Below are 144,179 nucleotides of genomic sequence, written 5' to 3'. Positions count from 1 at the left end.
GCCTCGGGACGAAGACTTGTTATTTCACCGTTTTTTTACAATATCCGACTTTACTACTTAGTTAGCATTTCATAATAATTATTGATGCCGACTTATTGACGATATTCCGAATTCCATGCTTCATTTTACATTAAATCATTTCGCGGCCTAAAAGTTATAACATTATTTGCGATAAATTTAAATCAAATATTAATTATTTGCGCATTATTTAAAATACCGTACTTATATGACATGCCTTCTCCGAAAATACAAAGTTATATCGCAAAACAATGCATTTTGTGACATTTATTTTGCACTCATGAAAATATTAATTTATTTTTCTAACTCAAGTCGACAATCCTATTTGCCAAGATTGACACAAGTTTGGTCGAGTGCCGGTGGTATTCGAGTCGACGATAAATCAAAATAAGTTGCCGCATTTGGTAAAGACAGGTAATCATATTTGGCCGACATATTGCGAGGCATTGTGAAAAACATATTGAGCAATGCCAAGTTCGGACAGATATATAACGATAAAATCGGTAACAGAACATCAAGATTTTGTAATAGAAAATGGATCTCGCGCAGAATAAACACGGGAAATCCCGTCGTATTGTTGTTTCTCTGCCGTCTCAATCGCTTTACCGATGCCGAAAAGACTAAGTTGCGTTGGTTCACCACGCAATTTCTCTTCCGTCTTTACATTGCTGCTTGATAAGCGCGACATTAATTATCACGGCATTTACAAATAGACCATGTTTTATAAGTTGATCTTTTACATTCTTTAGTCATTTCACCCGAAGAAGTTGAAACCAGGTGTGTTGACGTCCATCGGTCTCAACACAATTCTATTCCTTATCTCAGGTTAATATGTACATTGACCATCCTAGATAAGTTGATAATAGGTTAGTAAATGACGCGTTATCCTTTCCCCATCTGCCTAACAAGAGAGAGAAAAACGGCTGCAAATACCGGAACTCTAACTTCTTTTACTCAAGCTTTAATTTTTTACAATCGACGGAATTGACCGCTCTGAAGAGAGCTCGTTTCAATCGCGAAAGCGCTCGACCAATAATTACGACTTCAAATAATTCGTAACTTCGCTTCCGTAACTCGAAATAATTCCGTAAATCCGTAAATTATGTGCAAGCCTAGTCGGTACATTTTTTTGCAAAATATGGAATTGAAACGATACGTTCAAACAGCGCCGTTGGGAAATCTCGCACAATTCACGATTGAGTTAGAGACGCGCGAGTTAGGTGTCCAAGCAGAGCGCCGCAGGTCACGTGGTACCGGATATTCGAATGGTAAAATGCCATTCGAATATTTTATCATTCGAATATTTTGCCCATCCCCAGTTGTTACGTGTGTTGTTACGATGACTTGGTATTTTAAATACGCGCTTAAGGTTTGTTGCTATTTTACCTTGCGTTGTTTGTGTGCGGCTCTCCATAACTTTGAGGTTTGAAATGCGGCTCTGGGACTAAAAAAGTTTGAGAACCACTGGTATAGACGGTTAAATGAATTTGATTCATATACACATCATTTGCAATAATGAGAAACAAAAAACAATTAGAACAAATAAAATATGTAATATGTTTCGAGGCGCACTCAGGCGCCTTCAGGAACCGCCAGTTTAGCGAATAAATCCGGCATTGTTATGCAAGCACGCGCAAATCGGGTCTTACGATCAGAATATGCATTGTTATGCAAGCGCGATGATTCTACTTTGTTTACCCAAAAATATGACCAAGCGTGAATTTCAAAAATGTTTTTAATATATATAAGCGCTCCCCAGAAAAAGACTTTGTCGATGGCACAATTTTTTTACCTAGTCCAGTGGAAGTGCATCGATTTAATTTTGCTAAGTTTTGCGATGGTGTTATAATAAATAGATTTAGTTCGTGAAAATGAAAATTCGTTTTTTTGTAGATAAAGATTATTTTTTCTTTGTGATTTCGTATTTTTATGAAGCAGGCTATTCTAACATGGCCTATTAAATGTAATTTTACTGAATGTCGTTAGGTTTGGTTTGTTTGTTTATGACCAAGTAACTCATTGCAATAAAGGTCTTTTATTGAAAGGTATCAATACGTATTTTCACGGGAAGTCGCAACTTGAGAATATTTTGGAGGGCGTCACAATACAATGAAGTTCGAGAACCACTGAGTCCTAGTCGATAGCAAGAAATCTTTTCTATTTTAATAATCTATATGTGTAGCAGTTATTTCAAATGGAAACGTGTTATTAAATAAGTAAATGGAAATCGGTATTCACATTTTGTACGTCATGAAGATGTATTACCTCGGAATCGTGAAATTTTTGTTTTACACGAATTTTAATAATTGTCTTTCGAATCAAGAGACTGAAAAAGTACAATAGATACTACAAATACTACTAAATACTACAACAGTACTTCGTGTAAATTTGGTGTTCACTTTGCGGTCCCTAAAACTCGTTTCGCGGCCCCTTCCAGACCACTCCCTGGCTATGCCCCTAGGCGCGACATACGATTCTTATTTTATTTTATTTTTCAGGCACGTTACATGGCACAAATACTAAATGGGATAAAGAAACTTCCATCAACCGAAGAAATGAAAAAGGATTTTGAGCAAGAAAGGCAAAAGTTAGTCGGGGATGGAGAATTCTTTTAATATTGGGTATATTCATATAAATCATTAACATTAATAATTCGTTAATTAAAGCCCCAACTGATTTATTATAGCCTAGCACGGTATTTAATGTTTCTCAGATTAACTGAGGTAACCGATATTATTGTTACCAGGTTTTCAGACCAGGAATATCTTTATATAAGACATCTTGATTCCTATATCTACTGCATTGATTATGATATCACTGCTATACAAAAACAGAAGTCAATTAAATTTGATGCTACACATGGACGTAGTTGTATAACATTATGTAGCAAATTTTGATAATATATGATTTTAATAATCCTTTTTCTAGAAACAACCTGGCTTCAGTTACCATGATAAAATAGCAACGTTAGGAGGTTTCTATCCGAGTTTTTGGAAATTATTCTTTCACGATCCTAAACCTGCAATCGCCGTTTATACAGAACCTTTTATGTCTTATCATTTCCGACTGGTTGGGAGACATAAGTGGGATGGTGCAAGGACAAGAATATTGAATGCAATAAACAATACTTTCTATGCAATTAATCAAATAAACTTCTATTAAACCAATAATAATATCCTAGCCTAGAAAAAGACTTCAATATGTTGGATAGGAGATTATCAAAAGAACTCAAATTGTGTTTTTGTAGTTGTGTTATATATCTGTAAGTCAAATTTTGATAATAAAACGTTGACCTTCTTGAAACAGACAGAAGCGCCTATTTATCCTAATTTGTATAGTCTCTCTAGTCTACGAAAAGTTCAAAATTTAGACTCGAATTCAAATCCAAGTCCGGGAAGTTTAAAAATACGACAAAAACATTACAAACTCCGTCTCAACATATTCGGTTAGTACGTTGGTGTTATATGATTAAAACTGTTCTCAAAACTCGAGACATGTTTAAATATACTACTTAATAATATTTATCGTGTTTCGCGTGCACCATCAATCGGACCGACTCGATGGGATTTGATCAATAAATTACATAACATGAGCTGTGATTAGGGAGCTTTGCGTAGCCAGGTTTTTTACCTTTTCGTCATATTGAACAATATTTACACTCCACTTTACTTATGCGTCGGGTTGAATTCAACTAGGTTACCGTAATTTGTACCTTGAATTCGTGTTTTGTAGGATAGTTTTCTTCGTCTTTTCACTTGTCAGCAAAGATTTCGAGAAACACTACTTTTTTATTACTTTCTTTAACAAGATCTAGAAAATCTATGAGTCATCAACTCAGAAGGTTTCATATATATATATTAAATAATATTAAATGATGAATCAAAGAATATTGAATAAAAATGGTTGTACCACGCCATCTAGAAGTACCAACGGTGTGTTGTGAACATGGCCCCGGAAACGCGTATTGTCTTTGTCGGAGCTCTCAAAGATTCCACTCACCTCGCCTATGATAAATAATTGGTTACCGAAATTAGATATGGTAGAAAAGTTTAAGAATAAACGGGCGTCATTGATTTGCCGTATTTTTTTTTGGTTGATCAGTCATGACTGACGTCCTTCAACTACACAGATTATTATGTGGATCCGAGTGAGCCATTTAAGTCGTCATAGATTAATGAGTTGAAAATGGAAGATCCAGATAATGTAAACCACGTCGCAATCAGGTGCTAGCCGTCCCAGAGGTTGCGCGGAAATAAGCTACGAGAATTCCCCAGAAAAATACAATAGCAAATTTTTACATGGTCTCCTCACGAAACGAACCAACATGTCTGTTTGTATTCGAACGAAAGTATTTGCCGTTGTCGTACTAATTGAAAGAGGAGAGTGTTTGAAGTGGAAATTATTGCAGAAACTATGATGTCCGTGATAAAAACCAGTATGAACAGGTCAGCATACGTCGAATTGTTTTATGGACTTTACTAGACTCCGAAGTTATCATAATGCACAATAGTTTGAGCCTTGATATTTTGATTTATTTATATTCCTTTGTATTTTTCACAACTTGGTAAACGAAACCAGTGATACTAAAATATATGGTAACGAAGTCTAGAACGTACGGGTATGCAACCTGCCACAGCAGACTACAACTACCGGTATCGCAGTATTCACGATTTCGCCTGAACACTAAACGCAAACGCGGAACCTCTACAAGGTGCGCAATTTTAATTTTGATTACGTCAGTACACAACAAAAACAGAGATTTAAATAAAAGTTTTAGACTTCTAGCGGAAAATACAATCTTCAACCACCGAAAATTTCAAAGCGAGGGCGATTTTTCACTCACAAGAAGAAAGGGAATAACAAGAACAACAACATACTACTAAAACGATACATATGTGCATCTCGTGTTCAATTACACGACTTGTAATATTGACTCTCGACGATCAAATATAATAAACATCGTTTAGGCTAGAATCAAATTTGAAGAAAGAATTGCAAATATCACCCAATTCAGGCAAGTGATACATTTTCCTTCAGTGATGCCCTTTGCATAAATTACTGTTTGTCTCATTCATAAGAAGAAATTAACAAGATATGCAATGATAAAGTAATGACTTTTTGACACATTATCAACTGCATCACATAGTGTTTAAAAAAGTTTGCACCTTGAGGTGCTTGGATGAGGTCGATTAGCAAGTTTAGACTGCAGATGCTTAGAACGACTGTAAAAAGAATATACAAAAGTCTTCCACTGAAATTTTTGTCGGTTGCCTTTTCTTCCATTTCCCATTCGGGATGCAGTAGGGTCGGTAGACAACTAAACATCCAGCAGAATAACAAAGCGAGATTTTCTCCCACTGCTTGTGATAATACCAGTAATACATTGGAATGTTTACCACTGATGTTGAAAGTTCGAATTAACACGACTATTGGACTCACTTCCATAAACGTATTGTTTGTAGCGGATTCATTGGCATCCTGACTGCAATTGTACAGCATCTGATATGTACTCGCTGTTCTGTTTCCAAAAATAATTTCCGTATTATAATACGGAATATTATATATAATATCTGATATGAATACCCGATTCAAACACATCGTACAAATTTGATACTCGAAATTCATTATTCTAAGAGGACTCTCAGTGACAGAGGATGGATATACGACAATATATATCATGAACCACAAACGCTAACTAGTAAAACATTCCTAACATCATATTTCAAGCAGTAATTTGTTAACGTGATGTCGCGAAATAAATACCTTAAATACAGAGATTTTCTTCCTTAATATTCGAAGATAATTTCATTCTTTTATTCACGATTATTTCTCCCATGTTTCATGGATTACTGATTATTCATGTAAACTAAAAGGACATAATTTCGCTACTCACAGGTGTTATAGTTATTGCTGTTCATGAATGTCTTCGACTGAAATGTGATTTTACTCCAAGCACAGACCAAACATACGGTAGTGCATTTCCGTATTTTAGATAGGCAATTCGAATGATTTGATTGCTAGAAAACATATTAGAACTTCACTGATCGTACGCGCATTTATGACATAAAGAAAGTAAATTAATTGCAACTATGGCAAATCAGTAGGCTACCGGCAAAGATCAGTTTGTGTCACTTGATTCAAAATACAGTAGTGAATGAGAGCTTTGCAGTTGACTAGTAGAATTATTCAAGATTTGATGCGTGTAGAAGTAGCCTACTGATTAGTGATTTAGTTTTCGGATGTTCTGAGCGACTGTCTTTTCCCCAAGCATTTCAGCATGTGTTAATTTCGAATCAGTGATTTAGACAAAACACGAATATACCGGTAAATTATATATACTTTAAACTTAGATTAGATCTGGAACTGAAATAAGTAATCGTAAAAACATTGTTTATTACATTTCTTTGTTACTTATCGATCTTGATCGGTAAGTATGTTGATAGGTACAGTTTGTTTGTCTGTCTGTTTGATACACGCGATATCTCACGAATGCGAGGTTGAATCTGCTTTGCATGTGCATTCATCCTATCTCGGACCAGAAGCCTATTGATTTTGAATGAATTATGTCGTATAATTAGAAGAGTTAATAATCAATTAGTGATGTGACACGTGGTGTCGCTATTGATACACGCCGCTAGATCGATGAGTCGGCGGTCTCCAATCGCTATCTTATTATTATGTTTCCTTGATGTCCTTAATTTTGGGTTCACATCGATGGCAGCCCTGTATATAACAATGCTGTACAGCAAGGGAGCAATAAACATGATTAGCGAAGTGCTATAACATAAATTTTTAGTCACCACTATTCTAAGCTGTTTCGCGGCAGGATTTTTAGCGTGTTTAGTGACTTGAAATACTGGTTGAATAGGATTTCCACCGATCAATTTTAGCCAGCATGTTTTGCTGGTTTTCATTTATATAATATGAACCTACACAGCATACCGGTACATTATAAACCATGATAAACGAATAGTCGTCTCGTCAGTCGCTATGCTCAAATATGTCGACACGGAGGGCAAAACTATATATTTTATCAGCAATTTCCCGAAAATCATATGCGGTAACTTACCAGTAGCTGTATCGGGAGGCGGACAACTCATGGGAGACAACTCGTCTGTCTACAGAGGGTACCGGTAACAGTACAGAGACTGTCATAGCTTTTCCAGGCCTATTCTTCAAGATTCAGTTTCAACGTGAATTGGAATACCACCTGATCCGATTCACGTCTCTATTACCAGATAAAAAAAAATTGATGACGTCATAGCACACAAAAACAATTCCACAGAGCTCACAGAAATATTCGAAATAAATAAAAGAAATAGCCTTTTAGCAAAAAATACCATCTTTAACCACTGAAAATTGCAAAGCAAATGATCCAGTAATTAAAGTGGCCATATCGGACTAATTATATATCATCAATTTCCCGAAAATCATATGTGTTATCGGTAGGCGGACAATTCACCTACACCGACAACTTAACTACCCAGAGTAACGATACGGGGACTGTCATAGCTTTTCCAGGTCCTGTGACGATGATCCATTCTTCGTGATTCAGTTTCACATGATTTAAAATACCAACGGATCCGAGTAATTTAAAATTCATATCATGTCAAAAAATATGACTTGTTGTCTTTTACGCATGAGTTCTGGGGTTAGGATTTCGGGGCCGGTTTTTAAAATCCCGGTATCGGGATATCCCGGGATTGAGACGTTTAATCCCTGGATTTTTCGGGATTAAGTAAAAAATTGAAACAACTCACATGACAATAAAATCACCTATTTGTTTCATGTAATATCGACGCAGAAATATTAGAGCATCTGGGACAGTGGTTCCCAACCTTTTTTTTTTATATCGCGGCACACTATTTCGCTCCTTAAATATATGCGTCACACCTATCACAAAACACGAACATTTTCTACTCACAAAGAGTGCGATAGTCGAACGCGAACAAATGGTTAAAAGTTACCGATATTACAAATGTATTCTTACATTATTGTAAACGAGAGCGTCTTCGGATCGTATCTCACCTTATTTTAAAAGTTGCGAGGCCGCACGGATAATACGTGGTCTTCAAACGCACCGCCGATCACGCGCTTCGGTTTTGCTCGCCCTTTCCGTTTCACGTTAGCCCTTATTATTATCACGTGTATTCTCACTTTTTTACAACCTAATCATTTTTGTTACAATTTAATACGTTTCCCCCATTGTCAAAATCATTCAATAGTATTATTGTCGGCACTTCCGACAGAAATGAAAGAGACAAACAAACTGTATTTCATTGCAACAAGTAATTAATATGGTGACCGTACATTTGAACCCATGTACATTTGAACCCATGCGTATATCCACGGGTTCAATCTATATGCGAGTGCTAAAACCCATGGGTTAGGGTTAGTATGGGTTTAACTATCCGTGAAACAAAAAAAATTCCATAGGTGCAATAGCATACAGGTGCAATTGTCATGGGTTCAAATGTACGTGGGTTCAAATGTAATGGAACCAATTAATATAGCTAAAAACACTAAATAGGTTTAAAGTTGTTATAAAGAATTTTCACCACTAGACGTATCTTTTCACGTTATGAATTTCGTACAAGGCCCGAGCATACTTTGATGGCAAAGTTTATAGCATTTACTATGTCGAAACGCTCATCCGACTTTAAGACCGCAGAAACTATTCGAAAAAGATAACTGTTTTTGTATTCCAGATATGAAATAATCGTCAATTACACCACGCAGGCATTTATGAAGGTTTTAATTAGTTTCATTGCATCCGTATTTAGACTACCACGCGTTTCGCCAGATTACTGGCGTGATTACAGATCGCGAGAGTGGGCAAAATAGTATATTTTCATCAAATCGAATAACTTTAACAAATTGTGGAATGTCGGATTGAATTCGCTTAATTCGGGATTTTATTCCGATTTTTATCTTTTGGATCGGCTTTGATCTTTTTTGTCACCGTTTGTAAATTAACTGTCCCAATTTTGCGCTAAAAATAATATTATTTCTGACGCCGGAATGCGGATATTTATGAAGACGATAGTTGACCATATTGATTTTACTTCTCTGTTGTCGCTGTTTTATTTTCGTGAGATGAATATTTGTTTTGAATATCTGTTGGTCCCCTTAAAATTATTCTCTTTCGGAGATTATTATTTTTTGTAATATAATTATCGGCCCAAATTGAAAGAGAATAATTTTAAGGTATCAACAGATATTCAAAACTTATATCCGTTATGCCTAGGGTTGGGACCTCGGGAAATTCCGAAATCCCGGAATTTGGACTGTTTTTTTTCAATCACGATATCGCAATCATTTCGTAAAAATCTGGGATTTTAAGGTTTTCTTATCCACATATATTTATTCTTACAAATAGAAGGTTACACCATTTGCATCTGGATTTAAAACAATTAATAGTATGTTTCAATTTGACTATTTATTTTTATCGGCGATTTGAGCATTTTATGACATTGGTAAAATTGTTGTATATACGCCTACTCCGCTATCTGATGAAGTGCGGTTCTCTCTCGTTTCCGCGGGACCATTTGAAGGCTCTCTCGTTTTGACGATAGACTTTCAACTTTTGCGAGGCGCGTAATGCATTTCTTATGGGATTTGACAGAAATCAATCATTTGCGTCGATTTTCCTCGCATATTCTCCTGATCTTGATTCGTTTGTCATTATGTATAAAACGCTAGTAGACTATATCCCAGCCCACCATAAGGTGCTAATTTTGGCAGTTTTATAAATTTGCGAAAGTCGTGGGTTAATAATATGGCTAACGTATCAGTCAAAAGCGAACAAAAACGACTACAAAACCTTAGCAAAGATGGCTTATCGGAATCGCTTCCCCGTTTACCTGTATTTGGCCTTATTTTATCGCCTTAAGTATTTTGGGTAGCGATCTCAATATCATTGCGTGGCCTGGTCCCGTAGTACCCGAGCTGTACGTATAAATGGAATTGAAGAGTGCGTGTACCATGTGGAGGTAACTAATATTGTTCGCCTACTCTACGCCAAGTTGTGTAAAGGGACAGAAACCCATGGGCACAGGTATTTACTTGACTAACCCACACACAATCCCCGAACTTGTAATAGAACTAGAATAAGAAAAGTTGGAATAAAGTTATGACCTAACCCCAATCTGGTACACAGACTACGGGAGTACCAACTGAACTGCGCTTCGCTCTCTGCCGAAGACTTAGGTGAAATCTGCCCCGTGGGGGATATTGCATTTTTATAATATAAGGCAAAAACAATCGTTTCCAATCTATTGTATAATCGCCTCTACAACCAAATTTTTTCAAGAACGAGATCCACATCAGGCTATAAATTCCCAACTCGAGTATAATTGTGTTTGAATACCCACAAAAAGTCGCATATAGATCCCTATGTGGCGCACTGGGTAGTAAAATAGACGAAAAACTGGCCAAAACCAGATGCAACACGGAGAAACTTTGCAAGCATAAATGCCAAGATGGCGGCGATCAAATTGTCCCGCGCTGCGACAACGCAAAACGAGAGAGAAGATTGTTCCATGTAATTTCCAGTTCAGTGATATTTCCCAACAATAAAATAAATTCCTCTAGCTACTAATAATATAGATCAGGGTGGTCCAAACCCTGAACACATTCCGTGCGACCCGCAGATAATTAGGGGGGAAAATAAACTATTGGCAGATATTTGTAAACTAGGACTCGGATATTTGAACTCTGACACATTTATTTTTGAACTCTGACACATTTCGTGCCGCCCGCAGAACAATATTTTAGTTTTTTTTTAGCTATTCCAGCTGGGGTTGAGATCCCAAGATTTAAACCCTTTTCCTAATCCGGATATCGGGAATGATATCTGTTAAAATTACGGAATTTCGAGGTTGTATCTATAAACCCCAAGGCGGTGCCGATATATGCATGACATCCCACATTCACGCGTCGACAAGCCGCTATCGGTTCGTGTCAAGACACGGCAGTCCGCGCGCTTTGGTTTCTATAAATAATCAAGCGATGATAAGTACACTAACGCCAAGCAACCACTTATCTGCAGACACGTTTTGTGCCTTTTTTTTTGTAAAAACACACCTCTACTTTAAAGCTTTGGCCATATGACAGCAGTGACGAAACTCATATCTAACTTCGCGCCGCGCGATCCAGGATTTTTAGCTAGGTCCCGAAATCCCAACTTGACGGACTTGGTTGTTCTTTGACGATAGCACTACTTTTGCTTGTAGTTATAAATTCAGTCAAATGTAACGATTATGATAGGATGGAATCGAGCCATATCTCCATGTCGGGTATGGGATTAGACAGCCAGGTTTTTTTTTCGGATGCATTGACTTCGTGGTGGAGAAGCCGCAAGCGACTAGCAGTCACGCAAATCATGTCGAGCAATCCTTTCGCTCATGACCCCTCCCTCAGACAAATTAAAGCTAACTGGGAGGAACGTATTTCGTTGCCCAAAGCAATGGTAAACCGCGGTGTTTGATGCGCTTTCAACTATTATCGGTTGGAGATTTATATCTGACATTGAAGCAGTAACCAAAAGCAAGAGACAATAAATTGCTGTGTTATTTTTTTGTGCTTAATATATCTCTCTCTAAATAAATAAAAACGCCACTCATGAAATATAACAAATACGCCGATTCCAACGGTAAGCATTCATTCCTTAGTATATTTAAAGTTATCAAACTCGCAGTATTTTTTCGCGCCCCTTCAATCCCGCAACCTTGGATCACCCTGATATAGATGTGCACCCCGTCTGTTTATCACTCAATTCCAGCCTCTAACACATATATACTCTGATGGTATGGAATATGCTCTGTACTCAGTTAGCAAACACTACTATGGAATCTCATTCGGTAACTAAGTCCCACTGCAGACAAATTCTTTTTATTATCAATTAGAAAAAATCACGTTTTTACTATAATGCATGCATGATGAACTACAGATATGTACATATACAAGCCGATTTGAAGGTCATTAGTCATTAAGCTCTAACACTGTACAAGCGCACGAACAGCCATTTTTATTCACTGGCCACAGACAAACCACGGTTACAATAAAGAATAGACTTTTGTGGGTGAGAATTGACAAAAGACTGTAGAGGGCATTATACAAATATTTATTACGAGTAAGTTTGATTGTAATATAAAATAATTGCACATAGATTTCAGGATCGACAGCAAATGCCGTATTGCCTGCATAAGTTTCTGGCGGACAACATGACTGGAGAAGACGTCAACATGTAGTGTGTAGATGGGGGATTGCAACAAACACCGTACAAATTACAATACGATGTCGCAATATTTAAAGCTCTTCTGGAACTGACAAAACCGGGAGGTTCAGGATAGGCATTCTGCTGGCGGGTTATCTCTTTGATACCGAAAGGTTCAGGGTAGCCATTCTGGCGGGTTATCCCTTTGATACTTTTTCTTTTACCGAGGCACAATGCACGAACTGTGTACTTGTGACACTTTCCCTTAATTTGATCATTGTCCCGACATAAAAATCCGGACTGAGGGCCGAATTTTTCAAAAACGTCACCGGTTTCACTTGCATATTTCTTGCCTGACTTTGCCTGAATTGCCACCACATGCTCACACTTAAATTTGTAAATTTCGACTGATGATTCATGACCGTAAGAAGAAGATGCCGAAATCCAATTTGACCAGTAGTGATTCGGCGAAAGTTGAAATGGAAAGTCTGAATATTTAATTGAACCAACGGGGCAAGCAAATTGAATTTGAATAAACCGACTGTGTGGCACAGTACGAAGTTTATAGCCTAACCGAGTTTCGCATGTTTCGTCTGGCCTCGTTTTTAAGATATGTAATGGCGCCTTTTCGACATCGACTTGATTTATTTTGGTATACTTCGTAACAAACCACACGGTCCACTTGTATTCAACATTTCTTGCTGCTTCTTGCTTATGATACTGGCTATCCTGCTTCCACGAGTAAAGATCTATACCAGGTATGCTGTAGCAACTGACGAGGTTGTCGGGTTTTCCGTCTTTCATAATCAACGGCTTCCTCGCCACAATTTTCATGTCTTCACCGACTTGGCAAAGAATACTAGCGAATGTTGTGTTGCGTATCGCAGCAAGTTGTTGTGGTGTGAATGAAGAGGGATCGCGCTTGTTTTCGTGCCAGTAACGGTCACCCATTCTTAGTGAGCGGAAACCGTAGGCTAAAATACAAGCAAATGTTGGTCCGACTTGCCCACCCGTCACGGGGTTTTCGGCTATTCCTCCAGCATACAGATCGATGTCGTGCACAGATTCGTAAACTTGTTTTAGACGACTGATAACATCACCTGGTATTTCGCTTGATAACTCATAGAAAGAATTGGCTTTAGGTAAACCACACAATTCTCTGTATTTATTATAACCCGGCAAACCATGATCTCGTCCTCTTTGCATGTTGACTGCAAAAAGATCCAAGCCAAATTTCTTATTTCTTTCCGCATAAAGTTGATTGCGCAACGCATCAACCAATGTAGGATCAGTTTTCTGAGCGTTGTCAGTCATTAAGCCACGCAAAAATGCTCCTGACCCACCTCCAAATTTGTTTAAATGAGCATCACTGGTGAAAAATGTACGGGCGACCGTAACGTCTGGTATGCTCCCGCGTCGAAGGAAAGAATCTGGGCGAGACAATACATCACTAACTTGACTGTGGGCGTACCTTAAAGCTGCAGTTGCAAATTCGTTAGTGATGGCTACATTATATCGTTTATCGTATCCGTTCCAATACGCATATCCATCAATGAGTTTCAAACCAAATCTTTTTGTCCACAATGGTCCCAGCATGGGAGGGATATACTCTCGATACGTTATAGATTGGTATACTGCGGATACAATTCGTCTAGTAGTATGGAAAACTTCATCACCAGACCACGCTTTATTGATTGATTTAAGACTCCTGGCAAGGTGGTTATGATATCGAACCATAATAGTATGTAATGAAATAATTCCTGGATTTTCGTTTGCTCTTACATCACCGGCTACGAAGCACGGAATATCCGATGGGGTATGAACTTTTATCGGGCATTGCATTGAGTCCGCAATGCCCGTATAGGCCAAATGATCTTGATTGGGAAGGTTTCCGTGTCGTCCAGATGCCGGGTTTGTCGAAGTTTTCAATTCTCCTGAAGGTGATCTAAGATCCCGCAATTCACGCGCCTCTTCGTCAGATTTTCCATAAGCAAACGAGGCGTCAATTACACTCGAGAGCTCGCTTACTTGTTCTCGATAAGGAAATTTGCATCCATCTGCACCAGTCGCAGCTTTTGATCTTGCGAGAGGCATGCATTTAACATTATCTTCTCTTCTCTGAATATCACCAAACGGTATTTCTATGTTGATACAGTCTTTATTAGGGTTGTAACAGTTGCAGTCTAACTCTGAACCATCGTTTTCAGTTGTCATTGCCGTGATCACAATATCATGCGCGAGCAACTGTCCAAAAATTACATGCATATGTGATATGTCGCTTGAAATTAAAACCTTAGAGCCCTCCAACGTATTCGATATGCTTCTTGTTGATGGAAGTTTTCCAAAAACACCTTGCGATCTTGGCTGGTCTTTTGAATCATCATATTCCGGTGGTAACAAGCGGTTCAATACAGTATTGGTAGCACCTTGGGTGGGGTTTTCCAAGTTGTTACAAGCCCCATCATATGATTGATGTGTACTTGAAGCGCAATTTACTTTTCGCGTTGAGCACCTTTTTTGTTCCTGGTGCACACCCAGACTTGACTGAAGGATAAAAAGTCCGATTATTATGACAAGCGCCATTTCGCCGTCGTTCCACTGGTGTAAGTATGAATAAAATTGAGTTGCGATATTTATATATGAATATTCAAGTATATTACCTTGAAAGATCCCGATATGATTTATAAATGCCTAACAAAGCCCCAGGTCAAATCGAAAAACAGGTATTACGGCGTATCACACTGACAGGTATTGAAGGTAAAATTGCATATTATCATAAGGTTAGAAATTCCAAACACAAAGTGGAACGCTTAACGATTGTGCGTGCAATCCGTATTACATGCGCATGTGGTTAGGTTCTTTCTGAAACTTAGTGACGGATTATATAACAAGTTTCTCTGCCACGCGATTCTTGGAATTTTTTTTCAGATTGGGATGCACCACTAATTATCCTATTCCTAATATATGGTAGAAATCGCCACTATTTGAATACTTGCAATGGCACCATTATATAAAGCGTGACTTTTTATATAAATAATCGACTTTCAAATTTGACTAAAAATATGATATTCTTTTATTTCGTACGAACTCGTTGATTCGAGGTCAAATTCAACTATAATTCGCATTGAGCCATTAGCATCGAACTTTGATTTTGAATAAAAAAATATTTCAAGTTGATATCATATCAAAGAATATGATTTGTTCTATTTTATGCATGACGGAGAAACGGTTTGAAAATCTGATGATCCCTAAAATTGTTTTTCCATCAATTTGAGCAGATAATTATATTACAAAAAATAATCACCTAGTTAAGATACATTTTGGCAATATTTTATCCCAGCAAACAAACCTAGCACTGACATTCCAAACTAGATTCAAGACGATTAATTTTCGGTTCCAATTCGCATATGGAAAATTAGTTGCATATGTGGCTATTCTATTACCACATGGCATGGTCTTGCGTCTTTCGGCAGTAATTTATCAGATATGTCAGTGTGAAACAAGTTTGCATTTACCTAATGAGCAGGGTTGGAATTATATACTGGAGGGTGGTCCAAGGTTGCGAGATTGGGGGGTCGCTTAAAAATAAAGGGTGTGTTTGTACTAAAAAAGGGCAAAAACGTCTCTCTAGATAAAAAATTGCATATTATCATAAGGTGACCGTACATTTGAACCCATGTGTATATCCGCGGGTTCAATCTATATGCGGGTGCTAAAACCCATGGGTTAGGGTTAGTATGGGTTTAAATATCGGTAAAACAATTTTTTTTTATAGGTGCAATAATACGCAGGTGCAATTGCCGTGGGTTCAAATATAATGGAACCTATCATAAATGTATGAGAAAGTCGTGTTTCATACAGTTGGAAGTTGAAAATTCAAAAACAATAACAAAATAAGGATCTTTTGTAGTAAGTTTCTGTTTGGCTTTGACACCCAAACATATAATATTTAGTCAAAAATAAACGTGCATGCATAATAGAAATTGGAATCATTTTTGAGGCGTACGTCCACTACATAAATGAAATTTTTTGAACGTACGTAGTCGACTATTACGGAGATACGAATATAGTCCAAGCCCAGATCAAACTTATGGCAGTACACTTCGCAAGCAAGATAGCATTCGACATGACTTATAAAATGCTTTAACGAAAATGTGTAGTCGTCGCGCTATGAGTTGTTTTGCAACAGGATGTTTATCCATGTTTAGTAACATGATATACATGAATAGAATTCTTATTAAGCGCATTTTAGAGAGCATGTTTTGGCGGTTATCAGTTGTATACTATAAACCTAAGTAACATATACTATAAGCTTTGAGGAAAGAAGAGTCATCTCTTTATACAATAAACAATCGATTAATTCAGACCACTTGTCACAAACAATAACTAGAACGGGGTGATACAATTTGTATATAAAATACTAATAACGTTCGAGGCACGAAAAGCTTCAGCTTTAATTAGGCCCTCAAACATCCAGATTAAATCTTGAGTGAATTTGATTTATTTAAAATTTACCATAATAAATATACAACAGAGATATTCCTATAACCGTCACACCATGAGCTACACCGCATTCTCACCAAAAGATAAATGATAAGTGGAGTTCGTGCAGAATTTGTTAAAGTTATTTGACATTATGGTTTCTGCCCGTCCGTTTTGTTTGTATTGATTGACTTGTCTTATATATATACGCCTTGCTTGTCGATTGATACATTAGAGAAATATCTTCGATAGACGTCCAACTGATTATACAACACACAATATGATATACTATACTGGTTTATTAGAAATTCCAAACACAAAGTGGAACGCTTAACGATTGTGCGTGCAATCCGTATTACATGCGCATGTGGTTAGGTTCTTTCTGAAACCTAGTGACGGATTATATGACAAGTTTCTCTGTCACGCGATTCTTGGATTTTTTTTTAAGATTGGGATGCACCACTAATTATCCTATTCCTAATATATGGTAGAAATCGCCACTATTTGAATACTTGCAATGGCACCATTATATAAAGCGTGACTTTTTATATAAATAATCGACTTTCAAATTTGACTAAAAATATGATATTCTTTTATTTCGTACGAACTCGTTGATTCGAGGTCAAATTCAAATATAATTTGCATTAATTAAGCCATTAGCATTGAACATTGATTTTGAATAAAAAAATATTTCAAGTTGATATCATATCAAAGAATATGATTTGTTCTATTTTATGCATGACGGAGAAACGGTTTGAAAATCTGATGATCCCTAAAATTGTTTTTCCATCAATTTGAGCAGATAATTATATTACAAAAAATAATCACCTAGTTAAGATACATTTTGGCAATATTTTATCCCAGCAAACAAACCTAGCACTGACATTCCAAACTAGATTCAAGACGATTAATATGCGGTTCCAATTCGCATATTATAAAGTACATATTCAACTCTTCATCTTTATCAATGATTTTAGTATTTTACAGCATATGGAAAATTAGTTGCATATGTGGCTATTCTATTACCACATGGCATGGTCTTGCGTCTTTCGGCAGTAATTTATCAGATATGTCAGTGTGAAACAAGTTTGCATTTACCTAATTAACAGGAATTATATACTGCAGGGTGGTCCAAGGTGGCGAGATTGAGGGGCCGCTTAAAAATAAAGGGTGTATTTGTACTAAAAAAGGGGCAAAAACGTCTCTCTAGATAAAAAGTTGCTTGTCGCGAGGTTAAGGTGAAAAGTTGAGTTGAAAAGCTCGACTCATCTCATCGACCGGGCCCTGTATGCACAAGACAACACACAATTCATTCTCCTTGTCATCCCCACCCACTTCTTTGCGGCCCGTGCGTCAGGGTTGGACCACCGTGATGTACTGTGTGTATAATTTATATATATATTCGGGAGATTATGTTTCCTTTGAATAAAATACAATACCCTTAAAACACATTGAGTTTTTTTTATTCAATGAGCTTCGTACGTAGTCATTAACCCGAGGGTCCTTAAAAGCTGTTGCGTCTTATAGCCCGTTGTTATGTATAGACAAAGCCCCAATCCAAGTAATTTATTGACGTCGGTACCGCGTCGGCGTTACTTGGAATCATAGTCGAATATTTTTTTAATTGAAATCCGGAGTTGACATTCTGATCGGTGTATATCTCAACTGTCTGTCACTCACAACATACAGATATGTCAAATAACTAAATACCCATTACCGCAGAAGAATTCATTTTATTGTCAATCCGAAAAAAATGCACTTTTATACAAGCCTGCATGCATGGTGTACTAGATTTACATAAATTGGGATTGTTAAAGAGGTTTATCTATTGAACGATTTATAGGAAATTGAGTTGCCATCAAACTTCTCAACTCGGGATACAATCATGAAAAACTGGGCATTACACCAAGTTAGTGAGTATGATCTGAAAACGATCTAAAAATGTGTATGACTTCTAAGATTATTGAAGCTTCGAATGTTATCGTGTCCGAAAAATTCGCTGCAGGATTCGCCGCAACAGCATTTTGCTGTAACACGAATATTTGTGATATCATGAAAAATCACCCCATAAGCATTTTGCTGTAAAACAAATATTTGGGATATAAACAGCTAGGTTTATAGAGTTAGGGTATGCTCCTAAATACCTAATCTTTTTTAAATAAAAAGGTACCTCAAAAACCTAACTGTTTTTATTACAATACTTGTTTTACCGCAAAATGCTCTTGCGGCGATTTTTCCTATTTGAGTAAATTTCCTTCGGCGAGATTTTTTTGGTCGGAATTTCCTGCGGCGAGTTTTCCCAGACCCCCTGAATTATATGCTATATCATGTTAATATGAACTTTTCAAACTAATATACCTTTTCAGTTTGAAATGGTATGTTTTGAAAATTCAAATTTTTGTTCGTTTAGTTAGACCGTTTAGTTGTAGTTATCAGTTTAGTTTATTTTAATTTCAAAAATTTCGAAAAACAGCGCCACCTTCATTTTTCTCCAAGATATTGATTTCTTCCACTGTTTAAATTTTGTTTCAGATATGCGATCAGAATTCGAACTATACAATTGCATTTTTTGCTTTAAGATTCATGAACATGATACGTCAAGTGGGATCAAGAAACTTCCATCAACCGAAGAAATGAAAAAGGATTTTGAGCAAGAAAGGCAAATGTTAGTCGAGGATGGAGAATCCTTTCGATTTAGGGTATATATATATATAAATCATTAATATTCAGCCGTCATGGTTTGCCATAGCCACACCATAGCGGCCATGGTTTTGCGGCAGCTCCAGACGCCATAGGGTGCTTGAATTTACACTTGTTTTCAGGTCCAATCTTTGTGATTCAGTTTCAACGTGAACTGAAATACAAAATGATCCGATTTACTTCTGTATTACCAGGTCAGGTAACGCTGTCTACCCGCTACCCCTCTAAAAATACTCCACTTTCGCTAAGCAAGAGATCCTCCGACGTTCGTTGAGCACGAGATCCGCTAATATACGTTCGTGGAACCGCCACAACGTGCGCAAATTTTGATGACGCCATGGGAAACAAAAAAAGAATCCCATAGAGCGGGGTTGAGCAAATATTCAAGTAGAAGAGCCGCATGCAGTAAATCAGAAATATGTGGGAACCGCATAATTGTTGTATACGTCCACTCAGATATCTGATGGATTCGTCTCTTCAGGTAGTAATTCAGGCCTGTCTCAGTGAAACAAGAGTGCATTGACTTTATAGGGCATATTGGGAATTTGTTCCGGGCGAAAGACCACGACTTAATGTTCCCCAACAATAAAATAAATTCCCTTAGCTACTAATAATATAGATCGGGGTGGTCCAAACCCTGAACACATACCGTGCGGCCCTCAGAATAATTTTATGGTACACTTAACCATTGGCATGTATTTGTTAACTAGGACCCAGATATTTGAACTCTGACACATTTTGTGCCATCCGCAGAACAATGTTTTAGCTATTCCAATTGGGGTTGAGATCCACAAGATTTAAACCCTTTTTTTAATCCCTATGTCGGGAATGATATTTGTTAAAATCACGGAATTTCGAGGTTGTTCCTATAAATCCCAAGGCGTTGCCGATATATACATGACGTCCTATGTTCACGTGTCGAGAAGCGCTTTGGTTTCTGGAAATATTTAGGCAATGCTGAGTGAACTAACGCCAAGCAACCAATTATCTGCAGACACGTTTTGTTCCTTTGTTTTTGTGAAAACTCACCTATATTTCAAGCTTTGGCCATATGTAGGGTTTTGTTTTTTATCAATTCTAAAAAACATCGTGTTTTTAAAACAAGGGCTTGTTTTAAATCAAATTTTTCCTGTATTTTTTATTGACATGCCCCTTGCATCGCCGCGAAACTACGCCAAAACGTTGCATTCTGGCAGCTGCACACGCAGCCGGAATTATAATTTCAAAAATGTAAATAAAATTTTTTATTTTGACTTTTACTTCTAGGTTGCATTGATAGAGTTTTTCAAGGTTATACGAACTCATTTACTCGAATCGCATTTCAATTTTCGCAAGGTGGTTTCATCGCAACAGGGTCGTGCACGTAATAGCTTATCGGTTGCGTCTTACTGCGTCAACCACTGAACTACAGCTTGAGAAGGTGTGCATGAGCCTCTATCGGTATTTGTAGCGTTTTGAAAGATTTGTTGCAAATAAGAAGCGCTTGGCAAGTTCTTACATCCATTTTTCTTCAACCTATTTAATACAAAAAAATTAAATAGTACAGCCATTTTGAACAAAACAGCCAAAAAAAACTTGATTGAAAACAATTGTTTTAAAACAATTCATTTTGAACAAATCCCTAGCCATATGACAGCAGTGACGAAGCGCATATCTAACTTCGCGCCGCACGATCCACGGGGATATGAAAGCTGATAAGGCGGCATAATCATGTCCCTATGTCGGGTATGGACACGCAAAGTATGCGCATTCAAGTATTATCTGTTGGGAAATTATTGCTGACATTGAAGAGTAACTAAAAGCAAGATATAATAAATTGCTGAGTTATTTTTCGGCTATATTTTCTTTCCCAAAATAAAAATAAAAACGCCATCCATGAAATATAACAATACGCTGATTCGAACGGTAAACATTCATTCCTTAGTATATTTAAAGTTAGTAAACTTGCAGTATTTTGATCACTTTTTGGTTTCTCTGACTGCGGCCGCCCGCAAGGCCTCCTGAAAAAAAAATGCAGCCCTTCAATCCCGCAACCTTGGATCACCCTGATATAGATGTACTGTTTATTAATCAATTTCAGCCGCTAACAGATATATACTATGCTGTTATGGAATAGACTCTGTACTCAGTTAGCAAACACTACTATGGAATCTCATTCGATAACTTAGTCTCACTGCAAACAAATTCATTTTATTATCAGTTTGAAAAAATCACGTTTTCAATATAGTGCATGCATGATGCACTATGGTTATATAGATATATATATATATATATACATTATTTGGACCTCCTGAAGTATGCGCACCAAGATGGCGCACAACCTGAACTCAGGTGTACCAGGTTAGGGTTCAGGTTATGCGACATCTTGGTGCGCATACTTCAGGAGTACCCATTTTTATTCATTGGCCACAGAAAAACCTACGGTTACAATAAACTCTTGTGGATGAAAGATAATGAATTGCGCATAGTTTTCAGGGTCGACAGCAAATGCCGTATTGCGTGCATAAGTCTCTGGCGAACAACATGACTGGAGAAGACGTCGACATGTAGTGTATAAATGGAGGATTGCAACAAACACGGTACAAATTACAATACGATTTCGCAATATTTAAAGCTCCGTTGAAACTGAGAAAACCAGAAGGTTCAGGGTAGCCATTTTGGCGAGTTATCTCTTTGACAAAACCAGAAGGTTCAGGGTAGCCATTTTGGCGAGTTATCTCTTTGACAAAACCAGAAGGTTCAGGGTAGCCATTTTGATGGGTTATCTCTTTGGTACTTTTTTTTTTACCGAAACACAATGCACGAACTGAGTACTTGTGACACTTTCCGTTAATTTGATGATTGTCTCGACATAAAAATCCGGACTTAGGGCCGAATTTTTCAAATACGTCGCCGGTTTCACTCGCAAATTTCTTGCCTGACATTGCCTGAATTGCCACCACATGATCACATTTAAATTTGTAAATTTCGACTGATGATTCATGGCCGTAAGAAGAAGATGCCAAAACCCAATCTGACCAGTAGTGATTCGGCGAAAGTTGAAATGGGAAGTCTGAATATTTAATTGAACCAACGGGGCAAGCAAATTGAATTTGTATGAACCGACTGTGGGGCACAGTTCGAAGGTTGTAGCCTAATCGAGTTTTGCATGTTTCGTCTGGCCTCGTTCTCAAGATATGTAACGGGGCCATTTGGACATCGACTCTTTTTTTGTTGGTATACTTCGTAACAAACCATACGGTCCACGTGTATTCAACAGTTCTTGCTTTTTGCTTTTGAAACCGGATATCCGACTTCCACGTGTATAGATCTATACCTGGTATGCTGTAGCAACTGACGAGGTTGTGGGGTTTTCCGTCTTTCATATTCAACGGCTTCTTCGCCACAATTTTCATGTCTTCACCGACTTGGCAAAGAATACTAGCGAATGTTGTGTTGCGTATCGCAGCAAGTTGTTGTGGTGTGAATGAAGAGTGATCGCGCTCGTTTTCGTGCCAGTAACGGTCACCCATTCTTAGTGAGCGGAAGCCGTAGGCTAAAATACAAGCAAATGTTGGTCCGACTTGCCCACCCTTCACGGGGTTTTCGGCTATTCCTCCAGCATACAGATCGATGTCGTGCACAGATTCGTAAACTTGTTTTAGGCGACTGATAACATCACCTGGTATTTCGCTTGATAAGTCATAGAAAGAATTAGCTTTAGGTAAACCACACAATTCTCTGTATTTATTATATCCCGGCAAACCATGATCTCGTCCTCTCTGCATGTTGACTGCAAAAAGATCTCCGCCAAATTTTTTATTTCTTTCCGCATAAAGTTGATTGCGCAACGCATCAATCATTGTAGGATCAGTTTTCTGAGCGTTGTCAGTCATTAAGCCACGCAAGAACGCTCCTGAGCCACCTCCAAACTTGTTTAAATGAGCATCACTGGTAAAAAACGTACCGGCGATCGTAACGTCTGGTATGTGCCCGCGTTGGAGAAAAGAATTAGGCCGGGACAATACATCACTAACTTGACTGTGGGCGTACCTTAAAGCTGCAGTTGCAAATTCGTTAGTGATGGCTACATTATATCGTTTATCGTATCCGTTCCAATATGAATATCCATCAATGAGTTTTAAACCAAATCTTTTAGTCCACAATGGTCCCAGCATAAGAGGGATATACTCTCGATACGTTATAGACTGGTATACTGCGGATACTATACGTCTAGTAGTGTGAAAAACTTTATCACCAGTCCACGCTTTATTGATTGATTTAAGACTCCTGGCAAGGTGGTTATGATATCGAACCATAATAGTATGCAATGAAATAATTCCGGGGTTTTCGTTTGCTCTTACATCACCGGCTACGAAGCACGGAATATCCGATGGGGTGTGAACTTTTATCGGGCATTGCATTGAGTCCGCAATGCCCGTATAGGCTAAATGATCTTGATTGGGGAGGTTTCTGTGTCGTCCAGATGCCGGGTTTGTTGAAGTTTTTAGTTCTCCTGAAGGAGATCTAAGATCCCGCAATTCACGCGCCTCTTCATCAGATTTTCCATAAGCAAACGAAGCGTCAATTACACTCGAGAGCTCGCTTACTTGTTCTCGATAAGGAAATTTGCATCCATCTGCACCAGTCGCAGCTTTTGATCTTGCGAGAGGCATGCATTTAACATTATCTTCTCTTCTCTGAATATCACCAAACGGTATTTCTATGTTGATACAGTCTTTATTAGGGTTGTAACAGTTGCAGTCTAACTCTGAACCATCGTTTTCAGTTGTGATTGCCGTGATCACAATATCATGCGCAAGCAACTGTCCATAAATTACATGCATATATGATATGTCGCTTGAAATAGATAGCTTAGAGCCCTCCAATGTATTCGATATACTTCTTGTTGATGGAAGTTTTCGAAAAACACCTTGCGATCTTGGCTGGTCTTTTGAATCGTCATATTCAGCTGGTAACAAGCGATTCAATACAGTATTGGTAGCACCTTGGGTGGGGTTTTCCAAGTTGTTACAAGCCCCATCATATGATTGATGTGTACTTGAAGCGCAATTTACTTTTCGCGTTGAGCACTTTCTTTGTTCCTGGCACACACCTAGACTTGACTGAAGAAGAAAAAGTCCGATCATTACGACAAGCGCCATTTCGTCGTCTTCCACTGATCTGCGTATTAAAAATTCGTTTGTGATATTTATATCTGAATATACAAGTATATTATCCCAATCAGGAACGAATATTATTTATCATGTAAATACCTAACGAAGCCCCAGGTCAAGTCGAAAAACGTGTATTACGGCGTATTACACTGACGTGAATTGCTAAGGTTAAAATTGCTGAGAAAGTCGGGTTTTATACAGCTGGAGATTGGAAATTCAAAAATGGACCTTTTGTGGAAAGCCCCTGCCAAAAAAGGATAATAACTTATATCTCTATTTTAAACTCAACTTTTGGAAATTTCAACTACTAACAACTTTCCCAAAATAAATTTACCCAGACGATGTTTCTTACAAACATTATTTGGTGCTCCCGAAGTATGCGAACCAAGATGGCGGACATCGGAGCGTAACATGGGTAACAGGTTAGGGTTAGGCGATAATTTTTTTCCAATTTTCCTTATTTTAGTCCTATTATCAGTTCGAAGACTAGCCAAGAGCCTCCCGTAGTATTTATACCTAAAATTATGGCCTAACCCTAACCTAATACACATATTACATTCCGATGTCCGCCATCTTGGTTCGCATACTTCGGGAGCCCCCATTATTTGAGGATATTTCTTCCCACACGAGGCTTTATTTGCAAAATGTTTTTTCGTATATATAGGCCGTTGACGGTTTGACGAAAGTATTAATGTTGTAGTCGCTTAATCTAAAGTCATTGAAGATATTGCAAAAGCAAGTATTACTGCCTCAACTATGACTCTTTGATTTAAGGTCTCATTAATGATCAAGAATAAATCGTTGAGTTTGTGAAATAAAGTATTGATTTTCAATCATATATATTGGTAGACTTTTGTACAAGAGATTGTATAGTTTTGCTCGGGGCTGATTCCGAAACATTTAAGAATGATCTGCGGTTGAATTCCTAGTTACATTATAGCTTGTATAAATTACTTCTGTCCAGCTTTGATACCCAAACATATAATATGTATAGTCAAAAATAAAACGTGCATGCAGAATATAAATTGGAATCAATTTCGAGACATAAGTCTGCTACATATATGTACAATGTTTATATTTGTGTACGTATGTACTCGACTATTACAGAGATACAAATATATTCCAAGCACATACCAAACTTACGGAAGTATACTTCGCAAGCAAGATAGCATTCAACATGACTCATAAAATGATTTAACGAAAATGCATAGTCATCGCGCTATAAGCTGTTTCGCGACAGGAAGTTTATCCGTGTTTAGATACATGATATACATGTTGAACAGAATACAAAGCGCATTTTGACGAACAGGTTTTGGCGGTTTTATACTATAAACCTAAGTAACATATATTATAAGTTCCGAGGAAAGAACAGTCATCCCATTATACGATAAACTGATAAACAATCGCATGAGACAGACTTGTTACAAACAATACTTATAATGGGGTGATACAATTTGTATATGAAATATCAATAACGCTCGAGGCACGAAAAGATCTATTTTGAAATAGGCCCTCAAGCATCTAGATTAAATCTAAATTGAATGTGATTAATTTAAAGTTTATCATATATATATATACAACATAGATATTTCTATCACGTCACAGAATGTTCAACACCGCATTTAAACCGCACCGATCTTTAGAAATAAGATAAGAGGAGTTCGTGCAGCATTTTTTTAAATTAATTGACTTTATAGTTTCTGTCCGACCGTTTTGTTTGTATTGACTTGTCTTATATATTTACGCTTGCTTGTCGATTCATACATGAGAGAAATATCTTCGATAGACTTCGAACCGGTTATACAACACACAATGTGATATACTTTTTTGCAGCCCCAGTTGGTTTATTAGAAATTTCAAAAAAGAGAGGAAGGCTTCACGATTGTGCGTGCCATCCGTATTACATGCGCATGTGGTTAGATTCTTTCTGAAACCTAGTGACGGACTATATGACAAGTTTCTCTGTCACGCGATTTTTGAAATTTTTTCCAGATTGGGGTGCACCCCTAATTATCTCATTCCTAATATATGGTAGAAATCGCCACTATTTAAATATATGTAATAGCATCAATATTTAAAGCGAGACTTTATATATAAATAATTGACTTTCCAATTTTACTAAAAATATGATATTCTCATATTTCGTGCGAACTCGGTGATTCGAGGTCAAATTCAAATATATTTCGCATGGAGCCATTAGCATTTAACTTTGATTTTGAATAAAAAATATTCCAAATTCATATCATATCAAAAAATATGATTTGTTCTATTTTATGCATGACGGAGAACCGGTTTGAAAATCTGTTGATTCCTAAAATTGTTTTTCTATCAATTTAGGCAGATGATGGTATTACAAAAAATATTCATCTAGTTAAGATACATTTTGGCAATATTTTATCCCAGCAAACAAACCTAGCACTGACATTCCAAACTAGATTCAAGACGATTAATATTACGTTTCAATTCGCATATTATGTTAACGTACATATTCAACTCTTTATCTTTATCAATGATTTTAGTATTTTACAGCATAGGGAACATTAGTTGCAAATGTGGCTATTCCCTTACCACAGACATGGTCTTGCGTCTTTCGGCGGTAATTTATCCGGTTTTTCAGTGTGAAACATATTGTATTGACGTAATGGACAGGTGTCGAATTTTATACTGCAGGGTGGTCCAAGGTTGCGAGATTGAAGGGCCGCTTAAAAAATAAAGGGTGTGTTTGTACTGGAAAATGGGCACAAAACAAAACGTCTCTCTAGATAAGAAGTTGCTTGTCGCGAGGTTAAGGTGAAGAATTGAGTTGAAAAGCGCGACTCATTTCATCGACCGGGCCCTGTCTGCACAAGACAACCCACAACTCATTCACCCCCACCCCCCTTTATTAATTGAAATCCGGAGTTGACAGTTTGATCGTTGTATACACTGAACTGGAAACACATGGAACAATCTTTTCTCTCGTTTTACGTCGTCGCAGCGCGGGACAATTTGATCGCCTCCATCTTGGCATTTATGCCTCTAAAGTTTTTTCGTGTTGCGTCTGGTTTTGGCCAGTTTTCTTCTATTTTAGTACCCAGTGAGGCGCATATGGATGTATATGCGACACTTTGTGGGTATTTAAATACAACTATATTCGAGTTGGTAATTTAGAGCCTGACGTGGATCTCGTTCCTAAAAAAAATTGGTTGTTAAGGCGATTACACAATAGATATAAGTGGAACCAATTGTTTTTGCCTGATATCATAAAAATGCAATAACCTCCACGGGAAAGATTTCACCCAAGTCTTCAGTAAAGGGCAATCGCAGTTTGCTTGATACTCTCGTAGTCTGTCGGGGTTAGGCCATAACTTTATTCCGACTTTCCTTATTTTAGTTTTATCGCAAGGTCGGGGACTGTGTATTAGCCAAGTGAATATATCCTGTGCCCATAGGTTTCAGTCCCTTTACACAAATTGATGTAAAGTAGGCAAACAATATTAGGTACCCCCATATTGGTATACACACTTCTGAAGCGCCCTTTAGTTCTATGTAAATGTATAGCTCGGATACTACGGAACCAAGCCACGCAATGATATTGAGATCACCACGCAAAATACTTAATTAAGGCGATAAAATATGACCAAATACAGGTAAATGGGTAAGCGATTCTAATAAGCTATCATGGCTAATGTTCTGTGGTCTTTTTTGTTCGCTTTGGACTTATACGTTGGCCATATTATCAACCAACCAAAATTAGCACCGTATAGTGGGTTGGGATATATTAGCGTTCGATATATAATGAGAAACGAATTAAGGTCACGAGAATATGCGAGAAAAATCGAAGCAAATAATTGATTTCTGTCAAATCCCATAAGAAATGCATTATGCTCCTCGGAAAAGTTGGAAATCTATCGTCAAAACGAGAGACCTTTCAAATGGTCCCGCGGAAACGAGAGAGAAATGCATCTATTTATATATCTCTGTGGTTGTATATCTCAACTGTCTGTCACTCACAGCATACAATTATGTCAAAATAAACTCTGTCAAAGATTAAGTACCCGTTACCGCAGTTGAATTCATTTTATTGTCAATTCGAAAAATTTGCACTTTTATAGAAGACTGCATTCATGGTTTACTAGATTTATATATGAAGTAGAATTGGTAATGAGGTTTATCTATTGAACGATAACGTCACATGCGCATAAGTAGTCAGTTTCTAAGTCATTCGCCATAGGCAAAACACGGTCACGAATGAACAAACAAAAATTTTATTCAGAATGATTCATGATGACATGATAAAACTTAACAAGATATGATATCAGATTTTAGGGTCGACAGCAAACGCCATATTGCCTACATAAGTTACTGGCGTACTTCAGGACCGGAAAAGACGTCGACTGTATGTATTGACTGACTGGAGAGTTGCAACAAACATTGTATACACTACAATACGATCTCGCAATATTCAAAGCTCGGTTGAGACTGCCAGAACCGGGAGGTTCACGGTAGCCATTTTGGCTGGTCTTCTCTTTTATATTTTTTCTTCCACCAAGACATAATGCACGAACTCTGTACTTGTGACACTTTCCGTTGATTTGATGATTGTCTTGACATAAAAATCCAGACCTAGGGCTGAATTTTTCAAAAACGTCACCGGTTTCACTTGCAAATTTCTTGCCTGACATTGCCTGAATTGCCACCACATCTTCACATTTAAATTCGGATATTGCGACTGATGATTCATGGCCGTAAGAAGAAGATGCCAAAACCCAATCTGACCAGTAGTGATTCTGCGAAAGTTGAAATGGAAAGTCTGTAAATTTAATTGAACCAGCGGGACAAGCAAATTGAATTTGTATGAACCGACTGTGGGGCACAGTTCGAAGTTTGTAGCCTAATCGTTTTTCGCATATTTCGTCTGGCCTCGTTTCCAATACACGTAACGGGGTCAGTTGGACGTCGACTTGATTTATGTTGGTATACTTCGTAACAAACCACACGGTCCACTTATATTCAACATTTCTTGCTTCTTGCTTATGAAACCGGCTATCCTGTTTCCATGCGTAAAGATCTATACCTGGTATGCTGGAGCAACTGACGAGATTGTCGGGTTTTCCGTCTTTCATAATCAACGGCTTCTTCGCCACAATTTTCATGTCTTCCCCGACTTGGCAAAGAATACTAGCGAATGTTGTGTTGCGTATCGCAGCAAGTTGTTGTGGTGTGAATGAAGAGTGATCGCGTTTGTTTTCGTGCCAGTAACGGTCACCCATTCTCAGTGAGCGGAAACCGTAGGCTAAAATACAAGCAAATGTTGGTCCGACTTGCCCACCCTCCACATGATTTTCGGCTATTCCTCCAGCATACAGATCAATGTCGCCCACGGAATCGTAAATTTGTTTTAGGCGACTGATAACATCACTCGGCATTTCACCTGATAAATCATAAAAAGAATTAGCTTTAGGTAAACCACACAATTCTCTGTATTTATTATAGCCCGGCAAACCATGATCTCTTCCTCTTTGCATGTTGATTGCAAAAAGATCTAAGCCAAATTTCTTATTTCTTTCCGCATAAAGTTGATTTCGCAACGCATCAATCATTGTAGGATCAGTTTTCTGAGCGTTGTCAGTCATTAAGCCACGCAAAAACGCTCCTGAGCCACCTGCAAACCTGTTTAAATGAGCATCACTGGTGAAAAATGTACGGGCGACCGTAACGTCTGGTATGCTCCCGCGTCGGAGAAAAGAATCTGGGCGAGACAATACATCACTAACTTGACTGTGGGCGTACCTTAAAGCTGCAGTTGCAAATTCGTTAGTGATGGCTACATTATATCGTTTATCGTATCCGTTCCAATACGCATATCCATCAAAGAGTTTTAAACCAAATCTTTTTATCCACAATGGCCCCAACAAAGGAGGGATATACTCTCGATACGTTATAGACTGGTATACTGCGGATACTATACGTCTAGTAGTGTGAAAAACTTCATCACCAGTCCACGCTTTATTGATTGATTTAAGACTCCTGGCAAGGTGGTTATGATATCGAACCATAATAGTATGCAATGAAATAATTCCTGGATTTTCGTTTGCTCTTACATCACCGGCTACGAAGCACGGAATATCCGATGGGGTATGAACTTTTATCGGGCATTGCATTGAGTCCGCAATGCCCGTATAGGCCAAATGATCTTGATTGGGAAGGTTTCCGTGTCGTCCAGATGCCGGGTTTATTGAAGTTCTCAATTCTCCTGAAGGTGATCTAAGATCCCGCAATTCACGCGCCTCTTCATCAGATTTTCCATAAGCAAACGAGGCGTCAATTACACTCGAGAGCTCGCTTACTTGTTCTCGATAAGGAAATTCGCACCCATCTGCACCAGTCGCAGCTTTTGATCTTGCGAGAGGCATGCATTTAACATTATCTTCTCTTCTCTGAACATCACCAAACGGTATTTCTATGTTGATACAGTCTTTATTAGGGTTGTAACAGTTGCAGTCTAACTCTGAACCATCGTTTTCAGTTGTCATTGCCGTGATCACAATATCATGCGCGAGCAACTGTCCAAAAATTACATGCATATGTGATATGTCGCTTGAAATTAAAACTTTAGAGCCCTCCAACGTATTCGATATGCTTCTTGTTGATGGAAGTTTTCGAAAAACACCTTGCGATCTTGGCTGGTCTTTCGAATCATCATATTCCGGTGGTAACAAGCGGTTCAATACAGTATTGGTAGCACCTTGGGTGGGGTTTTCCAAGTTGTTACAAGCCCCATCATATGATTGGTGTGTACTTGAAGCGCAATTTACTTTTCGAGTTGTGCACTTATTTTGTTTCTGATGCACGCCGATACTTAACTGAAGGAGAGAAAGAACGATAATTACGCGAAGTGGCATGTCGTCGTCTTTCACTGATCTGTGTATTATTAAACTTTAAGCGTGATATATATATCTGAAGATACATCGTGCATGTCAGCTCGATCATATCCTATATAATTTATTGTGTAAATGTCTAACCAAGCCCCAGGACAAAACGAAAAAAGGGTGTTACGCTATATTACACTGGTACGAGCTATTGAGTTTAAAATTACTTAATGTCACAAGCGTTTAGTGTTTCATGTTGGGGGCGGAGGTGAAATTTCTAAAATAATAACAAAATAATTTTGATATTATATAGTGTATATATATGATGTTGATATTGTTATTCTTCAAAATTCATTTATAATATTTTGTCATTTTAAGAGATCTAAAAACTCCCTTCAACTTATAGCCTCAATATGGTATTACTTTAACTTTTGCTAATAACCAATAGATTTTGCCCTTGCGTTTTCAGTGTTAAAACTATAGATGCCAATAATAGGATAACTGATATCGCTATATAGTGTTGATTCTATATTCCGCTTCATTCCCGCGTTTTTTTTTTTTAATAAACGCGAATTTTTCGATAAATAAACAAAATTTTGTCTATTTTTATTCTTATCGATTCCATGGTTTTCAATTAACATGCCTTTTATTCACATTTACGTACAAACTCCGCAGTTCGCTCGATACCCGCAAGGTATTTTGGGTAATTTAAGATTCCCTATTGGTGGATTGCGAGACATATAATTATCTTCGGCCTGAGCTTGATAGGTTGCTATTGAGAAATCATGTATTCGACTTCGAGTTTAATAAAGAGAGTAATCATGAATTCATCTATTGCGCATTAGTAGGTCATTGCCTTAACTGACATTTGCAAATATTTTTGTTTAACATATTTCACGGAGCCTGGGTTTTAATTTTGTAATGTTGTACTATACGCCTATGGTAATGTTATAACAATTATATTCAGTAACCCCTGAGGAAGTGTGTAATAATCATTGCATCTGCGATAAATTAAGACCAATGAGTAGCATCTACGATGTATAGCAGGGGCGGCAATCTACTAACCAGCGTGTTTTTAGGTGACCGACTTGATGCCAAAAACGTACCATATTTGATTGTTAATATAACTGCAAATCTATGTTTTCGCACATGAATTTCATAAAATCGAATGCTAAAATTTGTCTCAGACCCGATAATCAATAATTATAGAGGAGAGTTGTGAAAATATGCAAAAGCAAGTTTCTCATTGATGCAGACATTGATTAAATATCTATGAACGATAGTTTTCTTTCCCATATTTGACTCCACGTACATTTGCACCTGCATACTTTTGCACCAACCCATATATTTTACTCACAGATCTTGAACCCGCGTACATTTGTATCCATGTACATTTCACCCACAGACATTTGCACCCACCCACGTCCTTTTTTACCCACGTGCGTTCCCACTAATGGATATGTAATGTTAATGCACCCACGTATACATTTGCTCAGGCGTACATTTGTAATCATGCACATTTGCAACGTACGTACATTAGTTATCGCGAGTTTTGATCATTAATCAATTGTCCAAGCCAAGATTACTGAATGTTATAAGCATTGAGGTACTGATTTTTCAATTCTATTTTGAATTTTTAGTTAGGCTAACAGGAAAGTAAGTTTTGCAACAAACTCGACTGATTCATAACTTTTCAACTCGTACGTTTTTATTTTGTGTGATATAAAATTAAACGCCTTTTCTTGCCGCTATTGTTTCAAATATTGTCTCAAATGCGTCACATTACTCTGGTTGCATGATTATTAGTTACAACAAGTTAACATGTTCTACAATTGGTATAATATAAAATGTAATCTGTCAACCTTATTTATGCCAGGGGAGTTGTTTTGATTTAGTGACCGTGCGGTCATTCCATCCTACTATCAATTCCGTTGTTAGTCGGTTATTTATTTATTTGAATATTGAGTGTTACTATTTGTGTTTTTTGTTCGATTTGTTGCCTAATGACTGGATGATGAATAAACTTCTATCTATCAATCGACACCGCGAAAGCAGGATGTGTATCAGTGGTTCTCAAACTTTTTTGCTCGCGGCGCACTAAGCAAATAAAGAGGTTTTGCGGCACACTTGTAAAAAACATCAGCTTTAAACAAATTGTTCTGCAAATGTTAATGCGATGTTGACATTCAGACATTGTCCCTGTTTGAAGAAATTGAAAATAAATTGAATAAAAACAAGAGAGCAATGCTCAAATATATGGACACGTGGACTAGAGCGAAGCAGGGTTTACCTTCGACGTTACCGGTACCGTACCCTCAAAAAGTTCCGGGTTTTCAGTCGCAAGAATTTTCTCAGTCAGCCGTCACGCTTGGTGGATTAAGAACCGTGTTCCCATAATTAAAAATTAATACAGCGCAATTTTGGATGAAATATTAGATCTCATAAGATTCATTGAAAATTCAGGAATAAATGAAAGTAATAGCCTTCTGGCAAAAAAATCAATCTTGAACCACTGAAAATTCCAAAGCAATTGGTCCAGTATTCGAAGAGAAAAGCGATTTTTTAATGATAATGACGAAAGAAAATAACAATAACAACAAAATTTTGAAACGATCGTTATGGCCACTAAACGTGTCCATTAAGCGCGCGAGTCAACGTGGTGGAAGGTGGATGTCTTGATTTACAATTTCATTATGACATAACAATACAAGTATTATAACGTGATAATCGCCCTTACTACAACGGCAAGGCAAATGCAATGATATTATTAGTCTAATAATGAATACTCAAGTCTCATTGTAGCCAATTAGTTGTTATGCAACTACAAAGCTACACCAAATTTGCGAGAAACTAATGAAAAACAGCATTAAATATTCTCACACAATTGCAATTTAGGTTTCGTGAAATCCGATTTCAAGTTTTAATAGCCTTTGGGTAACATTCGATGTAAAAATAAATTTCATTTCCAGTAAAATTATAATACCGTAAATTATCCACTTGGAAACAATTTTTTTAATTCGCATAATTTGAGTCGGGACATGATCAAAAACACATTCTCATCGTTACGACTTGACAGCAACAAGTTAATTGCAAGTACTAAGTTTTAAGAAAACAATTTTAATAATATATGATTATAGGAAAACCGAAAATTTCTCAGAAACCGGAATAACCTGTTATTCTTTCATTGTTAATGTAAAAATCTGTTTCTTGATCATGTTTTAATTGCTCTGTAGAAACCTATATATTCTGCTATGTTCTTAACGTTATTGGCCTCGGTGTGGCTCATCGTGCTAAGCGTTGGAAATACGCTTGTCACCGCACCTCTGATTATTCTGTTTGGTTCACGTAACCGCTGGTCAGTTACGGCTTCCTCCACCATGAAGTCCATGTTTCCGGAAACAAATAACTAACTAATCCCATACCCGACATAGAATGGTGACCTGACGAGAGGCTGTGGTTCGTCATATGTTTAAGTCGTCTTATCAGCTTTCCTCTCCACTGGGATAAACCCTATCCTATAGGCCTTAATCAACCTTAGAGTGAATTTTATTTGTATTGTCGGAATTGCAATAAAAATCCTACGGTGTTTCAACTGACTATTATCTACGGTCGGAGACTATTGACAGATGGACGGTTCGGGCTAACGAACGTAAGACAAAACTCCTGCCAGTCGTGTCAGACGCAACCTATCAGACCAACCAATCAACAATTATTGTGTAGTGAGATCTAAACCCTACATCCAGTGATGGGATTCAGCCGGTTCTATAGAACCGTCTCAAGGAATTTTAAGAGATCAGCGAACCGGTAACAGAACCGGCTGAAAAATATGACTTTTGTGATGGAACCGGCTGACAAAAAATTTGAATCCCACCACTGTCTACACTACATCATAAGCTTGCCCATTGCATACATGCCTATGTGTAATACGAATAGCGCGGGTTGCAATGAGTTCGTCTTCATTACTATTCATGACATTACAATGTCCGTATTTCGACGATAATGGCAATAAAACATCTGTCTAAACTTAAAGACTGTTGTCCATGGGTGTAAATGTTCACGGGTGCAAATGTACTGTGTGTAAATGCCCGTGGGTGCAAATGCACATATGTACGAACGTTCATGGGCGCAATGTGTATGTGGGTGCGAGAATCTACGGGTGCAAAAGTATACAGGTGAAAATATACTGTGTGCAAATGGTTGTGGGAGCAAACGTTCATAGGTGCTAGAATCTGTGGGGGCAAAATTATACAGCTACAAATGTTGTGTACCGTTTGCAAATGCACCTGTGGGCAATGTGGGTGCTGGAATCTGCCGGTACAAAATTAGGTGCTCCCGAAGTATGTATACCAAGATGGCGCACAACCTGAACATAGTATGTGTACCAGATTAGGGTTCAGGTTGTGCGTCATCTTGGTAGGGTAGGATTTACATATTTATCCCGGGGGAGACGAAAGTCGATAAGATGGCTTAACCATATGGCGAACCACGGCCTCTCGTCCGGTTACCATTCCATGCCGGGTAAGAGATTAGTTAGGTATTTGTTTTGGGAAGCATGGACTTGATGGTAGAGGAAGCCGTAACCGACCAGCGGTTACGTGAACCACCCTACGGCGGCGGTAGTCCAGCAATCCTCTCGCACATAACTATCCCCGCATGGGATTCGAACCTGCGAACCCACGCAGAGTAATCAGAGGTGCGATGGTGAGCGTATTCATAACGCTTAGCACGATGAGCCACACCGCCGCGGTACGAACACTCCCGGAGCGCCCAAAATTATATAGGTGAAAATGCACGTGGGTGCAGAGATAATGGAACCTAACTTTTGACCCGTTCACTAAGATTCGCCACCCCTGGTCATGGTGTATAGGTATAGATAGCATATTCATCACGAGCTAAAACAAGAAAGGGTTACCACAATTCAGCGCCACTCATTAATACATATATATATCGCCACACTGATAACAGAAACGAGTGAGTCATCTGTATCAGTAAAACTTCATGAAGGAAATTTTGAATGCCTAGGGTGCTGAAAAACGTCGTAATTTACTAATGCCATTGTAATTTACTCTATGACCTTTTTGTATCAAATCTGACATTGCGACTTCTAGTAGGGATACAACACATCGTACGTCAACCAGTTTGTTTTTTTCCTATAATATCTGTGCGTAAGGTTCGGGGTAGATCGGTATGTTTGTCGTTGGGGTAGAGATAGGATTTACATAGTTATTCCGGGGGGAAGGAAAGTGGTAGAAGGCGGCCTCTCGTCCGGTTACCAGTCCATGTCGGGTATGGGATTAGTTGGCCATTGTTTCTTATTCAAATGCCGTGTATATGAATCAATAAATTTATTTTACCTTTGTGTTGTTCACTTCTGTCAGGTAGTGTCCGCCTCAATTGTTACGTAACACGAGAGGTAGACACTACTTGCTGCAATTTGCGTGAGCTGCAGTTCATTCATCTGCTAATTTGAGTTTAGCGAACGCGAGTGATTTTTTCAGTATTTTAAAGGAAAATCTGGCAGAGATGATGAGTTGACATTTTGCATTCATTCCTCAGGCCTACATGTTTACAAACTTTAAAGGCATACCGATAAGATTAAAAGTAACGATCACAAAGTTCAGTTTTATTCAAAAGCAGCAACTATTGCGCCACGAGTTCTTTCCCTGATAATTTGGAACCGCGCGAGTTCGGGAACCGCTCGGAGTTTGCCGGTTATTTATTTCAGACGCATGGACTTGGTAGTGGAGGAAGCCGTCACCGACCAGAGCTCACCTGAACCACTCACCAAACGGTGGCGATGAGTTCAGCAATCCTCTCATACACAACTATCCACGGGGTTCCAACACGCGCATGGTAATCAGATGTGTTGTGGCGAGCGTATTCCTAACGCTTTGCACGATACCCAGTGGCAGATTGCTCGGTTGTTTGTAAATCGTTTCCGTGAGTGCTCTTGTCATCCTTTTTAATGTTCGCCAAATCTCTTAGGCGAACCAGAGCTCCCAGGCCTTATTGATTTCGCGTCCTTCATATTTGAGCATTGGTCTCTTGCAACAATTATGTCAAACAACACAAGGCAGCAAGCCATTCATGTTGAAACTAAAACAAAGACCTGCAACAACATGTCCACATTCTGATCCAACTAATAAGTTACAAGTGAACTCCATTTAATTTTTGGATCATAAAGCAAACGTTACCGATACGATGTGTTATTATAAGTTCAATTAAGCACTCAAAAATTCATCTTGGCAGTGGCACAAAAGCATGCTTTGGCAGGTAGACGCCTAGACGGTAATAGAGAATGAAAGCTAAATCCAAGAAACACAAGAGAAACAAAAACAAGAGCCTATACAAGCAGAGTCAGGCACAAATTTGCCACCGCACTTGTATATTCTGGGACAACATAACAATTTAACAAATCCTAATTTTGGCGCCCCAGTGTGTACCAATCTGAGGTAACTAGTTTTGTTTGCCTGCTTTACATCAGGTTATGCAAAGGGACTGAAACATATGGGCAGGCGGTATATTCACTTGGCTAATGCACACAGTCCCCGAACTCGTAATAGAACTAAAATAAGGAAAATCAGAATAAAATCATGGCCTAACACTAATCTGGTACACACACTATGGGAGTACCCTAATTTTTGCAAAAAGCCTTGCTAAACACACAGTTCATGTTTTGAACACCTTTGGAAGATTTTTGATTTGTCATAGAACATGTCTCATCGCAAGAAGGCAGGTTTGAATGATAATTGATAGATCTCATTGGATTTCAAACATGACTAACACACTCCAACATTCTTTGAGTGAACTGAACCTCAACCCATATTATTAAACGTCACCAAGTAGGCACCATTCAGTCCTAGCTTTGACAGCTTCTTTTCTAACCAATCGTTTTTTGTCATCAAGAGTACAGGATAATAACCGTATTGTTTTCTTCTTATGTGGTAGAACTAAACTTACCGGAAGAAGCGTCATCACTCCAATACATTTCAAAGCCTGCATGGAACAAAGAATAGACATAAAAGGGTAGACTATATATATAACATTCGAAATGCAAATATATTCAAGCTTTTAAAAATGAGAAATAGCTACAGATTCAGTGCACTTCTTGTTCAAATATTTATGCCATTCAGAATCTCTTTACTGAATACCAAGACTCACCACACATTTAATGATCAATTTGGTAGGTTTTGATCAATTTGGCAGGTTTTGATCAATTTGGCAGGTTTTGATCAATTTGGCAGGTTTTACTGAAGCCAGAGTTGTTGTTTATGTTCAAACTGCCAAATATCGGAATTTCATACTTTCAATTGTGATCATAGAAGTTTTTTTAAAGAAGCACAAAAATAGTCATCGAGCATTCTTAACATTTTATTAATAAACGAGGCTTGCACACCCTTTTGTTATCAAAACTTGAGTTTCTCATAGTTCTAATTCTTGAGTCTAAATATTTTTTTTTAACTCTCGAGTCTGATTCAATTTTTCCCCCAACTTGGAGTCAATTATAAATTTTCTACCGCTCTGCAACCCCGCTATGGCAGGGGTGGGCAATTACTTTTCCGAGAGGGTCAGATACATATAATAGACTTGGTTACTTGGCCGAAGGCGTAGAACTTAACATGAAAAACTATGATTATGAATAAAAACAGTTTATTTACAAGAGCTAGTCCAACAGGTAGGGTAGGCCAACGTTTATATAATAATAAGAAGCACAATGTAACAATGGGGGTCATTATGACATCTTTTTCATCAATATTTTCAACGGAAATTTATATCCATAAAAAGTATAGTCATAATTTCAGCATACACAAGTGGGCCGGGTCCGGCCCGTAGGCCGCAATTTGCCCACCTCTGTGCTATTGTGCATTTTTGTCTCATCATTTACAGATGGAAAGATTCAGTCAAGAAGTATAAAATTTTTGGTATCTGAGTAAGAGCTTGGGACCACTGTTCAAATCATCTAGAAAGGAATCTGATTTGTTTTATTTCTCAGGACACCATGGTTTTGGAGACGACCGTGGAGTCCAAGTTTGGCATGTTTACATAAGAGTTAGAACTATATATTCAAAATCTCCATAGGAATCCTGATTTCCCGATATTCGATGGTGTTAGAATAAACACAAATTCTCCATAGAAGCTTGAGAAGAGTTTTTGTTATTAAAATTTGATTTTCTCAGAGTGTAAGAGTTCTTCTGCAACTCAAAAATCTGAACCAAATATATTTTCTCAAAAATCTGAACCAAATATATTTTCAAATTGAACTGATTTTGGTCGTGGCTTCAAAATTTACAATTCAGCCTTATTCTGTAGTATACTTCTGCCAAAAACAAAAAAAAAGAAGAGCGAATAAAAACAGAACAGAAACAATTCATGCTTCCTACCTGTATGCGAACGTGCATATTTGCTTTGAAATCCGATAATCTGACAAAATGCTCTAATAGCATGTCAACATGAGGTTCTACAGATGACTTAGCCTCTTGAGTCAAATTATACAAAGTAGAAAGCACAGACACAAGCAACGGTCCTTCATCACTGTTTAGAGATTTTATTAACATTGGTAACAGGCTGGATAAATGTTGATTTAGCACCTAAAAATAATATAAATCGTTAATTTTTTAAATGACATATGTATACACTTTTGGGTACTCCCGCAGTGCGTGTACCAGGTTAGGGTTGGGCCATAATTTTATTCCGATTTTCCTTATTTTAGTTCTATACGAGTTCGGGGACTGTCTGTGTTAGCCAAGTGAAAATACCCTGTCTCATTGGTTTCAGTCCCTTTACACAACTTTTGGGTTCAACACTGCCTACTTAACTCGTTGCATCCTGGGTGAGGTGGCGAGCTTGGGATTTAAATGGACCAGGGGCCAAAAATTTTGCCCACCTAGACTGGCGGGCCATTCGAGTTTGAGTGTGTGGCGGGCCATTTTTTGAACAATATTTATAGTTTTACAAAAGCAAAGTGAAAAGCAATAAGCCTCATGCGAAAACTAAATTTAATCACAAGTTCAACAAATTCCTTGAGCTATTTTTTAGTTGAAACATCGAAACTTGATTTTAGTTCGCTTGTGACAGCATTGGTTGGACCAGATTGAATTGAAATCTTACATCACAGAGCTCTATTTAACAACCTCAAACTTGAATTAAATTTGCTCGAAATTCAATGATTAATAATTTTTCTCATACCTGTTTTGGAAGATACCTCAATAGGTGTGACAATGCTGTTAAGTAATTAGCTTTTGTCTGTGATAACAAATTGGAATTTTCTGTTACTGGCTCGGTTTCCATCATTGACTTCTGTTTTTCTTCTGTGTCATGAAATCCTGTTGTTAATTTTGGCAAAACTGATTGAAAAAATCTTTGCTTATACATGAGACGAACAACAGCGTGACAGGATGTGCTCAAAACCTCTTCAGAGTCTCTGCAAATGGATGGGATTTACATATTTATCCCGGGGGAGAGGAAAGTTGAAATACGGCTCAATCATATGGCAAATCACAGCCTGTCGCCCGGTTGCCAGTCAATGTCGGGTATGGGATTAGTTAGCCAGTCATTTGTTTTCGGGAGCATGATGGTGGAGGAAGCCGTAACCAACCAGCGGTTACGTGAACCATATGTAAAATCCTAAAATAACATCCAGTTCTTTAACACCCAAAGACGGCATAGCTAATTAAGACTCACCAGCCAATACCTTGAGGGGTTCCTAAAATGTTGTGTCCCACATCTATATTACTTGTCCCACTCGCCACCCTTATATCATTTGTCCCACACCCAACACGAATAGGACAATGCTCAAATAGTTTTGAAATTCTATAATTTTCCTCTAAAATTATTTCACCTTTTTCTTCATTTTAACACTACTTTCAATACTGAAGATCCCAATGTTTCAGTTTATAGATGAAAAAGAGTATGATAGAATATACAGTAAATTATATTATGGCTATATCATGTTATTGTTATAAAAACATATTGTACAGGGTGAAGTGAACCCCCCAAAAACAAAACCATCAAAGTACTTCTACAAAAATGAAACTTACGTCTGTTTGTGTATGATCGTATTATACCTTATTAAAGTTTAAGAAATCAGTTGCACTGACCTTAAAATAATATCAAAACTGTCAGCTGCCATTTTCCCCCATTTTTCGGTGGCAAATAGTTGGAAAAGGATGTCTGCATATCTCATAGTGTAGGAATGAGAACGAATAACAAGAGCTTTCGTCACCCAAACGATCAAACTTAAAATTGCAACTTTGCTTTCGACCAAAACGGAATCGTCAAATAAACAATCACTGATTTGAAGCACCTGGTACAATAATTTTAGTTTATTAACCATTGTTCATCACTTAGGATAGAATTTGCATATTTATCCCGGGGTGAGGAAAGTCGATAAGACGGCTTAACCATAGGGCAAACCACAGCCTCTTGTACGGTCAGCAGTTCATGTCTAGTATAGGACTAGTTAGCCAGTTACTTGTTTTCGGAAGCATGAAATTGATGGTGGAGGAAGACGTAACCGGCCTGCGGTTACATGAACCACCTTACGGAGTCCAGCAATCCCCCGTTACATAACCATCCCGCATGGGATTCAGACTTGTGAACCCACGCTTAGCATGATGCGTCACACCACGAAGCCACTTATTACTGCAAACGCTTATTCATTATGTGATATTAAGTTATATTGTTTTGTTTGATTTTAAGATGTTCATCTATAAAACATCAATTTTTACCCAACGACAAAAAATTGTAATGTTCCGAGATAATTTTAAAAAATATTTTATCAAACCTTGTCAAGAAATGCTGTAGATGGCTCTTTTTGTTTGTTGATGATGCCAGCAATACATTTTGAAGCGGAAGCATATGATGGTTGATCAATTGTCTCTCCACAAAGATGAAGCAGTTTTTCCAGGAATGTGTCAGGGGATGGAAATAAAACTTTGTTATGGAATGCACAAATCGTCGCTGTTAGGATAGAAATCAACCTTGTCTGCAGTGGTAACTTAGTGAATAAAAATGGGTTGAACGTAGATTTGTCTATTTTGATATCAAGAGAGACCAGATCACAATCCAGAAATATTTTTTTCAGATTTACACAAATGTTATCTGCGATTTTTCCAGGCTCTAATTGTTGACAAATTGTTCTTAAAATTTCACAAGCTTTTTGCATGATTGGCCACGTAATACAATTACTAGAAAAACTCTGAAGATCGCTGCATGTAGAGCAGCATTGTTCGGGGAGAGACGGTACAACAGATAATTTGACGCAAGTCTCAATCAGAGGAAATACAAGTACATTTGCAAAATGATCCACTGTGCTTTTATCTTTGACGTTTCCTTTCACAATAACATACAATGAATCCAAGCAAGCGAGTATCGTTGAGACATTTTTCTCATCCACGTTTCTTGACAAAACTTGTTCCATAAGCAAATCGCATGTTATAGATGTTACTTCAATACGAGTCGAAATACTGCATATTGTTGAAAGACATTTAGTTTTGTCTTGCTGATTTATGGAAAATATTCCTGTTAGAGAGATTTTTAAAACTGGTAGTAAATGTGCTATAGCGACATCAGGCCATTTTGAGGATAAAAATCCACATGTCATGTGTAAATCGTTAAGAATTGCTGTATCTTTTTCATTATTTAAACAGTTAATCAGGCTATGAACAATTGTGATCTGTTCCGAAGGAGTTATTAGTAATCCCAAATTACATAATGCGGCAACGCCAGCAAGCGCAATGGTACGTAAATGTACAAATTCATTCAGAGAAAGTCGACCGCAGAAAAGTTCAATTAGATCATTTTTGTGCTCGGACAAAGGGTGCGAACCCATGTCATCCTTGAATTCATGCAATGAAGTAGACTTAACAGCATTTACAAGAACTTCCATTGCCAACCGTTTTTCCGCGATCATCATATCTTTTTTATCTTGTGATTTTAACAAAACTGGAACCATGGAAGACACAATAATTTCGCAAGATCGCTTAGAAGCTTCGGAACATGAAATCATAAGTTTAGATGATGACCAAGCCATTACCTCTTGCAAATGGTCAACTAAATGAGGTAAACACGACACTTTTACATCTTCTAAAAATACATCTAACTCTGATTTTTTCGATACTTCTACAGGTGCTTTGGACAAAACGAGAACAATTCTTTTAAGCAGATCATGGCATGCTTCTTCAATTTCTTTAGAATTGGATGACAGCACTTCTTTTCGGATGCAAATCCAGAGAGATTTTACATGTGATTTGATATCTTCACTAGAATAAACATTCATGCAAGATTTTAACGTCAGGATTGCATCAATTTTAGCACTTTGAACATCTGATTCCAGTTTTTCTATCATCAATGGAATACAAAACGGAGCAAATAACAGAGAAGACGTTAAAACTCTCCGCAAACCAATGACAAGCTCTTTATTCGTAATAACAACTTTATTTTCGGATAGATCTGAGGGGGGATGAAAGTCTATTGGAAAATAACAACCAACAACTTCGAAAAATTCTTCAGCAAATTTTGACAGATCGAAGCCAGACCGAACAACTGAATACAAAAGATCGAAAACTTTCAACAAATTCCTTGGATCTTGCTCACCATCAACTGCTGTAATTACACCATATACAAATTCATCACCTAAATTTCTCACTTCAGTCGTAGAATGTTCTAATAGATTGGCTAAGAGTTCATACACATTGCGTCTATCAGATTGCATGCAGGATGGAACATGCACTTCCTTGAACAAGATTTTTATAATAGATTCAGCTGCACCTACTTGAAGATCACCACGAGAACTTAAAGCTACAAGACATTTTAATGTGGGAGATTGAAGGGAAAAATGATCTTGTAAACGTTGACATAAAAACTCAATAATAACTGCGGATTCTTTCGATTTTAAACAGCTTGGATGTAGGTCTGATAGCACAGCTGCAAGTAAGTTGACTGGCTTCAATCTCACATCTACATCTGTACTGGTTAAATCATGATGCAATGTTTCCATAAGTTGAAGAATACTTCCTGAGCCAGTTGAAATTGCCAATATAATATCTTTCACTAAAGAATCCTTCTCATTTTCATCATCCTTTAAATATTTTTGTACAAGTTCTTCCATGATTCATATGATCAGAGCAGTGAACAATGTAATATTTTTATTTATATTGATCAGTATATATATCTTGATGTTGACTAGTTTGAATATAAAAATTTAATTGTTATAAATAATATTACCAGAAGAATCGTATGTACATTCAGACATTGGCATAGTGCTGTAGTGCGATTTACCAAGGCTTGTAGGTTAGAAATCAACTTTACTTTTAGCCCCATAATATCTGGAACAGCAGTGCCAACAATATTCACACTACTGCACTATAGCTGGTTTAAAACTTTAGATTTGTGCCCTTGCATTTTATTTTTTTTGTTAAATTGAATTCCAGGGATAAAATAGAATTGTAATAAAAAAGCATCCAAGTGTAAGTCAAACTTCTGAACTTTCAATAATTAATTTAGTACCGTACGGTACGGTACCGTACCGGTACGGTACCTATTTTGGAAAACAATCACATGTACTCTATACCGGTACTGATTAATTAGACAAAGAATTTGTAACCATGTACGGTACCGGTACAGACTGACAGATGGGGTCTGGTATAGTTTAGCATCCACTTCTAGTTGGCCTGGCTCAACAATTTTTGCATATGTCAATCCTATCCACCACCTGACTACGTCACCGAAAAATTACGTCATTCCGACGTCACAGTGGCGTAAAAGGCCCACCGAAGTATGCGGATGGTCGTCCAAAACGCGCAGACGATAACCCGAAATCGAGCAAGCTATTTCTCTCGTTTTCTCGTCGCAACGATCACGATAGGATAGAGATCGCCGGCCAGAACTTTTAAACTCCCCGTCCTTCCCATTTTCATTGCTTGATAAGGTCATTTCACACGGCAGGACGGTGTTTTTACTTTGTTGAGCATGAATTATTTGTCCATATTACTGAAATAAGGATTTGGAATCTACCAATCAAAATACTGAAATACCAATCTGACAATATAGCCTAATAAATACGAGGCCCATGAGTGCTCAAAGCCTAAAAACGGGTGTAATAACTTCTAAAAAGATGATAAATTAGTTGAAGATAGCCAAATAAAATGCTGAACATGAAAGAAGCAACATGGGCATTGGGAGCAACGAGTGAATCCGATGGATGTTTTCTCGACCCTTGACCCCATGAAAATTCTCTCTACACTTTACTATTTTAAAATTTCGGATGCTTTTTTTGCTAGTGTTTTGGAGAGTTGGTATTTACATTTAAGTTACATAATTGAAACCATAATTTGTATCAAAATATACGATCAGGTGCCGCTAACAGGTACTGATAGCTAATTTTAACATGGTCTAATTTTTGATTCTTGCAACTAAACTGAAGATCACCGGGAGACATAATGACAATTAAGTTACCTCATTCACAAGAGCCAAAGTTTACACAACCATGCTTGAACTGATGGATCATTCATGATAAATTTAAACTGACACCAGTGATCGACAACCTCTTATATATTATTTGCCTATAATCCACGTCCTTTAAAAACCTTACTTGAACCTTTAAAAATCTATATATTCACATAACTTACTTTCGTTCCTCAGTATCATACTCAGGCCACTTTTAATTGGGCCACCCTGTAAATTCGATGGCGCATAGTCTACTATAGTTTACTAAAGATCAGTTGATGCGCCTACAAGGTAACACAATATAATTGAATTATTTGAACTTTAATAATATTTCTTTGCCTATAATCCACGACTATAAAAAACCTTACGTGAACCTTTAATAACCTATACATTCCCATTCCCAGGTTGGGTATGTGATTAGTTAGCCAGTTATTCGTTTTCGGAAGCATGGACTTGGTGGTGGAGGAAGCCGTAACCGTGAACCACCCTACGGCGGCGAGGAGTCCAGCAATCCTCTCGCACATGATCATCCCCGCATGGAATTCAAACCTGCGATCCCACGAAGCGTAATCAGAGATGCGGTGGCGAGCGTATTCCTAACGCTTAGCCGATGCGCCACACCGCCGAGCCACTGTTCGTCTTTGTGCAGGATACGGTACTCTATGCTTTTCGGTGAATTGATGATAATATATTTCGTCTTGTTCTACGTGTCCGTATATTTGAGCATAGCTCTCTTGTTTTGTAAGCATGTGTTTGAAAAGAAAGCTGACGAATTCAAATAGATTTTCAATTGTATGTGGGAGAAAAAGTATCACAAATGCTTGCTTGATATGTCGGTGATAAAAGAATATAATTTTAAAGCGGCATTTTAGAATCTTGTGAGTAATGGCATTTTACAAAGTTAAGATTTGGTTCGAAAATTTTATCGAGGTTTGAAAGCACTTGCATTTGCGGAAGCACTTTTCTCGTTATGAAGAGTCTGAAATCTTACACTATATATAGGAAGACTTTTGCAGGTTTTAGCTTGATAAATGACAAATACTGATCAATGTGTGTTGCACAATAAAATTGTTTGCTGTGCACCGTTCACTTATTCTTGATATTATTGTGGCCCGCGAACAATGCAAAAATGATTTTGTGGCCCTCGGAGCGGACAACCTTGGACCACCCTGGTCTAAAGCAACGATGGGCAAACCGCGGCTCGCGAGAGTTTTTATGTGGCCCTTCTCGCTAGAATTTATTATTATCCAAATGTAGTGTAACAATTTTTTTAATTTATCAGGCAGTAGAAGAAATTTTCATCAATGATTAAGACAAATTATGTTTTAGTATGAAAATCGTTGTGGCATGGAATTTTAAATCAGTAAAAAAAATATTGCCGATGTTGTCGCAGTCAACAGCCCAAACGCAGGTTTCGCGTCGCACTATACACAAAGGCACATTCCCAAATCAGTATCAATGTAACGTTAACAGTTACAATGCAAAATGATTTAATGAGCTCTAATATTGATAATTTTGAAAATTGTGCGGCTCTCACATATTTCGGACTTGCTACATACGGCTCTTATGTCCGCGGGTGCGAAATTATACAGGTGCAAAAGTCTTGTGCAGTTTACGGGTGCAATGCAGATGTGCTGTCACCTTATAAGACTTGTAAAATATATTGCCTATATGTCCAATGTTTGTTAGCATTTTGGTATATCTGAATTAAAATAACTGAAACTCGTATTAAACAAACTTTGTGTTTTAAAATAGAGAGACACACAGAAAAAATGTAGGAAGTACTGTACTGCTACATTAAATAAAATGAGTCATTTGAACCTTTCTTGCGAGGACGATAAAGCATGGCACCGGTTTTATTTCAAAAGAACGAGGTTGTTTTAATAATATAGTGAAAGTGATTTGGTATAGAGTAAACTCGTTGTTTTGTTTTTAGGCTTACGCACTCTGTAACATGGAGCGCAAAGATACTAGTTTTCACCCAATGTTTTGCTAATATAAACTCTACTTGCGACAAAAAACGTTTCATGCAGTTTTTCAGTGCTGTTTTAGGTATTCTAATAAAACAGAAGCAATAAGAAGAAAATTGTTTTACAAAAGACCCCACGTTATCGAAAATATTCTGGTATCACTTCTACGATTTTTAATCATTGAGTTATTCGGAATTGAAATTTGATATACAAAATCATCACTTGAACAGAAAACTGTCATGCAGTTTCTAATTTGGATAAGAGCAAACTATCCCATACATTCTATGGTTCGGCGGTCTATTACTCATTGCTGATTCTATCTTTTGGGAATGATAAACTAGCACAATGACATTTGTCCACTCGGTATAACTGTTGGGTGGAGTTGATAATTCATTTTTCCACTGGATGTATGTGTTCTTCGGGACATCGTACTCCTAAATGAGATAAGATGAAAATGTTGATACGGTCACGCTATAAGAAATTATGAATGATGAAAACGACACCTACGATTGGATTTATCTCCACTGCGATCCAAAATGCATAATGATTTATTTCGGGTGAAGGTATTTTGTATCGGAAGTATTCTGTTACATTCTGGAAAGTCTCATTGTTTGGAAATGTCGAGAGAGTTGAATTTCGGTCTTCGCAATACTGTTGTGCTTCTGTAAAATTTATCCGGTGTTCCAAGATTCTTCCCCAGTAACAAGTTCCGTTAAATTGAAGTTCGCAACCTAAATTGAAAAACAAAATATTTTCTATTTTGAATATACCAATTTTTTGTTAGTTTCCATTTTCACGTACTTGTGCTTGGAAAAGATGCATTAGCGTCTGTTACTTCTGATGTCATATTGGATTTCGACGTTGAAACTTCTTCATTACTTTTTGTAGAAGTTGCTGAAACAACTGGGGTGACTGTGCTTGAAGTTGTGTCGAGGACTTCGGTTGTGGGCGTAAAATGTGGAACATTCCCAGTATTTATGTTTGTTGAAATAACAACGTTAACTTCCAACTGATTTCGGGGCAGGAGCTCTTCCAGCTTCTCCGACAGTTGTTCTTTTAGTTCTGTTGCAAAATGAATTAATGGCGACAGGGCATAATATTATATGACAATAAGAAGATGAGAGCTGTGTACAAATTCACGAGAAATCTAGCTAAATGCGCATATTGAATTAAATACTTACTAACTTTCGATTTTCAATGGAGTATAATATGACTTTTAATTAACGCCAGTGTTTTGTCAAGGAAAGAAAAATATAAACAAAACAGAAACTTTCGGTTTTCAGCGGAGTATAATATGACTTTTGTTTTTGTCAAGGAAACAGAAATATATATACATAAAAGAGTAAAATTGTATACTATATTCATTGGGCAGCTTCGATCCAGGGTGTAATTATAGATTGGCATAAAAACGTACAACTGAATGTTTTTAGAATGGTAAAATTCTCAAAAGATTGTCGATTGTCGCCTTCAGTTTCTGCCATGTTCCTTCTCATATATATATGTATTAGCTATATTAGAAATATTATGTATTAGTTATATTAGAAATATTATGTATTATTATATTAGAAATATCTCTAGCCGGGTGGAATGATCGAATTCAGAGTAGGCCTATAGTGTGTTGGAAATGACAATTCAAATACAAAATTGGCTGTGTTCATTGCTCACGAAATATTCGTGAATTGTAAATTGATGTTCATCTCATGTGGAAAATAATCACAAATCATTCCGTGAATATGGAAGATTCAAACTTACCTTCTATGTTAGTCGACTGCAAAAAATAAAATTTTGAATATTGTAAAATATTTTTAAACTTTTAAACACGCTTTTGTATAGTAGGTGATCAATTCAGTGGGTGAAATTAGAATTGTGATATATAGTGATCTCTATTTCTTTGTATAATAGGCCTACATGTGAATCATAATACGGGAAAATATTTGTTTAAACACTAACTGTCTTTTTAAGCAACTATCTTGGTTATCTTTTCCTAATGAATTTGCGTCACCATTACGCATATTAGTTACAGAAGGACTCACCGTGATTTCATATTCGCTCTCGCACGATGAAGACGTCGACAACGGAGTAGATGAGTCATCGCTGAGGTTAATACTTATCGAGATTTCAACTAGAAAAAATATTACGTATACTGTTAGATATAAAACTATTGATATCTCGAAATGTAGCAAATAATACGAAAAATATAGAAATAACTTGGTAATAGGGTTTTGTAATACGTGCATTGTTTTCAAACGAATAATTTGTTTCCAATTTGAGAACGACCTCAAAAAGCACCTACTATCTTTCTCATGAACTAGATTTCACGGAATTGCTATGAACACTCAATAAATGTTTTGTTTCAAATATTTCGTTAAGGGTGAAAGATTATTTAGCGCTGTCGCAAGTCTTTAAAGTTTAGTTACCTTTGACCCTTTAACCCACTGTACAAGCACATAAGATCCTTTCTCATATTCGCAGTGACCAAACCAGGAACACACAATAAATTTTGTAATATTCAACATACAATCTAATTTGAATCAGTTCTTTCCTATTTTCAAACATGTTTCAAGCAGCACGGTTTTTCCCCGCAGAGTTCTTAACTTTGTGGTATACATCTGTGGAGGCGTTCTTCTCTGCCTCAACTTGTTTTGACAATTAGTTTCAGATATATACATATAAAATCACAACAATCAAATTTAGCTGTACCGTCTTAATACGATTAATATATATGTATAGGCCACTTACAAATTTTATATACTAAAACCACTTACCTCCATTAACAAATGAGCTATTAAGAAATATGAGAAGTATCAGAACAATATCTCGCATTTTCCAATAGTAAACGTTTCAAATATCTAATGCAATCAGAACGTCAGTGAAGAAATAATCATTCAAAACGAAGACTCACGGTAAATATACGTACAGCACTGGAAAATGGCAGCATTAGTAATGATGAATCAAACTTCGTGTACGCAAATGCCGTTGCCCATACCGATGCATATGAAGGCAGGAATAGAGAATAGCTGTTTCGACAATTGCTTTCAATCATTTTTCTCGTTCTTGCAAAATTTGTCACAAATTATTTCCACGTCACATTTTAAAACTCCGTTCACCTCTGGACAGTTAAACATCCATCATGGCAGAATCTCTTAATAAAATAAATTATGTAGTTGAATAATTTTCGCTTTTTAACAGTTTATATTTGCTGAATTACCCTTACCAGCTGTTTTATATATTTATCTCCGGGTAGAGGAAAGCCGATAAGACGGCTTAATCATTTGGAGAACTACGGTCTCTTCCGGTCACCAGTCAATGTCGGATATGGGATTACTTGAGCCAATTCAATTCAATGGATGGCTTGTTTTTCACGTAACCGCTGGTCGGTTACGGCTTCCTTCACCACCAAGTTCATGCTTCCGATTACAAAATAACTAACTAATCCCATACCCGACATGGAATGGTAACCGGACGAGAGGCCGTGGTTCTCCATGTGGTTGAGTCGTCTTTATAGCTTTTCCCTCCTCCGGGATAAATATGTAAATCCTATCCTATATGGACACGAAAGTCGAATAACTACGTCAAATAGCCGGATGAGAGGTCGTGGTACGCCATATGATTAGGCCGTGTTGTCGACTCTCCTCTTCCTTGGGATAAATATGAAAATCCTATCCTATCCTAAATTTTCACTAATTAAATATGGGAGTGTCTCGGAAAAGTTGTGGCGTTCGTTCCTCACCCAATTCTCTCTGGGATTCATTCATCTTTTTAAAAGTTGCTGATTCTGAAGAAAAAAATTGAGGCAATACTTGGTAGTTTAACACTTCGCGTCCATTCCTTATTTCGTTGAGTACTCGCAAATTATAGTTCATGTTTCATAAACCTAAGTAACATATAGCTCAACTGCGTTCTGTACGATTGAACTTAATTTTTAAACATTTTTTTGCTTAGAATCAGATTCAAACTATTTTCTTCGGCAGAAACCTGCCTGCTGACAACCTGACTAAATAACTGTTGGAAAGGAATATGGCCATTCCATTATCATACAATATATTTGTTGAACAATGTGAAAAAATAACACTATTAATAACAAGAATTGATTTGGGAGTGGGATAGACACGGTTTACTTCATCTACATCCAATCCTGTCCGCAACAAAAAATAAGTGAATTGTGCTAACTGCATTAACCAGAAATGGCAATAGGTAAAATAAACCAAATCAAAACCCATCTACCATAAAATTATAGAGAGAAATATATATTCCATAAAATTATTAAAAATAAAGATGAATCAAACCTCAGAGGGAATAACATAAAATCCAGCAAAAAAGAATACTGTAAGGCAATTCAGAACGTGTTCAATCGAGTTCGTACCATCCGTAAAACCTTTTTCACGCTAGGGTAATAATGCAGCGTTTCATCATATACATATCAAAATAACTTGATACAGTGAAAACAGCATAAATTCACAAAAAAGTCTTAGCTCTGTGTCAGAAGGTGGTTATATATTAACATGATTGTGAATCCGTGAACCATATAGTAGTAATAAACGTGCTGTTACGAGCGAATAAGATAGAATGATAAAAAAGGACATGATAGATAAATACAAGAACTTATCAGCTCTGTGATAAATTTCCCCATATAGAAAAGTGTGCATTGTATAATATTTTATGTGTGAAGGATGGACTATTTTTTCAAATGTCCATATTTTATGTGTGAAACCCAAACTATTTGCCAGACAATATTTTCAAAGATATATGAAAGCAATAGGATTTGACAATCATTAGAAGCACCTTCCTGTGACCTTTTTACTATAAGACAGCACGAACTGTCAAAAATACCAAGGGGAAAGAAATATATGCATTTAAGATCATAATGTATTATTACTGGAATCATATAAAACCACCATATGAAAGTGATAGAAAATAGGTATGAAATGCATGACTAGTTGGTTCATGTGTTAAAAGTAGCATTGAAGTTAATGATTCTATAGTCAAGGTGAGGTGTTACGTTTTTTGTGCAAATCGTGAATTTAGTTTTTCACTTGTTTTTTATTATATAAGCGCACCTAAAATGCAAAAAATAAAGTTAGATTTTGGAATGAAGATTTGGAATCAATATGGGGGTCAGGTATTATTCCTATCCACGATTTGTGTTCGTTCATGTAAGATTATACAATGGCAAGAAAGGAGTGGTGCTTTGTTATTACTATTATTATAGAAGCAAATATATATATGAGAAAAGCTTTGAACATTATGTCACAATGGCACGAATAGTACGTACGTCAGCACCATGTACAAAAAAATATTGGCAAATGTCAGTTAAAAATGCATTATTTAATAAATTTCATTACATATAAAGACAATTATATATTTTAATGGTTATATTATTGTCAAAACCCCTTTAATATTTTCATATTTTTGCTTCTACAAATACATATAATGATTCATGTGGCTAAATGAAAATGAAGCAATTTTAATCTTGAATTGTGGGCATATATGAGTGTCCATGAAGTTTTAATTAAGGGAATTTATTGATACCATATATCGTTTTGCCCTCAAAGATTTATAAATGAAGTAAAAATACTTACTGACTAAAAACCAACCAACAAACCCGATTAAGATATATAGAGAACTGATACCAAAATTGAAATTGTAAAAAGACTTTATGGACACCTTATATATCTAAAATTGATTTTGTTGAGTTCATTCATTCACTACAGTTAAGCATGCGAAAATGAACATTTTTCATTTACAACTAACAAACAGAAATTCTTGTCTGTACTGATACTGTACTGTTTTTATCAAATACAACAACATAAGACAGGGTTGTATTTACGGTAGTATGTAGTTATCGTGTATTTATATTGGCAAGTGGAATAAAAAATTACAAAAAAAAATCAAAGAAAAAAAATACAACTTCATGTAATTCAAAAAAAAAGTGGAACGCTGAGAAGGAAAATGACTAAAAATAAATTTAAAAGTCTAATTTACACAATTTCGAATTCATCCTTGCAACCATAATATTGAACTCGTAATTTGACACTAATATATATTTAGACACAATAGAAAGTGGACCGTTACATCAAGCATATTGTCAATTTGGCGCTTCAAATATCTAAAAGTAAAATATTTCTCACTGAATTCTCTCTATTTTGGAACTAGTGAGAAGTTTTTTATTAGTTTATAAAAATAATCACTTTATTATAACTTTATTTCAGTTCGTACAGAGTAACCTGAAAAAAACACAGTACACATAAATTTTTTAATTACTGAAGAAAATATACTTAGCAAATGAACTTCTGTTTGTGTATGACTGTACCCTGGAGCTTCAGTAATCCAGGACGCCTCGCACAAAAGTTATGCTCTCTCTAGTATATGTACCAAATGATCTGTCTGTTATTTTGGTCACCCCGTATAACCAACTAACTATAAAAATGGGAAAGTATATGATATGAAGGGATATTCCTTTACTGGAAGACATGATAAAGAAATATATGAATGCGATTTAATACAACCCAATATCCATTCTCTTAGTAAACATTGTCACTTGCGGTTGACTCTGACTTGTGAATTGTGGTCTACTCGGAGTAGAGAAAGTATCACTTCTAGTAATGCTGAGAATGTCTCTGTTCGAGTGCGAGTGGGTAGTGGATGCTTTCGGTATTGAAATCGAATCGAAGTTCATTGTTAAAAGATTATTCTTGGTTTTGTCACGACCGAGAGTGTCCAGTGAAGATGTCGATGCATAAGGATTTTCTGTTGGGGTTGCAAAACTCGATCCCGATTTCAGTTTTAATTTAAGCCCCTGAAAGAATCCGAGTGAATGACGATTTTTTGTACGGGCCGCAGATAACGATTTGCTACCGTCGCCTGCTTTCAGACGTCGTTTTACAGGGAATGTTTTGTTGCTATTATTGCGTCCTGTTGTGCTGCTTCCGCTTGTAATTCCGCTGCTGGAATAAAACATGTCATCACCGATACCACTGGGATCAGCCGCAATTTTTCCAGCAGTCTGTAATAAAATAGAAGAGCTGTAAATATTTAGCCAGTTTCGACTTCCTAAACCATCAAGTCAATGCTTCTGAAACAAATAACTCGCTGGCCAATCACATTCCGGATATGGATTGGTAACCGGTGTAACCGGCAGTGGTACGTCATATGATCCAAATGTGTTATCGACTTTTTTATACCCGTGATAAATATGACAATCCTAAGAGCAAATCCCCAGTCGAACAAATCATCGGTACACTATCTTATGCTAACTTTCGTGTCCCTTATGATAATGTAACATTATCCATAATTTGCGTTGCAATTGCATGCATGGAAAAAGATAGATTTGACTAAGAAACGAACTGTTTAAATAATTTATAAAAGTTTGCTATTTTAAATAATTCTCATTTCCGATTGGAGCATATTTCTCAGGGGAAATAAGATATTTGAAACATACTAGAAACTGAGCGGGACTTAGTTATATTTATAGTCTTTCTTGGCTTAGATATCAGAAAATCTGCTTTGTGTGGATTTTACGACGTAACATTTTCAAAGTAAATTAAAAGTTTGGTAGAATGACAATTTTTCAAAATACTCTCATTTGAAATGGGATTTTTATACGATAAATTTACAACCTATCGCTCAAAAGAAGGGCCTGTATGAGCAGCCATTGATATGTAAAATAAAATACTAGAGTACCACATTACACCAAGATTTAAATTCCCATCTAACAAGAACGAACATTTTATTAAAATATAAAAAAGTGTGAGAAAATTCTACCTGTGGGTTTTCTGAAGCATAGAGAGTCAAAACTTTAATATTGATTGTAGGACCCTGGTCATCTCTGATGAATTTAGTTAACTTTTCATCATTATTTTTCCGATATACTTCGACATATTTGTCAAGCAGGCATGCAACTTCCGAACAAGTCTTCCATTTCACGTCTTCACCTTCCACTGAGAAAATGATGTCTCCTTCCTTGATACCAAGGTCCTGTTATTCAAAAAATTGAAAGTTTGAGTCAGAAAAGCGCTTGGTTGACATAAAATGTACTGTCTACATGAGTATGAATATACCTTAGCCCTTTGGTTAGTTGCAACAGCTGTCGTTGGCGAGTCCCCTGAAATAGTGAAACCCCATCCATCAATCCCTGATGTAATTTTAACCGGTCTCGGTGCCGTGAATTTTTGACGAGCGGAGAAAACTGACAGTGGTCCCTAGAGTATAAGGAAAATAGGCTTTAAAGTTAAAAAAAAGTATTCTATTTAAATTGGGCCAGGAAATAAGTTGATTATCCACTTCAATCCAAAATAAAAGATGAAATGCAATTTTTTTTAGTTTTATATCTATTGTGACCTTTTTATTATTATTTTATAATACAGTTTATTTGTGAAGACATTGAAAGATAGGCAAAATACCTATTTACAGAAGGACCCCCGAAAAAACAAACAAGAGCCATAAATTTATTGATTACTTCGACAAAAATGGAGTAAATTATTTAATTTTGTCTACACTTGAACTTCTGTTTGTGTATAATTGTGCTCAACACTTTCAGTAATCTAGGATGCTTAGCATAAAGGAATGTTCTGTCTAGAAGAGGGTGTGCAACATTTTTTCCTGGCGGGCCATAACCAACTTCCGTCATCTAGATGGGCCACTAAAAAAAAAAATTACTTTTTTCATTTACACAACGAATTAAAAATTTTCACAATGAAAAGGCTATTGCTAAAGGGACCAGACAAAACGACAATAGAGTTTAAAGCCGCGACAGTAGCAAAAAAATGTATGGATTTTTACCACTTGTGTGCACCTGTTCAGGCCCAAACTCTTGGTTTAGAATTTAATGGGCTTGATGGGAAAATGAGGCAAAAGGGCCGCATTGAATAACTTGGCGGGCCAGGCCGCCTGTTGCACGTCCCTGCACTAGAAAATGTTCTAAATTAAATACATGATGGTAACCTTAAACGGCTTTAATATATGAAAAATAAAATGGAGCAATAAAATTTGAATATTGTTGCAAAACCCTAAGCGTACAACTTATCAATGCATCAAGAGTTGGCAAATATTCAGTCAACATACGTTTCATGATCAACTTACCAATCTCTTAAAAATATCTGTCACCTTCACTGAAGTAAGAATCGGTGGCCGAAGTTCCGTTTCCACATCTGCCAGTGCTGAGATTGAAATTTGGACTCATTAAAACATTATTTACAAAACAATAAAAGTCAAAATAAAAAAACAAAAATTATAATGATCAGATACAAGCGTACATTATACAGAAAAATTATGATGATGTCACATAGTTGAGGAGTATAGAATATATATTTTTGACATTCCGGAATATCTTTCAATGCCGCAGCTTACATAAAAAATGCATTCCTAAAAGGAATATAAAGGGTAAACAGGATAACAAAGAAATTGAAAATCGTTTCCCCTTTTCCTTCTAAAATGAAACTCCAAGTTAAATATTTTTAAACCGCGAGAAGGCCCATCCTACTTTTTATTACCATTCTTCAGACATTCTTTCAATTCTAGCAAACTCTTTTTGTAAGTACGTGCAGTTTTAATATCACCATTCAACAAACAATAGTCTGCGTAATAACACAAATACACATTGCCGCTTGAAAGATGACTTTTATTTACTCTTTTTCTAAATAAATTGACGAATATTTAGATAGTGGTTACAATGTAGGTGAGGCATTATTTGTATTTCTTTCCTTCCCTTCAATGAAGAAATAGCATTGGAGGTGAATAAAAAGTTTGATAAAACCGAATTTGAAAAAGGAAAAAATTGAAAAAATTTGGTACTCCCGTAGTATTTGTACCAGGTTAGGGTTAGGCCATAATTCTATTCCGATTTTCCATATTTTTGTTCTATTAAAAGATCGCGAACTGTGAATCCTAGCCAAGTGAATATACCCTGTGCCCATAGGTTTCAGTCTATTTACGCAAGTTGATGTAAAGGAGGCGAACAAAATTAGTTACCTCCATATTGGAACACACTTCTGGAGCGCCCAAAATTCAGCACGAACATATCAAAATTAACTTTGGGTTACTTACGGACAATGTCTGGAACATCTATGACTTCAAAAAAATCACTGTTTTCTTCGCTATAGCTTGTATCAAGATTAATTTTCTTTTCTAATGAACGTTTGTGAGCAACATTTACGAAATTCTGTAGATAACAAAGAATATTATTTATATGAAAATGTTATAAGACTAATTAAAAAGTACACATTTTATTAATTTCACTTGCATTTTGCAGTTAATTACTCAAGCAGAAAATTTCAAAATTTTCTGAACATTGAGGCACAACCAAACGCTATATAAAACATAAGAGCAATGCTCAAATATAGGGAAACGAAGGCTTTTTTGCATTTTCGCGGTGCTTACTGATACAGTTGTTAATATTCATTTGAATAAATTGCCACAGAAAATAAATTTGCAGTGAACTTTTTGAAGAAATTGTGCAGTATAAAGGTGATTTGCACCTGAGATGTCAGTTATCAAGTCAAAATAATTCGAAACCATTAACCATCCACAATCGGTTAACCATTCCCAGCCCAGGCAACCAAGCAATAGGCAGGCAGGAGAGCAATGCAGCTCCCAAAGAAATAAGACTCCTCAGTTGCAGAAAAAAAGCGATTTTTTTCTCAACAACAAGAATTTAGCAAACTGCATATATACAATTTGTGTCTGAAAATTAAACTCGCAAAACGTACCTGCAATGTATCAACTTTATTCAAGGACTTGCACATTTTTATCAAACTGCTTGCTTTTTCATGCAGAAATATTGCTTGATCAAGATGGGCCATACCTGAAAATAATTTAATATATGAATGTCATTTAATGTAGTCTGTCTATACATAGTGTGTGCGATGGCGTACTGGGTAATGCATTAGACCTCGCAGGTTAAAATCTTGGGTACAATACAAATCTAATGCCTGCCACATTACCACTTTTCAAAGCCGTTGAAAATAAAAAAAATGATAAATTGATCAGAACGTATTCAAGTGGTAGGGCTATAAACTTTTTTGCGTGAAAACTTTTACCAAGTGCTGGTTTCATTTATGGTTCATAAATAAAATAAGAAATGTAAGTACCACTTTTTATAACCTATTTAAATGCAGTCTCTCATTAAAATTTACAACTCTGCACTAAACCTATTTAAACGATAATAAAACTTCCTTTGAACAAATGACAAATGAATTTAAAAAATCTGATATAAAAATATAAACCATCAGAAAAAATGAGATTAAAACGGATGCAGAAGTAAGTATCTGAACGTAGCCAAAATCATTTTAGATATTATTTTCTAAGAAAAAGTGCATTGTTACAATTACGATGCGAAACCTGTCAATTGAATATATTCTAAATCGGGGGTGAGCAATCTTTAATACAAGAGGGCCAGATACAAATAACCGGGTGAAACCGCGAACCGCACCTTCATTAGCATGGGGGTTCCTAGTAGTTGCAAGCACAAAATTCTGGGGTATTGATCTTATGACATGCGTTGTTTGCTTCACACAAGCTAGATATTAGCACATTGTGACACCATAGACATAGATAATAAATTAGACTCGGGTATAGGCTTTGCAACGCAAAGGAATTACTTGCACGTGCCAGATTAAACTAAATTAAAACCTTGCACACCATTCAAAATTGGCACTTTGCCGTAACTAGCACAATTTTTCCTCGCTTGGCCCGCATGCAGCTTGCAGACCCCTACTCTAAATCAAAATTAATTCTGATTATCACCGTTAACCATACATTTCATATTTCCTCAATACACAGGAAATATTGCGACTATCTGTTATAAAACGGCTTCTAATATAAACTCTAATAGCTTCCTATAACTACAATGAAAACTAATTGATTGCCTCGAATAAGCAATCCCCTATATTACACAATGAAATTCTAAAATTTCAGTTCCTAATTTGATACACATAATTTAGTTGTGAAGTCAATTCTCAATATATATTTTAACCAGGTTTGTTATATTTTAATCAATAATAATGGACTCCCCGCCGTCGTAGGGTGGTTCACGTAAACGCTGGTCAATTACGGCTTCCTTCCCCATCAAGTCCAAGCAGTTGAAAACAAATAACTGGCTAACTGATCCCATACCCGACATGGACTGGTAATAGGACGTGGTTCGCCATATGATTGAACCGTCTTATCAGCTTTCCTCTCCTCAGGATAAATATGTCTATCCCATCATAAACAATGAAACCACCAACCTAATCTTTTCCTATCATCTTTTCTTTTCACAACATTTTCAGTTGACGGAATATTTTCATCATTTTCTGACTTGAGGTAGAATGAAGACAGAAGATCTGATATTTCTTCAACTTCAGCTTTATCTAAAAATAGCAATTTAAAGAAGAATGTATTGTAGAAATTAAACTGAATGTATGCAAAAAAACACATGAAAATATAGATAACATCTTTTCAATTTAACAAATATGATTATAATTTACAAAGAGGGATTTTAAAAATCAATAATATTGAATATTCTAATACACTTGATGGGTAATTAAAGAACGTATATATTTATCTCTTAAAGCCAATCTGTGTACCTATGTACATTCAGGTAACCTTGGATTAGTGGATAATGGATTTAAAAATTGATTTTCTTTCAATTTCATTCTAGAAACAGAATTAGATGTAATATTTTGAACTAATGGATAATTTCTTAGATTGACTATCCATATGCACATTTGACATTAGTTATTGTATAATGTATCAAACCTGGTTATGCATAAACTGAAGGTGTTATATACATGGCCAAATATAAACTCATAGTACATTGTTTAGTTCTGCTCTATTTCATTTGAATCTTCATTATGTGCTGTTAACTATTTTTGTTGTTGTGTAAATAAAATGGGTTATATTTCACATATTAATGAAATAATTTAGATAGAAAACATGAAAAAAACTAAAATTTGCGTCAACATAGGAATAAATGTATTGACAAAAATAAAATTAAAAATAGCATATTTTCAGTATATATGTGGAATCTAGTTACAGCCAATGACGTAATACAGAGAAAAAAACGTAAGAACTGCGTCTGAATACAAAGCCATGATGAGTAATTGTTTAATATTGGTGTAGGATAGATGAATTTCATCACAATGGTGGCTGGTCTACGCACAAGACAAATATGACTAATACGATAAAAAATAAACCAATGTTGCAATTATCTTGAAATAGTTGTCTGCAGATAATTTATCTGTACTCCCGTAGTATATGTACCAGGTTAGTGATAGGCCATAATTTTTTTCCAATTTTCCTTATTTCAGTTCTATTACGAGTTTGGGAACTGTCTTTGTTAGCCAAGTGAATATATCCCCTGCCCATAGGTTTCAGTCACTTTATACAACTTGATGTAAAGTAGGCGAACAAAATTAGTTACATCCATATTGGTACACACACTTCTGGAGCGCCCATTATTTAGTTCTGCTCTATTTCAATTATGCCATCATTATGCGCTGTTAACTATTTTTGTTTGTGTGTAAATAGAAAAGGGTTATATTACATGAACATATAATGGAATAATTTAGAAAAAAAGGTGAAAAAAACTCAAATTTGTGTCAACATAGGAATTAAGATATTGACAAAAATAAAACAAAGTATAGCGTATTTTCAGTATACAGGCAATCGAGTTACAGCCAATGACGTAATAAAGAGAAACAAACGTAAGAATTGCGTTCGAATACAAAGCCATGATGAGTAATTGTTTAATAATGGTGTAGGATAGGAGAATTTCATCACAATGGTGGTTGGTATACGCACAAGACAAATATGACTAATACAATACACCAATGTTGCAATTATCTTAAAATATTTGTCTACAGATAATTTATTTTTAAATATTCATCTGATGAGCATTGTTTAGTAATGATTCATACTATAACCATGCTTGTATGTATCATGAAAAATAGAGAGATTTGGAAAGCACAGAAAGCAAAGGGTAAATGTAATTAAATCATGCGAAAAATTACGAAGGATATGATTTCATCCCGTAAACCGCAAGTTCAAGTTTTCACAGAAACGAAGACTAGGCCTATAGAATCAGTAGGGTTAAAAAAGTACTGTTACAAGATAACATAAAAAAGACAATTTTGAGTTAAACTCTTACCGACTTGGTCCAACAATCCAACAGAAGTGTAATAATGAGCTAATGCCTTATAATGTTGAGATTTGACATCGACCATGTTTATCCAAGAATTAGGAATTGTTTCACTGACTGGAGGAACAGTCATAGCCGTGTGAACGAGAGTGTATTTTTCTGCAACCTTCATAGAGGAAAATATATCGACTTTAATGTTATTCCAGAAAAACGGTTCATATTTTTTCATTTTTGCTGTTGATTTTACGAAAAATATATCACAATCACAACGAACAGATTTCTTGAACATCAAAGTAAATGGTCATATCCTAATTTACGTAAGAGGTTTCAATAAAAGCGATTCCTTCTTGATTTCAAAATCAATTATCAATGAGGGTCATTGAGAGCTGACTTAAATCAACTTGTTGTCAGTGTTCACTCTACAAAACAAACAAAACCTTGTTTTTCATTTTCGAAAATGAACAACTTATCCATCACTCATCAACGATAAATATATGCATTTTTTTAAAACTTTGAAATGCGTCACTAAGCTTCGTATAAAAATACATTGAAAAAGGCTTTCATTAATAGATGAATTACCATTAAAATTAGGCAAAAACTAAATAAGCCGAGTAAATTCAGACCTAAGCGAGATCGGTTAACTAATATGAAGACAATTACACTATAATATGATTTTTTGGGGTCAGCGTAAAAAAATTTCATTGGATCAACTATTTCATACACTATATACAACAATCATATATCGAGAATTACTAGTATAAAAACGATTGAATATCAAAATAAAACAACCGATCATGTCAATAAAAGGGAATGGATTAGTATGATAACATATAATGATGAGATAAAGAAGTCTAGCAAATCCTACATTAATCCCATGAATCCTACTAAGGGTATAATTTTCAGTTTAAGCATTTTGAAAATACAATAATAAAAACTGATCTGACTAGCAATCATGTATAGTACTGAAATAGATAAAACACTATAATCCTCGAACAAATCGTTACAAAGACTTTTAACAAAAGAAACATGATATACCCACACCAATGTTTGAAATACTAATTTGTTGACCTCAATAACCTTTAGATTAGCAAATTCAGTAATATTCACTAGAATTTTTTAAACAAAAGACTGACATTAGATATTAATACAATTAGGTGTTATGTAATTCCAATTTTAAAAACGATACTAATCTAATCATCATATATCAAAGTGTATATGCCTATATGTTGTACAAGAATTGAAGACTGGTATTTATGTAATAGAATACAAAGAGCATCATGTTGATTGATACATTATAGTGAAACTGGAATCTATTTTAGAGAGTTAGGCACCCTGTAAAAGTGCCAATCATACACATGTGGGAACAAGCAATGGCCGGTTGAAGCGTTAGACTTAAACTGTGTTGGTATCAAATGTTAATACTGGGGTTCTAATCTCGCACTCACCACCTCACCGAGGGTGTGATAAATTGGGTAGGCAATGTTGAACCAGAAAGATAGGGGTCCTCCCAAAAATAGTAGCCAGGATCTTTGTTCGGAGCGAGGGACATACCCAAGGGGGGTTTTGTGGGTCAGAAGTGTAAAAAAAACATTTTTCTGTATCTTACAAAGCAATTTTACATAGCTTAGCTGTTCGGTGTAACATGGCGATTAAAAATTTCAGATCCATACATGATAGTGACATGCTAATAAAATAGGAAAATAAATCAAAATAATTCAATTACTAGGTTGTTATACTAGTTATGATTAACAGTACAAAATTTAAAATATTTTACATGACCTACCATTGCAGCCTGTTGTGCCAGGGAAATACATTTCCCGAGTTCAATTTCAAATCCACCTAGAAGAGTTCTTTCAAAAACGCATTCTTGAGCTTGTGCAAGCATAAGTTTTGTCATGACAGCCAAGAAGGCGTGGCTGAGATCAGTACAAGGGGCGTGGCTGAAGTTGAGTCGAACATAATTGAATGCTCCTGAAATATTTTGTTGAATGATTAAAATTTGTGAGATCTGTAATAATAATATTCAATAAATATGTAATTGATAAAAAATCTTTGCCAAATTTTGAATGTTCTGAATCTAAAACTTACCTAAATTGGTAAAAACACGAAAAAGTACACATAATAAACAAATAGAGAACTATTAATAAATTTTGAATGTAAATAAAAAAGGGTTCCTTTGACATAGAAAAAACAGTACAATAAAGAGGTGACAGTATTGTTACTAATTCATTTCAATGTTAACAAATCAGCAATACAACCATAATTTAAAAAGCTGTATGGAATACAATGACAAAAAAATAACAATCACAATTCATTTGATAACAATTTGATTCAAGCATTAGGATAATGTTACAATTCAAATAACAATAGAATTGTGATTTAAATGTAAACTATCTCTGAGACAAAGAAGCTTCAAAAATATATTGGCGTCATGAATTGTTCGTCACTCCGTTTTGCTTATTTTCAAAAATCGTATTTTCATTTTCTTACAATGCTTATTTATGCCCTTCTCTCTAAACCAGTGGTTCTGAAATGGTGGGGCATACCCATTGCCCACAAATGGGGCATAGAGAATTTTCGAGGGGGCGTGAAGCTAATTAACAATACACAATTCAGTCTAATAATGCTTTATTAACCGTTAGGCGCTGCAGGAAATATTTAAATTTAAGAAGTTTATTGTGCCCAAAGACTATTCTGAGTCTTTTTAGCTTTAACTGATTTTTGTGATGATAACATATATCTGGTTAGATACCAATTTAGTATTAGAGTGTCACAGTGAAATCAAAAAATTTTCTGATTATATTCTTCGAAATCTTCTTCAAATCTATATTGGTTGTCTATTGGTCGCTTTCATGAGAAAAATTATAGAACATAATATAATATAGTGAAAATATTCAGCAATATAAAAATGGCAGTAATTGTTGAAATTATGAATTATTTTCTAAAAATATTCTTATCTTATCTCAGTGGTGAAAAGTGAAAGAGCTCTAGTTGCTAAACAAATACTGCTAGCAAATGATTAATTTATATAGCGTGAGAAAATAATTGAAATCTTAGTTGAAAATAACAAGATTAAATTTGGCAAAAATGATCATCTATTTTAGTGTATAGAGCGGTGGCTTTCAACCAGGGTTCCGTGGCACCACTAGCAACAGTCCAGGGGTTTCACAAGTTTACAATCAATCAAAGAGTTTATATTGTTGTTTATATGTATATTGTTTGAATATATTCAAAGGACAATTTTTCCCGGTTTTTATTTTTATTTTAAAAAATCTCAACATGAGTACTTCAAATTTATTTCATTAATCAAATGATATTTTTTTATCTAAGACAAGGGCTCCACCAAGGAGGTTCATATTTAGACAGAATTCAAAAACACTAATCTGTTTATATAACATCAGTCACATACCTGCAGCATGTTCATATGCCTTTATTGCTTCATCTATTCCGGCACGTTTGCATCTTTCTGCTCTGGTTCCAATCTGAGTGTATAATGCCGCAACATTGAATAATATGCTGGCTTTCTCAAGCGACATGGATTTTTGGGTGGATGGTATTCCAGTAATGGAGTCATACCTTAAACGAAAAAAATATGAGAAAAGATAATGATTATCTAATGAAGTAAGAACATAATAGGAAAGCTGGATTATATTTTAAAACTTCAGTGATAACTCCAAATTTTTTCAAAAATTAGTTTTTGTTTTTCGAAAGTCTCCTTTGCTTCTGATTAAGTGCGCATGACCTAGTTTTGCGCAAATTTTTCCAAAACATAAAAATGAAAATTAGCCACATTTTAGAATAAAGGCTGAAAGTTGTATCTTTATTAAAAAATGATATTATTGCTTTATTAGATAATCTACAAAATAGAAACCTAATTTATGACTTTTCATTATGATTTTATTTTTTTCGCATTACGTTTTTTTTTCATTTTCAAATTGCGAATCTATCTTTTTTACATGTGTGTGAAAACCATATTATAACAATTAACATTAATAATGTTTATTACATATCTATACACATGCTAAAGTTGTAACAGGCTAAAGGCTCTTTAAAGCAGGCAGGGTACTCGAAACATACTTGAAAACACTCATTTTTCTACACAATTGATTTTTCGGAAACAGCACAGACTTAGTTAGAATTGTGCTAGGTACTTAGCATAGAAGATAAAGTAATCGAACAAAAATTAGCTGAAAAGAACAAGATAGATTTATTTAAAGACTTTTATTATCATTCATGGAATTTAGTAATTTCACGCTTGAATGGACATTCAAGAATGCTCGACCATAAAATTTAATTGCCATTTCCAAACTTCCTAAACCATTGACAGACTTAATCCTTTGTCACAACTTAACGATGCCATAAATTCTTTAGCATTGCCTCAACCAATTACAACTACATATTTCTATCGTGACGCAAAAAATATCGAATCATATCAGAAAAAAATTCTAAAACGCTCCCATACTTAGGGACCCTATACCTGGCCAAGCATGGCCCAATATTATAAAAAACTTGCAAACATATTCGATATCCGCTATATATGCAGTAACGCTGATGTTTTGACATTGCTTTGGTTACTGTTATTGCTGTATACAATGTCATATAACATGAATAAAAAATATCAAAAATTTATGGAATGCGGCGAGGCCGTAAGTCAAGTGTTCTTGAGTATGAATGGCTATTGGACAGCAAATATGATAATGTAGTAAAAATAGAGGGTCAATTTAGAATTACTCATTTAACCAAAGTTATGAATACGATATATAAGAAATAATTATAAATTAATTAACTAACTAATATTTTACGACATACCAATGGAAATGTATTCTGAGTTGAAGATTAGGTGGGAAAAATCTGTAGTCGATGAAATAAAGTTGACTAAAATATTCCAACAGAAGAGAAACGCCATCATTGGAACGCGCGGGTGTGCGTATCGAGTTTCGTAAATCTATTAAATCGGCAATTTCGTCGTCAAAATTGTCTGGGTCTTCGCTGTAATGCTCGAGGATAAAATCCTATAAATAAAAAGCAATAAACGGAGATTTAATGATGCCAATAGAGATTTCAAACAGGTGTAACTCAATCCAATACCAAAAAGAAGAGTGACAGAGAACATTGAATTTGCAAAAAACCTTGCACAATGCACATTATGAACCCAATAATAATTTTAACAATGTAATAATAGTATGCAATATGGTTAGCAAAGCCAATTTTGCCCAGCAGATGCATTAAATTATTATTTCCTATGAAAGGAAGCAAGGAACTGCAAAAACTTGGTATAGAGATCGCTTATTAATGTAAAAGAAGACTAACAAACTAAAAAGTGAAATCATAAAAGATAAAACTAAGAGACTCTTTGTTTTGAAAATTTAATACTTTACAGTTGTAATAATGAAGTGAAATAAGCAAAAAAATATTACTAATTCATTGATAATGAAAGCAATGTTGATCATCAATTTACTGAATAAAAACAATTGTTTTAAATATCATCAAAAAATCAATAAAAAGTGAAATTTATATAAACTATTGTTAGGATGTTTAAAAGTTTTATTGTCTGGCACAACTCCAATTAAAAAAGTATAAAAGTGTATAAGAAGAATATAGAATATACAGACATGATACACTACAACAGGTAATAGGATCGTAGTAATGCCTTATGACATTACAACATAGTAAAACTAAAATAATACTATTACCAATGATATAATTATAAAAAAATTGGTTACATCATGTGGAAATAATTATAGCTATAATGTACTAGGTCCTCTGAACTACAATTTTAATTGAACAGATTATCACTAAGCGTTGAACGTAATTCAATTAGTCATTATAATTACAGTTATACCCCCTGTGTAGTTATTAATACCCCATGATTTTATATCGAGGGTTTAAGCATGATTTATGTGTAAAAGAATGATTAAAGTACTATTTATGTACTTTTTACATTGTTTAGAAAATCAACCATCCTACCTTCAAAGGTTGTGTAAAATCAAGTTCTTTTGTTTCCTTCAACCCAAGCGAAATCATCGCCATGCTTTGAGTCTTCGCGCTGCAAAATGATTTAAACAATAAATAATAACACTCAAGGCTCAAGCTCATAATAATACAGTGCCACTCCAAAAACAAGAACCCAAGTGATTTGAAACATATTCCAGAGAGAACATAATTTTTGTGCAGAGTGTCATGAGGCTACTGAAATTTTGGGTACAAACAAGTGTTACCGTTAAATAATTTTAAAATTATTGTAAAATGTTTTCGGATAACCATATACATTTAGTATATTTTAGACAGGTATTTCAACCAATCTTTTAGTTTATTTTTCTGTTACAATAATACTTCAAGTTCAAACCAGTACAGTGAACTAAAATTAATGTAGTCAATGTGTCTATACAACAGCAGACATACGAAATCAATGAGACAGTAATTATAGTTTACAAAGAAACTAATTTGCACACAATAACAGAAATTAGCCTAATCCTACTTGAGATAGTTTAGTCACATTTTATTTTAGTAGACAATATAGTGAAAAAAAGGTTCACAACAAAATTAACTGAGTTCATTTTCATACAGAACGCTGTTCACCGTACATCAAGATGATCAAATGCATTTTAATAAACTACCAGTATATATTTGTAGGAACAATATTGCACCAAAATAGCCATAAAATCCATATCAATGTGATATGCTAATAATACAAAAAATGGAATAAATATTCCTAAAACAATGAATAGTATATCAGGAAAAAAGGTATGGTCATGAACAAAGTCCAATTAAATTTAGTTGGGCGAAATTTTCTCCATTAGTATCAGTGTTAAATGGAGATTGAATGAAAGAGTCACGAAGCAAAATCTTACAAAGACAAAAAATTGTACTTTTGCTTGGCATAGTTCTGATAATAATTTAAATTACTTAATTAATTCAATAAGCATTTACTTTAAGTTTAAACACTTCTAATTATCGAAGCAAATTATTGCTGACGCAGGTGATGAAAAAACTCCATTAAATGAGGTGGAGAATCTAATTTTGTGATTCGAAACTTGATAACAATTCGCCAGACAGCATTAACTCAAAATAATGATTATTATAATTTCGTAAAGTTTTCAATCGGCCAAGCATGGGGCATTGGCATCTGGACAGTGATTTAACCATGAACACAAGCATTATAGAATAAAGTCTTTATAGAAGTTTTCAATTTTGAATAAAAATTCTATGGAGAAAATATTTATAGGGAAATATTAAAATAGAGATAAAAAGAGACATCCTCGAGGCTAACTACAAACGCCATCTTCTAACAAATTTGATAAGAATAAACATGTCTGTCCAAGCCTGATCATATTCAGTATCTAACATAATATTCACAGATCATGTCCAATAGTACATGATATATAACGTTGACAACAACGTGTTAATTGTTTGAAATATGGACTAACGAAAGCACTGAATTATCTAAATATTTATATACTACGACAGCGACAGCCTTATGGTAAGCTTGAATAATAAGTGATTATATTATATTTGAGCGGTAGTAAAAAATGACACTATCAGCAATTTAAGGTCACAAATGATTTAATAACTAAAATATGTGGTGAATTTCTTTTCAAGTTTCAATGTGAAACATATCTAAGAGTTGAGTCAATTAGGTATATTGACAGGCTGGGTATAAAACCATATAAATAAACAATAAACCACTGATGCGAACTATATTCAAGTATTTGAGCATAAAATTCGGAATGCCATCCAGCATTGCATATTTCACTTACAGTATTTAGCAGAATATTTTATTATGCAATAATGGAGAGGTCATGTTATATTGTCCCGATAAAATTAAATAATGTTTACTACCCTAATAATAAAATAAAAAAGAATGTTTTGCAAAATAAGAGGATAGGATAACCCAAGTACTGGATTCATGATATTATTTTTTAATATATTTATATTCATCTTTTATACAACATATTTATACGCTTTTAGATAGGAATAAGTCTTATTTGAATAAATATAGGCTGTAATATTTACCTCCCTATCCAAGAAAAAATACAATTGGGCAAGGCATCTACACTACTTCAATCATGATGTATTTTAGACTCATAATAAGGTACTCCCATAGTATATGTACCAGGTTAGGGTTAGGCCATAATTTTATTCCGATTTTCCTTATTTTAGTTTTATTAGGAATTCGGGGACTGTCTGTGTTTGCCAAGTGAACATCCCCCCGGCCCATAGGCTTCAGTCCCTTTACACAACTTGATGTAAAGTGGCCGAACAAAATTAGTTACCTACATAATTACACAATACTTCTCCATAATAAAACTGGCTATAATGACATGGTACAGAATTTCAAATATTTGCATGAATGGCTTTAAGCTAGCTTTAACATGAGATTAGATTTATGGTTTGTAGGATGATGATAATCTTATTACAAACCAAATAATGATTCGGGCAGCGGATTTGAATGACATAAGTATAACCATGTAAGTCATGATCAGAAGAGGATTAAAATATAATCGCTGTTTGCAAAAAGTTTATCCAATTAGTCTAAAGAAGGGAGAATATTGCTTGGTCATACAAATAGGAATTTTTTATATTCTAGTGCTGAATATTTTGCGGAAAAAATTGTTTATCAAAAATGTTATCGAACATGGGTGTGTGTGGTGGCATGACGGATAGAGGGTTCGATGTAACTGGGGTGACATCTCGGGTTTAAATTCCATGCCTACCCTACCACATTACCGGGAGACTAATATATTGGACAGGCAATGTCAAACAAAAAATATTCCGATCTTTCATAAAATAGTAGTTATATATGCATTGTTACATAACAATGGCTGCTTGTACAGGAATTAGTTCGAAGTGAACAAAATATAAAAAAAAAAAAGTTGATTTGACCAAACTACAATATTTCTGTGTGAGAACGTTTCTTAAATAAATCAAACAGCTCTCACCTTTCATTTTGATATGGTGTCAAATGGCTGTTCAACAAACTTAGTTCATCCTTGAGCAATTGTAAGTTTGAATTGAAGAAACTTAATTCCAAAGCGACGGTGTCTTTCACTTTATTATTTGATGTTGCACTGAAATGATATATATTATTTAGCACATTAAGTTTATTTGATTTCAACAACATAATAACAAGCATCCTACTCTGACAATACAAATTTAGATTTTTATCATATTCAAACCATTTATCACGCAGCTATCACATACCCATTTGCAGCAATTGGACATGTTGTATCAGAATGTGAACATAAGTTAAGCAAACACAAAATTTGGAATTTACAATGTTATGAGAAAATTTATACCAACGGAATTTCAACTGCAGATGACTAAGCAAATAAGAATATTTATCAAAACAAAATAAGGGCACAGTGACTAAGAGGTGAAAGCAGTACTAGACTTTATAGCCATGATGGCATTTCAGGTACAAATTCCATACCAACGACCTCATCTGGAGCAGGAGTGGGCAGGGTTTTTGAACCAGGGGCCAAACATTTTGCCCACCTAGACTGGCGGGCCATGTAAGTGTGACGCAAAAACATTTTATGAACAATATTTACAGTGCTACAGAAGCAGAACTGGAAAACAATAAGCCTCATGCCAACTAAATTTAATCGCAATCTCAACATATTCCTTGAGTTATTTTTTAGCTAAAACATAAAAATTTGGTTTTAGTTTGGTTGTGACAGAACCAGGCGGGCCAGATTGAATTACCCAATGGCCCGTGGGCCTCAGTTTGCCCATTTCAGATCTAGAGTGTAATGAATTGGGTGGGCAATGACGAACTGAAAATATTACATATCAGTGGATGCATGCACAGAGTCTTGTTCAGGGCGAAAGTTGGCTAAATACGTTATATGAAAAATCATCCCTTTAATGATGGATCGCTCTCATAATTGCCTCCTATTTCCAATAGATGGGCAATAAGTAAATGACCATTCAATGTCATTTAAAACAGGTAAATATAATTCAGTAATTGTTTGTAATATTCCATACTTGTATAAATTTTCTGCTCCTGCCCGCAATCTCATCTGTTTATTAAGTTGCTGATTAAGTAACGATCTTTCTGATTGAATTTTACTTCTTTTTGTTACAAACATGGGATTGCTACCCTGAAAATAATTTTAGCACATAAAATTTTAATTTAACAGGATATATACATAATTGTATATGTTACTGATGAACTAATCGTATATGGTAATCCAAGGTTTGAGGAGTTAAGGTGTTTTGAAAGTCAAGAGTTTGAAATCCATTTCAATTTCTTTGTCAAAATACTTTTACTTTATTTTAACATCTTGGTCTAATGAGAAATGTGGTACTTTTTAATGCTGCCACTAAAATTTTACGTGGGATGAAGTGAAACATTTTTTCAATCGGGCCAATGTAGCTTAAGCCGCAGAAAGCTATCACTTTTGGTCAACGGAACAGCAATGAAAAAAAAGTAATCATGAGGATTGAAAGATTCTGAGATTTTCCAACAAGCTGGATTTCTAGAAGTGTTTATTATAAATAGACTAATTCTTTGACCAAAATCATAACAATTGAAATATAACGTTACCCCTACATTAATGAATGTTCTAAGTGCAAAAAATTGTATTTACCTTTCGAACGCCACCAGCCCTGGACGGCGAACGGCCAATAACTTCCATCTTGTAATTTATATCCGACGAAAGAGCGATTACACGGAATAATGACGTAAGGGGTTACTCCTCCGTATTTATAGCGCTTCAAAACTGCTTGACCACAGAAAAAAAAAATGCGTTCGCTGGTGCATGACGAGCGGTAATGCTGATATAGAGGATTTACACGGGTCACGTGACTTTGTTTACTGGACTGGACGACAAAAAAAAACGTCCAGCTGGCTTCTGTCAGTTGCAAGTCGGAAGTATACATTTCCGTTTTGTTTGGCTGTTGAAAATGGTTATTTCGTATTGTTCCGTTGGCTGTACGTGTAGAATAGACAACAAAATGGATCTTCAGTTATATTCCACTGTTTTCAAAAGATCCGTAACGTCGCGAAATGTGGATATCATCCATTGGCAGGACTGCTTGGTGTCAAGTCCAGAAGTCATCTCTCCTGTGTTTCACTGTTTGCGGACAGCACTTCGTTGATGGTGAATGATAATGTGCCGTTATCAATTTCTTTAAATATTCATAAGCTCTCTCATTTCAATGGAAAGCAGATGATAAACTACTGTACTGTTATTGGTAGGCCTCTTGCTTGTCTACTTGCAGACTGTAGGGAATTAATCATCAATTGCCATAAGGTATTGTTACCCTACTTAGCAGGTAATATATTAGTAAGTGTGAAAATTTGAATAGATAACTAAAGTTTAACGCCAGTGCTCAAGCAAAACATAACCAGAATTCAATTGAATTCGCCATCTAGGAATAGGCTACCCTCGCCACCGCATCTCTGATCACCATAGGATTTATCTGGGGTAGGATTGCAGGTGCAACATCGTACGATTACCATTCTATGTCGGGATTAGTAAGCCAGGTATTTGTTTTCAGGAGCATGGACTTGATGGTGACGGGGATGTCGTAACCGGCCAGCGGTCGTGTAAACCACCCTCAATGGGAGGAGAGCTGCGATCCTCTCGCACATATTTTGCGGAAAGGCAAACGGCAGGACGTCATTTCAACAACTTCTGTTAACTTGTATGCGTTGCAATATCACGTTGCAGTTGTTAGCATAAACATTTAATGTGTCTTTCGACTAGACCTACCACACTTTAAGAGAAGCCGTCTAAACCCATTTTTACTAGAAGAACCATAACACTGTAAAATATTTGATAGAAATTACCCCTCAAGGCATCATATCTTCCATTTGAAAGGGCTGTGGAGGCAGATACATTTTTTACTCTAAATTATGGAATGTTAATTCCAGGTTTTCTTATCCTTGCTCATAGATATCTTGATGTTAGTGACTCCAACTGACCCATGCATGCCACACTGAAAATTCCCACGTGTACCGATAAAATTAGGCAGTTGGAGCCCTCAGACCTTGAAAACAGTCGAATCTGAGCACGATGGATTCATGTGAAACACGTAATATGCATTAATAGGCAAAAATATCCCATTCTGAGCAGCACCGATCTACAACCTCCTGCTTACGGAATCAAAACATTAGACAAATTGGTGTACTGTGCGCATTCACGAATCTTTGCGAATCAAGTGTGCCTTTTGACTAAGGAAAATTTAGCATTGAAATGGTCAACCTCGATATAAACCTGGTATCTGCAGATGAAACCAATTGTTTTTTGAAAATACATTTTTGATGTGCTTATATAATTTATAACTACTGTAAAGTGTGTGAAACATTTGGTACCATGAATACCATTTGCAAATTAGCTTGGGTAACACGAGCACCCCTCTTAAATAAAATTTCAGACCCTCAAGTCATATCTTATAATATTCTTTGAACAAAAGGTTGCGGCTACCCATCAGAATTTTCTTTCAGATCACAAAGTCGCAATATTACGCCTCGCCAAGTTTCATTTGCAACTGTATTTGGTTGTAGTGTCGGTGTCCAACTTTAGACTGAAACCTTCACAACCAGACCCACCGAAACAAAAAAAACTTTCTTGATAGGGCCGCCGTATGGACACTTTATCTCCACCAATCCACAGTAATCACAAGTTACTTTGTCACTACGATAAGCATCAATAAATGGATATTGAGGATGTATCATCAAGTCACGCAAGCTGAGGTCTTGTGCCACTGTGGTCTTGTTGCAACTTATACTTTGCCATCCATCTATTCCATGGTCGCATCCATACCTGTAAGACGATGGATACAGATTCATACGATATCATGACCCTGCACTAGCTTTGTAATAATTGTAGTTTTCATAAAATCTAACGATCAAGTGGTGAAATTTTTTTCCATATCCCACTATAAACACCAGTCGTAAATGAATTTGATTCCGAGCAGCATATCTTTTCTACCAATGACAGTAAAAAGACATTTTGTGCCAGTTGTACAAGCACCTTTAGGATAGGATTTATCTCTGGGGGGATCCCAGGCGCAACAACTAAATCATATGGCGAACCACAGTCTCTTGTACGATTACCATTCTATGTCGGGATTAGTTAGCCAGTTATTTGTTTTCAGTAGCATGGACTTGATGGTGGGGGATGTCGTGCAATCCTCTCGCACATAACCATCCCCGCATGGATTGGAACCGGAACCTGTGAAACTACCAGGGTGATCAGAGATGCGGACCACTGGCGTTAAAGTTTAGTTATCTATTCAACTTTTCACACTTAGTAATAGATAACCTGTTAACTAGGGAAACAATACCTTATGGCAATTGATGATTAATTACACAAGTCAAGTCTGCAAGTAGGCCCACACCTAGGCCTACCAATAGCAGTAGTTTGTCATCTGTTTCCATTGAAACGAGGGAGCTAATGAAAATTTAAAGAAATTGATAACGGCACATTATCACTCACCATCAACGAAGTGCTGTCCGCAAACAGTGAAACACAGGCGAGATGACTTCTGGACCTGACACCAAGCAGTCCTGCCAATAGATGATATCCACATTGCGCGACGTTCCGAAGCTTTTGAAAACAGTGGAATATAACTGAAGATCCATTTCGTTGTCTTTACTATACGTACAGCTAACGGAACAATACGAAATAACCATTTTCAACAGCCAAACAAAACGGAAACGTATAATTCGACTTGCAACTGACAGGAGCCAGCTGGACGTTTTTGTTTTCTGCCGTCCAGTAAACAAAGTCACGTGACCCGTGCAAGTCCTCTATTTGCAAAAGACCTTCATCGTTTCACGAAATTTGCTGGGCGGTGGATGTCCCCCTACCGCAAGCATCGACATCCTTGTATAACTCAGAACTAAGACAAATTTTTGGCGCATTTGCCAATTTTTCCTGTGTCGTAAATTTACGTATAATTCAATTAGTTGGCGATCACTTAGTCTTCAGAATAGTTTCAGTCGAGATAGACTTCGCTTAAAATTAGTAAGTACTTTATCAAGGCAGCTGTTTGAATATTTTCAAAAGTAACATTGTCATTTTAAAGACGTATAGCCGTATATACTACTACAAATTATATATTACAAATTATTGTGATTCGGAAATATTTGATATCAACTGCCTTATCTCTTTCAAGTTTTTAATGTGGCCACCCCTCACAATGACCATAACAGGTTGACAGCTGGGCTGTTCCTCAAATATGTTAATATGCATCATCTATACTTCCAGTAAACAATATCATTTTTGATGTTTTTTTTTGATGACATTTTTGTTGTGTATTTCAAATTACCAACATCTACTCACTCTCTGAATAATCCAAGTTATAAAGATAATGATTCAATTTTACATGATAGCAATAAACTGAACATATATAAGACACAACAGCTCTGACACATGACGACCTCATTTTCGTAACTTCGTGGCAAAAGTTGACAGCGATTTGATTAGTATATAGAATATCTCGACTGTCATTCAGGATAACTTATACAATTTCGATATATTGTTGCAATATCATTCTCATGTATGCATGCATTAAATAAAACTATACATAATATTTAATTATTAATATGCTTGAATCCCAATTTGGCTGGGTACCTAGTCCTAATAGATCAGGGATGGCAAACCTTTTTCAATGAATGGGTCAAAAATTATATTTTCATCGCAGAATAGAAAAGAGTGGGTCACAGATATTCAATCAATGTTTGTATCTATAAGAAACTTCTGAAACAAATATTATAAGCTTCTATTGGTGTTGGTGTAGTTCTGGGCTTTACTTATGCAACACTTCTATCAGGGACTTTTTATGGCACTCGATTTTATAAAATTAGAGTACGAAAACACACATAGGAATTTACAAAAACGTTTAGGATGATGCGGCAAATTATTTCACGGTTCCAAAGAGTTTGGTACAAATTCCACTCTGATAGTGGTATATTTTTTGATCAGCTTTCAATCACATTAAGGCATTTCACACTGCCCCATTGTTATTTCAGATTTCTAGGTTTTTATTTCAAGTCTGAAAGATTTTCTTTTCTCAACCGCATTGTAGACGAGAAACTAATAAAATTCAAAGTAGCATCTGGTTCTCGTATAACCAATATATAAGACAGTTTTCAGATGCACTTGCGAAAGAGACAAGACGTTGCGAGAATTAAACATCAATTGCATTGCTGTGACATAAACGATGTCAGAGATAATAGCTGAATAACGGTACACAGCGGTACAGACACGAATTGAAGATTAGGGGTTTCGAAAATTACCTTACCAGCCTGGAAATTAGCAATTTGAATATGAGCAATCACAGCCCTGACTTCCCAACTAACGGTACATTATAATAATTTAGTTATTGTTAGGTTAATTAAAGGCAGGTTTTACCAATTTTTATCACTGATATGTTAGCAGTTTTTATTTTTTTTTCAATCGTGCCTTGGCGAGTCACGAATAAAACGCGGTGGGTCACTTTGTGACCCGCGGGTCAGTGGTTCGCCATTCCTGCAACAGATGAATGACGTTGTATAGGGCGTTTCTACAAGGTATTTTGGGTGTAAGGAATCCAGTTCTAAGAAACACATGAATTTTCCCGGGTTTGGTTTTCAAAATTTTTAAAAAATATGATAAACGTAGCTGCACCTAGCACTATTATTGCAATAAACGAGATTCACACCATGAAACGGAGATATGGTTTCTGTCTTAGTCTGGGCTGAGATTATTTACGTAAATATTTAGACAAAAGATGAAACAGTCTTTAAAGATGATAGCAATATCATAAATGTGTTTTTTCTTTGTAGCATTAATATTTGTCCCACAAATTATCGGCAGAAATATGTGTTAGATTTACATCCGCTAGGCGACGCAATAGGAAAGTGATGAAGATGCATTAATGTCCTTTTCGATGATTATAGGAAACGCTATAGTAGTATAAACAACATTCAAAAAAGGTGGAGCAGCCCACCCAAACTTAATATGAATAGAATCAAAGAATATTAGAGAGGTTCTATCAACAAAATAGTACCCGAATTGGTACTTGAGCAAAATGTTACCTATCCTATCGCAGTTTCATTCAGACTAGACTGAAAGACCGCAGTACTTATCTTCCACATTATTATTCAGGTGAAACGATAAAGACACAGAAAATCACGAAAACTCTATCGAACCATCCTGCAGTCGTGAAAAAATATTAAATTCAAACAATACTATAATAATACATATAATATTATTGTTTAAATGTCGAGTAATTGGTAATTATAACCACCAACTTAAATACACACACTGAAAAATTAGTATTTTTTTATTGAGTGTTTCCTTCTGGCGCATTTTGATTCAAATACGACATGTGGCGATTCTCCTGAGGATGAAAACCGTTCCACACATTCATGACTGCTTTCGCACCAGGCTTCAGCTTCCTAAATTTGAAGTAAGCACCAACACCTGCAATATACGCTATTGATCAAATGTCACAACACGTCATAGAGCTTGCCAAATTCTCGTACGATCGCCCGAAATGGCATCGGCGCCGACGATAAAGAACTGACTAACGTCAGCGATCTCTCTCCTATCGGGATCGTTGCGACGAGAAAGCGAGAGAAATGGCTGTTCGATTTCGGGTTTTTGTCTGCGCGGCTTGGATGACAATTCGCATAGTTTGAAGGGCTCTATTACGTCACTGTGACGTCGTAGTGACGTTATTTTTGGATGGTGTGGTCAGGTGGGGGTTAGGATTGACACGTGAAATTTGTTTTATGCTACGCCCACTAGAAGTATGTTAGGTACGAAACTACATGAGACCCCTTTTTTGTTTTTAGTGTCCATTTCACCCCAAAAGGGACACTGTCTCAGATTTTGAATTGTTGTTTGGGAAATATGCCTCGTAAATGAAAGAGAACTAGTAAAAGATGTCAATGGATGGAAGAAAACATGAAAAAAGCAATTGAAATGGTACAAAGCGGAGGTAAACTCCTGACTGCAGCACGTACATATTCGGTTCCAAAAGCTACACTTCGCCGGCATGTTTATCAAACACTGAAGAAGGCCCCGGGATCACGGAGTCTAGGTTGTTCTCCTACCTTGGGCCAGAATGAAAAGGATCTTTTGCAACATATACTCGAATTTGAAAAGAGAGGCTTCCCATTAACAGTTAAAGACATTCGAAAGTTGGCTTATGAATTTGCAATGGAGAACAAAATTCCTAATAAATTTTCAGAATCTTCTAAAATGGCTGGAAAAGACTGGTGGAGTGGCTTTCGGGAACGATACGGAAACTTGATAGCTATACGAAAGCCGCAGCCCCTGTCAATTCAAAGAGCAATTCATTTAAATAAGCCCACAGTCAATAAATACTTTGACCTACTGGAGGCAGTAATGAAGGAAAATTCACTTTTCAATTCGCCAGCACGAATTTACAATATGGACGAAACTGGATTAAGCCTTGTACCAGGCGTAAAGAACATTGTCGGTTCAAAAGGGGCTCGATATTCAAGCCAAGTGACAAGTGGCGAACGAGGCCAAATACAAACTGTTATATTAGCTGTTAATGCAGCAGGAAATTATGTTCCACCGATGATAATTTATAAGGGTAAGCGAGCAAATCCTGTATTAGAAAAAGGACTTCCTCCTTCTTCCAAAGTATGCTGCAGTGAATCTGGCTACATAAACAAAGAGTTGTTCCTTGAATGGATAATGCATTTTTGCTCACACGTCAACTCCAGCTCTGGAAAAGTACTTCTTATACTTGATGGGCATGGATCACACACACGAAGTGACAAAGTTCTTCAATACGCTTGTGCTAATCATGTGGAAATTGCCAGCCTACCTCCGCACACCAGCCACTCGACAAAGTTCACTACGGTCCGCTCAAAGATCAGTACAGTGAAGCTGTCAGAATACACTTGCGTAACAACCCTGGAACTGGAGTATATGAAGATATGTACACTACAAAATGCTGTGTCATCTTTTAGGTCCACTGGAATTTTTCCCTTAGATAGAGAGGCTATTCCAGACCATGCATTCATTCCAGCAGAAACTACACATCAAATTTTAGTAAACCTCGATTTAGGAGAGCCTAGCAACATCACTTCCCAACCACCGCTCGACATTCCTAGCTCGTCGACAAGTAATAATTTTGTTGCATGTGGTTTGCAGCAAGCTGACAATGATTCACCCTGTTGCAGTAAAACTATTCAGCAAACATCAGGTCCCAAGTTTAGGCAGCAAATCTCTACAGAACAACAGAGTAGTTCATCAGCATCTCCAGAGGATAGTTTATTGGATTCGAGTGGCACTTCATTTGAAGAGATTCTGCCCTTTCCGAAGGCCCCACCTCGACTAAAACCACCTCGTGAGAAAGCGATTATAACTGGTATAAGAATACTCACCAGTGAAGGATATAGGAAAGAACTAGCAGCTCTAGAAAATAAAGAGGAATCTGGTATTATAACTAAGAAAAAAGCAAAGGCAGTGTCCAAGAAAATAGAGGCCATCAGTTTGAATGAACCTCATGTGAGCAAGGTCAAAGTAGGAAGAATTATAAACAGGAAAGAATCTGCCAAGGCTGTTAGAAATAGTGATGTTTGTGGGTTTTGTGAAGGCAATTTGTACGATGATGAGGAAGATGAGGGGTGGATACAATGTCAGCAATGCCTCAGATGGTGTGGACATTTGTGCTGGTGTTTATGGCAGAAACGTTCAAGCTTTCACATGTGAGGAATGCCAGTAATAATTTACATATAAATAACTTGCCTGTTTCATTAGTTTAATTTTGTTATGGTATTCATGGTAAAGGACATTCAGTTGATCAACTAAAGTCTGTGCATGCATTAGCAAAGCTTTTGTTCAGTTGCAAGTACATGCCTGGATGATTGATAAGTTTTCATGTCTGGTGGGGTAATATGAACATCATTGCTCGCCCCCACTGTAATGCTCCAGGCTTATTATTTATGATTTTTTTAGGCGTTTTAGACGCATTCAAATAGGTCAGTAGTGTCTTCAATTAATTTTGTTTAATGTTCGTTTTACCCATCCATGTGTCCGTTTTACCCAAATAAATTTTTTGGGGAAAAATGCTCATATCTAACAAAATATTAGGCTGATTGCCGAAATCGACAGTGGGCTGTAGGGCACGTTCAAATTGCTTATTTTAATACGGGAGTCACGCTTCTATATGGTACGGATTACGAGAAATTAAGATTTTGCTATAGTGGTGTCCGTATTTGACGGGCCTACTATATCAAGTTTTTGCAGTTGGTAATATTGAATTAAATATACAATAGTGCAAATTTTTCGATTTCATGAGTTACTCACGTTTTATCGCAACAATTTTTGTAACTTTTATGAAAACAAGAAAGCAGTGTTCAAATATATACGGCAAATACCTACGTCGCTGTTCGCCATTTCCGGTTAGGAAAGCATAAACTTCGTTACACACCACCGACGTTCGATGAGCACGTGATCAAAAGAACAAGAAAAAGAGTGCCAGCATAAAAGCGACTTTTTAGTTTTTCCGTTTTCCACTAGGAGTCCAAAAAAAAGGTAAACGATTCATAGGTCCAAAAATAAAAAATCTTTAACCACTGAAAATTTCAAAGCAGTTGGTCCAGTAATCGAAGAGAAAAGCGATTTTATCATGACGAAAAAGAATAACAACATAATATTAAAACGATCGTTATGTCCACTGACTTGTCCAACAAGTGAGCGATATTCAAATAAATGGACACGAAAGCTGAAACGAAGTAGTACGGGTACTGGTATGCAATTTTCCACAGTAGACTACCGGTACGGCAGTATTTACGACAAATTGATTGATTCAATGTGTAAATTAATTGTTTAATTCTTTGATGGTAATGCATTTATTTTTTACTCCCGTTTGTTAGCTTTTTATTATAAACGTTGCAAAGAAAATATATGATGGGGATCCGTTAAAAACTTTTCATTGGAGAAACAGGGGCACCGGAGTGTTGATAGTCTTCGGATGGGGGCTATGGACCATAAAAGATCAAGAACCACCGACTAGTGATTGAAAAGCGATTTTCATTCGATTCCTAAGGTTCAATAAACTTGTAGTGAGACGGTTCTATTTTTCTCAGACTCGTGGGCGTCTAAATTTGAGATTTTGTCATCCAGTATTCTATTTGTGTTATTTTCAATTTCTTGTTAATTATATACCGCGGAAACGAAGGGAGACGCGATTTAGTGCTTGCTATCGCATTCACATTGTGGAAAGTACAATGATCGAAAGTGTGTTTGCATTTGCATAAATCGGAGATTAAATAATCAATTCGATTAAAATCGGTCTAAGCTAACAGAGAAATCAGTTTCGCACTGGAAAAATTTTACGGCAAATGTATTTAAACTTCCATATTCATGTCCACTTCCATAAAATAAACCAATGAGAATAAACTTTTTGTGGTGCGTATTACTGATTCCGCTTGTAGGAATCGTATGATTGAAAACTTTGTGACAAAACTTACGCCTAGTTCGGATATGTTCCTCGATTAGGTGGATGGGCACTTGGTTATGCCTAACAGAACGCAAGAGCTCCACATTACTGATTACTTCGTGCGAGAGATGTAGGTTGGAGCTCAAGTGGATATGCTGGTTCATTTAGTTGTGTTTCCCTCACTCAAGATGGACGGGAGTTGAATAATGTTTACGATATCCCACATATAAGCTGTATTTAATGTACTTTCTCCGTAAGGGACTTCGTATTTCCATTTTGTGTGAACACTTGAATGTGGTAGCCTTCTGTAGAGTTTCCGCTCTTGTCCTAATCTGACTGATAGCGAATATAGTTAGCTTACTCTGTTATCACCATGGGAATTGTTTACTGTGGTTGGGTCACGTAAGCGATTTATTGCCACCAAAACTCTTTTTTCAATCGGCCAGGCTAGTGCTGTTATACTTTATACAAGTGTTTACTTTGCATTGGCGTCAAGTCTCGAAAATATAATTTTTAAATCTATAATATTTTTTCTTTTGTTATCGAGCAATTAGAAAAAAGGTTACGTGTATTTAGTATGTGGAAATTTGTTCAAACTGTTTGTCGTTTTCCGCTTTGCATTTAATAGCTGTGAAATCGAGGTTTATTCAGGGCAAAATTTAGGGTTCTAAGAAAACTCATCGCAGAAAATTTCGCCATAGGAATCTCGCCCAGGAAATTTAGGTAAAAAGTAAGTTTAGGTGAAAAGTAAGGTTTTTGAAGTACCTTTTTATTTGAAAAAGATTCGCTATTTAACAGCATACCCTGACTCTATAAACCTAACTGTTTTTATCACAAATACTTGTTTTACAGTGAAATGCTCTTGCGGCGATTTTTCATGCGGCGACAGCGATATTTTCTGCGACGAATTTTCCGGACACGAAAATACAAAATATATCAACTAATTCTGTTTAGAAAACATTAAATTATAAATAAATGTTTCTAAATAAAGAAAATGACTGGAGTGACAGTGCTATTTTTGACTTTTGTAACTCTAATCAACGTTGTTCACTGTCAACTGGAACTGTCTGGTTTTCGAAACACAACATTATGGGCACACGAGGAATCGCAGAACTATGTGCAAAATCGAACTACACTACCTCGTGCACATATCAATATGACATCATTGTTCAAAGACGCTAGATCAACCATAATTGGAAATTGTAAGAAACAACTTGTTTTATGTCACTTCAATATTTTACTATTGGCAATCATTTTAATGACTATGTTTTGAATTATATAAGAAAATATTTTTTGCATTCTAAACGAGAATGAAACATTTGTTATATTTGTTTATCAGCAGTCGTGATCCTCAGTGACGACATAACAATCATAATAAGTTTTGACAAAAACCCTGAAGTCGGTTAATATGAGAGAATGAAAACTGACTCTTCTCATGAATTTAGCAGATTGTATCGAAAGAGATTTGCGATTTACGCCAACAATTTTGCTTATTAGTAATATTGTATATGTGAATACGACTTAGTGCATATTTTGTAATATCAATACATCGTGCTATATATATATACGACTTGATAATATAGGTATGGTTTAGTCTGATTCAATCTATTGGAACCAGATTACAGTTGCGAATATGAAATACATTTAGTTGATAAGTAAATAATACTTTTACAGTTAGTCGACTCGACGGGAATCTGATTGTTAATTTACTTTCGATTGAAGAGATTGAGAGACGATTGGAAAAGAGTTCAGGTACTAAGTACCAATTTGTATTTTGATGTAACTTCTTTTATTGGTCACCATAATTGGAAATGGTAAGAAACAACTTGTTTTATGTCACTTTAATATTTTACTTTTGGCAATCATTTTAAGGACTATGTTTTGAATTATATAAGAATATATTTTTTGCATTCACAACGAGAATGAAGCATTTGTTATATTTGTTTATCAGCAGTCGTGATCCTTATTGACGACATAACAATCATAATAAGTTTTGACAAAAACCCTGAAGTCGGTTAATATGAGAGACTGAAAACTGACTCTCCTCGTGAATTTAGCAGATTGTATCGAAAGAGATTTGCGATTTACGCCAACAATTTAGCTTATTAGTAATATTGTATATGTGAATACGATTTAGTGCATGTTTTGTAATATCAATACATCGTGCTATATATATATACGACTTGATAATATAGGTATGGTTTAGTCTGATTCAATCTATTGGAACCAGATTACAGTTGCGAATATTAAATACATTTAGTTGATAAGTAAATAATACTTTTACAGTTAGTCGACTCGACGGGAATCCGATTGTTAATTTACCTCCGATTGAAGAGATTGAGAGACGATTGGAAAAGAGTTCAGGTACTAAGTACCAATTTGTATTTTGATGTAACTTCTTTTATTGGTCATGATTATTGATATATAAATATCCTTGTCTTGATTTTATCTTCTGTGATAAAATTTTTAATTTCTCTGCAATTTTTTATTGCTGAAGTAGAATAAAAGCATTCTGATTAAGATTTGCAAGAGCTAATAGACTCTTTGCTTGTAAAAACTGTTGTAGATATGTACCTAGAAATGGATACCCCAAACATTTTGTTTATATCACTTTTTGATTCCAACAGCAATGTTTCCGCAATTAAGAAGTCAAAAATTGTATATTTGAATAATGAAGCTATAAAAGAGTTCAGGAAATTGAGCATTTACTTTTAAAAATGTAATAAACGGCAACATTATAAAATAATGACGGGTTTAAAATATTTTCCAGGTAGCCCCCGCGTACGAAGTAAATTTTGTCAACGTTGTCCCTGTGCATGCAAAACGTGAGTAAATATTTTTATTATATTATTTATCAGAAATGTTATTTCGGTCTGGGATGTTATTTAGCCTGTTTACTAAAATCTTTAAACTAAATTTGAAGGGTTCAAGTGGTAACTACAAATATTATATGGGAGTAAATCAGAATAATATCGCAAGGTATGTATGTCGGGTTGCCGCCATGCAAGATTGCATCGCCTTTATTAGCTCGCGCTGTCAACCGCACGTTTAGCGGGCGAGATTGTGTCGTGGTGAGCGACTATGTGGCATCGTAGGGTAAATATTTCGGATTCATGGTTTGAAGATATACCGAGCATGGGAGATTACTATATTTCAACTCAGTAGCTGTTGGTAATAAGCATTGATCATGTCGACTGTGTGAAATTAACACAAGCCTTAATCACGTTAGAACATAGCTTTTTCAGCCTTTTTTTTAATTTTCATTCACAACAGCCTACCGAGAAAGAATGGATCATTTTCTCGGCCTGCACTTCGGAGATATGTGGCTGGAAGCGCTAGCGAAAACTCACCAAAAAGAACAAGGTAATGATTACAACACTTATTGTATAGCATGAAAATGATTTTTTGTTGAGGATCGCCAAATTGAACAATGGACCGGGTTGTCGTGGGACATGCTCCACTGGGCACAATTCGACAGTGGGCCAACTTTTGGCCCATGGCTCAATATGGAATATCTTCTAAAGTCAAAAATATCTTCAGAGTGATTCAGATTCGAAAAAGTAAATATTTCGCCTTTGGCCGGAATTATAACTTGAACACTTGACAAACGTTATTCAAAGTATTTTGGTGGTAAAATGTGTGTCGCTCTGGAAATTCTCAGTCGCTGAATAAAAACTACATTTACCCCTCTCTGCATTAGCTCTACAATGTCAAATAAATGTGTAGATTATGGGTATCAAAGGTGCAAAAGAAACAATGTGTCCTAACCTTCCACTACTCAATAGAAAAAAATATCGGATGCAGGGATCAAACATTCTTGATGATTTGGAAGTATCAAATACAAATTACAATTGAAAATATACCAAAATTGTTGTCATTTTCCAAATGTAGCCTACTTCTGACTAATCGCCTTTTGATTTGGGTACCTCCAACATTTAATATAAATAACATATATTTGAGTTCCGAAAAATCTCATCGTGCTTATCTAAAAATGGACTGTAAACAAAACTCCTCATTATATAACTGAAACATTGCCAGATGTTAGAAATATGTCAGCTACGTGTAGGACGCAAGGTAACACAACAAAACTGTAGATAAGTAGAACCGATAGTTTATATACAAAAGCAGAAACGAACACGAATATATATAAATGAATTTTCCCACGAAAAACACTTTAAAAATTTCTGTAGTGAAATACTTGATTCTGATGATCAAAATGAGTTGCAAAATGTTCCATTATTACTGAAAATTGAATGAACAGAAAATAATTTGAATTGAAAAATTAAATTTGAAGCACAAGAATGGAGAAATGAATAATCTGGCCGGTTGACGATGACCAATACTATACCTGATAAAGTCTGTAATGAGCATTTGACTAGTAATATCATAATGAAATTGAACTAAATTCACTGCTTTTTCTGGGTATGGGATAGTCGAGGCTTTCCCTATATCCATTTGGTGATTGAGATCATATTCCTCATTGCTTTTATGTTCATTTGTGAATGCTTTACTTAATTTCTCATTTTTGTAATTTTGGTTATTTATTAATATTTTTAAACAATTCTGTTACATAACTTTTCAATAATTCACATATTATGATATCACTTATTCATCCCTCTTATTTTTTTTAGATTTAATCGTAGCCGTTATCAGACTCCACCTGCCATATGACAAAATATCTCAGAATAATATAAGCTTGCAGTTCAACTATTATTACCACGAACACCACAGAGAAACATACAAAAGCCAGCGACGTCTCCAGATAATTTTATAAATATTATTGTTACAACTCACAGATTTATATAGCATAAATAAAATTATTCATTTGTGAGTGACGGGACAATAAAATTTATTGTTGAAAAGTCTCTAGTAATTTTTATTACGTTCGATCAATAAAACAGTATAAGATTCAATATTTCGAATGACACCGATGATCGTAGGAAATGTGCGTCCTAATATTGCACTAATTGAAACCGAAGAAAGTATAACGTGAGTTCAAATTTATAGTCCCAAACGGGTAGAACGTTGGATTCGATTTCACACTGGGAGCCATTGAGTAACATTTTAAGTCAAGTAGGCTAGGAGTATATTTTTTTCAACCAGTAGAAAATCGATTTCACATAAAATATGAAGAAAAAAGATAATCAAGCAATTTTACTGGGGAGTGGAAGAAGCAAGGAACCGAAGCTGATTATCGAGCAGTGACATCCCTGGTTCTAATTTCTAATAAAAAAGATTGGAAAATTTAGTTACGGAACCACTGTTTTAGTTGCGAGTTAATTTTATACTGCATAGAAAATGAACCAACTGTTATATTTAAAGATAGATAAATATTTGAGGGTTTATTGAAGAGGCATCAAACCAAAAGATAGTTGATGTATTCCCCATTCCAGCTGCATTGCTTGAAGCTTAAGAGGCAAATAGTTTGGGAAATTTTTGAAGGTGACCTAAGGTAACCCACGTGGTTACAATGGTGAAGTATGAACTTATTATACCCAAAGTCAACTTGATTGAAGTCAGTTATGCAGTACCAACAGATTAAATAAATTTTGGAAATGTGTTTCAGAGAAAGGTACTGCATTCTTAAACGACTGACTATATGTTGAACAGTAAGTGATCTATGGGTCGATTAGCATAATTCAGTGGATCGCAAACTCGGCGGTCACGATTTTCGTAAAATTGAAAATATAGATATCGGCAACCCCACAACAAAGAAAGTACAGTAATTTCAAAAAATCAGCACATTCTGTTTAATTACAGTATCTTAATGCGAATGTGCCTGTACGTCGCCTGTAAGTTTTTGAAACCTTGGCCATACACAGCAGACACAGGAACAGCAGCATCAGTGCGATACAGTAAAATAAGCCAGCTCTCGATTCATATATTAAATATATCCTCATGACAACGTGTCTTTCCAGATCTCATTCTAACATGAGAATCAAAAATTTGGATTGTTTAATCCACGGCTGTCAAACTCGCGACTCTCAGTGATCTCCAATGCGGCACATGAGTATTCATAACGAATTGCAGTTTTTTTTGCAAGATTTATACTAAAAGGCACATTTTCCTGTACGGTAATTCAAACGTATTTTGCTTGCTTATACCTTTTGATAAAAAAATGGTGGAAATATTGAGTTAAATTTGCTAGAATTTCCAAGAAGTATTAAAAAAATCTCCCACCTTTGGTTTCGACTCGAATTATGAACAATCCCCAAGCTAGAAAAAGAAAATTTCACTTACTTGCATTCAAATCCAAGGTACTTGTGTGTGCCGGAAGTTAGGCCGCCCCGAACACTATTCAAGCGACCTCACCAGCGGTCGCGGCCCCCAGTTTGGTCACCACTGACTTAATTGACCCAAGATGAAAACAATTTCCCGATTGAGACGGGAAATTTATGCTTTATTCGTGTATATGAATGGGTTACAATTTAAGGTACGATTTTTATCGTTTTATTTCCAAATGCGGGCACTTAGGAAACAATGTGATTGATATTTCGCGACACACTCGACATTTGTTTGGCATACAACTGTCGTTCGTTTATTTTCTATATTCATGTTGTTTCTAGACTGTCAAAATTCCATTTTGTTCTCGCTATATTTCGTTCAGATTCATCACGTTTATGTAGGGCAACGGGATGCAAATATTTTTACTGGGCTTAGGACATTCGTGACGGCGAGAGTTTCGTTACATTTGTTTCTCTCCTTCGAACAGCTAGCTGATTTATGAAACAATGAAGAGCGAGCAACGCGGCATGGTGATAGCCGGTTGGCTACGGATTAAAGGAAGTTTGAAATAGGACGCGCGAAATATTCACCAAACGCCGTCTGGCGAAGACAGGCGATCTACGCGCAACCCTAAAACATATTAAACGCCTGTGGTCACAATAGAATATCCATCAGTTTTTTTATTTTCATTATATGGATTTATGGTCCACGGTCAGGGTTTTGTTTTTTATCAATTCTAAAAAAACATCATGTTTATAATTTCAAAAATGTGAGTAAAATTTTTTATTTTGACTTTTACATTTACCGCCACGTTTGTATCTCCACCAAAGTCATAAGACTTTACCCGGAATGTTTAGCCGAGATATCAGAGAGACGTTTTGAGTAAGAAAAATCATGAAAATTATCTCACGATCCTACTACAAAAGCAATTAGATCTAGTGCAGGCAGCCCTTTGGCAAAACGAGTGGGTTGCGATAATGAAGAATATGCTTATATCGGCGGTAATCTACTAATATAAACGATGGGACACCCTAGCCTAGCCTATGTTAATTGTAAGATTCCTCTGGTGCAAAGACGCCACAACTAATCTGTTATGACGCCATAATATGGATTTCGAGTACATGTATTGACATTTTTCTTATAAAATGAAGGCATCATTACGGTTAATACTGTTCGGTTAATTTATGCTTAGCATACTTTGTTTTTAAAGTTGAAGTGTTGAATCCTTCAAGGTTATACAAACTCATTTATTCGATCGCATTTCATAAGGTGGTTTTATCGCAGCAGGGTCTTTCACGTAATGCAGGGGTCGGGAACCTTTTTGGTCAAGAGAGCCATAAAATATACATATTTTCAATTGCATTTCCGTGCGAGCCATATAACATTTCTTCACTTAATCAGGCCTGAAATGTTTACTCAAAAGTCAACACATACAATGTCAATATACATTTAATGAGATTTCTGATGCTGCATGTAGTCGCTGCGGGCCTTGAACGGTTGCTCACTTGCAGCCCAAGTTGAAATCTACGGTACTCATCACCCTTTTTCGTTTAGGCATCTCCGTAGTGTTTTTAAAACTCTATCGCTTTGTGATGTCACAATATATGTTCCAGAATCCCCTTGTTTGTCACAATGCCTGTCTGGTGATTATCTTACATATCATAGACATGTGCTGGGCGCGCGTTCTCAAACGTATTGGGAATTTTCTGCCAAAATTGGCTATAAAAGTGTTTGAAATTTCGTAACAATAGTAAGCTTAGTCTTAGAATATTAGATTTTTCTGGGAGCCATATGCCGTCACCAGAAGAGCCATATATGGCTCGCGAGCCATGGGTTCCCGACCCCTGACGTAATGGCTTATCGGTTGCGCCTTACTGGGCCAACCACTGAACTACAGCTTGAGAAGGTGTGCATGAGCCTCTGTCGATATTTGTGGCGTTTTGAAAGATTTATTGCAAATAAGAAGCGCTTGGCAAGTTTTTACATCCATTTTTCTTCAACCTATTTAATACAAAAAAATCAAATAGTACAGCCATTTTGAACAAAACAGGCAGAACCTGATTTAAAACAATTGTTTTAATTAACACAATTCTTTTTGAACAAATCCCTGGCGCGGCGGTGTGGCTCAACGGGCTAAGCGTTAGAAATACGCTCGCCACCGCACCTCTAATTACTCTGCGTGGGTTCGCAGGTTCGAATCCCATGCAGGGATTTGTGCGAGAGCATTTCTGCGCTCCTAGCCGTCGTTGGGTGGTTCACGTAACCGCTGGTCGGTTACGGCTTCCTCCACCACCAAGTCCATGCTTCCGAAAACAAACAATATAACTAATCCCATACCCAACTCGGAATGGTAACCGGACGAGAGGCCGTGGTTCGCCATATGGATAAGCCGTGTTATCGGCGTTCCTCTCCCCCGGGATAAGTATGTAAATCCTATCCTATCCACGGTGTTCTATATTTTGTCTTGCGAAAGCAGAGAAGCCTAAATAGAAAGCCGTTACGCGTCACTGGTTTGCATGTCTTTTCAATGGATGTTTCTCCGAGCACCGACTTCCTCGTTTACTTCGTGACATTGGCTAATCAGCAAAATGCGATAAGTGACGTAACAATGCCCCTTTTCGCATCCGCTCGGACACTTTTCTCACGCAGACAGATTTTCAGGCGTAAACATTACCTCGTTTTCGCGTTTTTGAATTCTTCGGATGGGGGATGGGGGCTATGGACCATAAAAGGTCAAGAACCACCGACTAGTGATTAAAAAGCGATTTTCATTCGATTCCTAAGGTTCAATAAACTTGTAGTGAGACGGTTCTATTTTTCTCAGACTCGTGGGCGTCTAAATTTGAGATTTTGTTCATTCAGTATTCTATTTGTGTTATTTTCATTTTCACGGTAAATATATACCGCGGAAACGAAGGGAGACGCAATTTATTGCTTGCTATCGCATTCACATTGTGGAAAGTACCATGATCGAAAATGTGTTTACATTTGCAAATCCGGAGATTAAATAACCAATTCGATTAAAATCGGTCTAAGCTTACAGAGAAATCAGTTTCGCACTGGAAAAATGTTACGGCAAATGTATTTAAACTTACATATTCATGGTCACTTCCATAAAATAAACCAATGGGAATAAACTTTTTGTGGTGCGTAGTACTGATCCCGCTTGTAGAAATCGTATGATTGAAAATTTTGTGACAAAACTTACGCCTATCTCGGATATGGTTTGCTTTGAAGGGTACTGTTCCTCGATTAGGTGGATGGACACTTGCCTAACAGAACGCAAGAGCTCCACATTACTGATTACTTCGTGCGAGAGATGTAGGTTGGAGCTCAAGTGGATATGCTGGTTCATTTAGTTGTGTTTCCCTCACTCAATGTGGACGGTAGTTTAAATAATGTTTACGATATCCCACATATAAGCTGTATTTAATGTACTTTCTCTGTAAGGGACTTCGTATATCCATTTTGTGTGAACACTTGAATGTGGTAGCCCTCTGTAGAGTTTCCGCTCTTATCCTAATCTGACCGATAGCGAATATACCGGTAGTTAGCTTACTCTGTTATCACCATGGGAATTGTTTACTGTGGTTGGGTCACGTAAGCGATTTATTGCCACCAAAACTCTTTTTTCAATCGGCCAGGCTAGTGCTTTTATACTTTATACAAGTGTTTACTTTGCATTGGCGTCAAGTCTCGAAAATATAATTTTAAATCTATAATATTTTTTCTCTTGTTATCGAGCAATTAGAAAAAGGGTTACGTGTATTTAGTATGTGGAAATTCGTTCAAACCGTTTGTCGTTTTCCGCTTTGCATTTAATTGCTGTGAAATCGAGGTTCATTCAGGGCAAAATTTAGGGTTCTAGGAAAATTCATCGCAGAAAATTTCGCCGTAGAAAATCTCGCCCAGGAAATTTCGCCGCATTTGAAAAAGATTCGCCATTTAACAGCATACCCTGACTCTATAAACCGAACTGTTTTTATCACAAATACTTGTTTTACAGTAAAATGCTCTTGCGGCGATTTTTCATGCGGCGACGGCGATATTTTCTGCGACGAATTTACCGGACACGAAAATACAAAATATATCAACTAATTCTGTTTAGAAAACATTATATTATAAATAAATGTTTCTAAAAAAAGAAAATGACTGGAGTGACTGTGCTATTTTTGACTTTTGTAACTCTAATCAACGTTGTTCACTGTCAACTGGAACCGTCTGGTTTTCAAAACATAACATTATGGGCACACAAGGAATCGCAGAACTATGTGCAAAATCGAACTACACTACCTCGTGCACATCTAAATATGACATCATGGTTCAAAGACGCTAGATCAACCATAATTGGAAATGGTAAGAAACAACTAGTTTTATGTCACTTCAATATTTTAGTTTTGGCAATCATTTTAAAGACTATGTTTTGAATTACATTAGAAAATATTTTTTGCATTCATAATGAGAATGAAGCGAATGAAACATTTGTTATATTTGTTTATCAGCAGTCGTGATCCTCAGTGACGACATAACAATCATAATAAGTTTTGACAAAAACCCTGAAGTCGGTTAATATGAGAGACTGAAAACTGACTCTTCTCATGAATTTAGCAGATTCTATCGAAAGAGATCCGCGATTTACGCCAACAATTTTGCTTATTAGTAATATTGTATATGTGAATACGACTTAGTGCATGTTTTGTAATATCAATACATCGTGCTATATATATATACGACTTGATAATATAGGTATGGTTTAGTCTGATTCAAGCTATTGGAACCAGATTACAGTTGCGAATATGAAATATTTTTAGGTGATAAGTAAATATTACTTCACAGTTTGTCGACTCGACGACTCTGTAACTTCTTCTATTGGTCATGATTATTGATATATAAATATTCTTGTCTTGATTTTATCCTCTGTGATAAAATTATTAATTTCTCTGCAATTTTTTATTGCTGAAGTAGAATAAAAGCATTCTGATTAAGATTTGCAAAAGCTAATAGACTCTTTGCGTGTAAAACTGTTGTAGATATGTACCTAGAAATAAAATGTCATGAATTTTGAATGCCATCCAAGTTAATACAACTTTGATGGCTGCAACTGAGAATTTAACGTGAATAATTTAGGTAAATCACGTGATGGGATATTTGAATGTCGCGCATGGATACCCCAAACATTTTGTTTATATCACTTTTTGATTCCAACAGCAATGTTTCCGCAATTAAGAAGTCAAGCTATAAAAGAGTTCAGGAAATTGAGCATTTACTTTTGAAAATGTAACAAACGCAACATTATAAAATAATGTTTAAAATATTTTCCAGGTAGTCCCCGCGTACGAGGTAAATTTTGTCAACGTTGTCCCTGTGCATGCAAAACGTGAGTAATTATTTTTCAAATCTTGAATATCATTTAATGATCTTTTAGCAAAAAATACAAACGCCGTATCATATTATTTTGCCAAAAAATTACGTAAAATGCTTCTTTTATTCGTCATATTTAAAAAAAATAGACACAATTGCTGCATTAACAAAGTATATTTCAGTTTCCATTGCTGGTTTTTACCTATTTAACTTTAATTGCAAACTTATTTTCCATGTTAATGTGGCAAATATTATTTATCAGAAATGTTATTTTGGTCTGGGATGTTCTCTAGCCTGTTTATTGAGCTTCAGGCACTAAAAGCTTTAAACTAAATTTGAAGGGTTCAAGTGGTAACTACAAATATTATATGAGAGTAAATTAGAATAACATCGCAAGGTAAGTATGTCGGGTTGACGCCATGCAAGATTGCATCGCCTTTATTAGCTCGCGATGTCAACCGCACGTTTAACGGGCGAGGTTGAGTCGTGGTGAGCGACTATGTGGCATCGTAGGGTAAATATTTCGGATTCAGGGTTTGAAGATATACCGAGCATGGGAGATTACTATATTTCAACTCAGTAGCTGTTGGTAAAAAGCATTGATCATGTCGACTGTGTGAAATTAACACAAGCCTTAATCACGTTAGAACATAGCTTTATCAGACTTTTTTTTATTTCCATTCACAACAGCCTACCGAGAAAGAATGGATCATTTTCTCGGCCTGCGCTTCGTAGATATGTGGCTGGAAGCGCTAGCGAAAACTCACCAAAAAGAACAAGGTAATGATTACAACACTTATTGTATAGCATGAAAATGATTTTTTGTTGAGGATCGCCAAATTGAACAATGGACCGGGTTGTCGTGGGACATGCTCCCCTGGGCACAATTCGACAGTGGGCCAACTTTTGGCCCATGGCCCAATATGGAATATCTTCTAAATTCAAAAATATGTTTAGAGTGATTCAGATTCGAAAAAGTAATTAATTCGCCTTTGGCCGGAATTATAACTGGAACACTTGACAAACGTTATTCAAAGTATTTTGGTGGTAAAATGTGTGTCGCTCGGGAAATTCGGAGTCGCTGAAAAAAAACTACATTTACCCCTCTCTACATTAGCTCTACAATGTCAAATAAATGTGTAGATTATGGGTATCAAAGGTGCAAAAAAAACAATGTGTCCTAACCTTCCACTACTCAATAGAAAAAACATCTGATGCAGGGATCAAACATTCCTGATGATTTGGAAGTATCAAATACTTGAAAATATACCAAAATTGTTGTCACTTTTCAAATGTAGCCTACTTCTGACTAATCGCCTTTTGATTTGGGTACCTCCAACATTTAATATAATTAACATATATTTGAGTTCTGAAAAATCTCATCGTGCTTATCTAAAAATGGACTGTAAACAAAACTCCTCATTATATAACTGAAACATTGCCAGATGTCAGAAATATGTCAGCTACGTGTAGGACGCAAGGTAACACAACAAAACTGTAGATAAATAGAACCGATAGTTTATATACAAAAGCAGAAACGAACACGAATATATATAAATGAATTTTCCCACGAAAAACAATTTAAATATTTGATTCTGATGATCAAAATGAGTTGCAAAATGTTCCATTATTACTGAAAATTGAATGAACAGAAAATAATTTGAATTGAAAAATTAAATTTGAAGCACAAGAATGGAGAAATGAATAATCTGGCCGGTTGAAGATGACCAATACTATACCTGATAAAGTCTGTAACAAGCATTTGACTAGTAATATCATAATGAAATTGAACTAAATTCACTGCTTTTTCTGGGTATGGGATAGTCGAGGCTTTCCCTATATCCATTTGGTGATTGAGATCATATTCCTCATCGCTTTTATGTTCATTTGTGAATGCTTTACTTAATTTCTCATTTTTGTAATTTTGGTTATTTATCAATATTTTTAAACAATTCTGTTACATAACTTTTCAATAATTCACATATTATGATATCACTTATTCATCCCTCTTATTTTTTTTAGATTTAATCGTAGCCGTTATCAGACTCCACCTGCCATATGACAAAATATCTCAGAATAATATAAGCTTGCAGTTCAACTATTATTACCACGAACACCACAGAGAAACATACAAAAGCCAGCGACGTCTCCAGATAACTTTATGAATATTATTGTTACAACTCATACATTTATATAGCATAAATAAAATTATTCATTTGTGAGTGACGGGACAATAAAATTTATTGTTGAAAAGTCTCTAGTAATTTTTATTACGTTCGATCAATAAAACAGTATAAGATTCAATATTTCGAATGACACCGATGATCGTAGGGAATGTGCATCCTAATATTGCACTAATTGAAACCGAAGAAAGTATAACGTGAGTTCAAATTTATAGTCCCAAACGGGTAGAACGTTGGATTCGATTCCACACTGGGAGCCATTGAGTAACATTTTAAGTCAAGTAGGCTAGGAGTATATTTTTTTCAACCAGTAGAAAATCGATTTCACATAAAATATGACGAAAAAAGATAATCAAGCAATTTTACTGGGGAGTGGAAGAAGCAAGGAACCGAAGCTGATTATCGGGCAGTGACATCCCTGGTTCTGATTTCTAATAAAAAAGATTGGAAAATTTAGTTACGGAACCACTGTTTTAGTTGCGAGTTAATTTTATACTGCATAGAAAATGAACCAACTGTTATATTTAAAGATAGATAAATATTTGAGGGTTTATTGAAGAGGCATCAAACCATAAGATAGTGGATGTATTCCCCATTCCAGCTGCATTGCTTGAAGCTTAAGAGGCAAATAGTTTGGGAAATTTTTGAAGGTGACCTAAGGTAACCCACGTGGTTACAATGGTGAAGTATGAACTTATTATACCCAAAGTCAACTTGATTGAAGTCAGTTATGCAGTACCAACAGATTAAATAAATTTTGGAAATGTGTTTCAGAGAAAGGCACTGTATTCTTAAACGACTGACTATATGTTGAACAGTAAGTGATCTATGGGTCGATTAGCATAATTCCGTGGATCGCAAACTCGGTGGTCACGATTTTCGTAAAATTGAAATTATAGATATCGGCAACCCCACAACAAAGAAAGTACAGTAATTTCAAAAAATCAGCACATTCTGTTCAATTACAGTATCTTAATGCGAATGTGCCTGTACGTCGCCTGTAAGTTTTTGAAACCTTGGCCATACACAGCAGACACAGGAACAGCAGCATCAGTGCGATACAGTAAAATAAGCCAGCTCTCGATTCATATAATAAATATATCCTCATGACAACGTGTCTTTCCAGATCTCATTCTAACATGAGAATCAAAAACTTGGATTGTTCAATCCACGGCTGTCAAACTCGCGACTCTCAGTGACCTCCAATGCGGCACATGAGTATTCATAACGAATTGCAGTTTTTTTTGCAAGATTTATACTAAAAGGCACATTTTCCTGTACGGTAATTCAAACGTATTTTGCTTGCTTATACCTTTTGATAAAAAAAATGGTGGAAATATTGAGTTAAATTTGCTAGAATTTCCAAGAAGTATTAAAAAAAGTTTCCACCTTTGGTTTCGACTCAAATTATGAACAATCCCCAAGCTAGAAAAAGAAAATTTCACTTACTTGCATTCAAATCCAAGCTACTTGTGTGTGCCGGAAGTTAGGCCGCCCCGAACACTATTCAAGCGACCTCACCAGCGGTCGCGGCCCCCAGTTTGGTCACCACTGACTTAATTGACCCAAGATGAAAACAAGTTCCCGAGTCAGACGGGAAATTTATGCTTTATTCGTGTATATGAATGGGTTACAATTTAAGGTACGATTTTTATCGTTTTATTTCCAAATGCGGGCACTTAGGAAACAATGTGATTGATATTTCGCGACACACTCGACATTTGTTTGGCATACAACTGTCGTTCGTTTAATACTTATCGATCTTAAGATCGGTAAGTATGTTGATAGGTATTTGTCTGTCTGTCTGTTTGTATGTTTGTCTGTTTGTCTGTTAGATGAACGCGATATCTCACGAACGCGTGGTTGAATCTGCTCCAAATTTTGCATGTGCATGCATCTTACCTCGGACCAGAAGCCTATAGATTTTGGGTTAATTATGTCGTATAATTAGCGAGTTATTAACTGATTACTAACTGATCTAAGATCGATAAGTCTTCGGTCTCCGACCGATATTCTCGTTTTCTATATTCATGTTGTTTCTAGACTGTCAAAATTCCATTTTGTTCTCGCTATATTTCGTTCAGATTCATCACGTTTATGTAGGGCAACGGGATGCAAATATTTTTACTGGGCTTAGGACATTCGTGACGGCGAGAGTTTCATTACATTTGTTTCTTTCCTTCGAACAGCTAGCTGATTTATGAAACAATGAAGAGCGAGCAACGCGGCATGGTGATCGCCGGTTGGCTACGGATTAAAGGAAGTTTGAAATAGGACGCGCGAAATATTCACTAAACGACGTCTGGCGAAGACAGGCGATCTACGCGCAACCCTAAAACATATTAAACGCCTGTGGTCACAATAGAATATCCATCAGTTTTTTTATTTTCATTATATGGATTTATGGTCCACGGTCAGGGTTTTGTTTTTTATCAATTCTAAAAAAACATCATGTTTATAATTTCAAAAATGTAAGTAAAATTTTTTATTTTGACTTTTACATTTACCGCCACGTTTGTATCTCCACCAAAGTCATAATATTTTACCCGGAATGTTTAGCCGAGATATCAGAGAGACGTTTTGAGTAAGAAAAATCATGTAAATTAGCTCACGATCCTACTACAAAAGCAATTAGATCTAGTGCAGGCAGCCCTTTGGCAAAACGAGTGGGTTGCGATAATGAAGAATATGCTTATATCGGCGGTAATCTACTTATATAAACGATGATACAACCTAGCCTATGTTAATTGTAAGATTCCTCTGATGCAAAGACGCCACAACTAATCTGTTATGACGCCATAATATGGATTTCGAGTACATGTATTGACATTTTTCTTATAAAATGAAGGCATTATTACGGTTAATACTGCTCGGTTAATTTATGCTTAGAATACTTTGTTTTTAAAGTTGAAGTGTTGAATCTTTCAAGGTTATACAAACTCATTTATTTGATCGCATTTCAATTTTCGTAAGGTGGTTTTATCGCAGCAGGGTCTTTCACGTAATAGGTTATCGGTTGCGTCTTACTGGGCCAACCACTGAACTACAGCTTGAGAGGGTGTGCATGAGCCTCTGTCGATATTTGTGGCGTTTTGAAATTTATTTATTTTGATTTATTGCAAATGAGAAGCGCTTGGCAAGTTTTTACATCCTTTTTTCTTCAACCTATTTAATACAAAAAAATCAAATAGTACAGCCATTTTGAACAAAACAGGCAAAACTTGATTTAAAACAATTGTTTTAATTAACACAATTCTTTTTGAACAAATCTGTGGCGCGGCGGTGTGGCTCAACGGGCTAAGCGTTAGAAATACGATCGCCACCGCACCTCTAATTACTCTGCGTGGGTTCGCAGGTTCGAATCCCATGCAGGGATTTGTGCGAGAGGATTGCTGCGCTCTTAGCCGTCGTTGGGTGGTTCACGTAACCGCTGGTCGGTTACGGCTTCCTCCACCACCAAGTCCATGCTTCCGAAAACAAACAATATAACTAATCCCATACCCAACTCGGAATGGTAACCGGACGAGAGGCCGTGGTTAAATATGTAAATCCTATCCTATCCACGGTGTTCTATATTTTGTCTTGCGAAATCAGAGAAGCCTAAATAGAAAGCCGTTACGCATCGCTGGTTTGCATGTCTTTTCAATGGATGTTTCTCCGAGCACCGACTTCCTCGTTTACTTCGTGACATTGGCTAATCAGCAAAATGCAAAAAGTGACGTAACAATGCCCCTTTTCGCATCCGCTCGGACACTTTTCTCACGCAGACAGATTTTCAGGCGTAAACATTACCTCGTTTTCGCGTTTTTGAATTCTTCGGATGGGGGATGGGGGCTATGGACCATAAAAGGTCAAGAACCACCGACTAGTGATTAAAAAGCGATTTTCATTCGATTCCCAAGGTTCAATAAACTTGTAGTGAGACGGTTCTATTTTTCTCAGACTCGTGGGCGTCTAAATTTGAGATTTTGTTCATTCAGTATTCTATTTGTGTTATTTTCATTTTCATGGTAATTATATACCGCGGAAACGAAGGGAGACGCAATTTATTGCTTGCTATCGCATTCACATTGTGGAAAGTACCATGATCGAAAATGTGTTTACATTTGCAAATCCGGAGATTAAATAACCAATTCGATTAAAATCTGTCTAAGCTTACAGATAAATCAGTTTCGCACTGGAAAAATGTTACGGCAAATGTATTTAAACTTACATATTCATGGTCACTTCCATGAAATAAACCAATGGGAATAAATTTTTTGTGGTGCGTAGTACTGATCCCGCTTGTAGAAATCGTATGATTGAAAATTTTGTGACAAAACTTACGCCTATCTCGGATATGGTTTGCTTTGAAGGGTACTGTTCCTCGATTAGGTGGATGGACACTTGGTGATGCCTAACAGAACGCAAGAGATCCACATTACTGATTACTTCGTGCGAGAGATGTAGGTTGGAGCTCAAGTGGATATGCTGGTTCATTTAGTTGTGTTTCCCTCACTCAATGTGGACGGTAGTTTAAATAATGTTTACGATATCCCACATATAAGCTGTATTTAATGTACTTTCTCCGTAAGGGACTTCGTATATTCATTTTGTGTGAACACTTGAATGTGGTAGCCCTCTGTAGAGTTTCCGCTCTTGTCCTAATCTGACCGATAGCGAATATAGTTAGCTTACTCTGTTATCACCATGGGAATTGTTTACTGTGGTTGGGTCACGTAAGCGATTTATTGCCACCAAAACTCTTTTTTTCAATCGGCCAGGCTAGTGCTGTTATACTTTATACAAGTGTTTACTTTGCATTGGCGTCAAGTCTCGAAAATATAATTTTAAATCTATAATATTTTTTCTTTTGTTATCGAGCAATTAGAAAAAGGGTTACGTGTATTTAGTATGTGGAAATTCGTTCAAACCGTTTGTCGTTTTCCGCTTTGCATTTAATAGCTGTGGAATCGAGGTTTATTCAGGGCAAAATTTAGGGTTCTAGGAAAATTCATCGCAGAAAATTTCGCCGTAGAAAATCTCGCCCAGGAAATTTCGCCGCATAAGAAAAATCACCGCGTGAAAAGTAAGGTTTTTGAGGTACCTTTTTATTTGAAAAAGATTCGCCATTTAACAGCATACCCTGACTCTATAAACCGAACTGTTTTTATCACAAATACTTGTTTTTACAGTAAAATGCTCTTGCGGCGATTTTTCATGCGGCGACGGCGATATTTTCTGCGACGAATTTTCCGGACACGAAAATACAAAATATATCAACTAATTCTGTTTAGAAAACATTAAATTATAAATAAATGTTTCTAAAAAAAGAAAATGACTGGGGTGACAGTGCTATTTTTGACTTTTGTAACTCTAATCAACGTTGTTCACTGTCAACTGGAACTGTCTGGTTTTCGAAACATAACATTATGGGCACACAAGGAATCGCGGAACTATGTGCAAAATCGAACTACACTACCTCGTGCACATCTAAATATGACATCATGGTTCAAAGACGCTAGATCAACCATAATTGGAAATGGTAAGAAACAACTAGTTTTAAGTCACTTCTATATTTTAGTTTTGGCAATCATTTTAAAGACTATGTTTTGAATTACATTAGAAAATATTTTTTGCATTCATAATGAGAATGAAGCGAATGAAACATTTGTTATATTTGTTTATCAGCAGTCGTGATCCTCAGTGACGACATAACAATCATAATAAGTTTTGACAAAAACCCTGAAGTCGGTTAATATGAGAGACTGAAAACTGACTCTTCTCATGAATTTAGCAGATTGTATCGAAAGAGATCCGCGATTTACGCCAACAATTTTGCTTATTAGTAATATTGTATATGTGAATACGACTTAGTGCATGTTTTGTAATATCAATACATCGTGCTATATATATATACGACTTGATAATATAGGTATGGTTTAGTCTGATTCAAGCTATTGGAACCAGATTACAGTTGCGAATATGAAATATTTTTAGTTGATAAGTAAATATTACTTCACAGTTTGTCGACTCGACGACTCTGTAACTTCCTCTATTGGTCATGATTATTGATATATAAATATTCTTGTCTTGATTTTATCCTCTGTGATAAAATTATTAATTTCTCTGCAATTTTTTATTGCTGAAGTAGAATAAAAGCATTCTGATTAAGATTTGCAAAAGCTAATAGACTCTTTGCGTGTAAAACTGTTGTAGATATGTACCTAGAAATAAAATGTCATGAATTTTGAATGCCATCCAAGATAATACAACTTTGATGGCTGCAACTGAGAATTTAACGTGAATAATTTAGGTAAATCACGTGATGGGATATTTGAATGTCGCGCATGGATACCCCAAACATTTTGTTTATATCACTTTTTGATTCCAACAGCAATGTTTCCGCAATTAAGAAGTCAAAAATTGTATATTTGAATAATGAAGCTATAAAAGAGCATTTGCTTTTGAAAATGTAACAAACGGCAACATTATAAAATAATGACGGCTTCAAAATATTTTCCAGGTAGTCCCCGCGTACGAGGTAAATTTTGTCAACGTTGTCCCTGTGCATGCAAAACGTGAGTAAACATTTTTCAAATCTTGAATATCATTTAATGATCTTTTAGCAAAAAATACAAACGCCGTATCATATTATTTTGCCGAAAAATTACGTAAAATGCTTCTTTTATTCGTCATATTTAAAATAAATAGACACAATTGCTGCATTAGCAAAGTATATTTCAGTTTCCATTGCTGGTTTTTACCTATTTAACTTTAATTGCAAACTTATTTTCCATGTTAATGTGGCAAATATTATTTATCAGAAATGTTATTTTGGTCTGGGATGTTCTTTAGCCTGTTTATTGAGCTTCAGGCACTAAAATCTTTAAACTAAATTTGAAGGGTTCAAGTGGTAACTACAAATATTATATGGGAGTAAATTAGAATAACATCGCAAGGTTTCACCTTTATTAGCTCGCGCTGTCAACCGCACGTTTAACGGGCGAGATTGAGTCGTGGTGAGCGACTATGTGGCCTCGTAGGGTAAATATTTCGGATTCAGGGTTTGAAGATATACCGAGCATGGGAGATTACTATATTTCAACTCAGTAGCTGTTGGTAAAAAGCATTGATCATGTCGACTGTGTGAAATTAACACAAGCCTTAATCACGTTAGAACATAGCTTTTTCAGACTTTTTTTTATTTCCATTCACAACAGCCTACCGAGAAAGAATGAATCATTTTCTCGGCATGCGCTTCGTAGATATGTGGCTGGAAGCGCTAGCGAAAACTCACCAAAAAGAACAAGGTAATGATTACAACACTTTAGGCTTGCACGTAATTGACAAAAATCAATTCCGTAATTACGGCAAAATCAATTACGTAATGACCCCGTAATTGCGATATTTTTCCACGCATTTAAACCTATCATAACAACCAATTGAATCCACTTCTTTTCCGAATGGGACATTGAAGTTGGGTTTTCATATTCTTGGCAGTACTACACGCCATCGGCAGATGTTAAAGACAAATATCAAGGAGTGAATTCAAATTAATTTTATTCTGATTTTTATCTTTTGTGTTAGCTTTGGTTTTCCTTTATCACCTTCGCAAATTAACCGTCCCATTTTTATGCGATCAATTTTATTTTATCATTACCGACACTGGTATACGGTTATTTATGGAAACGATAGTTTTTTAAAACCACCTTAGTACTGAATAAAAATTAAGGGTTTCTAATTTATTAACCAACGACGAGCGTATTCACTCATTTGATTATACTTGCGATTTCCTCGCGACGAAGACTTGTTTTTGCAGCGTCTTCTGCATTATCCGACATTACTGCCTTGTTAGCATTTTATAATAATAATTATTGATGTCGACTTATTGACGATATTCCGATTACCATGCTTCATTTTACATTTAATCATTTCGCGGACTGAATGTTTAAAACATTATTTGCGATAAATTTAGATTCAATATTATTTATTTGAGTATAATTTAAATATCGAACTTATATGATATGCCTTCTCCGAAAATACAAAAGTTATATCGCAAAACAATGCATTTTGTGACATTTATTTTACACTCACGACATTTATTTGCTAACTCAAGTCGGCGATCCTATCGGCCAAGATTGACACAAGTTTGGTCGAGTGCCGGTGGTATTCAAGTAGACGATAAATCAAAATAAGTTGCCGCATTTGGTAAGACAGTTAATCATATATGGCCGAAATATTGAGAGGAATTGTGAAAAACATCATGCGCAAGGCCAAGTCCGGACTGATATATAACGATAAAACCGTTAACAGAACATCAAGATTTTGTAATAGAAAATGGATCTCGCACAGAATAAACACACTGGCTCATATTTGATTATATATGATAGCAGTTAAATTTTTTTGCGGTCCGCGAGGAATCCGTCGTTTTGCTGTTTCTCTGCCGTCTCAATCGCTTTACCGATGCCGAGAAGACGAAGTTGCGTTGGTTCATTACGCAATCTCTCTTTTGTCGTCATATTGCTATTTGATAAGCGCGACATTAATTATCACGGCGAGGTATTGGCGCGAGTGATCAATCGCTCTTTTGGCTTATTTGGTTCCAATTCGTCGCGAAAGCTCTTCGTTAAATTTCACAAAATCGTCGTGTTGAAAGGTTATGGATATTTTCCTGTTTATACCCCAAGTCTGAAATAAAACAGCCAAAAACAGTATGATATTCCATGTTCATATATCAAGTGTTGATATTAACATTAAAGAATGGTTAAGCATTGCTAATCCACACTTGGTGGGGAATTCCCACTATTTAAACGCGTGACTATAAAATAAAATGAAACAGAAACGGAACATATATACCATAAGTAACGGAAAACTGGAACAAGTAAATAATAAATAAAAGTAAAATGGATAGAAATGTTTGATAGACCATGTTTGAAAGATTGATCTCTTGCGTTCATTAGTCATTTCACCCGAAGAAGTTGAAACCGGGCGTGTTAGCGTCCATCGGTCGTAACACAATTCTTCCCCCTATCTACGGTTATTATGTACATTGGCCATGGCCATGCTAGATAAGATGCGAGAGAAGTTGAAACCAGGTGTGTTGGCGTCAATCGGTCTTAACGCAATTCTATCCCTTATCTACGGTTAAGTTACGGGAGAAGTTAAAACCAGATGTGTTGGCGTCAAACGGTCTCAACGCAATTCTATCCCTTATCTACGGTTAAGTTACGGGAGAAGTTAAAACCAGGTGTGTTGGCGTCAATCGGTCTCAACGCAATTCTATCCCTTATCTACGGTTAAGTTACGGGAGAAGTTAAAACCAGGTGTGTTGGCGTCAAACGGCCCTACTCAGTTCTTCCCCCTTAACTACGTTAATAATTTACATTGACCATGCCAGAGAAGTTGATAATAGGTTAGTGAATGGCAACGCGTCATGCCCTCCTTCACCTACGTAACAAGAGAGAGAAAAACGGCTGCGAATACCGGAACTCTAACTTCTACTTGTTGAGCTTTCATTTTTCGCAATCGACGAAATTGACTGCTTTGAAGAAAGCTCGTTTCAATGCAATAATTACGACTTTACGGAATTCGTAACTTCCCTTCCGTAACTCAAAATAATTACGTAATTCCGTAAATCCGTAAATTACGTGCAAGCCTACAACACTTATTGTATAGCATGAAAATGATTTTTTGTTGAGGATCGCCAAATTGAACAATGGACCGGGTTGTCGTGGGACATGCTCCCCTGGGCACAATTCGACAGTGGGCCAACTTTTGTATCTTCTAAATTCAAAAATATCTTCAGAGTGATTCAGATTCGAAAAAGTAATTAATTCGCCTTTGGCCGGAATTATAACTTGAACACTTGACAAACGTTATTCAAAGTATTTTGGTGGTAAAATGTGTGTCGCTCGGGAAATTCTGAGTTGCTGAAAAAAAACTACATTTACCCCTCCTACATTAGCTCTACAATGTCAAATAAATGTGTAGATTATGGGTATCAAAGGTGCAAAAGGAACAAAGTGTCCTAACCTTCCACTACTCAATAGAAAAAACATCTGATGCAGGGATCAAACATTCCTGATGATTTGGAAGTATCAAATACTTGAAAATATACCAAAATTGTTGTCATTTATCAAATGTAGCCTACTACTGACTAATCGCCTTTTGATTTGGGTACCTCCAACATTTAATATAATTAACATATATTTGAGTTCTGAAAAATCTCATCGTGCTTATCTAAAAATGGACTGTAAACAAAACTCCTCATTATATATCTGAAACATTGCCAGATGTTAGAAATATGTCAGCTACGTGTAGGACGCAAGGTTACACAACAAAACTGTAGATAAGTAGAACCGATAGTTTATATACAAAAGCAGAAACGAACACGAATATATATAAATGAATTTTCCCACGAAAAACAATTTAAAAATTTCTGTAGTGAAATATTTGATTCTGATGATCAAAATGAGTTGCAAAATGTTCCATTATTACTGAAAATTGAATCAACAGAAAATAATTTGAATTGAAAAATTAAATTTGAAGCACAAGAATGGAGAAATGAACAATCTGGCCGGTTGACGATGACCAATACTATACCAGATAAAGTCTGTAACAAGCATTTGACTAATTTTGGTTATTTGTCAATATTTTTAAACAATTCTGTTACATAATATTTCAATAATTCACATATTATGATATCACTTATTCATCCCTTTTATTTTTTCAGATTTAATCGCAGCCGTTAATCCAATCAGACTCCACCTACCATATGACAAAATCTGTCAGAATAATATAAGCTTGCAGTTCAACGATTATTACCATGAACACCACAGAGAAACATACAAAAGCCAGCGACGTCTCCAGATAATTTTATAAATATTATTGCTACAACTCGCACATTTATGTAGCATAAAAAATTATGTATTTGTCAGTGACGGGACAATAAAATTTATTGTTGAAAAGTCTCTAGTAATTTTTATTACGTTCGATCAATAAAACAGTATAAGATTCAATATTTCGAATGACACCGATGATCGTAGGAAATGTGCGTCCTAATATTGCACTAATTGAAACCAAAGAAAGTATAACGTGAGTTCAAATTTATAGTTCCAAACGGGATAGGACGTTGGATTCGATTTCACACTGGGAGCCACTGAGTAACATTTTAAGTCAAGTAGGCTATAGTATATTTTTTCCCAACCATTAGAAAATCGATTCCACATAAAATATGAAGAAAAAAGACCCACGTGGTTACAATGATGAAGTATGAACTTATTATACCCAAAGTCAACTTGATTGAAGTCAGTTATGCCATACCTACAGATTAAATAAATTTTGGGAAAGTGTTTCAGGGAAATGTACTGCGACTGAATATTTATTGAACAGTGAGTGACCTATTTGCTTAATTCGGTGAATCGCAAACTTCTCGGTGTTCTCGATTTTCGTAAAATTGAAAATATAGATATCGGCAACCCAACAACAAAGAGAGCACAGCAATTCAAAACAATTAGCACATTCTGTTTAATTACAGTATCTTAATGCGATTGCGGACATGTGCCTGTACGTCGCCTGTAAGTTTTTGAAAAGTAAAATAAGCCAACTCTCGATTCATATATTAATTATATCTTCATGACAACGTGTCTTTCCAGATCTTATTCTAACATGAGAATCGAAAATTAGGATGGTTCAATCCAAGGCTGTCAAACTCGCGACCCTCAGTGACCTCCAATGCGGCCCATGAGTATTCATAACGAATTGCAGTTTTTTGTAAGATTTTCACCAAAAGGCACATTTTCCTGTACGGTAATTCAAACGTATTTTGCTTGCTTATACCTTTTGATAAATAAAAATGTTGAAAAAATTGAGTAAATTTTGCTAGAATTTCCAAAAAGTAGTAAAAAAATTTTCCACCATTGGTTTCGACTCTAATTATGGACAATCCTCAAGCTAGCAAAAGACAACTTCAAGAAGATGTGACGACCCTTGCTTTATTTGGTAAATGATGTCAAGTGATATTGTTACCTTATTTGGTGTTTTGGCTTTGAAAACACTGGGGGCGTTGTGACACTGTCGATCTGTTTTTCTGGGTGTGCCTGTTAGCGTGTGCTGTGGTTGGTAGGGTGAGGTTGTCTGAGTGGTGTTGGTTTTTGGTTGAATTGTGGTCATGAGTGTCTGTGAGAGTGCCTCTGGTCTCCGGTGGGTTATCGGGGATGTTTGTTTGTGGTTTTGTGACTGCGGGATGGGGATTTGTTGGATGTTTATAGGCTAGACCAGTGCTCTTCAACCGGGTATACGGTATACCCAAGTGTATACCAGAACATAAGTTGGGTATACAACTGATGAAGGGTATACGAAAGGTGTACAGCCTATAAAATATTCAATTGGATACAACAATGCAAACGCGGCGCACATGAAATGTAAAATGTAATTAACGCTAAGAACCGACGTGAGCACGTTGTTACATCACAAATTATATAGATAATACGGGCATGTGTCTGGGTTGGTGATTTCGGATGCCATGCTGCATGCACTTTGTTTGATTTACCGGTAGTCAAACATTATTCCCGTCGACGCTAAGGCAGTCAGTCAAATTTATAACTTGCGGTCACTAGCCTATTAGATTGCATGATGATATTGCAGTATAATATGTGCTTAAAATTTATTGTTTATTTGAGCCTTAAATAAACATTGGTATTTGTAAGGTATACAAAGTTCTTGAAAAACTGTAAAAGGTATACTTCGATAAAAAAGGTTGAAGAACACTGGGCTAGACAGTAGGCTGATATTATCGTATCAGTACAGTGCCATTGCAGTTATTTTAGCGTTGTATTTTTGGTTGTTGTCAGGGAATTAGCTATCATCAGTACTGTTCAAAGCGTTTTTATTGTGTATATTCTGTTTTCTTGCATTGTGCTGCCTGGTACTCATCGCTTTATTGTATGCTTGTCGTTTTGTTTGGAGTATTTGGTTTGTGTTGAGATTGTTAATTAATAAATAAAATATTATAAATTGAAGTAAATATTGAGAGGAAACGTGGCGTCAGATCATATTGGAAGATATTCTGAACTTGGCGTGCCTGTTTTTTTTTTGATTGATACCGGTGCGGGTGTCCCTCATTGACTGGTGCGGCTCATTGACACCGCGGTTTACTCGACGTTGCAGGAAAATTCGGACATTCCAGAACTGCATTCTTTTCAAGTACCACTTCGTACTGCCAGTGTCTAATGGTGCACTTGATGTCAACCTGACGATTGAAAGCTGGTCTGTGGAACATACCGTTGTCGTCGCCGATCTAGGGTCACGCATGGGCATCCTAGGTATGGACTATCTTGGCAAATGGGACTGTGTTCTGTAGCCCTCGTCGGGTCGTTTTGTTTTTGAGGGACACGATGTTACTGTGCAGAACCGGTCCAAAACGTAAGTCATTTATTTGTTTACTGATATATTCATTAAATGATAAACGTAATATTTTTGCATTACTTGAATTAATCAAACATTCTCAACGATAGTTGTTTAATGTCATTGGATCAACCGATGATCATGTGAACTCGTTAATTAGAGTTGGTACTGTAAAATCATTTCAGCCTAATATTAGTAAGCTAATGACACAAAAGAGATGCCAAACGATTGAGTTTATTCTGGAGTATTTTTGTAAATTTTAGGTCCAAATATTAAGGTTAAGTCATATTAGTGCATGTATTATTCTTTCCTTATCAAAACTTCGTTCAAAAACGTTTTGGATAGTTGTACATAAAAATTTATGATTTTTTGTAATAAATAAAGTAAATTTATATTCAATTTCGCATCAGGATTGTGGAACGAGCTGTAATGCGTTCAGTATGTTCATTTTCATACAAAACTAAAGAATTTAATTAGTTACCAGATGTGCGCTGCGAAACTCATTTTCTGGGCGTTTTTCAAGGGTTCGTCTCACGGCCCATAACCTTGGTAAGGATCTACATGTGTTTAATAACTAAACAGGGCTACGGAAAGGCTACCCAACTCAACGCAAGTGTTAAAACTAAGATTCATCGGTTCGCTAACAGCTGATTCAATTTAATTGTTACGTCATGCAGAAGTCATTGTTCATTGCCGGAAATGTAGAGAATATAGGACAGATCGTAGGATTCGTAGCACATATTTCTTGTAGTAAAAGCGTCTTTTCCGTAAAACGTGCAACTTTTTGAAGTTGGAACAAGGCATTATTTGTTACTAAATTTATAAGGAATATTTTAGAATTATTTTCACGCTACGAAACTCATTTTAGGCGTTTCTCAGGACCTCGTCTCACGGTCTAACGGTGTTTTACCTTTTGTCTTGCGAAATTTAGAGAAGACCATTTACAGGCGCCAACTCGCGAACCCACTCTCTCAAAATAAGCACTGAAAATTTGGCAATGGTAAAGTATAGGAAGAATTTTTCGGGGGTGAAAGGTCGGGAGAAGGTCCATTGCTTTTTATTTCGCGAAAGTAAAATACAAAATTGTACAATTTCCGACAAAATATAAATTTTTCGCGTAGAGGTAATTTTGAACAACAAATGAACTAAGAATTTAATAAATTCCCCTCATGCGCAAACCTGCATGTTTACAAACGTAACCACTCATCCATCGCATCTGCAGAATTGCCACGTTAAATTTGCAACTATCAAGAAGTGTAAAAACAAGTCAGTTCAGTTTGCAATTTATTTCGAATTAACTAATATATTGTCAGCCATGGGGAAAAAGGATTCAATGACAAGAGGACCAATTGTTGAAAATTACCGAAAGCGTATAGGTGAGCTTTATAGTATGGTACGGTTTATTTTGCTGATTATGGAGTCGAAATAAATTGATCTTACCTACCGGTACCGGTACCGGTACCGTACTGTAGTCTGGTAGTATAGATTGATACCGGTGTTGGATCGAGTATTCAGATTTACTTCCGGCACCAGAGCTCGTAAAACAGTGAAAGATCATATGACACAGTATCACGCAGCAGCTGGCATAAAAAATCGACCGTAGTGAAAATTTCACATAGTTTATTCCCCTGACCTCTTTTCTTCATTTTTGGAGTTGGTATGGTACCGTACCATAAAAGCACCTAAGGACAAAAATACCATATTTTTATCAATAACTTGACCATTTATTGTCCAAAATTGCTCGGTAAAACATTGTTGCGGTAATTTACATTTCCTGCAAATTTTGGGTTAATTGGACTGTTTACTATTGAAATAATCTTTTTTTGTGACATCTGACTGTTTTCCTTCACTGCCCTAACTTTGGACAGTCATTTTCCTCACTGCGTAACTGCGGTACATTTTATCCTGATTATGGCATTCAAAAGTCAGAAAGTGCAATGCTTTCAAAACGAAACATCTTTATACAAAATTATATCTTCCTATGGGTGCACTTATAAACATATGGTGTTGACCAATTAAGCATTTCAAACACTAATTTAGCAGGGCCACAGCTTTATATGTGAATAGCAGTTATAAATATTTGGTGGGTGTTGACCATGCTTTATTTATATATAGGTAAGCAAGATTATAAGAAGTCAAAAAGTGCGATAAAAGAAATGAAGACGATAGCTGAAGCTAAAAAGTCATCAACTGCACTTTCGGTGAGCTAAATGTTCTAACCTATTTGGTCCAGGCCTAATCTGGTCCCACTGCTCTTAGACGATTTGATAGTTTAAGCGAATCAGTCTTTTTTTGTAAATTGCACGCCACATTCGAAGTAAAATTGCACAACAAAAAAATCTTTTATAAAATGAGTTGATATGCAACACAACTTCATACTAAGTTATGCTCCCCTTCCTGGTATATCTGCATTTCGTTTAGTTTGTGTTGTCTTGATTTTTGTCAGAAAACCAAAACCTCCAGAGATGATTTTTTTAGATTTGTGCCATATTTAGTTTTTTTGTGCGTATTCTATGTATTGTCACGATGGAATATGTTTACTAAATGTTATTATCCACCTAATAAACTTGTTTTGCACTGTTTGAAAGCAATTCCTGTCAGTTACAAAACTACTATATCAAAATTCTTCTGTTTCAATAGGTGTCGAAATAAATAATAAACACTGACATATGTTATATCTTGCAGGACATTGTTCTTGTTGCGGTAGCTTTTTCTGTGATACTCGCATTGCTGTATGTCATGTTCTATGCATCCCTGGCGAAATGATCAAACTGAAGCAAATAATAAGATTCATAGCTGCATATCAAAGAGGCAGAAGTAGTAGTGATGAACAACGAGTCTAATTAAATGAGCAAAACATATTCTCAGTTTTTATCTTACCGTTACAAATTGACACTATTTCATATTATATTCTGTATTTCTAATGTAGCATTTTACCATATCCTGGTGCAATTGCCTTTATTCTGTTAATATTTCAAATATATATTTTCATAATCTTACCGGTAGCAATTTTGTACACCATCTAAGGCTAGCTGGCAGAACGTTCAAATGATTGAAATAGTAAAGTAACAAAACAGTTTCGGGTACAAATATGCGCATAATTTTCACAAATCAGGCCCAGACAATTTCATTCTGCGATGAAATTATAAAATAGATGGACAAGTTTTATGGAAAATTCAATTTAGGCATCGAATAATGAAGTCTAGTTGTGGATGATGGAACAGAGCGCAGAAAAGACCGGACAACTGTTGTCACCTGTTGGAATGGTGGTCGTTCATGGAAATAAGCATTGGAACGAATACAATGATTTTAAATTGAACTAATCAAAAAAAAAAAAAAACAGATACCCCAATCCATGATTGTGCATAGACTGTTATGAAATGTTCAATCTATTTGCTGAAAGAAACAATTTTTGTCACTGTCATTTTTGCAATGAAATTGAACTACAGCATCACCATTTTACGTCAACAAGTTTTTTTTCTTATTCCATGTTTTTTATGGAAAAGCACTGTTGTGATACACATACCATAGACATGCATTCCATCCTATCATAATTGTGTTTTTTTTTCAGTTACACTTTTACAGCATAGCGTTTGACTGGATGTTATCATTTTGAAACAGCTACACAAGAATGCAACCAGCAAGCCCTCAAGCATTACCGGTACATATTTGCAAATAAGAAGTTGAGTGCAGACGGTTCTAATTGTACAAGTCTGCTGTAACGATTCTGTATGTTGTTGCAAGTCTATGCATGCCACTTTTTCACATACATGTTCATTTTCTTGTGATTCACAATTGGTATGTGATAAAATTTCACTGATCAATCAATTTTTTCTGTAATGACCACATAAAAACCGCAGCCACAATTTTATTGTTCTTTTTTGAATTGATCAGTGTCTCACATTTTAAAATTGATTTAAAAGGTATTGCCCGATTTTACTTGACTGTTCATGGGGATGGGCACATACTCGTACGTTTTTACCTTTTTTATTAAGATATGCCCGTCCTCTGCATTTTGCTTGTCCGTTTGTTGTTTCTTTCAGAGTGACCAAAATAAAATTGATTGATTGATGAAGATATTTTAAATTAATTTACTCATTACTTTGAAAGAAAAAGGGAGCAATGGGTAGAGCTTGAATACTAGTCCCGTTTTACATTAAAATATGTCTCATACATTATTGCCTGAATAGATTTTACACACGAATGATGCTTTATGAACTTCCGAAAGCAAACTGATTAAAAACCCTCTGATAAATTATAGTGAACGAAATGCATAATTATTCTAGGAATAAAACAAATTTCTTTCTAAAATGCAACATTGAACGAAAAAGAACTTTTGAGATTAACTATCATTTTGCGGAAAAATGAATGACCTTTACGTCATTGAACATGATTTACTTTTCTCTAGAACCAAATATTTGACTACCAACACGAACATTAGTACTACCAGCTAGAACGGCTTCTTTAAAGTCTGCAGACATACCCATGCTCAATTCTATATTGTCTAATGGAATTTTTAATCTTTCGCATACCTTTTCTCTGCAATTTCTAAGGCATTCAAAGTCTGGGTTAGGCCCACTTGAATAATCATGTCCAAAGCTTCCAATAGTCATTACTCCGCGGAGTTTTAGTTTAGGACAATTTTCAACAATATGAAATGCTAGATTCGCACATTCTGAAGGTAAAATCCCACTTTTGCTATCTTCACCACTGGTATTAACTTGAATCATAACTTGATAGGACGTGCCTTCTTTTGTCTTTTTTTCAAAGCTGTCTGCCACTTCAAATGATGATATTGTTTCAACCATATATAAACGGGGGCAACCAATGAGCTGTGCTATTTTGTTTTTCTGCAACATCCCTATGTAGTGCCACTTTATGTCTGGACAAAGATGATTCAGATCAGCATCTTTTGCCTTCACAAGAAGTTCTTTCACATAATTTTCTCCAAAATGCCTCTGACCAGCATCATACGCTTTTTTGATCATTAAAACAGATTTTGTTTTGCTCACAGCCACAAGTGTTGGTTCAGCCCCATTGTTTGCTCTCCGTGCAGTTGTCTCTTTGATGGCAGCTTGAATTGCTCTTAGATTACCAGCTATGTCAATTACTCCTTCTGACATTATTTTCATCATACTGCTTTACAAAAACAAAAATTTGAAAAATTTAATCCAGGGAATGAAATATGATCATAGTAAAAAAAATGTCCTCCTTCTGGCATTATTTTCATCATACTGCTTTACAAAGACAGAAATTTGAAAAATTCAATCCAGGGAATGAAATATGATCATAGTAAAAAAAAATGTCAAGTACACAAATAGGGCCAAATTTTTATTCAAAACTTGATCATAAAATGATATATACCGCATTTCTCTGTGTATAATACGCACTTTCATGATAGTCTCCTAAATAAGGGGGTGCGTATTATCCATTGGTCTAGGAAATATTGAAAAATACTACCTAATTCTCATTTTATGCGATAATTGTCACATTTATTAATCTTAAGTTCTTAATATCATGTGGCAAAGTCTGGTAGAATCAGATCATGCTTGATTATATAGAAGCATACCCAGTTCAAACAACAATTTAGTTTTGATAAAGGCGTCTGAAAACACAATCTGACGTGAGGATTTGTAAGCCCAAGGAGGAGAGACAAATAACTTTAGAAGTTACTTTAATGTCACATCACATCATGATCGGCAGACGTTTTACAGTCAAATACACAGTTAACAAAAGGCAGGCAAACAGAATGCCTGAAACGCTTCCAGAAAAAAAAAGGTAACCGTACATTGAACCCATGTGTATATCTGCAGGTGCTGAAACCCATGGCCAAGGGGTAGGGTTAGTATTGATTCAAATAACCGTAAAACAAAAAAATACGGTATATATGGCAGTCGTTTGAATTGGTCTGGTCCCATTCCTACAAACTGACAAATGCATTGCCCAAACAGAGTAGCCTACTGGAGTATTTAATGTCTATAAACGAATGGATGAAATATACAATTTTTTTCGATACATAGTATATTAATCTAAAACAACATAAGTACTTACACAAGTTATTCTTTTAGACACAGTACATTAATCTAAAACTGCATATAGGATAGGATTTACATATTTATCGCGTTATCGTCCACTTATCCCTCGTAGCTCTGCGAAATTACACTAAAAAGCGGCTACACACAAAAAAGTTTCGACCGAAAACCCAACCGAAGAAAAAAATGGACCATTTATCCATGTCGCCAACTACCCATTGTTCCTTTGAAAAAGCTCAAAAATCCACACCAATATAAGAGATAAAAAGATGAAACTTGGCAGGTGGTTAGAGTTGTGTTTCTTTTAACCATCTTTGAAGTTTCGCGTTTCTACATTTAAAGGAGGGGGAATAGGAGGGTGCACATTTCCAATATGTCGATAATATCTTTGTCGACCAATTTGCGACCACCGTGTTTTGGTCCGTTTGATTGCTATGATGCGGTGCTTTGTTTATAATTTGACGACATTTGTTTGAAATACCCGTGTTCTCAAAATATATGACGGTCAGAAATGCGATGAGAAGTAAAATTTTTTCACGCATGGCTGCGTATGCCCTAGTCTCGACGCAGCAGAAACGTTGTTCAATGCTTGAAATCCGTGGTCGCACACTGGCCGTTCGGTCGCAAATACGTCTTCAGAGTGTCATACTTTGGTGGTTTATATAGCTTTAACCCCTGGTCGTAGAAAGTTAATTCGAGGTTAAGCGTGTAGAATAAATGCCAATGCACCTACCGTGAAAACATTAACGGGTTAGAAATATTGGTTTTAGTTTTATAGCGGTTTGAATGAAATCGTCCGCCGACTGGCTACACCACCCTACATCCATTTTTAGAGCTTCGTGCAAAGTTTCAACGTCTTAATTATATGCGGTAACAACATAATAATTGCGTGCGTAAATGCGTGTACAGACATGCTCAATACTGCATTGCATTAATAAAGAAAAATAAATAATAATTGAATTTCTCTGCAGACACACGAGACTAAAAGTAAATAAATTCGGTCAGCTAAGGTAAAATTGCAAAAGTTCAGCCAAAGTAGACTATTTTTATTTTCACTGATTACTCTATTCTATTACGGTATTAGGTGCGGTACCGGTATGTTTTTAACAGTCTACCGTACCGGTAGGTACGGTACCGTCCACATAAAAAACTTTCAATTCCAACTAACGGTGGTACAGCACAGGGGGTCCCTATATAAAAACACCTGTGTTACAATTGGTTCCATCAAATTTTGGTAGTACTATAGAAGAAATTCAGGGAAGGGTATAATCATGATTCATGATAAAATACTGTTCAATATTTTGGACAACTTCAATATACCCAGGGATGTCAAACTCGCGGCCCCAGAGAACTTCCAGTGCGGCCCTCGAACGCTAAACAATAATAGTAATAGTTTTTTGAAAGTTTTTTTCTATCTAAATGTAAAAGATTTTTCCAATTTTTTAAAGTGAAATTGATTATTCACGCAAAAAACAATTTACTGAAAGTAGTTTTGAAAAATTAATTTTGTTTTTTGTTTACATTTTGACCCAATTAAGAATTTACACATCAAGCTAGCAAAAGAATACTTGAATAAAACATTTGAGTGGATAAATTAAACGCAAAGTACATGAAGAAGGTGGCATTTTCGAAGAAAAATGGGATTTACAATATTTCTGCATTTCTCAAAATTCTGAAGCACATTGTTTTTGTTTTGTCATATTTCCATCAGTACAATGAAATAACACAATAAACTCAGCAGTCAATATGACAAATTCAAAGACCAACTTCGAACAGAAAATTCCCATGTGTTTGTATATTAATATAATTATACAACGACTTAGTTTACTAAAAATCAATATCAACAATTATTCAAGCAACTCAATGCCACGCAATGTGGCGCAAAATTTCTTGTCAAAAAAATCTGTCATTTGTTTGTTTAATGATCTATACGCTTTCTTGCATTACTGGAATTAATTAAACACTCTCACAGATCCATATTAACCCATGATCATGTGACCTCGTTAGTTACTATAAGAGTTGGTACTATAAAATCATTTCAGCCTGGCCTTAGTATGCTGGTGGCACAAAAAAGATGCCAAACGTCAGGACAAATGTAATTGAGTAAACATTGAGTTTATACTATAGTATTTTTGTTAATTTTAGGTCCATATATTTAGATTAAGTCATTCTTAGTGTATTTATTATTCTTTCCTTATCCAAAGCTTGTTCAAAAATGATTTTGATGGTTGTACATAGAATTTTATGATTTTTTTGTAATAAATACAGTAACTTGCAATAATAGTGGAATGCAAATATTAATATGTAATTGCATTTGAAATTAGAGAAAATAATAGAACTTTATCCAACTGTTTAATTGCATCACAATATATGAACCAAAACTATCTTAAAAATATCTTTTAAGTATACATTATCAAAAACTGTTTGCGGCCCTTTTTACAATTTCCAAAATGCGATGCGGCATATTGTATGTATGACTTGTATTGTAACTTGTATTTGCTGTCGCGATGTATTATCTCAATGTGTCAAACTTTTAATTAGTGTGCATATTTTGCTTCCAGGTGTATTGTCTTGTTTATTACCTCAGCTTGGAGTATTGACAAGAAAAAGGTGCCAGTAAATTACGTAAAAATTTTTTTTAACTATTTGTTATAATCAGAATTCACAATTAATAGGAAATATAAACAGCCAACAATCAATGAGAACTATATGCAAAATTCCTCAGATTAAATATGTCTTCTAAAATCGGAGGAAGGCAAAAGATATAGGTAGTTTCAATTCACACAAGTCTTTCAAGAAGACTTGCTCGAGCCAAACTAAATGAGCATCATCAGGTGATCGGTAAGGCTGCAAGTTGAATTCAGCCCTGCAACCTCCTGCATAGACGATAATATTAATTAGTGGGCTATGAGCTAAATTTAGACACAAACATATCTACGAGGCATTATGTACCATCAATGTTACCTACGATAAACTGAATATGTAATATGTCTAATAAAATCACCTACTAAAGCAAGTTCGATTGGTGCAAACTTTGTGTTATGGAATTGTATCACAGCACCGTTAAGAGAAGTATAAACAGTCTTGCTGTTTTGTAAGCCCCCCCTCTTTAAATAAAATTTCAATGTATAGGTACAAACATTAAAACTAGTAACTTTGAACTTTGTCATTATCTGCAAAATGTTCCACACAAATCTTTACACTATCGCGTTTGTAATCTTCTCTGATAAAATAAAAACGTCTATGATGTCCAGAATTACTCTATACAGCTAGCTTGTCTGCCATTCCAGCTTTCCAAGTGAGCAAAACTTCTAAGATATAATGATTATTTTCTTTCGTCACAGGCGCAAAAAGGCAACTACACGTAAAGAAGGCGCCGAGTAGCAAAAGCGAACGGGAAACGGTCTCGAAAGGCGACGATAACTATGTGCATTGAAGCGTATCATGAAATACAATCTTTTGCGTATAGTCTTATGGAGTGACGTCAGAGTTGCCTATCATGTTGTTTAATGTCATTGTCTGAGGTATCTGCGAACCCACAAGATTTTCAAACCGGAAAAAAAAAACATTAGAATAACATAGCATAGTGCTATTCCGACGACATTTAAATTAGCTGCCACTGCCACTCAACAAAAATAGCGTACATGTACTTATTTATCTCATGTGATCTTGCACACCAAGTTTGTTCCTTGTTTTCGTATGAATTTGAACATGTATAGAAAACCCATGTCCACATATGTAAGCAGAGACGAATGGGATAATGATTTTTAAAGCAGTGGCGTTATGCTCACAACTACTTGTTTTTTATGCGATATAATCATGAATATGATATCAAAACTGAATTTTTGTTATCAACATATTTTGATACGGAAAGCCTAATTGGGATAAGTCTTTGTCGTATTTTCTCTGTTCCAGTAAAAGTAATAGCCTTCTAGCGACAATAACAATCTTTTCCTCAGAAAATTTCGAATCATTTGATACTGTAGGCTTGATAAACAGAAGAGCGATTACTACAAAACAAGAACCATCTAATAATTCAAATTTGAAGGGAAATGGCTTACTAGGTTCAGATTGCTTGCTAGATGACTTACGGTACTGGTATTTCGCCTCTACATGAGTGAATGTTGTTTCTCTGGTAAAATTTATTTTTAAATGAAAAGCAAAATTAGTCATAACAAATAATGTCTATTCAACAGGTTCCAATTTGAGCTTGTTCATTGATTCAGTCCTAGACTGCCATTGCATTATGTATAAACACATCAGAATCAAGCACAACCTAGTTAGCGAATAATACGGTACCTGTACCGGTATTTCAGCAATCTGACAAAACCGTGCATTTCAGCAGACTTGATTTACAGATCATGCTTCCGTATATTATTTGTCATGGTATTACTACCGGTATCTATACCGAATCACATATATAAATTCTACCGATACGGCACCGTACCCACCGGACTTTCAAAACTTGATTCTTCAACTCATGTGCATACCGGTACACGTTTTGTGTTATCCGTTTCCAAGTTAATGGACAAACCACTAACAAGAGCGTGAAAATCCACTACAACGCGCAGAACGATGAATTTCCTCAAATAATCTTACATTTTGCACCACTGACACAGCAAATCCAACCTACTCACTGCATCCGCAAGCAGAAAATCGCGCGTACCAAGATGGCCGCCGCGACCTTCAATTCGGCACAAATTTTTTGCTCCTATGCGCTTTCTAGTTATATACATCTCAATGGTCTGAGCCGTAATTCGCCCGACAGTTGGTTTCAGTTACTCGACTTCAACCACCACTGCATATGTGAACCGGCTCTTCTTGCTTCTGCTGTCGCTGGGTAAGGGCCGTATTTTTGTCGATCTTATTTTATCTGCTTTAAGCGTGGATTTTACACTATTTTAATAAAGTCTCTTCGTTTGCATCGTGAACTTCGAACCTATTTGTGTGTCTTTGCAGCACATTGGATCTTCTGAACTAATTATTACAGTATTACTAGACTGTATTAGTGGCGAGCACCTACCGGTACCGGTATTCCGGTTAAGTCGTACCGTTGCAAATTGACGTGCTAGCGCCAGAATTGTTTTTGATTAAAAGTTCATGATGTCACACCGAAGAAAGAATTGCGACCAGGAACGAGATGTAATATGGGTTAAAATTGCCCAGATGGAAAACATGAATAAAGACATACCGGTACTAGTGGCAAATAAATCTGGAAGCTGAAAATAAAGAACTGGCTAGACAACTGCAAGATGCTTTGTCTCAACTGAAAGTAGCCAAGATCAGTGTTATACAACTTGAAGAAAGAGATTTTGGCATGAAGGAAGTACTCGAACGGGTTGTATGCCGTCTAGAGAGCATTGACGAGGCCATGGCTGAGGGTGAAGTGCCATCATTTATTCCTGAACCTATTTTAAAAACCCCTGAGATGCCCAAGTGTGTTGATAAAAATGGTAAACTTGACCACCCTGGTAAGGAATGTTTGGTAGAAGGTACCGGTACTATTAAAAAATTGAATTTTGCTGATGAGTGTGTGGTTGACCAGTCCACACCTATGCATGCAAGTGTGAATGGTAACGTTACTGATTGCAAGGCAGTTCCTTTTGGTATGATTAATAGCATGAGAGTGGATATCCAGCCTGATACTTTTAATGGCGATGGTCAGGGTTGTCCAAAACGAATCGAATATTCGAAATTATTCGAATATCAAGGTATTCGAATACCTTTTCGGCTCATTTCCGAATAATTACGAATAGTAGTCACTTTTCGCCGTAAACACGGTGTTTCGTTTTACCGGAATGTATTGAATGACGATGAGTCGGCCTTTTGATTGTTTATATTCAGCGCGAATGTACGTCGCATAGTGTTGCGACACATTTGCACGTTTGCGTTGGTGGACATTGCCGACATTCGTCTTTTAATTCACAAAATCATTTCCATTAGTCGAAAAATCGACAATCACCGTATTTCCCGGCTAATAAGTCGCTTTTCTAGACCCAATTTTGGCTTGATTTTTTGGGGGGAGGGGCGCCTTATTGAGAAAGCATGTTCATTTTATTTCTATGTGGCCTGTTATTTTTCGCATTAGTCTACTCAAGCATAATTTGTGTTAAACCTTATATTTGGTTCTTATGGGTCTGCCAATCATGATATTTAATCGTAGGCCGGTTATCGTTACTTAAAAGAGAAAACACGGCCACCGCGATAAAGTAAGTGATTTATGACCCTTTGGTTTTGCCGATTCAGCAGAAAACGACAGGGACATGAAACACAGCTGTGAAATAACTCGTGGACGTACAGTGTGGTACTTATCACATTCCAAAATTATTTCAACATTCGGATTGATAGGTTGTCCAAAATGATAGCCGCTTTATAATTTAAATTTACCGCTTCGTTGTTGAGAATAGTTAATTACGTGAGTATGGTTCTACCAAACAAACATGATCTGGTTCTGTTCTGACCCTATAAAATTATAGATTGTTCAAAATGATTGTGATTTTTAACTTAAAATTACCGCTTTATTGTTAAAAATAGTTTATTCTGTGAGTATGATTCTACTAAACAAACGTGATCTGGTTCTAAACATTATTATTAGCGCATATTAGCATAACTGAACAACAGGGAATAATTTTTCTACCCGTCTTCTTGGAGGCCTATATGGGAAACCTAAACCTAGTGCTAAAAATATACATCGTCCTATTTGCCATGTAGGCTTATTAGCCGGGAAATACGGTATTTATAGCCGTAATTGTTACGATATCCAATAAATTGTCACAAGTTGGGAAACAAGTTGATTTATTAGAAAAATACTTTCACCCGCTTTCTGGAAAATAATTTTGATAATGATGGTCAAAAGTATCGATAATGAAAGTATTAATACCAAATACCACGGGTATTTGTGGGCATGAAATGTGTGGTAAACTGCCCAATTATAATTAATTTCGGATTCTTATTTACAAAATATTAAAACTATTATAACTCAAAAATACAACGGCGATTTGTGGACTTGAATGTGTAATAAAGTATAAATTATTTTTCCGACTTGTGACAATTTTTTCGAGTACGAAAATAAGAATCAAAAATTAATTATATTCGGGCACAATATCACGGCATTCTGTGGACATAAATTGTGAGGCAAACTCGCGATTGATATTAATTTTTGATTCCTATTTTCGTATTCACAAAATACAACGGTGATCTGTGGACATTAAATGTGTGGTAAACTACCCGATTATAAATAGTTTTTGAACCCTATTTTCGTATTTATAAAATAATAAAAGTATTATTACACAAACATACAACGGCGATCTGCGGACTTAAAATGTGTGGTAAAGTTCCCGAATATATTTACTTTTTGATCCGTATTTTTGTACTCACAAAAAAATTGTCACAAGTCTGAAAAAGAACTCATACTTTATCCCGTTTTTTGACAAATAATTTGGATAATGGTTGGTATTTAAAAGTATGGGCGTTTTACTAGGATGATTTTGTGTTGCGCAAGCATTCAAATCCATCACCGATACCACTATTTAAAATGCCTTGTCGTATTATTTTAATTCTGTTAATTAATACAACTCATGTTATTTAAAATATATATCGCAATAATCTGCAAACATGAAATGCCTGGTAATATAGCCAGGTTGTAGATAGAAGTTATTCCATTGTTTATTGTATGAAAATTCCTTCATACACTTAGATTCTATTACTGGATTTTATTTTCGAAGTATTCGAAATTTCATATTCGAAAATAATAATTTCGAATGTATTCGAAATAGTGAACTATTCGGTATTGGCCATCCCTGGCTTACGCCATAATTTTATTTCGATTTCCTTTATTTTAGTTCTATTACGAGTTCGGGGACTGTATGTGTTAGCCAAGTGAATATCTCCTTTTCATGCCCGTAGGTTGCAGTCCCTTCACACAACTTGATGTAAAATAGAAAAACAAAATTAGTTACCTCCATATTATACACATACTTCTGGAGCGCCCAAATTTGCGTGTGGAACCAAAATATTGATTTACAAAGGATTCAGACGTTCCACAATAACAACTAAGGAAAATTTGTATAAATTCATACAAAATTTGAAATATTTTTCAGGCAGTTGCTGGTTGCAGCATGTGAGCACAATAGTGTTGTTTTGATAGATCCGATGACTAATAAGGTTCTGCAACACAAACAGGATGCTCATCGGTAATTACATTTCCTAAAGTTTGTTTATTTAATCCTTGTGGGTTGAACATGTGATTGGAATCGTAATGGTTCAGGTTTGAATTATATCCTAGAGCAGGGGTCGGGAACCTTTTTGGTCAAGAAAGCCATAAAAGGTACATATTTTTGAATACATTTCCATGCGAGCCATATAGCATTTCTTCACTTAAAAGGTCTGCAATTTTCACTCAAGAGTTAACACATGTCAATATACATTTACCTAATGTGATTTCTGATGCTGCATGTTGTGGCTGCGGGCCTTGAACGGTTGCTCACATGCAGCACAAGTTGAAATCTACGATACTCATCACCCTTCTTTCGTTTAGGCATCTTCGTACTATTTTAAAATCTAGCTTTGCTAGTCCCGATTCAAATATGACAAATACTATAACTAGTACGTACAAATAAACGAGAAGCTTTATTCTATTGCTCCGCTACTCTATCGCTTCGTGATGTAACAAAATATGTTCCATGATCCTCTAGTTTTGTTACAATGCCTGTCTGGTGATTCTTTTAGATAACTTAGACATCAAATGTATTGGCGCATTTTCTGCTAAATTTGGCTGTAAAGAGTTTGAAACAATAATAAGCTTAGCCTTAGAATCCTGGATTTTTCTGGGAGCCATATGTCATACGTCACCAAAAGAGCCATATATGGCTCGCGAGGCAGATGTTCCCGACCTCTGTACTAGTGCATTACTGGATTCTTTAATTCCATGTATTCATAATTCTATTTCTATAATTCAAAACCAAAGCTGTATGTGGCCCAGTAATTTGGTTTGTAATGTCATTTTATAGTTTCTCCTCTTAGGAATAAATATGAAAAGACCAATGCTAAAATTATTATATACAATTCTTACTCGCCACAGATGTTTTTCCAGTTTTTTTTACAAATCCTGCTGATATACATATACTGTTAATTAATTTTTAGTGATTGCGTCAACAATATTTTATTCATGGACGAGAAAATGTTTGCTTCTTGCTCTGATGATCACACCATTGCAGTTTGGGATCTTCGCAATTTTAAAAAGGTTTTCCATTTGTAAGGTTACCTACTTCCACAAAAATTTCAATCTTTGAATTCAGTTCAGAGCAGACCTCGAAAGGAGCTAAAAAATAAGTTTTGTTTCGCATATTTTGTACAGCTTTTTTTGGTTTTATATACGACTGGACATATTGAACACATTTTAACCTGTCGCAACTCAAGTAATTTGCACTTTTTGAGAAATATGGCACTGCTTGGTGCAATGGAAAAAAATCCCTATTTCTTTCAAAAAGAATATTTGTTTAAAGTAGCTGAAACAGTTTTAGATAATGATTTAGGGTATGTGCCTAACATTATGTACCAGGATGTTGACACAACATTTACAACACCTGTTCCAACGAAAATGGGCATGGTAGTCATTTCTTTACCATGAAATTGGTACCTTGTAAAGTATAAATTAGCACAGAGAAGACTATTGTATATATATCCATAAGGATAAATAATTGTTTTGTAGGAAGTTTTTCGGTTAAGAGGTCATACTTCATGGGTTAAAAATATTGAATTCCATCAACCATCTAAACAACTTGTTTCCTCAGGATTCGATGACACAATACGAGTATGGGACATTAATAAGTGAGCGTTCATTTTCAATATTTATATCTGTAGTTTGAACTTTGAGAATTTGAAAAACTTTTCTGTAGCATATCTTCTCGATTATTAATATGATATATTACAGTTTAACATGATATTAATTAGGTTTTTTAAATAAGGTTTTTTATCTCATTTTTGCTAATTTTATCCTGTCAAATTTTTGACTAAAGTCAAGACTTACTTACTGATCACATCCTAGACAGGAATCCATTTAAACATACAGGATTGTCACAATTAGAGCAAGCTTAAACTAACCACTTTTATGCCAAGTGTTATAGCGAATGCTTGACTCGAGAACTAAAATCTGGAATGCTAAGATGGTTAGACTTTTAATTTGCCCTTTTTAATGAATTATATTCATTTCTCTGTCATCCATGTAAGTGAAGTATAGGTTGAACTCTCATGGGCTTGCATAGCCTTTCATTCTACTGTCACCTCACATGCACTCAATTCCAGTCATCATTCAATATAATTAAATATTTTAGTATGTGTTATTCCAGCTAGAAACATTTTCAAGATTTCGGACCTTTTTCAATATTTCGAATCAAAATGTTAGAAGTAGGTTTTTTACTGGTAAAATTAAGTCACAGAACTAATAAATGTCATCACAATTTTATTAGTAAATAATCGAATGAACTTGTTGTTTTTATCAGTGTGAAGGATGATGAAAATGTTGAAACTAGAGTATTGTTAACTGTTGGAGGTTTATTGAGAATAAGATTATCTCCTGCTGGTGACAACCTTTACTTGTCAAGTTCAACATTTCATGAAGTTATCGGAATTAATAATTTAGATGTAAGTTTAGATTGCTCAGTTGTTCTGTAGTCTATTGCTTCATTTGCTTTTTCATTTTCATTTTTATGAATCTAGGTGTTTTCATTTAAACTCTAAACAAGTCTCTGTATGGACAGACACCAATACGCAAGGAACAGAATCTATTTCAGTCTTGCAATGCCCACCGAATTTTTACATTCTGGTACGGTAGCATGATTGGTATTTGAATCTGAGATCGTTATTAACAAAGGGTGTCCAAATCAAAAATTGTAGTACAATAATGCATTCTTATATCCGGACCATTGAATATGGCTGTTCGTGTTTTCAAAAATAATATAGAAGTTTCTATCTCACTCGCACACATTCTTCGGTACTCCTGTATTGTGTGTACCAGGTTAGGTTTGGCCATAATTTTAGTCCGATTTTCCCTCTATTTTAGTTCTATTGAGTTCGGTGACTGTCTGTGTTAGCCAAATGAATATACCCCCTTCCCATAGGTTTCAGTCCATTTACAAAACTTGATGTAAAGTGGGAGAACAAAATTAGTTACCTCCATAATATTGGTATACACACTTCTGGAGCGCCCATCATTCTTCAATGCAGCCGTCTGGGAAATTCTGATTGAACGCATGCACACTATGATTATCTTATATTCCATCATAGTCCTGCAGTCGTGTACATGCTTTGGTTAGAAGTCTTATTGTAACTCATCAACTTTATGTTCATATGCAGTTATCGTCTATAGAAGATGATATCGGTTTCATAAGAGCTGAAAATGATTTTCTGGGTTTAATCACAAAGAAGAGAACAATTCCTTCATTCAATCATTTGACACAGACGAAGCCTGTCACAAGGTGTTTTGTTATACTTCATTAAACATGCAGTTTGTCATTGTCTCCAGAGATACCAGATAAATTGCTGGTTATATTAGAAAATTATCAAATCCAATATGATTATTGTCAATATGGTACGGATTATTAATTTAAATTAAGAGCCTGTATGCGTAGAAACTTCTTACAGCAATCTCAGCATTGACCAGAGTTTACCTGATTTCAGAGTGTTTGAATTTAGGCATGTGTGGACTGGTGAGAATGTTCAAATATGTTTTGTCATAAAATATTCAAACGGTTGCTATTAAATAGTTTTAGCTATAGTTTTGATGAATGCCCAAATTAGAATAAGTGGTGCAATACATGTTTGTAGTACATGCTCTGGTAATGTTTTATAATTATTTTTCACTTTATTGAATCAGTCATAAATATGAACTCATCAATCAACATTAATAATTAATATTAGTATAAGGAAATAAGGCACTGTTCCAGTCAAACATAACTAATGTGAGATTCCGGAAACAGCAGACTTAGTATGAATAAAAACATTTTTTTTGCGATTGTAGGTATACAACATCTTGTCATATTTTTTCTTTCAGACGCAATCAAATTGATCGCTATAGAGGGTGTGGATCTCCTGTTTTAGATATGTATGGTGATGATATTGTTGGTCACTCCATCGATGTTCATCCGAATAACTCAGCAATACTTTTACATTGCATTGGTGCCTTCGACAAGGTTGTCTATGGCTTTATTTCCGTTACTTATTAAGTAATGCAATGTTTGAATTTTGTCTCGTCAAAAATTAATCCCATCTTGGTTCTGTATATAATCAGATGCTTGGTTTATTTTTTGAAATAAAACATTTTTGCATCTTTAGTATGAGGTTATTACATTAAGTACTCATTACTCAAGCATGATTTGTGTAACCTTATATTTGGGTCTTAGGGTCTGCCAATCATGATATTTAACCGCAGGCCGGTTATGATTTGTGCCCCTTTCGTTTTGCCGATTCAGCAGAACACGACAGGGACAAGAAAATACAGCCGTGAAATAACCCGTGGACGTACAGTGTAGTACTTATCACATTTCAAAATTATTTCAACGTTCGGGTTAATAGGTTGTCCAAAATGATTGCCGCTTTACAACTTAAATTTACCTCTCAATTGTTAAATATAGTTAATTCTGTGAGTATGATTCTACCAAACTAACAGGATCTGGTTCTAAACATATAAAATTATTAGCGCATATTAGCATAACTGAACAACAGGAACACAATTTTTCTACCCGTCTTATTGGAGGCCTATATGGAAAACCCCCTTTTTTGAGTGCTAAAAATAGACATCGTCCTATTTGCCATGTGGACTTATTAGCCGGGAAATATGGAATTTATAGCCGTAATTGTTACGATATCCAATAAATTGTCACAAGTTGGAAAAACAAGTCGATTTATTAGAAAATTGTTTCTGGCAAATAATTTTGATAACGATAGTTAAAAGTATCGACCCTTTACCAGGATGATTTTTGTTGCGCAAAATAATCCAATCCATGACTGGTACCAGCATTTAGAATGTCATGCTGTATTAATTTAATTCTGTTCAACGTAATTCATGGTTGTATCGACAATCTGTGGACATAAAATGTGTGGTAAAATGACCGATATTATTAAATATTGATTCCTATTTTCATATTGATGAAATAATGAAAGTATTAATACCAAATACCACGGGTATTTGTGGACATGAAATATGTGGTAGACGGCCCAATTATAATTAATTTCGGATTCGTATTTACGAAATAATCAACTATTATAGTTCTAAAATGCAACGGCGATCTGTGGCCTTAAAATGTGTGGTAAACTGCCCGATTTACCTACATTTGAGTTATGATAATAGAATTTAATTAACACCGTAAGGCATTTTAAATTGTGGTATCGGTCATGGAATTCGAATATTTTGCGCAGCACAAAATCATCCTAGTAAAAAGTCCATACTTTTAACTACAAACCAATGGCAACCATTATCCGAATTAGTTCCCAAAATGCGGGATAAAGTATAAATTATTTTTCCGACTTGTGACGATTTTTTCGTGAGTACGAAAATAAGAATCAAAAACTAATTATATTCAGCACAATATCACGGCAATCTGTGGACATAAATTGTGCGGCAAACTCACGATTAATATTAATTTTTGATTCCTATTTTCGTACTTACAAAATACAACGGCGATCTGTGGAATTAGAATGTGTGGTAAACCACCCGATTATAAATAGTTTTTGATTCCTATTTTCATATTTATAAAATAATAAAAGTATTATTACTCAAACATACAACGGCGATCTGCGGGCTCAAAATGTGTGGTAAAGTTCCCGAATATAAATAATTTTTGATTCGCATTTTTGTACTCACGAAAAAATTGTCACAAGTCGGAAAAATAACTCATACTTTATCCCGCTTATCGGCAAATAATTTAGATAATGGTTGGTATTTAAAAGTATGGGCGTTTTACTAGGATGATTTTGTGTTGAGCAAATATTGAAATCCATCACCGATACCAATATTGCCGTATCAATTTAATTCTGTTAACATGACTCCTGGTATATAAAATATATATCATAATAATCTGGAAATATGAAATGCCTGGTAATATAGCTAGGTTGTAACTTGTAGATAGCAGTTATTCCTTTGCTTATTGTATGGAAATTCCTACATACATTTAGATAAGCTTCAATTGGTGGATTTTATTTTCGAAGTATTCGAAATTTCATATTCGAAAAAAATAATTTCGAATGTATTCGAAATAGTGAACTATTCGGTATTGGCCATCCCTGGCGATGGTATGTCTGGATGATTATTTGTGTCATTTTTCATCCATTACTACCTGTAATGGATAAACTGATAAAATTGCTGGTGTTCATTTTACTGCATGTATGCGTGGGAAGGCTTTGTCTTTGTTGAATGAATTATCCCTTCCAGATAGACACAGTTTGAGTGTTGCAGTGAATCACTTGAAAAAGCGTTATTATCCAGAGGGTAAGGAGTCATACTTTGCTACTCTGTTTAATAACAGGAAGAAGTTGGCCCCTGAGACGCCAACGGAATATTGTCGAGGAAGGCTTATCCTTTTTTGGATATTATTGCTCTTGAGAGCCTAATTAAGCAGCGTTTCATTTCAGGTTTTCCTGATTTCGAGATGTGTAAGACTTTGACAATCAGGCAAACTCAGAGTTTGGATGAAATAATTACTGTGGCTGATATTTGTCATTCTATTGATGCTACGCACAGTGCACCTGGTTGTAATCGTGCGAGTAAGCCCATGGTAGCTGTTGTGAATAATTCTGACCGTGATGATGGTGTGTGTGAATCTGAATTTAGTAAGCTGCGGAATGATATTAAAGAGATGCTTGACAGTTTTCGTGCTATGTTTGACCAATGACATTAAACAACATGATAGGCAACTCTGACGTCACTCCATAAGACTACATGCGAAAGATTGTATTTCATGATACGCTCCAATGCACATATTTCTCGTCGCCTTTCGCGACCGTTTTCCGCTCGCTTTTGCTACCCGGCGTCTTCTTTACGTGTATTGCCTGCCTTTTTGCGCCTGTAACGAAAGAAAATAATCTCTATATCTAAGAAGTTTTGCTCAATTGGAAAGCTGGAATGGCAGACAAGCTGTAAAGAGTAATTCTGGACATCATAGACGTTTTTTTTTATCAGAGAAGATTACAAACGCGATAGCGTAAAGATTTTGTGGAACATTTTGCAGATAATGACAAAGTTCAAAGTTAGTAATATTAATGTTGGAAAACATTGAAATTTCATTTAAAGAGAGTGTCATACAAAACAGCAAAACTGTTTTTACTTCTCTTAACGGTGCTGTGATACAATTCCATAACACTAGTTTGCACCTATCGAACTTGCTTTAGTAGGTTAATTTATTAGACATAATTACATATTTAGTTAACCGTAGGTAACATTGCTGGTACATAATGCCTCGTAGATAGGTTTGTGTCTAAATGTAGGAATTTAGTTCATAGCCCACTAATTAATATCTTCTATGCGGGAGGTTGCAGGGCTGATTCAACTTGCAGCCTTACCGATCATCTGACGATGCTCATTTAGTTTGGCTCGAGTAAGTCTTCTTGAAAGGCTTGTATGAATGGAAACTACCTATATGTTTTGCCTTCCTCCGATTTTAGAAGACAAATTTATTCTGAGGGATTTGGCATATAATTCTCATTGAATGTTGGCTGTTTATGATTCCTATTAATTGTGAATTCTGATTATAACAAAGAGTTTTACGGGCACCTTTTTCTTGTCAATACTCCAAGCTGAGGTAATAAACAAGACAATACTGTACATTTATGTCTACTGGAAGCAAAATATGCACACTAATTAAAAGTTTGACCGTAAATATATACTACTACGGTTTGACACATTGAGATAATACATCATGACAGAAAATACAAGTTAAAGATATGTATGGCCATCACATGATAATTAAAATTAAAAAAAAATTAATAGGGGCTGTGGAGTATGAAAAGTTCAAGACAAAGAATTGCTGAATTGGTTTACCTTTATGATAGCAACGATTTTGTATTTATGTAGCGAGATTTTTTTCAATTTAATTGAAGTGATATTATTTCCAAAAGCAATGCTTGAATTGTCTAGAATAGATCAGTGGTGTCAAACGCATGGATTTTCGAGAGCCGCATTGCATTTTGGAAATTGTAAAAAGGACCGAAAACACTTTTTGATAATGTATACTTGAAAGGTATGTTTTTCAGAAAGATTTAGTTTGTGACATATATTGTGATGCAACTAAACAGTTGATTAAGTTTTATTATTTTCTTTAATTTCAAATGCAATTACATATTAATATTTGCATTCCACTATTATTGTAAGTTACTGTATTTATTACAAAAAATCATAAAATTCTTTATACAACCATCAAAATCATTTTTGAACAAGCTTTGGATAAGGAAAGAATAATACATACACTAAAAATGACTTAATCTAAATATATGGACTTAAAATTAACAAAAATACTACAGTATAAACTCAATGTTTTTTTAATTACATTTGTCCTGACGTTTGGCATCTCTTTGTGTCACCAGCATACTAAGGCCAGGCTGAAATGATTTTATGGTACCAACTCTAACTAACGAGGTCACATGATCATGGGTTAATCTGGAACTTTGCGAATGTTTAATTAATTCCAGTAATGCAAAAAAGTTACTTTTATCATTTCATGAATAGATCAGTAGAAAAACAAATGACAGATATTTTCGACAAGACATTTCGCGCCACATTGCATAGCATAGGATTGCTTGAATTATTATTGATATTGATTTTTAGTAACTAAGTCGTTGTATATTTATATTAATATACAAACACATGAAAATTTTCTGTTCGAAGTTGGTCTTCAAAATTGTCGTATTGACTGCTGAGCTTAATGTGTTTTTCATTGTACTGATGGAAATATGACAAATTAAACAATGTGCTTCAAAATTTTGTGAAATGCAGAAATATTGCAACTCCCATTTTCTTCGAAAATGCCACCTTCTTCATGTACTTTGCGTTTAATTTATTCACTCAAGTGTTTTATTCAAGTATTCTTTTGCTAGCTTGATGTGTATTCTTAATTGGGTCAAAATGTGAACAAAAAAAATTAATTTTCCAAAACTACTTTTGGTAAATTGCTTTCTGTGTGAATATTCAATTTCACTTCAAAAAGGTTGAAAAATCTATTACACTTAGATAAAAAAAAAACTCCAAAATACTATTACAATTATTGTTAAGCGTTCGAGGGCCTCACTGGAAGTTCTCTGAGGCCGCGAGTTTGATATCCCTGGTCTAGATTGAAGTTGTCCAAAATATATAACAGTATTTTATCATGAATCATGATTATACCCTTTCCTGAATTTCTTCTTTAGTACTACCAAAAGTTGATGAATCAAATATAACACAGGTGTAGTGAGTGACCGACCCATAATCCTCATTTTCCAAAGCTGTTTTAAGTATGTCTGGCATGTTTTGTGCCTTTTTACAAAGAAGACCGCTTATGCAATCTTACGCTTCGGAATTTTTAGTTATTTTCCTCAAGCCCTGCGGGATGTAGGGGCCATACACAACTCTACCGGAGGTTCAAATGTCTTTGCATGCCTCCATAGGTTGTTCTTCTATTGCAAACATTTATGGAGTATTCTGATTGTATTTCTTGGAATCACACTGTCACTGATATGTCGCCAGACTTCTGAAATATCCCCTTCTGCTACAGTTGTCCTGTGAATAAATATTAGGAAATTGAGGTTGGACGAATAGTTAAAAGTTTTGCTTTATGTCGGCTTAATTTCTTGATTGATATACTTACTATTTTTGCTATTGCCTCTTGTGCTGTAGGAGTCCCACAATGCTTAGACAGGTTTTTCCAAAACTTTCACATCTGAAAAAAGAGAGGAGATTCAATAATTTTCGTTAAGAATAAATAAAGCAGTCTATATGATTTAGATTGGAAAAGCTAATAAATCCAATATCTCATGTTTTATGTAAAAAATGTTTTACTGAATTTGGTATATAAACCAACTAATAAAGGGGTTTAGACAGAAAATTACAAGCATCGGTGGCTCCAAATACTTGAGAGATCAGACTATACAATATAGACCGGTATGAGTGAAATGTTAGGTGAACTTGTTAACCCTTTGATTCAATACGCAAATAAAAGTGAATGAGCAATAGTATGTTACAGCAATGAGTATATATCCTCACTGATTAAAAAAAATCGAAATGGAGGTGTATGAACTATTTGAAACCATAAGGGGTAAGTAAATAAGCAATTTCGGCAAATGGGCAACTACGTACCGTACTGATTTAATAACTTCGTAGTATTTGACAAAAGCTGGCTTTCCCACATGTACTTAACAGTGCGATGCCCGAGTGTGATATACAACAATAGTATTTACCTTACTTTTTTCCGATTTCTTTTTACCTTCAATTTTCCAATATATCATTAAAATCGACAACAACTGTCAAAGCAGGCACGAACACCATTCGTGCTATGCCTTGAAAGAAGCACACATTCGCTCGTTTTCGTCTCGTCAAGTATGTGCATTGGAGCGTGCTATCGGATACGATCTTCGGCCAAAAATGCCGGAGTTGCGCATCATGTTGTTTAATGTCATTGGTTTGACAAAGGTCATCAACCCCGATTCTCCCGTCAGAAGGGTGGGCGTAGGAATGAAGTTATTACTTGCTATGGTTGTGGTGCCAAGGGTCACATACGTAGGAATTGTCCGGAGAACCTGTGCCAGATATGTAATGGCAGGGGTCATATAGCTTCTCAGTGTGATAGATATTATGTTCCACAGAATTCGCAGCCTTCTGCTTATTCGGCCCAGCAAACGGTCAGTGGCCCTGTAGGAAATTTTTCCCAAGGGAATAGCTCAAATTCTGCCTGGGGTGGGAATGGCCAAACTCCTCGTGACGGTGGGAATATTCCCCAGTTTCACCCTGCTCCCAAGAATAATGATATGCCTTTATTAAACAGAAATCAGTAGCACGGGGGTCCTCGGTTGCTACTGGAAAGATGACGAATGTATGCATGGACCATGATTTTGATAATTTGATTTGTTCTTTGAGATTACCCACTAACTGGTATGCTATGGTTGAAGTTAATGGCATTACTGTACTTTTTCTTATTGATTCTGGTAGTGCTGCTACGCTCATAGATTATGCAGTTTTTTGTTCTATTGGTGAGGAGGTGTGTGATTTGTCTCCTTGTGATGTTTGTTTTCAAACTGCTAATGGTACTTCTCTGAAAGCTCGTGGTATGATTGACTTGAAAATTTGTATTCATTCTGTGTGTGCTGTTCAGAGAGTGATTATTGCTGATCTTGGTGCCCCTATGGTTTGCTTGGTATGGATTAAGAGCATGACTGTGTTTTGCATATGTCTGTAGGTCAAATGGAGGTTGATGGTAAAACTGTTTCCCTGACTAAGCCTGTTTCGTCTGTTCCTAGTTGTAGCATTGTTGTAGATAAATGTGTGACTGTTCCCAGCGAGAGTGAGATGGTGATTTATGGTCGTTTGAATTTCCCATGGAAACCCAATAGTGACGTTATAGCTGTGGCAGAGGCTGCGTGTGTGTTTGAGAGCGAGTATGACCATCGTGGTTTATTTTTATTTCCCGGAGTGGTGGACGCCCCATGCCCTTTAGTGTCTCTCATGGTGGTCAATGTTAGCAAGGAAGCGGTAGAAATACCTGCGGATTTGCTTATCGGTTTACTATGCCCACGAGAAAACTTGACTGTCTCTTCTCTGGAATAAGTGGTGCCTGGTGATGTCATGGACACCAGGAAACTACCTGAACATTTAAAAAGCTCGTCGACGATCCAGAAGATTTGACGATTGAACAACGTCAAAGTGTTCGTGATTTGCTCGTTGAATTTCAGGATGTTTTTGCTGGTCCTGATGGCAAACTGGGACGAACTTCTATAGTCAAACATAAGATTAAAACGTCAACATCTGAACCAATCAAAGTTCCACCGCGACGTATGGGATGGGCGAAAAGAGAAATCACAGAGAAACAAGTACAGAGCATGCTTGCTCAAGGTGTAATAGAACCGAGTGAAAATCCCTATAATTCGCCTATTGTTCTCGTTCCTAAGAAAGACGGAAGTTGTCGTTTTTGTATCGATTTCCGTAAAATTAATCTGGTAACCATCAAAGATGCCTACAGTTTGCCAAGAATTGATGATATTTTGGATGCATTGGGTAAAGCAAAGTGGTTTTCATCGTTGGACTTGACGAGTGGGTACTGGCAAGTAGAACTCGACCCAGAAGATGGGGTAAAAACACATTCAGCTTGCCAGGAAAATAATCACTGTTCTTGCCTTCGGTCTGGCCAATGCGCCATCTTGCTTCCAGCGTTTAATAGACAAAGTTTTGGCTGGAATTCTATGGAAAATATGTCTCGCATTTTTAGATGATATTTTGTCTTATGGCGAAAACTTTGATCTGGCCATGAGCAGTTTACGTGAAGTTTTTTTACGAATTCGTGCTGCTGGACTGAAATTCAAGCCAGAGAAGTGTAACCTTTTTAGTCGTAAAGTGGAATATTTGGGACATGTAATATCTGAATATGGTGTAAGCTGTAGCGATGGAAAAATTGCTGCTGTTCGTGATTGGCCCAAGCCTGCTAATGTCAAAGAATTGCAGTCATTTCTTGAATTTTGTGATTATTACAGACAATTTGTTGAAGATTTTTCTACCATTGCACACACGTTGTAGAATTTGCTTGGACAAAGCAGTGTGATGTCGCTTTTCTTCGCTTGAAAGAACTTTTAGTTCGTGCTCCTGTTTTATCATTTCCACAGGAAGATGGAGACGAATTCATATTAGATACTGATTGTTCTGGTTTTAGAGCTGGCGCAGTTTTAAGTCAAATTCAGAATGGCGAGGAAAAAGTCATTGCATATGCCAGCGTTACCCTTAACAAGGCACAGAAGAGATATTGTGCAACGTATCGATAACTTATTGCGTTGCGTTTGGGGGGGGGGGGGGGGGGGTCAAACATTTTCGTCATTTTCTGTGGGGTCGCCATTTCAAACTGAGAACTGACCATGCTTCATTACGTTGGCTTCTGAATTTTAAAGATCCGGAAGGCATTGTAGCTCGTTGGATATCAGGTCTGGACACTTACGATTTTACAGTTGAACATCGTGCTGTTTCCAAGCATGGCAATGCTGATGGTTTGAGTCGTATTCGTCGCCGATGTAAGCGTGATTCCTGCACTAGTTGTGGGAACGGTGATCAGCCGTGTGAATTGGAAACTGTCAAAGTTGCTGCTTTGCAACCGAGTCATGGTAATTCTATGGAATGGCTCGCTTCGTTTTCATCGACCGATATGTGTGAGATGCAGGTGAAGGACGATAACATCTCTAAAGTACTGATCACCTCCAGCTGCAGAAATCTTGTTTTCCTCCTGTGAAGTTCAAATCCTGTGCAGCCAGTGGAAATTATTGAGAGTCATCGATGGAGTGCTTCATCGCCAGTTTTTGCCATCCGCGCCTGTAAGGAAATCCATTTTTCAAATTGTGTTGCCTTTAGTTTTGCGTCGCGAAATGTACCGACAACTCCATGAGTTGCGTACTGGTGGACATTTGGGTAAAGAACGAACTTATAAAAAATTGAGGGAACGATTTTATTGGGCTAGAATGCACAGTCAAGTATCTTCTTGGTGTCGTTATTGTAAAGCTTGCACTGCTACCAAAACCCCTCATGGAAAACGTCGTGCAAAAATGTGTAAAATGATGGTAAATGTAGAATAGCTCATGTTGATCATCTTCGTTTATATTTGATGGAAGATTGTGACAATTTACCTAATATTAAGACTCTTCGTTTGCATCGTGAACTTCGAACCTATTTGTGTGTCTTTGCAGCACATTGGATCTTCTGAACTAATTATTACAGTATTACTAGACTGTATCAGTGGCGAGCACCAACTGGTATTCCGGTTAAGTCGTACCGTTGCAATACTAAGGCTATCTCAACACATGCAAGCAGCTGAAATTTATTTCCATCATCACATCATTGAACATCCGACACTTGATATAAAAAAAAAATTTTCAAATCATTCATGAGCGAATACCTATTAAACAATGAACTGAATGTCAAGATGTAACAACACTACTTGAGAAGAAAGTATTCAAAAAATTTGAGCAAATGTATACGCAAAGTACTGCAGCCAAAATAATAACAACAAGATGGACAATAGGACTCATGGAATACGAAACCAATTGAAGAAACACAGCAGCTAGAACGAAGATTAAGATGTATGTGATTACAGTCAAGTTTCCGTACTCCTGAAGTATGCGTACCAAGAAAGGAGGACACCGGAACGTAGTACGTGTACCACGTTAGGGTTAGGCCAAAATGTCCTTATGTACTATTACGAGTGACTATTACCAAGTGAGTTTCGTAGTATTTGTACCCTCAAAAGGGGGGGGGGGGGGGGGGGGTTCTGAAATCTTTAATTGACGAGTTAGACCAAAACACATAGCAGGTCTGATCGCAAATGTTAGTTTATAATAGTCCCGATGGTCTAACTTTAAAAAGTGTTTCAAGCCACGAAAAATTTATATGTATGATCAATGAGCATATATAAAATGAGTGAAAACTTCCAAATATTTGCTCATTAATCCATTTTACCCTGCATTTTTACGTCGTCCAGCTAAATGGTTCGTTGCATATGAAGAAAGCACGTCGTTCGCTGCAAAAATCCCTAGTTTCAGCTGGGTCGAGTGCGAAATTGGCCGTATTGAGGCTTTTAACTTTTCGATTCGTATTCGGTTTTGGGTTTCGAAGTATGGTACGTTGAAAGCATACTAACTAGAAGCATATGCATATTGGGAATACATATCTATTAGGCAGAAAACGTAGCTACAGAACAGAATATGAATCAGTCGCCACGTGGGGTGCGGTTATTGCTGTATTTATTCATTGATATAACATGGGACTTACATATTTATCCAGGGGGAGAGGAAAGCCGATAAAGCCGAAAGCCTAATAAATGGCGAACCCCGGCCTCTCCAAATAGCTCTGTGCTCCATATGAACCCCCAGGCTGCCTGGACTTTGTGAGCTATTCGTATACTTATTAAAAATACTGATTTTAACTATAAATTACTATGGGATATCTTGCCATTGAAATTCAAAATTTGCCATTTTTATGTCTTGTGAATTTACAAAAAAAGTTTATTTTTTATTTTATTATTTAGAGTACATTTTGTTATAAATTATGATTTTTGCATGTATATTATTTAATTTTAACGATCCTTCATATAGTCATATATATAGATACTGTTGATTTGGATGCAATTATACTTTTGTAATCAATAGTGAGATATAGAATTTGAACAAGGGTCGCAGCCAGGATTTTTCCAACGGGGTGGGGGGGAATACGGTGAAATTAAAACAGTGCGCCAAAAGTTCAATTCACAACGACATGAGGCGTGTAATAAATTAAAAACAATGCGTCGTTCACAGCGAAATTCCACAGTCACGTGTAGCTCGCCTCTGTTTTCTTGACGGTGTTTGGTGAATATATACAAAAACACGCTCGCGTGTAGCTCCGATCAAATCATGAAATGCGGAAATTTTACTTGGAATTTAATGCTAACAAAGTTATTTTTTATTGTCATTTATTGATTATTTACATGCGCCGTGATTAGTGGTGGGCAAACCGTGTTTTTTTCTATAAAATTATCCTAATATTTTAACAAACATCGGCGAAGATGTTAAAGACAACTATTAAGGAAAGTATTCACAACAAAAATTAATTTTATTCTGATTTTTATCCTCTGTGTTGGATTTGTATCACAGTTACGGTCCCAATTTTGAGCAAACAATATTATCATTACTGACCCCGGGATGCGATATTTGTGAAGCTGTTAGTTGACATTTTTATGTTTTAATTTTATATCGTTTCCGTGTTACTTTCATGTTAAATAATAGTTAAAAAACTCTGCAAATTGGTAATCTCTAGAATACTCAGTGATGAGTATTCACGTAGTTCAGCTTTGGCTTAAAACACTGATACTTAACACGTGAATAAATCAGCAATAATGGCATTTCTACGTGGTCAAAATATTATTTCTCCGCAATATCTCGGGAAATTTGCATAGAATACATTATTCACATGCTTTGCTTATCTGATTCAACGTTTCTAAATTTACAAAAACGATGTTGACGCGATTTACGCAAAAGTATAAATTAAAAAATATGATCGCGCAAAAATGACACAAAATAAAAAATTCTCACATTCATCGTTTCTGTCTGTTGGCGATAGCCGTCGGTAAATTTTACGTAACTCGTTATAAATTTATGTTAATAAATTCTATTTTTCTTTTCAATGCGCCCTGTATTTGTATTAAAATAAAAGAGAATGTCCTGAAATTAGCTCATAACCCTTCTTTCATTTCGAACGGCCATAACGGCGGTTACATACGCGTTACTGAATAACAATCAAAAATCACGCATTCTTATTTGTCATTATCAGCGCCAACTAAAAAAATAACATATCGTAAAGATAAAAAAGTATGGCGGTGTTAATTGCGCTGCGGTGATAATACGCAGAATAATATCGTTCTGACGAAACCATAATGCGCGACCGTAAAACGACGGTGCTTCCTTTTTTGTGGAAGAAGTTTCGCATGAAATTTTTTCTCAAACCAAAGGGGGGGGGGGGGGGGGGGAATAAAGACCATTGGTAGAATTTAGCCCGTTCTATAGAACCGTCTCACGGAATTTAATGAGATCAGCGAATCGGTCAGCATTACTAAAAAAACATGTAACAGAACCGGCCGAAAACTATGACTTTTGTGATGGAACCGGCTGACAAAAATTTGAATCCCGCCACTCGTTACGACCCATGTAAAGGGAGACGTGGGGGTTTGTATTCATTGATATGGGATGGGGTTAACATATTTACTCATGTGGAGAGGAATGTCGATAAGCCGATTCCCTGCTATTCTTCTAATTTTTGTCATCGTTTTTATTGTCGAGATATCCCAGACTGCCAGAGTGATTTGAAATCGGAGAGCCCTGGGGCTTCGTATGGAGCGACTTATAAACTATGATTGCGAGAAGCTGTGGTTCGCCATATATTTAGGACTTCTTATCCCTTTCCTTTCCCATGGATAAATATGTACCTAAATCCCATGCTATAATCAGAACTAACCGCACTTGACTTCATATTCTGTGCTATAGCTAATAGATATGCATTCCCAATAAGCATTTGCTTATAGTTAGTATGCTTTAACGTACCATACTTCGAAACCCAAAACCGAACACGAATCGAAAAATTAAAGGCCCTAATACGGCCAATTTCGCAACCAGCGCGGCCGAAGCAAGTGATTTTTGCAGCGAGCGATATGCTTTCTCCATATGCAACGAATCATTTAGCTGGACGACGTAAAAATGCAGGGTACAATGGATTAATGAGCAAATAGTTGGAAGTTTCCACTCATTGTAAAATGCTCATTGGTATGATATAGTAAAACAATTTAGAAGACTTTTATCTCACAATTAAAGCGGGGTTTGACAGATGTTTGGTCTAATATGGTATATCACATGTTGAAGGTACCAGTATTTGAAGCCCTTCATACGCTGGAGAAGCAAGGAAATGTTGTTGTTTTTTGAATATAACTACAGGATGTGTTGCATGTAGCTGTATAGCATTTATTTTGTTAAAAATCCTTGAGCTAATCACCTGTTGAGTTGATCTACTGCAGTCTTTTGTCTCCAGATGTTTCAGAGAGTAGTAGTAGATTTCCGTTTTTGAGGGAAGCCTCGTCAGTAGTGCTGTTGCATATGTCAAAAAAGGTATTTTGCAGTTTGCAAAACTTGGCGTTTCTTCAAATTCAGACATCTCCGAAATCCTAGCAACAGATGCAGGAAGAAACTTCGAAAAAAATTTCCCCGGTTCATCTGTTATTAATGACCTGAATACTGTTGGTAATTTTAGAAATAATAATAATGATCCAAGTATTTAAATGCTCAATAGAAGATAGATTTAATAGGAAAATACAAATGAATTAATACCCAAAACAATTCTTTGTGCTATACCTGTGCTTAATATTTATCAGACATTTTTATCAGGCTATTGAGTTAAACATGTTGGTCTGTTAGTTTACATGGCTGTTTCAAATGTTTTTTTAGACATATATTCATAAATTCCCTCTAGATGTGTTTCCATGCCAAAACCCCATCTTGTGACAGCAAATCATTCTTCAAAAGTGAGTTTCGAGACGTCTGCAAACGTTTATATTTTAGTTACGATATTTTGAAATAAATTACCCACAACGATTGAACCTTGTCTACCATCTAAGCATGTATGTGTTTAAATATAAGTATAACAGCCACTTTGACAAAGTATTATTTGAAACAAAAATGTAAATACCCCACAAAACAATATGGAATTAATAAAATGTAACGGTTCCATGAGAAATATTAATGCATTCAATAAATGTGGTGGATTTTGCAGTAGCAAAAAAGGTATTGCTATTGATCACAAATCAATAATTTAAAAACACTCGACAAAATATTTCAAAACTTTTTGGCACATCTAAAATTATAAATATATATATATGTTGAAGCCATGTTTAGATAATGACAATAATAGGTATCCAATTCATGTGAAAAAGGTTATTAGTTCCAGCCTGAAATCAAGCAAAATGGATTATCATGGCAAATACCTCTTATGTTGTAATATTCAGCTGGTGACTTCGTATACAAGGACAGGATGAATCTGGGAAAAAATTATCAAGATCAGTAGAACTCCATCATAAAACACTTATTAATTGAAGTTAAAATATGTGTGTTTAATTCATATTTTTCATACAGACGTCACAATTTCAATCACCCATCAGTCCATTTATATTCTTGCTTACTGCTTTGATACCAAGGCATAAATCCTCACTCCTAAACACTGCAACTTTTTTATGGTCCGAAAATACACATATCTCTTATCAAAATTTAATTTCTCGACAAATCATTACTGTATTGGGTACCTATAGGAACATTTACAACTTACTCTTTTTTATGCTGAACAATCGTAACACAAAGCGGCTCTCTACTAGACTACATCTACTCATGGGAGCTTTAAAGTGAATTTAAAATCTTACTGTCAATGTGCTTTCGAGTGCTGAACCGGTCTTAGGGTCTTCCCACTCAATTGATTGTTCCTCTATTTTGTTTTGTAATCTGCATTCTATCAGTTCTATAGTCAAGTATATCAACTAACTTGAATATTTATAAGTCACTCACTTAATCTTGACGCGAGACAGCGCCGTCAGAACACAGAAAAACGCAGGAAGTCGCACGATGATTTTCGAAGCAATAATAATCTGTCAGCGCCAAGTCAAGCGTGTCGGCGAATTCAACATCGGGAGAAATTTCCGGAGTTACACGGGGTTGGTATTATATGGTCCCTCATTTAGACAGTTGTGCAAGGTGGGGCAATGGGTCGTTTGGTGTGGTGAAAGTGGTACGGGTGGAGTATACAAAACTGTTTATACAGGGGAGTTTATAAGACAAGACAATATATATAAATAGAGACAACACAACATCAAATAAACATATACATAACAATGAAATCAAAATGTAGGCGCGAATACAGCGCCCTTGAGTGGTGAGACCATATAGTATGAATAGGCGAAGTATAAAAGATAAATTTGCGGTTCTTGTGCCTATATGGTATGCGTCACTCAATAGTGCTATTAGAGTCTTTGATAGAATATATCTATTTTAGCAAAAATGTGGACCATAGAGATTTTGATGAAATACTTCAGTTCGAAGCGATTCAAGAGTCTTGCTGCACACTAACACAAATATATTTCTGTAACGTTTCGTCTGACCAAAGTCAGACTTCTTCAGACATACATAAGTATAAGTATAAGTTTATTTCGACTCCATAATCAGCAATAGACGATAAAAAAATAGATAAAAACAAAAGTAAAAGTAACTGATTATAGAATCGGGAAAGCGAACAAAACCTAGAGTAAGGTTTGAAACGTACAGATTTTAGATGGAAAGGTATTGATAAAAGAAGTAGTACGTGTTCGCTCACCCAATAGTTCAACTACAACACGAAAAGCAGTTACATGCATATTTAAACAATCAGTGTAGAATTATAGGAGTCACGCATGTTAAATAATCAATAAAATCAGTGAATTTCTTGATTAAATAACAGCGGGTGGCCGAAATAAGTGTCATTGATGAGATCTCTCTCTTTGTTTTATATTTAGCAATTGAAGTCCAAATTAAACAATGGTGTTTTGTTTCTCAGTATTGTATAATGCAGACCAGAAAAGTTGTCTGTGTGTCAAATGTAATATAGTGATATTTTGTCTGTTATTAGCATATCTGGCCATGCATGATCCAATTCTGAGAAAAAAAATATATTAGGTACAAGAATTGATAAAAACGATGAATGAAAATTTTTTTGTAATTGGTCTAAACTTCCTCAATATTCATCCCTTGTGGCTCGTGTGTCCCGAAAAGATGAATGTAATGGGAATCCTTGAAGATTCGCTTAAAGATTTTAGTACTATTTAATTAAGGCTAATATTTTATAAAAAGAAGCGTTATTTCCATAGGATCAC

At 36.0% G+C, this 144,179-nt stretch overlaps 12 protein-coding genes and 1 long non-coding RNA gene across 17 annotated transcripts; 6 read left to right on the top strand and 7 right to left on the bottom strand.

The window, feature by feature from the left end:
- Nucleotides 1-11,930: 11,930 nt before the first annotated feature.
- Nucleotides 11,931-14,818, bottom strand: LOC120333036 (salivary peroxidase/catechol oxidase-like). Its single transcript, XM_039400384.2, has one exon. It carries the CDS (start codon nucleotides 14,816-14,818, stop codon nucleotides 12,191-12,193), a length of 2,628 nt encoding a protein of 875 aa, XP_039256318.2. The 3' UTR covers nucleotides 11,931-12,190.
- A 6,859-nt stretch (nucleotides 14,819-21,677) lies between these two features.
- Nucleotides 21,678-24,567, bottom strand: LOC120332674 (salivary peroxidase/catechol oxidase-like). Its single transcript, XM_039399972.2, has one exon. It carries the CDS (start codon nucleotides 24,559-24,561, stop codon nucleotides 21,889-21,891), a length of 2,673 nt encoding a protein of 890 aa, XP_039255906.2. The 5' UTR covers nucleotides 24,562-24,567; the 3' UTR covers nucleotides 21,678-21,888.
- A 13,004-nt stretch (nucleotides 24,568-37,571) lies between these two features.
- Nucleotides 37,572-44,603, bottom strand: LOC120332421 (MMS19 nucleotide excision repair protein homolog). Its single transcript, XM_039399659.2, has 5 exons — nucleotides 42,208-44,603; nucleotides 41,522-41,727; nucleotides 40,611-40,845; nucleotides 39,806-40,012; nucleotides 37,572-38,420 (listed from the first exon to the last, which is right to left on the bottom strand). Exons 1-5 carry the CDS (start codon nucleotides 44,530-44,532, stop codon nucleotides 38,253-38,255), a joined length of 3,141 nt encoding a protein of 1,046 aa, XP_039255593.2. The 5' UTR covers nucleotides 44,533-44,603; the 3' UTR covers nucleotides 37,572-38,252.
- A 3,035-nt stretch (nucleotides 44,604-47,638) lies between these two features.
- Nucleotides 47,639-50,734, bottom strand: LOC120332922 (uncharacterized). The gene is made up of 6 exons (XM_039400266.2): nucleotides 50,605-50,734; nucleotides 49,873-49,961; nucleotides 49,592-49,607; nucleotides 48,641-48,901; nucleotides 48,347-48,570; nucleotides 47,639-48,273 (listed from the first exon to the last, which is right to left on the bottom strand). Exons 1-6 carry the CDS (start codon nucleotides 50,660-50,662, stop codon nucleotides 48,088-48,090), a joined length of 834 nt encoding a protein of 277 aa, XP_039256200.2. The 5' UTR covers nucleotides 50,663-50,734; the 3' UTR covers nucleotides 47,639-48,087.
- Nucleotides 50,735-51,863: 1,129 nt separating this feature from the next.
- On the bottom strand, nucleotides 51,864-72,617 carry LOC120332150 (rhophilin-2-B-like). Its single transcript, XM_039399336.2, has 15 exons — nucleotides 72,545-72,617; nucleotides 71,940-72,055; nucleotides 70,892-71,020; nucleotides 67,920-67,998; nucleotides 66,762-66,964; nucleotides 65,362-65,528; nucleotides 63,736-63,923; nucleotides 61,962-62,118; nucleotides 60,061-60,183; nucleotides 58,543-58,637; nucleotides 57,881-57,995; nucleotides 56,918-56,994; nucleotides 55,897-56,037; nucleotides 55,601-55,813; nucleotides 51,864-54,842 (listed from the first exon to the last, which is right to left on the bottom strand). The coding sequence occupies exons 1-15, from the start codon at nucleotides 72,590-72,592 to the stop codon at nucleotides 54,336-54,338; spliced, it is 2,358 nt and encodes a 785-aa protein (XP_039255270.2). The 5' UTR covers nucleotides 72,593-72,617; the 3' UTR covers nucleotides 51,864-54,335.
- Nucleotides 72,618-78,751: 6,134 nt separating this feature from the next.
- LOC144431333 (uncharacterized) lies at nucleotides 78,752-81,162 on the top strand. Its single transcript, XM_078119343.1, has one exon. It carries the CDS (start codon nucleotides 78,848-78,850, stop codon nucleotides 80,642-80,644), a length of 1,797 nt encoding a protein of 598 aa, XP_077975469.1. The 5' UTR covers nucleotides 78,752-78,847; the 3' UTR covers nucleotides 80,645-81,162.
- Nucleotides 81,163-83,271: 2,109 nt separating this feature from the next.
- LOC120332678 (uncharacterized) lies at nucleotides 83,272-87,255 on the top strand. The gene is made up of 6 exons (XM_078119472.1): nucleotides 83,272-83,578; nucleotides 84,051-84,128; nucleotides 84,663-84,740; nucleotides 85,147-85,201; nucleotides 85,650-85,739; nucleotides 87,008-87,255. The coding sequence occupies exons 1-6, from the start codon at nucleotides 83,371-83,373 to the stop codon at nucleotides 87,045-87,047; spliced, it is 549 nt and encodes a 182-aa protein (XP_077975598.1). The 5' UTR covers nucleotides 83,272-83,370; the 3' UTR covers nucleotides 87,048-87,255.
- A 5,450-nt stretch (nucleotides 87,256-92,705) lies between these two features.
- Nucleotides 92,706-96,115, top strand: LOC120333802 (uncharacterized). Its single transcript, XM_078119639.1, has 4 exons — nucleotides 92,706-92,957; nucleotides 93,924-93,978; nucleotides 94,653-94,742; nucleotides 95,985-96,115. The coding sequence occupies exons 1-4, from the start codon at nucleotides 92,750-92,752 to the stop codon at nucleotides 96,022-96,024; spliced, it is 393 nt and encodes a 130-aa protein (XP_077975765.1). The 5' UTR covers nucleotides 92,706-92,749; the 3' UTR covers nucleotides 96,025-96,115.
- Nucleotides 96,116-101,426: 5,311 nt separating this feature from the next.
- Nucleotides 101,427-107,125, top strand: LOC120333808 (uncharacterized). Of its 2 annotated transcripts, XM_078119247.1 has the most exons (4): nucleotides 101,427-101,669; nucleotides 102,651-102,705; nucleotides 103,348-103,437; nucleotides 106,860-107,125. In XM_078119247.1, exons 1-4 carry the CDS (start codon nucleotides 101,462-101,464, stop codon nucleotides 106,876-106,878), a joined length of 372 nt encoding a protein of 123 aa, XP_077975373.1. In that variant the 5' UTR covers nucleotides 101,427-101,461; the 3' UTR covers nucleotides 106,879-107,125. The 2 variants fall into 2 exon arrangements, with proteins under 2 accessions (XP_077975373.1, XP_077975372.1); XM_078119246.1 differs by lacking the exon at nucleotides 102,651-102,705.
- A 3,425-nt stretch (nucleotides 107,126-110,550) lies between these two features.
- Nucleotides 110,551-112,530, top strand: LOC120333772 (triple QxxK/R motif-containing protein-like). Its single transcript, XM_039401136.2, has 3 exons — nucleotides 110,551-110,907; nucleotides 111,647-111,732; nucleotides 112,217-112,530. Exons 1-3 carry the CDS (start codon nucleotides 110,715-110,717, stop codon nucleotides 112,295-112,297), a joined length of 360 nt encoding a protein of 119 aa, XP_039257070.2. The 5' UTR covers nucleotides 110,551-110,714; the 3' UTR covers nucleotides 112,298-112,530.
- An 851-nt stretch (nucleotides 112,531-113,381) lies between these two features.
- Nucleotides 113,382-115,720, bottom strand: LOC120333751 (pyridoxal phosphate homeostasis protein-like). 2 transcript variants are annotated; one of them, XM_039401125.2, is made up of 2 exons: nucleotides 115,583-115,720; nucleotides 113,382-114,667 (listed from the first exon to the last, which is right to left on the bottom strand). In XM_039401125.2, the coding sequence occupies exon 2, from the start codon at nucleotides 114,664-114,666 to the stop codon at nucleotides 113,926-113,928; it is 741 nt and encodes a 246-aa protein (XP_039257059.2). In that variant the 5' UTR covers nucleotide 114,667; nucleotides 115,583-115,720; the 3' UTR covers nucleotides 113,382-113,925. The 2 variants fall into 2 exon arrangements, with proteins under 2 accessions (XP_039257059.2, XP_039257043.2); XM_039401109.2 differs by having other exon boundaries at nucleotides 113,382-114,670; nucleotides 115,583-115,719.
- A 4,702-nt stretch (nucleotides 115,721-120,422) lies between these two features.
- Nucleotides 120,423-129,837, top strand: LOC144431444 (DDB1- and CUL4-associated factor 10 homolog). Of its 3 annotated transcripts, none has more exons than XM_078119580.1 (7): nucleotides 120,423-120,944; nucleotides 123,663-123,755; nucleotides 124,705-124,804; nucleotides 125,273-125,391; nucleotides 126,063-126,204; nucleotides 126,916-127,037; nucleotides 127,613-129,837. In XM_078119580.1, exons 2-7 carry the CDS (start codon nucleotides 123,715-123,717, stop codon nucleotides 127,782-127,784), a joined length of 696 nt encoding a protein of 231 aa, XP_077975706.1. In that variant the 5' UTR covers nucleotides 120,423-120,944; nucleotides 123,663-123,714; the 3' UTR covers nucleotides 127,785-129,837. The 3 variants fall into 3 exon arrangements, with proteins under 3 accessions (XP_077975706.1, XP_077975708.1, XP_077975707.1); XM_078119582.1 differs by having other exon boundaries at nucleotides 124,705-124,820; XM_078119581.1 differs by having other exon boundaries at nucleotides 120,423-123,755; nucleotides 124,705-124,820.
- A 2,020-nt stretch (nucleotides 129,838-131,857) lies between these two features.
- Nucleotides 131,858-134,205, bottom strand: LOC144431338 (uncharacterized). Its single transcript, XR_013479952.1, has 3 exons — nucleotides 133,981-134,205; nucleotides 133,392-133,463; nucleotides 131,858-133,303 (listed from the first exon to the last, which is right to left on the bottom strand). It is a non-coding gene; the product is annotated as an uncharacterized LOC144431338 (long non-coding RNA).
- Between the last annotated feature and the right edge of the window lie 9,974 nt (nucleotides 134,206-144,179).

This window comes from Styela clava, chromosome 13 (genome assembly GCF_964204865.1).
Source record: "Styela clava chromosome 13, kaStyClav1.hap1.2, whole genome shotgun sequence".
NCBI classification, from domain to species: Eukaryota; Metazoa; Chordata; class Ascidiacea; order Stolidobranchia; family Styelidae; genus Styela; species Styela clava.
This window is presented reverse-complemented; position numbering and strand designations above follow the sequence as displayed.

What these genes read in the sequence shown, in the direction of transcription:
- LOC120333036 (XM_039400384.2), bottom strand. Translation starts at nt 14,818, where the DNA reads ATGGCGCTTGTCATAATAATCGGACTTTTTATCCTTCAGTCAAGTCTG.
- LOC120332674 (XM_039399972.2), bottom strand. Translation starts at nt 24,561, where the DNA reads ATGGCGCTTGTCGTAATGATCGGACTTTTTCTTCTTCAGTCAAGTCTA.
- LOC120332421 (XM_039399659.2), bottom strand. Translation starts at nt 44,532, where the DNA reads ATGGAAGAACTTGTACAAAAATATTTAAAGGATGATGAAAATGAGAAG. An exon ending in CTACAGCATTTCTTGACAAG is followed by an intron (nt 41,728 to 42,207) that starts GTTTGATAAAAT and finishes TTATTGTACCAG; the next exon opens with GTGCTTCAAATCAGTGATTG. An exon ending in ATATGCACGTTCGCATACAG is followed by an intron (nt 38,421 to 39,805) that starts GTAGGAAGCATG and finishes TGTTCCATGCAG; the next exon opens with GCTTTGAAATGTATTGGAGT.
- LOC120332922 (XM_039400266.2), bottom strand. Translation starts at nt 50,662, where the DNA reads ATGCGAGATATTGTTCTGATACTTCTCATATTTCTTAATAGCTCATTT. An exon ending in TAGCTCATTTGTTAATGGAG is followed by an intron (nt 49,962 to 50,604) that starts GTAAGTGGTTTT and finishes TATTTTTTCTAG; the next exon opens with TTGAAATCTCGATAAGTATT. An exon ending in TGCATCTTTTCCAAGCACAA is followed by an intron (nt 48,571 to 48,640) that starts GTACGTGAAAAT and finishes TTTTCAATTTAG; the next exon opens with GTTGCGAACTTCAATTTAAC.
- LOC120332150 (XM_039399336.2), bottom strand. Translation starts at nt 72,592, where the DNA reads ATGGAAGTTATTGGCCGTTCGCCGTCCAGGGCTGGTGGCGTTCGAAAG. An exon ending in GGGCTGGTGGCGTTCGAAAG is followed by an intron (nt 72,056 to 72,544) that starts GTAAATACAATT and finishes AATTATTTTCAG; the next exon opens with GGTAGCAATCCCATGTTTGT. An exon ending in CTCAGAATACATTTCCATTG is followed by an intron (nt 65,529 to 66,761) that starts GTATGTCGTAAA and finishes TTTTCGTTTAAG; the next exon opens with GTATGACTCCATTACTGGAA.
- LOC144431333 (XM_078119343.1), top strand. Translation starts at nt 78,848, where the DNA reads ATGGAAGAAAACATGAAAAAAGCAATTGAAATGGTACAAAGCGGAGGT.
- LOC120332678 (XM_078119472.1), top strand. Translation starts at nt 83,371, where the DNA reads ATGACTGGAGTGACAGTGCTATTTTTGACTTTTGTAACTCTAATCAAC. An exon ending in ACGATTGGAAAAGAGTTCAG is followed by an intron (nt 84,741 to 85,146) that starts GTACTAAGTACC and finishes AATATTTTCCAG; the next exon opens with GTAGCCCCCGCGTACGAAGT. An exon ending in AACTCACCAAAAAGAACAAG is followed by an intron (nt 85,740 to 87,007) that starts GTAATGATTACA and finishes TATTTTTTTTAG; the next exon opens with ATTTAATCGTAGCCGTTATC.
- LOC120333802 (XM_078119639.1), top strand. Translation starts at nt 92,750, where the DNA reads ATGACTGGAGTGACTGTGCTATTTTTGACTTTTGTAACTCTAATCAAC. An exon ending in TGTCCCTGTGCATGCAAAAC is followed by an intron (nt 93,979 to 94,652) that starts GTGAGTAATTAT and finishes CATTCACAACAG; the next exon opens with CCTACCGAGAAAGAATGGAT. An exon ending in AACTCACCAAAAAGAACAAG is followed by an intron (nt 94,743 to 95,984) that starts GTAATGATTACA and finishes TATTTTTTTTAG; the next exon opens with ATTTAATCGTAGCCGTTATC.
- LOC120333808 (XM_078119246.1), top strand. Translation starts at nt 101,462, where the DNA reads ATGACTGGGGTGACAGTGCTATTTTTGACTTTTGTAACTCTAATCAAC. An exon ending in ATCAACCATAATTGGAAATG is followed by an intron (nt 101,670 to 103,347) that starts GTAAGAAACAAC and finishes CATTCACAACAG; the next exon opens with CCTACCGAGAAAGAATGAAT. An exon ending in AACTCACCAAAAAGAACAAG is followed by an intron (nt 103,438 to 106,859) that starts GTAATGATTACA and finishes TTATTTTTTCAG; the next exon opens with ATTTAATCGCAGCCGTTAAT.
- LOC120333772 (XM_039401136.2), top strand. Translation starts at nt 110,715, where the DNA reads ATGTTTACAAACGTAACCACTCATCCATCGCATCTGCAGAATTGCCAC. An exon ending in AAATTACCGAAAGCGTATAG is followed by an intron (nt 110,908 to 111,646) that starts GTGAGCTTTATA and finishes ATTTATATATAG; the next exon opens with GTAAGCAAGATTATAAGAAG. An exon ending in AGTCATCAACTGCACTTTCG is followed by an intron (nt 111,733 to 112,216) that starts GTGAGCTAAATG and finishes TATATCTTGCAG; the next exon opens with GACATTGTTCTTGTTGCGGT.
- LOC120333751 (XM_039401125.2), bottom strand. Translation starts at nt 114,666, where the DNA reads ATGATGAAAATAATGTCAGAAGGAGTAATTGACATAGCTGGTAATCTA.
- LOC144431444 (XM_078119580.1), top strand. Translation starts at nt 123,715, where the DNA reads ATGACTAATAAGGTTCTGCAACACAAACAGGATGCTCATCG. An exon ending in ATCTTCGCAATTTTAAAAAG is followed by an intron (nt 124,805 to 125,272) that starts GTTTTCCATTTG and finishes ATTGTTTTGTAG; the next exon opens with GAAGTTTTTCGGTTAAGAGG. An exon ending in CGAGTATGGGACATTAATAA is followed by an intron (nt 125,392 to 126,062) that starts GTGAGCGTTCAT and finishes TGTTTTTATCAG; the next exon opens with TGTGAAGGATGATGAAAATG.